The 144,179-nt window shown below is 40.0% G+C and overlaps 2 protein-coding genes and 1 pseudogene across 2 annotated transcripts; all 3 read right to left on the reverse strand.

The window, feature by feature from the left end:
• Positions 1-9,266: 9,266 nt before the first annotated feature.
• TCAIM (T cell activation inhibitor, mitochondrial) lies at positions 9,267-46,217 on the reverse strand. The gene is made up of 11 exons (XM_052639063.1): positions 46,190-46,217; positions 37,107-37,179; positions 31,699-31,834; positions 29,003-29,156; positions 25,064-25,316; positions 20,332-20,454; positions 18,912-19,009; positions 18,558-18,649; positions 14,822-15,054; positions 14,110-14,241; positions 9,267-9,507 (listed from the first exon to the last, which is right to left on the reverse strand). The coding sequence occupies exons 1-11, from the start codon at positions 46,215-46,217 to the stop codon at positions 9,267-9,269; spliced, it is 1,563 nt and encodes a 520-aa protein (XP_052495023.1).
• On the reverse strand, positions 11,428-12,770 carry LOC128046880 (60S ribosomal protein L4-like; annotated as a pseudogene).
• A 2,288-nt stretch (positions 46,218-48,505) lies between the features above and the next one.
• Positions 48,506-111,207, reverse strand: TOPAZ1 (testis and ovary specific TOPAZ 1). Its single transcript, XM_052639053.1, is given in 22 exon segments — positions 48,506-48,725; positions 51,691-51,874; positions 54,019-54,222; positions 55,896-56,060; positions 63,326-63,491; positions 66,580-66,680; positions 67,424-67,598; positions 68,733-68,799; positions 72,141-72,256; positions 74,630-74,722; positions 74,928-75,079; positions 81,323-81,386; positions 83,914-84,039; positions 84,765-84,850; positions 86,380-86,522; positions 88,404-88,468; positions 95,659-95,786; positions 96,490-96,551; positions 107,354-109,793; positions 110,857-110,971; positions 110,973-111,146; positions 111,148-111,207. Coding segments are annotated over 22 exon segments (5,106 nt in total).
• Between the last annotated feature and the right edge of the window lie 32,972 nt (positions 111,208-144,179).

Consider the following 144,179-nt stretch of genomic DNA (forward strand, 5'->3'; position numbering starts at 1 on the left):
CTGGGAATCCTGCCCAGTGTGGTGACTTCTCCATGTCCTTGTGGACCACGGTGGGAGGTAGAGAAACCCTCTGCCTGAGGGCAAATCAGAGCTTCATATAGGCTGTAGGTGTCAGAATCTTGAAAGCTCATTGACGTTCTAGGTAGTGTAACTTGATGTTTCTCAGGGGTGGCAGTCCCTGTCCATTCCAAGAAAAGTGAAGCAATTATCAATATTGACAGAAGGAAAGTGAGAGGAGTCCCCAGACTGGCCAAGAGGCCCGCACCAAGGCAGGCTTACCCTGAGCTCAGAAAGAATCAGCTGGGAAGGCTCTCTCTTGCAGTGTTCCTGGAAAAGTGTTCCCATGGTGAGTTTGTTGCTGCAGTAACAAATGCCCACAAATGTAGCTGCTTGGAACAAGAGCCATTTACTCTCTCACAGAGCTTGAGACTCGCAAGTGTTGCTTGTTCCTCTGCGTAGGGTCTCGCAAGACTGCCATCAAGGTTTTGTCTATCCTTGGCTCTTACCTGGAGACTCAGAGGAAAATCCACTTCTAGGCTCGTTCATTTTGTTGACAGAGTTGATTTCCTTGTCATGGTCTTCACTTGGTCCCTGCCATCATCAAGCCAGCAATCCTTCTCATACTTAGTCTGCCTTCTACTTCTGTTCTCTCTCTCTGACCTCAGTGAGAAAAAGTTCTCTATTTTTCAGAGCCCAAGTGATTAGGTTGGGGCACCCAGGTGATACAGGATAGTATGCCCTAGATTTAGGTCCATAATTTTAATTACATCTGCCAAGTTCCCTTGGCCATATAATAAAACATATTCACAGGTTCCGATGGTTAGGGTAAGGACGTCTTTAGGGGGCCTTTCCACTGACTACACATGGTCATGTGTTTTTAAAATTTGTAAGAGTGATATATATATATATATATATATTTTTTTTTTTTTTTGTCGTCTTTTGTAGAAGGTCCAGCATTCTCCATTCTCTTGTTAATCTAAGACAGTGTTTCTGAAGCTATCATTCTTTAATCATTGTTGCTTCCTTTATAAAATAAGTTTCAGGAATGGCAACGAGCATTTTCTTAAAGATTGTGGGGGAACTCAATTGCATAGAAAATATCAGAGACCATGGCACACAATCATTGACATGAAACTGTTAGTATTCATTCACACACAAGCACATGCATTCACACAAACATATACACACACAAGTATATCTGAACTAGATAAAGATGTAAAGTATACTTTAGAAAAAGAAGATTTATTTGTACTTATTTATTCTTGACTGCACTGGGTCTTCCTTGCTGTGGGCTTTCTCTAGTTGTGGTGACTGGGGGCTATTCTTCATTGCAGTGCCTGGGCTTCTCATTGCCGTGACTTCTCTCAGAGCAGAGCACAAGCTCAGTAGTCGTGGCTTGCAGGTTTAGTTGCCCCGCAGCACATGGGATCTTCCAGGACCAAGGATTGAACCCCTGAATTGGCAGGTGGATTCTTAACCAGTGGACCAGGAAAGCCCCCAAAGTATACTTTTAGTATACTTCGTTAAAATTTTAAAATTTGAAAAGATAATTAAGAAACAAAAGAACCTAGAAAAGTCCCTGTGGTCCAGTAGTTAGGGCTCTGTGCTTTCACTGCTAGGCAGGAGTTCAATCCTTGGTCTGGGGATTAAGATTCCATAAGACCCACGGGTACTACCAAAAAAAAAAAAAGGGTCCTAGAATTCATTGGAGCCGCCAGGTAGGTCTATTCTTGGTCCTGGAAAGATTTCTGAGCATACTGGATGACAGAGGGCTAGCACAGGTGGTTTATAGAAGCCCAGGGGCTGATGGTTCCCTTTGATGCTGTAGGTGGAGCCCTCCGTCCTCAGTATGGAAGACTGAGGACCCTCCTGTGTTGTCTCCATTTTCTCTTTTGTAGCTATGTCAAAGAGTCAGTTTGGACACGGGAAGAAAACTCTAGATACATTTTTCTGGATAAACGAGGTAACTGGAGAAATCACCTACCCCCAGCAGAAGACAGACGCACCCGCAGCGTCACCAGCTCCTTTCCAGAAGCCAGGGGAGGGACCCAGATCTCAGCGCGGGGCCCTGCAGGGTGCTCCTCCCAGCACCCAAGGCGCGGCCGGCACACTTGCGCAGAAGGCCGCCCCTCCACCCCCTCCTAAAGCTGCACTGAAAGACGTTGGCTCTCGAAACTCCTTCCCAGCTCCGCCGCCCTATCTCCTGGCCAAAGATGGAGCCCTGAGCCCCTCGCCGTTCTCTGCAGTTCCTGTCACCATCTCGCCGCCAGGAGGCGCTGGGCCACCGTTCAGCCCCCTTGGGCCAGCCCTTCTGCCGCAAGCCTCTGCCTTTCCTCCCAGCCCTTCAGGCCCCTGGGGCTTCACCTGCAAGCTGAAAAACATCCTTACTGGGAATAACCGATTTTCCTTTTGAGCCTGAGCACAAACGCCTGACCACGCCCTCTAAGCACCTTGCTGAACCATTGTCGCCTGGCACCAGTTCCTTCACGTCATGAAAGACCGGCCTGCCTACCCGAGAAGCACTAAGGACCCTTGGCAGAGTTCTTATAAGAAAATGCCCGGTGCTTTCAAACCCCATATAAATTTAACTTAGATTTTGACACTTTTTTTTTTTTTAAGAACTTCCTTTACCTCTCAAGACATCTTGGTATTTTTAACTCTGGGATTCAAGAATTTGGTTCTACTGTCAGCTGCAGAGTAATATGCCTAGTTCCCAGCCAGAGCCTGAAGGATCCCCACCTTGGCTGAGATAGGAATAAGCCAGGCTGAGTGGGACTCGAAGGCCTGGTGTCTTTGGGCGCAATCTAGGGCCACCGGGGCTTCGGGGCCGCATTGAGGACTAGCCTGGACTCTGATCAGAAAGGGGTTAGAACTGGATCTGGGCGGTGGGGGGCAGCCTGGGGCCAGGCAGACTTTGGGCGAAGAGCCTCCCCAGTTAGAATAGGGGCTGAGCGATGCTCTGGTGGGAAAGTGGGCAGCCTCTGGGCCCTCGCAGGAGTGAGTGACTCCTGCCTACTGACGTGATCATGCTGGGCAGGAGGTGCTAAGTGGAGGCTCTGAAACACCTTGTCCCAGCCTGAGGACCCCAGGAAAGCCCAGTTCTCTGGGCTGGAGAAGAAAGGCCTGGGATCCAGCCTCCATCCTCTGGCCAATGACCCTCTGACACTGCCAGGACCCCACCTCTCTTGCCCTCAGTTTCCCTCCCTACGTGATGTGGGAGTGAGCCAGCCTGTCTGCAGGTCTGCTCAACTGCACAGTCTGCAACTGTGTCCCCAGAAACCAGGACTGGGTGAGGCCCCCAGGACACAGAGGGCCTGGAGGTCAGGTCGCAGGTGGGGTCAGCTGGTCCCAAGGGCATGGCTGAGCGCGGCAGAGGGCAGGGGCCATGAGCTCCACAGGGTTGAGGGGAATGACCAGTGTACAGTCTCCAGGATCCCTGATGGATGGCCTTGACAAAGACCTCATTGTCATGGTTAGGGGTGCTGGCCTTTCAGGCAGAGTTGTTGCAGCCAGGCCCCTAGTCCTGACTTTGCAGGAGCTCCTTAGCCTCACTCTATCTAGCCCCCGAGAGTCTCAGCAAGTGTCCCAGGGATGCCCAGAGAGGTTCAAGCTCAGCCTGGGACAGGGACCAGGGCTCTGTTTATACCAGCAGAGTCCCCAGGGGAACAGTGACTATTACTAATCCTGTGGACAAACCGCCCAGAGCCCTTGGAGCATAGCATGGCTTGGTCTTTTGCCTCATGACCTGGCAGGGCCTCTTCTGCTGACCGTGTTCATGTGACAAAAGCTTGGCAGAAGTTTCCTGTCCGGGTTGGTCTGACTGTCCATAGGGTGTCTAATCTGGAAAGTTAGCCAGCAGTGAGTGTAACCATTATCCCCGCACCTCTTCAAGCAAGGGTCCTGCAGTTAACAAGACCACATAGTTCATGCAAGGTCTGCACCACAGGCTAGTGTGTGTGTGCGCATATGCGCACACACGTACGTTAGGGGGCATGAAATGGGGGAAGGAAAAACAGAGATCTGTGGGTGGAGCGGTTCCCTGGTGGCCCAGTGGTTAGAACTCCACACTTCCACAGCAGGGGGTACAGGTTCGATCCCTGGTCAGGGAACTAAGATTCAGCAACATGACCAAAAAAAAGAAAAAAAGATCTGTGGGTGGTTTTCAAGTCAGAGTGGAGTGACGATCACAGAGCTGTGAAGGCAGGGGCTTCTAGTTTCTATTTCCTTGTTACAGCGATCTGCATTTCTACTGACGGCTTAATTCCTTCAGTATTTTTATGACCTCCTTTTTTATCTCCGGGCCTCCCGAGATCGGAGAGGTCTCTTTCATCATTTGGTCTTTCAGGGAGATTCTCTCGTTCTTTTAATCAGTTTAGTTTTTAGTTTCTTCCTTTTCCTTACTTCTTGTCTCTGTGAATTTAGAAATAACAGTTACCTACTCTGGTCTTGAAGGGCTGTTTTTATGTGGGCCCATCCCTGCGTAGCCTGTGTGAGTCTAATATTTTTGGTGTGAGCACGTTTTCAGTATGTCTGCCTGTTGCATCTTTCCTCAGTGCGTGCGAGCCATCATCCCCCGGATAGGAGGTGTGGTTGTGGTTGGTGGTACAATGACCGGAGCCTGCCCTGGATGTGGAGTGGGGCCTCCTTTTTGCTTTGTGGTTGTCACGGCCCTGTCTGGGAGCAGGATCTGCTTCCTACTTGTTAGGACAGAAGCCTCCAGGTCTGGTTCTAAGCTGTGGTGTGAGGGAGGTGGGGCTGGAATGCTCCTGCTGGGAGTGAGTGAGAGAGCCAGTCGCTCAGTCGTGTCGACTCTTTGCGACCCCATCATGGACTATAGCCCGCCAGGCTCCTCTGGCCATGGAGTTTCCCAGGCAAGAATACTGCAGTGGGTTGCCATTCCCTTCTCCACGGATCTATCTTCCTGACCCAGGGATTGAACCCCGGTCTCCTACACTGCAGGCAGACTCTAACCGTCTGAGCCTCCTGAGAGACAAGCTGCTGAATATTCCTCTGCAGGATGTGTCCCCTGGGAAGTGTCTCCACAGTGTCGCCATCATCCGTTGTGCACGCTCACAAAGTACACTTGTTGGCACTGCCCCTCAGCCCGCCTCATTTGTGGAACCGCCCATTCTCACTCACGGGAACACTGACAGTTGGCCCAGGAGTTTCTCAGGCACTGTGGTTGCAAAACTGCAGGTGCAGTTGTGTTTGAGTCTGGCACCAGGCCTGCTGGAGTCAGACACCTGGACCCGCTGTGGGAGCTACGGAATAAACCCGGACCCTGCTCGCCTCTGGGTGTGCGCCCGCAAAGCCGGCTGCTGCTGGTGTGGGACCCGCCCCAGCCTGGGAGCACCAGGAATGCACTCAGATGTCCCACAGCCGCTGTGCCTACAAAGGCAAACAGCCCCTGGGAACTGGCTCAGATTTCAGCCCCGCCTCCATGTGTGGGCAGCCTGCTGGCTCGAGTGCTCCCAGAGTGGCTGGCAGCAGAGCTGTGTGCCCTGAGCACACGGAGCATGAGGCTGATATGGTGGGGACGCGCCCCTCTCTTCGCACGTGTGTTAACGAGTCCGTTCTATGGCAGACTCGAGCTCTGTCCTCTGCACCCCAAACTGTGGCCCAGACCACATTCTAGTGTCAGCAGGCAGGAAACCCCAGTCCTCTCCTCCAGTCTGTCTGCTGAAGCCGGAGTTTCTGCACCTCAGCCCCCATGTGCAACAGTAGATGTGTGACTTGGGTTGGGGAGTGCAGTGAGGTGGCCAGGACCGCCTGCTGATCGCTCTCTCTGTCCTGCCTGCCACACGCTGGCTGTTCTACCCTCCTCTAAGCCTCTGAAACTCCTTCGCAGTCCCAACTGATCTCCCTGCCAGTGAAGGGGCTTCCCAGAATGAGGGAACCTTTCCTCTTCCACAGCTTTCTCCTAGGGGTGCAAGTCTTGTCCTTTCTTCCCCCTTCGTCCATCCTACTTGCTCTTGGAGGGGCAGATAAAGTGAGTTCCCAGGGCCACTGTCTACATGGATGGTGTCATGTCTCTGTCACACCTTCTGACGCCTTCCTGCTGTTCGTCCTTCTCACCCGGAAACCCTGTCTTATGCCTGCTGACACCTGGTCTAGGCCAGTGCCTGAGGTGGTGACAGAAAGAACTGACCTCCTGAAGACTAAGGGTGAAATCCAATGGCTCCTTCCCGCGTGGCCACGCCCTGTGCTGAGCCGGTTTCCCCAGCATGAGCTGCTGTGGTGGACTTTGGGGCAGAGGTATACAGATGTTACTTCCAGAACACTTGTAGCCACTGGTGGGACCCAGTTCACGGCCTGGCCCAGCTACAGCAGGGACAGTGGGGGCTGCCTGAGCAGTCTGGACTGAGGGGCAAGGCCAAGGCCACTGCCAGGTCACTCAGGAGGAGCAGAGGGGCACCACCTCTCCTGGTTCTCACAATGGTTACCCAGAGCCGGGTAAAGTCAGCCCTGACCCCCCGCTGACCTGTGTGCACCATTGTGGCCAGGACTGACACGACTGACCCCAAGGCGCTCCACCCTCATAGGACCATCGCATTGCTGGACGTGTAGGGGTCCTGCCAACGCCTGGTGCTGACGTGGGGGTGGACGCTCCCAGAGCTGGGGGTGCTCCCGCCCGCGTGGACGCCTCAGCCCTTGGGGTGCCTGGGTTCTAATCCCACGTCCCCTGCCTGCTGCAGACAGAAGGGCCTGGCGCCAAATCTTCACCCTATAGTTTCCCTGTATGAAACATGTCAGCTTAGAGAAAAAAGTCCCTAAAGTGCTCTGTAACAGGGGAGGGTTTGGAGTGACCAGTAGAACCAGGTTGCAGTAGCTGGGATGTAGGCGGGGAAGAGGGTCCCCTGGTGTCAACTCAGGTCTGCTCTGGGCACTGGCAGCTCCACTTCCTCCTCCTCTTCCAACTGCTGAGGAGCAAGAGGCACCTGGGCTGGTGGCCAAGGACCATCCAAGGGAGGGCTCTTTTCCAGGGTCAGATTCACTCAGGGTGAGGAGGAGCTCCAAGAACATGCCCTGGGCCTCCTTTCACAGATGGGGAGACTGAGGCCAAGGGTTAGCAGTTTCCAAAGGTGAGCTGGCTCTTGAGGCAGCCATGGCTCCTCTTGCCCAACTGTCCACCCCTCAAGGCCCACAGCCCTCTTGTGACTCAGGGAGGCTGCCTGGAGGAGGAGGATTAGAGAGAAAGGAGGCGGGGCCTTGGGAGACCTGTCCTGTGGACAGTCATGCCCCTGGATGAACACTTCTCTGACGGGACAGCCTGGGCAGAGGGTGCACCCCTGGATGAGCTCAGGGCTCAGGTTCCTATGGAGAGCTGAGGATTCAAGGTTAGAGGAGTCTGATCCTGTCCTAGCTTTCAGTGGTGGGAGAGAAAGTTTTTCCAGAACTTTTTTGTTAGATTGGGAGAGGAAGTCAAATAGGCATAAACAGGCAACGATGTTTTTGTAAATTCCTTTATGTTGAAATAGTTGTAAACCATTAATGAATGAGAAAGTGATGATCTGGTTAACGTATTATTTATTATGTAACAGTTCTGAGACAAAGTGCAATTCAAAACATATTACTGAGGATTCTGTATTAGTTGATCTTAGAAATGGCATAATCCAAACTTATTTTTCCAATTTTTTTTTTTTTTGGCCATGCAATTTGTTAGATCTTAGCTCCCCAACCAGGGATCGAACCTGTACCCTCAGTGGTAAAAGCACTGAGTCCTAACAACTGTTCCACCACTCAAGTCCCTCCAGTAAATCTTCCTGTGTAACCTCTGAAGAATGTTTCACTCCCATTATTTGGTTCTGGAAAACTTTCATAGGCAGCAACATTTTTACATTAGAAAAAAAAAAAAATAAGTACAGTTGTTAGGCACAGGTTAAAAGGGGTGGTATGCATAAATTATACTAAATACAAATCAATACTTATTCAAACACACATTTGTACTTTAACCGTTCAAATAATCAATTTTAGATAAATTTAAAAAATGCTTCTAGAATTGATTTTAACATCTGCCTTTCTAATACTTTATGGAAAATTTCCTTTATTTCTGCAGCAGTAAGAGCCTCAAAAATGAGTGTTACAGACCTGGATTCACCTTGTCCTTTTGAGAAATAAGAGGAAGAGGTTTGGGATCTGGTAAAAAGAAAATATTGTCCTAAGGGAAATATCTGCAGAGGAGCCCTGTGTCTACAGAGCTTGGGGCTGGGTTATGGGTTCAGCGAAGTCCACACAACTGCGGACAGGAGGTGACTCGGGCGTTTCAATCTGTGCTCCAATCACTGGAAGACCAGGGTAGAGAGGGGTGACAGATCCTGAGTGGTCTGAATCATTTCAAACTGGACCCTAATTGGTAGAACTCTTTGAGAAACAAGGATTTTTCTGGGTAGTGTCTGTCCATGAAAACAAATCAATTACCTTATTCAATGATTCAAAAAAAAATTCACTGTCTCTTGGTTATAGGCTGCTGACAATTACAGTATCTTAACGGGTAGGAAAACTTTGTTTTTAAGAAACTTTTTATTTTGTATTGGGGTACAGCCGATTAACAATGTTGTGATAGTTTCAGAGGAACAGAGAAGGGACTCAGTCATACATACATGTACCTACTGAAAACTTTAAATCCCCTGTCACTGGATGCGCTTTAACAAACTGTTGCAGATGGCTTATGATAGCGTCAATATCGTACGTTCATTCAGTGACTTTTTCCCATCTACTCTGTCTTTAGGCAAAATTCGGTTCATGAATTTGTGCCACCCATGTCACCTGTTTTAAGATGGCACATAATTGGCTACAAAGTATAGGTATGTGTACTGATACCATGTGATATAACCATAAAGTTGCATGTTGAATTGCTGCATGTGGAAATGAGTTCCAAGACTTCAGAGCTATACTGAATGAGACCTGTTTATACTTACCAGTGTTCACTCATATATATAAAAAAAGAATATATATATATATATATATATATATATATCTTTCATGGAGGTAGAATCCTCCATTTTCATACCACTACAAATATGTTCTTTCTAACATCTTTTCTGCCAATCAAATGAACACTATCTGGGGAGGAATAAGAAACCATTGGCAGGTAAAACCTTTTAAAAACAAGTTTCCTAATAGAAATTAATTTAAAAAGTCTACTTCCAAAGCAGCAATTAGAAACTCTGTTCCTGTAACATGTAAATAATACTGTTATATCAAGTTGTGGATTTTAAATAAGTATAAGTTTCTTATCTCTTTAAAAAATAATATAGATTTCTGTGTTATTTAATGGCTTCTCCATTCTTCCAATTCCAAGGAATACAAAGGTCTCCATCCTGCATGACAGAGTAGAAATGTGAAACACAAAGGTGCATCCCTTGTAGGTAAGGCAGCGATTGTTCTAGAAGTCTCTTACAGCAATCCACCATCTGTATACTAGAAACGCTGGGCTCCTTGTAAAACCTTTCCAGAGAGAATTTCTTCGTGGAAGCCTGCATCAATTCATCTTCAATGACCTTCAACCTGTTATGTCAAAAACAAAACATAACGAGTTCTACAAGCTATAACCAAATAAAACAACATAAAATGAACATAAAAAGAACCCATTTTTCGTATATCGGGCTGTTAGTTTCTACTCTCAACACTGAAAATGGTTCTTCCATTTTTGTTTTTTTTTAAATATTTACTTATTTGACTGCACTGGGTCTCAGCTGCGGCATGTGGGATCCTGTTCCCCAACCAGGAATCGAACTTGGGCCCCCTGCATTGAGGGCACACAGTCTCAGCCAGTGGACCACCAGGGAATTCCCATTTCTTAAAAAAAGTCTTTGGAGCATACTTGATTTACAGCGTTGTATTTGCAGGAGCTATAGGGCAACTAAACTGAGTCACACACACACTTGTCTCTACTCTTTTTTAGATTATTTCCCCATATAGCTTATGACAAAGAGTGTCGAGTATTGTGCTCTACATTAGGTCCTTGTTGATTATATAAATTATATATATCTTAATATATATCTTAATCCTAACCACCTAAATTACCCTCTCCCTTCAGTTCAGTTCAGTCACTCAGTCGTGTCCGACTCTTTATGACCCCATGAATCGCAGCACGCCAGGCCTCCCTGTCCATCACCAACTCCCAGAGTTCACTCAAACTCATGTCCATCGAGTCGGTGATGCCATCCAGCCATCTCATCCTCTGTCGTCCCCTTCTCCTCCTGCCCCCAATCCCTCCCAGCATCAGTCTTTTCCAATGAGTCAACTCTTCACATGAGGTGTCCAAAGTACTGGAGTTTCAGCTTTAGCATCATTCCTTCCAAAGAAATCCCAGGACTGATCTCTTTTAGGATGGACTGGTTGGATCTCCTTGCAGTCCAAGGGACTCTCAAGAGACTTCTCCAACACCACAGTTCAAAAGCATCAATTCTTCAGCACTCAGCTTTCTTCACAGTCCAACTCTCACATCCATACATGACCACAAGAAAAACCATAGCCTTGACTAGATGGACCTTTGTTGGCAAAGTAATGTCTCTGCTTTTGAATATGCTATCTAGGTCGGTCGTAACTTTCCTTCCAAGGAGTAAGTGTCTTTTAATTTCATGGCTGCAATCACCATCTACAGTGATTTTGGAGCCCCCAAACATAAAGTCTGCCACTGTTTCCACTGTTTCCCCATCTATTTCCCATGAAGTGATGGGACCAGATGCCATGATCTTCGTTTTCTGAATGTTGAGCTTTAAGCCAACTTTTTCACTCCCCTTTCACTTTCATCAAGAGGCTTTTTAATTCCTCTTCACTTTCTGCCATAAGGGCGGTGTCATCTACATATCTGAGGTTATTGATATTTCTCCCAGCAATCTTGATTCCAGCTTGTGCTTCTTCCAGCCCAGCGTTTCTCATGATGTACTCTGCACATAAGTTAAATAAGCAAGGTGACAATATACAGCCTTGATGTACTCCTTTTCCTTTCCCCTTTTGCCATAACTTTATATTCTAGGTCTAAGTCTGTTTTGTAAATTACTTTATTTGTATCAGTTTTTAGATTCCACCTGTAAGTGATAGCCTATGATACTTGTCTTTGTCTCTGACTTACTTCACTTTCTCTGATCATCTCTAGGTCATCCATGTTGCTGCAGATGGCATTATTTCATTGTCTTTTACGCCTGAGCAATATTCCATTGCTACATGCACTACATCTTTACCCATTCCCCTATCGATGGGACATTTTGGTGCCCTCCATGTTTGGCTATTGTAAAGAGTGCTGCAATGAACGCTGGGGTGCATTCATTCCTTTTCAAAGGATGGTTTTCTCTGGATACATAGGTTTCTTCTGGGTGATTCCGGGAGTGGCACTGTTGGATCATATGCTAGCTCTAGTTTTACTTTTTATTTATTTATTTTATTTTTTATTTTCCTCATTGCCTCTTTGTTCAGGTCTTTATTCAAAATTAGCTGTCCAAAATGATTTGGCATTTATGGAATATACAAATTTAAGTTTATGCAGCAGCCTTCTTTTCCTCTGAGGTGGGTTTCTTTTCTGTGGGCTTCTTTTCAGCTGCTGGTTTCTTGGTCCCTGCAGCCTTTTTTCCCACCACAGGCTTCTTCAGCATCTTATCACCAACAGGCTTCTTTTCTTTGTTTCCCACCACAGGCTTCTTGCCCTGAACCCCCTTCTGATCTGATTTGGCTTCCAGTGCTGCTGCTGCCTTATCCATGTGGATTTTGTGATTCTTGGCCTGCCGAAGAATGGTGTTCCGGCGCATGGTCTTTGCCTATGGGTTAAGCTTCAACATGATTCTCAGGTTTTTCAGTGGATTCTTCTTCAGGACTCTGCGATGAATCTTCTTGCGTGGTGCTCGGAGTGCTCTTTGGATTTCTGGGCTTTTCAAGATTCTGCTAAGGCCTGTATTGAGCATCTTGTGCATCGGGAGGTTGTAGTTACTCTTGAGGGAGGCTGCTTTATGCCAAGTGCCATACAGCTCATCTAACTTTCGGAAAGCACTTTCAGTCCAAATGCAGAAACGTCCCACGTGACCACCAGGAGCAAGTTTCAAAATGTTCAGCTTGCTTACATCAAGCAGAGTAATTCCAGGGATGTTTCTGAAGGCCTTGATGATCCCATTGTCCTCATTATAGATGATGCAGGGTCCCCTGCGCTGGATGCGGCACCGGTTTCTCATTTTGCCTTTGCCGGCTCTCATTCGCTGAGAGGCGTAGACCTTTCTGATATCATTCCAGGCCTTAAGTTTCTTCAGAAGCAAAACAGCCTCCTTGGTCTTCTTGTAGCCTTCAACTTTATCCTCCACCACCGAAGGAAGTTCAGGAACTCCCTCTATATGATGACCTTTAGACACGACCAGCGCCGGTAAGGCTGAGGCAGCCAGTGCAGAGCAGACGGCGTATCGCTTCTGCGTCGTATTCACTCTGCGGTGCCAACGTCGCCAGGTCTTGGTTGGTGCAAACATGCGGCCCCCACGACACATATTTCCAAAAGCACCCTGACCGGAACGGTGAGTCCCGCCACCTCGAACCCTGGGAATTCGAGCCACAGCTCTGCCGGTACCCCAAAACTCAGCACTGGTTTGATGACCTGCTAATTCACTGACAGCATAGGGCTGTCTGTTGTTTTTGCGCAAGTTGGTGTGAACAAAGTTAACAATATCGGGTTGAATGGGAGCCTTGAACACAGCAGGCAAAGTGACATTTTTGCCAGATGACTCCCCCTTTTCGGAGTACACTGCTATCAGTGGACGAGCACACACCATGGCGGGGAGAGGAGAAGGCCACACTCCTCTCACCCTGGCGGCTCCCACAGGAAAAGCTAGTTTTACTTTTTAAAGAACCTCCATACTGTTCTCCACAGCGGCTGTTACTAATTTCCATTCCCACCAATGGTGGGTGGAGGAGGTTTCCTTTTACTCCACATTCTCTCCAGCATTTATGGTTTGTAGCTTTTTTTGATGACGGCCATTCTGACAGGTGCAAGGAGATACCCTGTAGTTTTGATTTGCTTTTCTCTAGTATTTCGCGATGTGCAGCATCTTTTCGTGTACTTTTTTCTTAAACAGTTTGAGATTGGCTTCTTGAAAGTCTGCCCTGTTTTGACATCTCTTTCAACTACCTACTGCAGGACATTTCTTGAAGGCAGGTGTCATTTACAGCCCTGCAGGCCTTGTGAATATTAAGTGTCCATCAGCACTGGTTGGAAGCTGTTGTTATGAGAAGTGGCCACACAGGCAGCAGCATTTTTTCATGCCCAATTCTGCTTCCTCAGGCAACCAGAGCCCTAGAAGTTGTGTTTCTAGGTTCTAAATTGGAGTGGAAAGTGCCTGAACCAACACGGAAGGGCTTGTGTCCCATTACTTTTTTTCCCTTACCTATCACTCTCCGAACAAATCTTAACCCCAGCAAATCGCTGATGCTGAGGCTGCTGTCGTGTGTAGGTGGAGCGACTCTAAGGAAGGAGCTTGGAAGTGGAAACCCTACCACCAGGCAACATGGAGACAGGGTGACTTTCCAAAGCTCTTCCAGCACAGAGCCGTCCAGCATTTGTGGGCAACAGTAGGCTTGGTGTGGGTGGAGGAGGGCCAGCCTGGATCTGAAGAGTGAGGTTCCATGCACTAAGGACGAGGCCCTGTGGATCCAGGGAAAGGCTCATTTGCATTCCCATCCTCCCACCTCCCTCAGCCAGGAACAGTCCACCCTCGGGACCCACGCCTGCTCAGGCCCATCGGACGTGACACCAGCGTAGCCCGTTAGGATAGAGGGGTCGAGGATAGGCAGTTGTATTTTTTCTTATCATGGAATTCGTATTTTCTACTGGAGCACAGTTTATTTACAATGTGTTTCTTTTATGTCACACCAGTTGACTCAGTTTTACATACACATACATCTTATTCTTTTTCGGGTTCTTTTCCCATATACGTTATTACTGAGTGTTGAGTAGACTTGCCAATGCTGAACAGTAGGTGTGTGTTAATGATCTATTTTATATGTATACTAATGTATACGTTAACTCCAGCCCCCTAATTTATCCCTCCACCCCACCTTTCTGAATACCTAAATATTTTTAAATATTAGACTAGATTAGAATGGTAAGACAGGAAGAGGGCTAAGAGTACTCACTCTTCTTTCCTCTTCATGTTCTCTCTTGCCTGTTGGGCTTTGGTGAGAATAAACCACTGGAGGTTTGCTGGATCACAAAGGACTGGGATGTTAAAATGCCCGAGTTCATGCAAGCTTGGGGCATATCTGTCACTGTAATAAAGTATACATAAAAGGAAAAATCAGCCATCTCTCCATCCCCTAAGTTCCATCCCTGAAGGAATGGTTTTATTAGTCTGATTAATGGAAAAGGAATTCATTAGGAAAATCTACCTTAAAGGTAGAGCAAAACTGCCATGAAGTTTTGCTGTCCCCAAAGAGAAACATTTTATCAGGATGACCATATCCTTCCTGTGGCCTTCCTCATCTGTAACATGGGGGCAGAAACCCACTCCATGGTGAGGTTCTGAGAGCTAAAGAGAGATAATGCATTTAAGTTCCAAGCACAGTGCCGGAAATGCACACTGCTGATTTCACATTAGTTTAATCCTATAGTTTTCCACAGGACTGACTTGCCCTGTAAGTGGCAATGTTATTTACAGAATGTTCAAGAAACTCAATCTTTCTAATCCTCTCACGTTGACTTCTCTCATGTGTAAAAAGTGTTGCCAATGGAGGTAGTAACATTCCTTTCTTTAACTGCTAAGAATCACATACGGAAATACAAAACAATTTCATGCAATACATATACAACTGGTGTGAGTAAATGAAAGTAACAGTTTCAGATACTAACCTGTTAAGGATCATTTGTAAACCACGCAGACTTCGAGGGTGAAAAGGTATTCGACTTTTCAAGAGTCTATTATAGAACACGTCAAGAAGAGAGTAATATTCTTCAAGTGTCAACACTGGCTGTAATTCTTCAATATAAACAACTTGGATGCCACCGAGAAGATAGCTTATTTGGTCCTCCAAATGTGTCAGCCTCCTCTGCAGGTCAAAATAACTCGGTAATCTTTCAAAAAGCTACAGTATTTAAAAAAGGAAAAGGAATATTTAGTTTTGTTACTTTAAGAGTCCAAATTTAGGACTCCAATCAATGGTATGAGAAATTCTAACAAGAAAATTTTTTTCCTATAGGGAAAGTTCAAGTAAGTGATAAGAAAAAGACTATGGAATGCTGTAAATATTAATATTCAAAACAAACCACTGTAAATCTTAGGGACTTTTAGATAGGAACTGAAGGGATTGCAAAAGAAAAGAAATACGTTCCAAATAAAAATAAGTCCTAAGTACTAGTATGTAAATATTCAGGTAGAAATCTTAGTTTACACAAATTAAATGGTATAATGAAGGTATAATGAAATAAAGTCTATGTATTTCAACTCCAAGTCTATTTCTTCAGAATTTACTTTAGTTCAACTAAATTCACTTATGAAGCATCTGTAAGTGAATTAAAGCACTAAAATGGGCCCTTGGAGTGTAGAGATTAAGAGTTTGTGCCCCTGTTTGTCAGGGGCTCATGGTCAGGGTGCAGAGAAACAAAACAGGAATTAGAATTCAGTGTAACAAATGCCACATCAGGGTGAAGGGACTGGAGAGTCAAGCAAAGGTTTCTAAGACATCTGATGTGACCAATAAAAGATAAAGAGGATTTAGAGAAGGTCGGATGCATTGCTAATTATTGGAGAAATGCAAATCTTAACTATTACAATGAGGTATCACCTTACACTGGTCAGATGGCCACTACCAGAAAGTCTACAAATAACAAGTGCTGGAGAGGGTGTGCAGAAAAGGGAACCCTCCTACACTGTTGGTGGGAATGTAACTTGGTGCAGCCTCTATGGAAAACACCATGGAAATTCCTTCAAAAACTATAAAAAAGACACATGTACCCCAATGTTCATAGCAGCACTATTTACGACAGCCAAGATACAGAAACAACCTAAATGTCTCCTGACAGGTGAACAGATAAAGAAGATGTGGTGTATATATACACACAATGGGTATTACTTGGCCACAGTCAAGAATGAAATAACGCCATTTGCAGCAACAAGGATGGAGCTAGAGATGATTATACTAAGCGAAGTAAGACAAAGACAAATACCACAAATACCATATGGTATCACTTATATATGGGATCAATAATATGATGGAAATAAACTTATTTATGAAGCAGAAACAGACCCTCAGACATAGAAGACAAACTTAAGAGTCTGTCTATGGAAAAGGAGGTGGGGGAAGATAAATTTGCAGTTTGGGGTTAGTATGATAAACTGCTATATAAAATATCAACAAGGTCCTACTGTTTAGCACAGGGAACTAAATTCAGTATCCTGTAATAAGCCATAATGAGAAAGAATAGGAAAAAGGATACATATATGTATATACGACTGGATCACTTTCCTGTATGCCAGAAATGAACACAATGTTGTAAATCAACTGTATCTCAATTAAAAAAAAAAGAGCAGAGGTCAGTCGCATGTGGGAAAGTTTTAGGAGAAGAAAAAAGCATGCGCAAACTTGGAAGCATCACGAGGATCCCCTCGGCTGCACTTCCATAGCTGCCAACACCTCTGCTCCCCCGACTCCTGACCCCTGGCAACCACTGATCTGTTCTTTAATTTTATTGTTTGAAGAATGTTATATAAATGGAATCATACAGCATGTAATCGTGTGAGATTGACTTTTTTCATATCGCACAATGGCCCTGAAATCCACCCAAGATCTTGACTGTATCAGCAGTTCATTCCTTATTGCTGAATGACATTCTGCTGCATGGATGCACTGCAGTTTGTGTTTGCTATCATAAACATTTATGTACAGTTTTTGTGTGAGCATACTTTTTCATTTCTCTAGTATAAATGCCTAAGAGGAAGAGGGCAGCTGCCAAACCACATGGTAAGCATGTGTTTATTAGTACTGTAAGAAACTGCCAGACTTGTTTCCAGAGTGCCCGGGCCATTCCACATTCTCAATAGGAATGGATGAGGGATCCTGTTTCTCTGTATCCTTGCCAGCATGTGGTGGTCACTGTTTTTCACTTTGGCCATTCTGACAGGTGTACGGTGGTATCTCACTGTAGTTTTAATTTGCATTTCTACATGGTGTTTTATGAGCTTATTTGTCATCTGTACGTCCTCTTCTGTGACGTGTGCGTTCATGTCTTCAGCCCATTTTCTAACTGAATTATTTTTTATTTATTTATTTTAATCTATTGAGTTTTGAGAGTTGTTTATATATTTAGATACAAAGGGTTAGGGTTAGGATTAGACTTTGTCAGATAGGTGGTTTGCAAATATCTTCTGTCAGATATTTGATATGAACAGATATTTCACAGAAGACACATGGATGGCAGATACGTACATGAAAAGATGCTCACTGCCATCCATCATTAGAGAAATGTAAAAACCCACAATGAAATAAGACCACACACCTCTTAGAATGGCTAAAAATAAAAAGATGACCATAGTAGGGACTTCCCTTGTGGTCCAGGGACTGGGACTCCATGCTTCTAATGTAGGGACTTCCCCGGTGGTCCAGGGACTGGGACTCCATGCTTCTAATGTAGGGGGCGTGGGTTTGATCCCTGGTCAGAGAACTAAGATCCTATGTGCCATGCAGTGAGATTAAAATAAATAAATAAATAAATTAAAAGATCACCAAAGCAAGTATTGGCAGTTTCTTGAAAAGTTAAAATACCCTAACACATCTGGCCATTCCACTTTTAGGTATTCACCCAATAGAAAAGGAAATATATGTTCATTTAAACTCTGTAGATAAATGTGTATAGCAGCTTTATTTTTAAGTAGGCAAAAGCTGACATAACCCAGTAGCCATCAATAAGTGAATGGAAAAACAAACTGATATACATCCACAGGACAGAATACTTTGGGGAAATAAAAAAAATTAATTCTTGATACATGCAGTAGCATGAATGAATCTCAAAATAATTATGCCGACTGAAAGAAATCAGATCCTCCCCAACATACGCTGTGATTCCACTCAGATACAAGTCTAGAAATATGAACTAATCTATAGTGACAGAAAGCAGAGCAGCGGCTGCTTTGGGAGGGCGTGGTGGGATGGAGGAGGGGCTTTATACAGGGACATGCCCATGATTTGGTGGGTGATGGACGTGCTCACTCTCCTGATTAAGGGGACGGTTTCACAGGTTCTTACATACGTCATATCTCAGCAGGTCATACCCACCAAACATGCACAGTCTATTAATTGTGTCAATTATCCACAGTAAATCTGTTGAAAAGAAAACCAAAAACCCAACAGAATGCAGGCCTTTAGGCTGTGCTTTAGAAAAGACTGTAAAATTTTCCAAATAAAAATGGACTTAAAAATCAGTTATCTAAGAATTTAAACTACTGATTATAAAGCATCTGCTCTGCACACAGCTGAAACTATAATTCAAAGTTTTTTTTCAGTTTGCTGACATATTAGCAGTTTTCTGAAACAAAAGTATGTTGAAGACAAATCTCTTTTTTTGTTTGTTTTGCTCTTAAGCTTTTTCTTACTTTTGTCCAGTGGTGATGGACATCCATTGTTCCTAGCATCACATGGCCCACTGCACTCATCCCGGACCGGTCTGTAAATATTATTGTACATCCTGATGATAAAACACAAACCCTTTGGTCACTGTCCAGAGAGGCTTTATTTTTTAACACTGTGCAAATAATTACTTACATTTCATGTATCAATTCAGGAGTAAACTTGGTAGAAGTTACTGTTTCATTCAAAGGAACAGACTTAACAATTCAGCTGAGATCAAGCCACATCTACACAGACTTTCAACAGTTTTCCTCTAGAATTTACAGATTTGTATAGCTGTTAAGGGATATGGATTTCGAAAGCGAATGGAAATTGTTTACCTTTTGCATTTTTAAGCGTTTCCAAGTTCTGCTGGGCTAAGCGGCCTAAACTGTGTAGCTGGCTACAGCGGTGGGCGATGCCCCAGCTCCTCTGCCACCTGGTCCAACAGAGCACACAGGCCCGTTATCACCCGTGTCCCCCCAGAGGGAGGCGCATACTCACCCCCACCTGCCTGACTTCTGTGAAAGCTCCAAGTGTAAACACTTTCCTTATAAATCTGAGTTATCTTCAACAATTATAATTTAAATAAAGAAGAACATTTAAGTACTGTGTGATTCTGCAAGCACAGGATAAAGGTGCTGTTACTATATCCAAATAGTCATTTGGTTCAATATAAGAAAACAGTCCTCATAATGAAGGTTGAAAGCAAAACAGGCTGCAGCAAAACGGTCATAGAAGTTTAAGCACCAGGCCAGATGACAATACCTCAGGGAGTCCCATGGATGAATCACACCACCCACTCCTTAGGGCTGTAGCTGTTAAACCTATTTTATAATAAACTTCAGCATATGATTTCTAAGTTTATGAAAACTTTTTTAAAAGTCATATTTAATAATAATACTGTAATGCATTTTGAAAATTGCTTAAAGAGTAGATCTTAAAAGTTCTCATCACAAGAAAAAAATTTTCCTAGCTATGTATGACGACAGCTGTCAACTAGAATTATTGTGATCATTTTATAATGAATATGAATAATGAATTATTATATAAAACACTTGGAACTAGTATAATGCTATATATCAACTATATCTCAATTTAAAAAATTTTAAAAAGTCATGCTATATAACACAGAAGCAAAGAATACAACATTTTTTTTTCTTTCCCTTTCTCTTTTTTTTTCAGTTGTTCAGTCAGATGTGTCCAACTCTTTGCGACCCTATAGACTGTAGCCCGCCAGGCCCCTCTGTCCATGGAATTCTCCAGGCAAAAATACTGAAGTGGGCTGCCATGTCCTTCTCCAGGGGATCTGCCCTCCCCAGGGACTGAACCTGCACTTCCTGCGCCTCCTACATTGCAGGTGGATTCCTTACGTGCTGAGCCATCAGGGAAGCCCTCCTTTTCTCTTTTTAAACTCAAATACCAAACTTATATGATGGAGAAATACTGATTTTTTAATACATTATATGCATATATGCATATGGAAAAGTATATTTTTCTTATAAGCCCATTATGTTATTATGCTAAAAAAATCATTATGCTAAAAATATCAGTATCTAAACCTTACTTCACCTTTTTAAATAAGAAATTCATAATGGTTTTCTTAGATAAACATTTGATTAGTTTCATAAAAAGATAATTGAAAATTTAGTGAACGGAATAATTAAAGATGCAAATATTTATTTAACTATTAGAAACCTTTACCAATAGGTAACACATGTTTATTTTAATCTATAAATCAGGTTTTCTCTTCTTCATTACCTGATATCTGACAGCTGCAACTGATGAGACAGTTCATCTTTTAAACGATCGAGTTCTTTTCTAAGTGGCAAACTATTCTTCAGCTTTTTAACAGCACTTTTCCCATTGTTATCTAACCAGGATCTAGAAAGAAAAAAAAAAAAGAGATGTACACTTTGCAATACTAACTCTAATGCAAACATTTCTACTATTGAAAGATGTGTTCATTACCTTAAAGTAGCCCTAATGTTAAAGCGAGTTTCCCATCAAACCTTTACCAAGTTATAAGCACACCTGCCAAGCCTACTTTTAGAGTAAACTGCTACTTCTAAAACAGGCTTCTTGGAGAACCGCCAGCACCTGTTAATCTTGTTTTAGTTATGACAACTTCCTTAGCCTAGCAAAAAAATTAAACTTTCATTACACCAAAGCTTGTTACTAGATTTCCAGAGATGGGATTATTTTTTAAAAATCTAAGATGCTTCAAGGACTTCTCTGGTGGTCCAGGGGTTAAGACTCCATGCTTCCAAAGCAGGGGGTGCAGGTTTGATCCCTTGATGGGGAACCAAGATCCTGCATGTCCCAGCCCCCTTGCCCCCCAAAAGGCTGAGTATTTAGGAATTCCCTGGTGATCCAGTGGTTAGGACTCTGTGCTTCTGCTGCAGGGGGCATGGGTTTGATCCTGGGTTTAAGGATTAAGATACTGCATGCCCTGCAGTGTGGCCAAAAAATAAAGAATAATAATAATTAAAAAAAAATTAAACCTCCATTATGTTTATTGCACTTTTCAGAAGGCTCTACTAGGCCTTCACTTATATCAGTCATCTCCATGTGAGGGCAAGGCTACCCCTTCTCCAACTAGAGCAAATGATGTGGTCGTGCAGCCAGACAGTGACAAAGTCAACTCAGAAGACATACTGAATGGTACTGGTGTCATTTAAAAGGCACTATTTCCTGATGAAGGAACTTGCGAAGATGACTCTATGGATTCTAACTGGGTAGATCCAGCTTCTTCCTTGGTCTTCATCTTGTCTATTAGCACCCTGAGTTCTCTCTGCTCACTGCAAATCCTGCCCCCCCCCGCCCCGCCCACCTTTCTGTCCAAAGGCTCCCACTGCTCAGACCTTACTAGTCAGTGCTCACCTCCTCCTCCCAAGTGGGTCTGCTGGCCCCTTAGTTTCTTTCCACCCAACTAAGTGGCTGGCTCTACTCTCACATCTCCCCTCCTTGATCTTTCTCCTTTAACTACATCATGGGCTCAGCAGAAAGATGTTCTCTTAAATCTGCATTTCTCAGTGAAGTCTTAAAGTCTGCCTAGGGATTAGAGGGGGACAGCTTTCAGAACAGAGCTGAAGGCAGCTGAGGTGGCCTTGTACAGAACAGCACGCTCCACCCGCTCCCCGCTCTCAGGCTGTCTCTCCCTCAGTGTTACAATGGCCACAGCACAGGCACGCTGGCTCTGGCTCAGAGTCTCTCTTTCCCGAGGGAAGTCTGCACAAACAAGGCCTCGGTCGTGCCTGGGAGTGCAGGAGTGGCCGTGGTAGAATAGCAAGCAGACTCCAGGACCAGAGGAACATTTTGGGTGGAGGTGGAGTGGGCCTTGGGTACAGCTGAGAAAGAGAAAGTTCCAGGGAGGCTGGGGGAAGATGGTCTAAAGTGCCCCACCCTCAGGACATCTGACACCCCATTGGACACCTGTCAGTGACAGTCAGGTGTTATGATAATGGTGCAGAAAGGTTCATTTGTCCATCTCAAAAATGCCTGCCAAGTAAACCTTTTTAGGGTTCTTTTTAATAGTCACTTTAAAGGTTGTAGATGTTGTGATCTACAATATTTAAAAACTAATCAAGTTGAGGGAATTCCCTGGTGGTCCAGTGGTTAGGACCCCACACAGGGCACGGGTTCGATCCCTAGTTGGGGAGCTAAGATCCTGAAAGACATGTGGTGTGGCCAAAAAAAGAAAGTCAAGTTGAAACTCCCAGAACCAGTCAAATATTTATCCTGAAGGCCTAACAGTATAAGGAAGACACATCTAGCAAGGAGGAGAGAGAGAAGCAACTGGAAGAGAATAAATGAGTTTCTATGAGGACAAAGCAAGAATGAATTACTTCTGCCTGGAAGGTTCTACAGAGCAGGTGTAAGTGACCTGGAACCTGAGAGATGGATCAGGTTTTCCCAGGCAGATTAGTGAGAGGGAAGGGCATGCCCACCAGGCTAGCACACAGGGAAGTGTGAGATGAACCAGATCACACAATGCCTGGGGGTGGGGTGGGGCGTGGGATGAGACTGGAGGGGGATGTGCGTGTGTGGCAGAGAGAGATCCTAAAATGTCTTGCACACTGCGATAAGGAACTGGGACCTTACACTCTTAAGTAAAGGACCTTGCACTCCTACGTTTTTTTGGCCACTGCAAAGATCTTAGTTCCTGGACAGAGGTGAACTCAGCCCCCTGCAGTGAAAGTGCAGAGTCCTCATCACTGGACCGCCAGGGAGTCCTACATTCCACATTTTTTTTGATTCACGAATTGTGCGCAGTTGTTAATAATTCTTCCTACTTCCCTTTTAACAATATTGGTAAAGACTTGTCATTTCTGCATGGTGTGTGAGAAATAAGAAAAATAAAAATATCTTACTTTATGTCATGATTATTAGCTATTACAATTTTTCCATTTTCCCTCATTTATTAAGTAATACATATTAATTTACTTTAAATTAGGTAAGAAAAAGGCTGATTTGTAGACAAATGAATTATCAAGCAAATACCATGTTTCCTTTTGGGACCAAATGTCTTAAAATGTGAACTGAAATAGAATCTTATGATTATATATTCATGACCTGATTTTTGGAGTTCTTACATTTAATGTATAAAATTTAAGTGGCCTAGTTTAACAATTTTTGTGTTTTGCTTCTAAACCCTGAGACAAAAATGAAGGTTCTATAGTTGGCAATTATCTATCTTTGTAGACATTAGATCTATCTATGTGATAGTTTCAGGTGAACCATGAAGGGACTCAGCCATACATGTACAGGTAGTCATTCTTCCCCATTAAATCAGTTTGAAGAGGACTGCAAGATCTGTTATAAACAAGGCTAAAACATGTTAAAACATGTAATGCTGTATCGTTAATTTCATTTGCCAAAACTAAGAAAAGCTATACAGCTAATAATGGGGTTTACTTCATTGTCTGACAAGATACATAGCAGTGGACACTGCATTTTGTCAATAAATTAGAATGTTAAATTTCCACCGACTTCAATTTCTAAAACAATGGTTTACTCAATTTATGTTATCTTCTTTGAGAGGAGACAAGTCAAAATGACATGATTTGAGCTAGTGCTGGTAATTATTGGGCTTTTCTGGTGGAGCAGACGGTAAAGAATCCATGAGAGCATCAGTTTTAAAAAATGTATACCTATGGAGAAAATCAAGGATTCATAGTAACACAACTCATCTACACTCAGGAATTTTCCTTAAGATAATGTATCTCCTACTAAAACAGCAGATACTTTTATTAAGTCAACACTAGTGAAATTAACAGAGGCACTGTTCCCCTCCCCAAAAAAATTCCCCCCCCCAAAACAGGCCCTTTACATTCATTGCTGAGTCACTTCTGCTGCTCTCTTCTGTATTAAGCTACTTTACATTTCCATATTAAACCTTGAGTTCTCCATACTGCGCCTACAGCACTCCACAGTCACACTTATTTAACAGTTCTTTAATTCAGTGTTAACAAAAATGCTAGACAGGTTTTATGAATCTGTGAAGCAGATTAGTATTAGAAAGAGAGATGATTAAAACATAGTCCCTACCCTTAAAAACTCATTATCTATTAATAGTATAATATAACCTAAGAGAGTCTTTTATTAAAGACTCAAGAATTTTACTGGATGAACTACATACAAGGAAGGAAATTATACTTGGCTTGGACAAGGAACCAGTGAGACAGCAGTTATCTTGGGGAACTGGCTTTTCCCAGTTCCAATCTTTTTTCATTAGTTTGCCAGCTGACTAACTCTGAGTTCAGGGTCCCTGGAACAGTCTTTTCACAATGGTTACATATTTAGCACCCCACTCCAGTACTCTTGCCTGGAAAACCCCAAGGACTGGGCTACAGTCCATGGAGTCACAAAGAGTCGGACACGACTGAGCGACTTCACTTCACTTCACTAAGCCTCTTGACTTAACAGTGCAACAAATCTTATTCTTGCTCTTTTGCCCTGACTTATCCAATCCCACTTTTTTCTATACTTAAAGGTATAGGTAACACATTCCCAAGCTTTGGTTCATCTGGACACACTGTGAGGAATACCCTCTTAACGGTGTAAAGCAGAAGCATCACGGGCTGGAACCCAGTGCATGTAAGGCTGAGACATAGCTCATACTCAAAACAAAACAATTTTCAGTGTCTGGTATCAAGAGGCAAAAAAAAAAAAAAAAAAAAAAAAAAAATCAAATACCATTAGAAGTATTCTGGCCACTTTGAGTAGCAAGTATGAAATATCTTTTTTGTAATGGTTACTGGGTTAACTATATTGATTGCATTACTTTTCCTGGAAAATTAAACTTTTATTTTTTCAATTTAAATTTTTTTCTTTTGGATTCACTACACAGCATGCAGGATCTTAGTTCCCCAAGCAGGGACTGAATCTGTGCCCCCTGCAGTGAAAGCTCAGAGCCTTAACCACTGGATCACCAGGATCTCAGACTATAATTTTAAACATAAACAACAGGTAAGTAAAAACTCCTACATACGTTAGGGTTGTTTCCGTTCTCCAGACTTGCTCGAGGTCTTCATCAGGGTCCTTGAATCCAGTAAAGGAGTAGTAAGACTTGTCCCATTTGATGGGCCTGTCAGATGTCCTTTTGGCCTCTTTGAGAGGCTGGGAATGCACATTAGTATTCAAGCTTTGGACATGTTCAATAGATAAACTGCAGGAGTTGAGAATATATAATACTGTGCTTAGCAGATCTCTGGTGTGCAAAGTAAATTTGACTGCTCGAAATCCTAGAGAATATAATTCCCCCAAACAGTTAATACAGATGATTATTTGCTTTACTTTAAAAACATTTTTTTCATACAACATTTATAGAATCAAAATCTTTTAAAACACTGCATTACCAATTAAAATTCATCCTATTGAAAAATCATCTGTAAATGGAAAATGATGTCCCTTCTTCAGAACTGTACCATACTATCTCAATCTTTATGAAGTTCTCTGTCAGCTCCCTTTTCTAGTCTGGCACCAGTGACCCCGGCCCAAGAAGAGGATTGAGAATATTTTTCAATGCTGTTCATAAATTGTATTTCTACAGTCTAAGGAATGAGAAAGTTCTATAAGCAAGTGTCCACCAAAGACAGTCTCCAGGGCTAAGGCCCAGGGGAAGGGCAGAGGCAGGGGAGGCTACCTGGGGACAGTGTTTGTGGAGGGGGCCAATCCAGTCTCAGTGGCCACAGAAACTCATCTCAAATTTTCTCTATGATTAAAAGTGACTGTGCTTATACTCCCCCTGTCCCCATCTTGTGACTCAGTATTTTCAGAAGCGACTCAAAATTTCCTAATTTTTTAAAAGTCAGCACTTCACAATCTGATTTTAATACACGTAGCCACTGTGCTCAGACTAGTAATCTAACTTGTTAAATCAGCAACAGGAAATCTACTGGGTTCCCTCGCTACTTATTGGTTATTAAACTTGGCAGTAGTTGAACGTGTATCACTTTTCAATCAACATTCGTATCGGGTACCATGATTATCTCCTTTGAAATGTGAAGAAGCACAGGCTCAAGGGGTTAAGAATAGTGAGTGAGGGTTTACATCTGAGCCGACACCAGGCCAAGCATTTTCCCTACTATAAATAACATGCTGACCCCTTTTTCTTTAAAATTTTTTAAAAATTGGTTTTAAAAATTACGTAAGTATTATATAAGTACATCCATATTGTAAAATGATACATATAAAATAAAAGTCTCCTGCTGACAGGCACACAATTTTACTAGATATAATCCTATTAACAGTCAAGTACACACTGCCTTACATGGTAGCTACTAGGCATATGTGGCTATTTAAAATTAAATTGATTAAAATGAAGTTAAATTTAAAATTCAGTTCCTGGTCACACTAGCTCCACTTCAAATGCTCAGGAGTCATATGGGGCCAGTGCCGGCTGTACCAGACATGCACACACACACACGAGTGACATCACTGCAGAAGGTTCTCTGAAACAGCACTGCTCTAGGCCTTTCCTATGTGCTTTGTGTGTTACACATGACATACACACTTAGGTCTTTGCACACACACACCCCTATGGTGTGAACTGCTCCATTTAAACATATAAACTCAGCTGTGTCCGATTCTCTGCAACCCCATAGATGGTAGCCTGGAGGTTCCTCTGTCCATGGAATTCTCTAGGCAAGAATACTGCAGTGGGTTGCCATTCCCTTCTCTAGGATATCTTCCTGAGCCAGGGATCGAACCCAAGTCTCCTGAATTGCAGCCAGATTCTTTACTGTCTAATCTACCAGGGAAGCCCCATATAAACTATACCATTCTGCATGTATTGCTTTGAACTTGCTTTTGTTATTTAACCCGGGGGACTCCTCCATATCTATATGTGTATGTCAACCGCTTTCGTTTTAGTAGTGCTATGCTAATCCACATAATGAATGTAGCATAATGTATTTTACACTTCTGAAACTGATGGGCATAACAATTGTTCTTAATTATTCACTGTTCCATTCAAGGCTGAAGTGTGCTTTTTTTCATGTCTTCGCCACTGATGACAGTCATCACAATCTAGATTGTTCTCAGAGATACCTATTCTGCCTGCCACACAGATTTACAGAGTCTAGAACGTGCAAACTAAGAAAGAGTTTTTAGTAGAATCATTGATGGTAATCTGAGAGAAGTGCTGGTAGAATTATTCTAGGTGGTGAAAGAGGAAAGGAAAATCCAAATTTCTGTAGCTGAGGTTCGGAAGAAATAGTTTATCCTCAGAAGAGATGAGTCAAGGAATAAATCTCAATTTCTCTCCCAATTTACCGACTCCATTAATCACTTAATTCAATGTAAGAGCTGCTACATAGTTTGGAATGCCTGTGCCAGACTGCACTCATCCTTTATTGGGAATATTATCTAATTAACTCAATTTGCACTGATTACTAAGGCTAAACATTTTTACATGCTTATTGGCTACTTGTTGTTCAGTCATTTAGTTGTGTCCAACTCTTTGCAACCCCATGGACTACTGTACCAGGCAAGAATACTGGAGTGGGTTGCCATTTCCTTCTCCAGGGGATCTTCCCGACCCAGGGATGGGACCCTCATCTCCTGCTTGGCAGGTGGCTTCTTTGCCACTGAGCCACTTGGGAAGACCCATTGGCTATTTATGGGTATTATTTCTTGAAGTGGCTAGACACTGTTTGCCAATCTTTATAACTAAGCTACTCTTCTTTCTGACACCTAAAACCTTATATTCTAACGTTATCTTTTTCTCACTTATGCTATGTTTTCTCTCATCTCTTAATTATTTTTCACAATCTATTTTTATTTAGTAAATGGTTCAAAGTTAACCATTAACTGAAAGTAGAGGATTTTTCTCTTTACTTAGCCAAAGCTGACTACAGCTATTTGTTTTAGCATTAATTCAGAGAAAACTCTTAGTAAATCTTTAAATTGTTTTAAAGTTCATTCTAAAAAAGTTATTTCCTCAAGAATGACAAAAAGGATGGATGTTTAGAGAATAATGAACCCACATTTACCCTTAGTTGTAAGTATTACTGGGGCTTCCCTGGTGGTTCAGAAGGTAAAGATTCTGCCTACAGCGCAGGAGACCTGGGTTCAGTCCCTGGGTGGGGAAGATCCTCTGGAGCAGGAAATGGCAAACCACACCAGTACTCTTTCCTGGAGAATTCCATGGACAGAGGAGCCTGGTGGGCTAGAGTCCGTGGGGTCGAAAAGAGTTGGGCACGCAAAGCAGTGACAAAGGACCAAACAGAAAGCTGTATATTAAGACTGATCAGATTTTAGAAATAGTATGAGGCTGGGGTTAGAGAGTTCAAAGACCCTTATTCTGTCTCCATGGTCCTGGGACGTTACTAAGTTACAATTGGGCAAATACTAGGTACCTTACAGGGTACTCTGAGGACTAGATAAGAAAAGGTAAGCTATACTTTAAAAAAGCTATAAATTGTCATATACACATTTAACACTTAAACAGCACTGAAATAGGAAGGGGACAAACAGAAATGTTTTAGTTTTCTAGTCAAAAAAGTTTAAACATTCCAAGTGGCTCATCCACACTGCCATATATAAAACGGCTAGTGGGAAGCTGCGTATAGCACAGGGACTCTCAGCTCTATGCTCAGTGATGACCTAGAGGGGTGGGATGGGGATGGGGTGGGGGCAGTTCAAAGGGGAGGGGATGTATGTCTACATAGAACTTATTCACTCTGTTGTACAGCAGAAACGAATACAACATTGTAAAGCAACTATCCTTAAGGGAAAAAAAAGAGGCTCATCAAACAGAAGTAGCCAGGAATAAAATCTAACTCCAGGAAAACACTTGATTAAATGATATTACGTTCTACAACAAGGCTTCACTCCAAAGGTCTTCTAGCAACTTTTAGACAGACTGAACTCATACCAAATGATGCCTGCAAGGGTGCAAGGGACATATGAGAAATAAGAAATGTACCAGAAGTGCTGAAGTGTTCCTGGCCATCAGAGGGATTCTGATCTGTTTCTCTTACATAAAACACAAGCTGGGTTGGTTTCAAAGACTTGAAGCCTGGTTTCTGAAGGTTTTCTAAGTAGGCACTTAATCTCTTAAGGGAATTTTCATTGACTTCCTGGAAAAAAAAATTGAGATATTTATGTACAAAATAGACAAGGAAACATCAGAAATTATATCCCAACCTTTTAAACACACTATTGAGTGTATTAAAGAATTTAGTATTAAAAAAGGTTGGGATTTCATAGCTCCTTGGTACAGGATAAAATTGGATCCATACCTCACAACATGTAACTCCACAGAGAAGAGATGTAAAAAAAAAAAAAAATGTAGCTACAAAAGTATTAGAAGAAAACATGGCTGAGTTCCTTTATAAATGAGATGTAGAAAAAGCCTAACTATGACTAAATATCTCAATTAATAAATGATTGATAAATCCAATTACATAATAAAAACAATATAGTACAAGGGACTGTATTCGATATCTTGTGATAAACCATAATGAAAAAGAATATAAAACACATATATATGTATAACCGAATCATTGTGCTACATAGCAGAAATCAACACACTGTAAATCAACTATACTTCAATTTTAAAACAAGCTTAAAAAAAGAACACATAAAAAACTACACACACACACACAATTCTACAGACAAAAACCAACTCTCAGCTATATTGTGTTGGGGCTGTGATGATTTACTAACTAGAAGGATTTACAGAACTCAGAAAAGCTATTATACTCATAGTTACACTTTATTACAGCAAAAGGATAAATTTAAAATCAGCAAAGGGGAAATGTGTGCAGGTAGAGTCCAGGAGGGACCAAGCTCAAGGTTCCAGTTGATCTCTCCCAGGGACGTTGTACAGACAGTGTTTAAACTCCTGGCAGGGACATGTGACAACATCAGAAGCGCTGCCAACCACAAAAGCTCACTAAAGCCTCGGGGGCCAGGGCCTTTACTGGAGCACCATGTGCCCATGTGACCGACCTTAGTTATTTGTCTCCAGCCTCCCCAGAGGGTCTCAGACATGAGAAATTATGCATTTCACCATAACTCACATTGTTAGGATAAAGTGTCTGGTGTGGCCCAAGGCTTTGGGCACACAGAAACATTCTTATCAGGCAAGGATATCCCGGGGCTCAGAGCTCATCTCCCAGGAGGCAGTGAAGAGCCAGGACTGAAGCCAGGCATTTCTTTGTAACAGAACAACCCAAGTCTGCCGAGTTCATGTTTTACGGCACATAAAAGTTTTAATTAAAAAAAAAAAAAAGGGTATATTGGTAGAGGACAGAAATCATCACCTAGTATTAAGCTTAATGTTTCCACACACATTGGATTTAAAAACTGTAAATTGTGAAACATTAAATTATATTCATGTATGACATTCCCAATAATTTGTATTACTTTATCTCCAAGGTAGTGGATATTTTGCTGTTGATTCAATTTACTAATTAGTTAAAAAGGATCTAATTTCTAACAACCAATATAACAACCATCATAATCAGAGTATTTTCCTAAAGCAAAGAAGTAAAACTGATTTATTTTCCATGGTAAGTAGAAAAAGGCAATACAGTAATGTTCTAATTTTCAAGAGTTTTAAATTCCTTTTCATGTTAAACCAGTCATCAGTGTAAGGAAGATAAAAGGAACCGATGAGATAATTTCAAAGCATTTGGTTCTGTAATATATTATCTAATGTTAAAAAATACTGGTGTTCCTAATTAAGTTTATCATGAGTTATTTTTCACATCAGTTTGTATTCCTTGAGCACACATGAACTGATGGTATAGGGAAGTGGACCAACAGCAGGCAACTATTCAGCCACTGAAAAACCTTCCCTATGCTGCTAAGTCACTTCAGTCATGTCCGACTCTGTGTGACCCCACAGACGGCAGCCCACCAGGCTCCCCCGTCCCTGGGATTTTCCAGGCAAGAACACTGGAGTGGGTTACCATTTCCTTCTCCAATGCATGAAGGTGAAAAGTGAAAGTGAAGTCGCTCAGTCATGTCCAACTCTTTGAAACCCCATGGACTGCAGCCTACCAGGCTCCTCCATCCATGGGATTTGCCAGGCAAGAGTACTGGAGTGGGGTGCCATCACCTTCTCCAAACCTTCCCTATATCAACCTTAAAAAAGGGACTGATTATAGTAACAGAGGCCAGCAGTGGTCTTTTTGACCCTCAATTTTACTTTCAAAACTGGTACGGAAAACATGATTACTCACACACAGAGTCTACACAGTACTTTTTTTTGAAGATTTTTTTTAAAGTGGACCATTTTTAAAGGCTTTATTCAGTCTGTTACAATATTGTTTCTACTTTTATGTTTTGGTTTCTTGGTTGTGAGGCATGTGGGATCTAAGATCACCCACCAGGGATCAAACCCACATCGTCTGCATTAGTAGGTGAAGTCTTAACCACTGGAGCACCAGGGAAGTTCCTAAATGATATCTTTATTGCCTGCCAGAAATATGAGACTTTCATAAAAGAACAATAGCGTTAGTTTCAGTTTCCAGTGCCTACAGTTCAAAGCATTGATTATACCACTATGACAAAAACAAACCCAATTTATAGAACTTTCTGTATTACACTGTAGCAAAGGTAAATAAACAAACGCAGACTCAACTTTAAACATAAAGAAAAATAAATATTTACCCTTTCCCTGGGGTGCTGTCCAAAGAAATCTGGATGTACAGCAAAATAAAACGGCCTCAAGGCATTGACTGCTTCAGCTCCTGATAAAGCTCTTGATAACAGAAAGCAGTATGGAAATATCTTTCCTGGACATAACCTTTTTAAAAGATATGGATTTATTACTCACTGGATCACTGACACAGACACAAATCCCCCATGAATAAAGTAACAGTATGGAAAACATCATAGAAACAATATAGAAACCAGAGTGTAAAGCTTTGTGGTTTTCTGAAATCTACAGAAGAGTAGATTTCAGTGAATGATACATGATTTCTATAAACAGTGGTTATAAATTTCTCTGATGTAATATCATAAGATAATATTTAATAATAATAATAAAACCTCCTCTCAAAAGCCTACCTTGACATGTAAACTGGCTTCACTGCAAATGATGACAATTTTCTGTATCATTTTTCTTTTTCAGATTAAAAAAAACCCCCCAATATCCAAAATAATAATATTTATTTTAAAGTGAAAATAGTTTGAGAATTGTAATGCTTCATAAGAGATATAAAATATCTTTTAGTTCATTTCATCATTACCAGCATGCTAAAATTTTCCAGTTAGATACCTTGACATCTCACTCTCCAATTTTGGCATAACTCACCTGGGAGTGTTTTTTTAAAAAAGTTTTAAATCCAAATGAGATTATTTGCAATTTCTGGGGAGCACTTTCATGACTTCTATTTTTGAATGTAATAATTTACCTTTTTCACTCTATACTGGGCTGTGAAGTGAAGTGAAATGAAAGTCGCTCAGTTGTGTCCGACTCTTTGCAACCCCAGGGACTGTAGCCTGCCAGGCTCCTCTGTCCATGGGATTTTCCAGGCAAGAATACTGGAGTGGGTTGCCATTCTCTTCTCCAGGGGATCTTCCCAACCCAGGGACTGAACTCAGGTCTCCCGCACTACAGACGGATTCTTTCCCATCTGAGTCACTAGGCAAGTCCCAATGGGCTGTGCAGAAGTCTCTAAATGCTGTGCCTGTTTTGGTCTCCTACCTTAGGTGCACTGAGTCTTTGGGGAAGTTCTCTACTTCTACAGTGACTGAGGGACTTCTCTGGTGGTCCAGGGGCCAGGACTTGGTGCAGACCCGAGTGCAAGGGGTCCGGGTTTGCTCCCTGATCAGGGAAGTAGGTTCCGCATGCACAGCTAAGATCCCGTGTGCAGCAAGGAAGGCCTGGCACAGCTAAGTAAATATATATTTTCAAAAGCAAAATGATATTATAGGATCATTTCTGGAGAGTAATAGGAGGCAGGGTAAGTAAATGTTAGTGACAGCTCTTTTCCTCTGAGTTTAAGTCCCCATTGCCATATGTGTGATGGACGCTTTAGCTATCCTGCCAGCCTCTCAAATTTTAAATGTCTTAAAAAAAGGAGCCGAGGTCACTACTTTTCTTTTAAACTCAGCTTGGATACAAAAGGCAAGGAAGCAGCTGGACAGCGCCATCCAGGACACATTCTTTACTTCTCTTACGGAGGTCCTCTTTTCTTCCTGTTGCCAGTGCAGAACCTCTCAGACCTACTGTTGCCTGAATTAGCTCACCAGCCCCACCTCATCTTTAGTCCTGAAGTCTTACTTCTTTTCACTTTACAGTGTCCTTTGGAACCACTCCTTGTTTCCAGCAATGGTCATCACAAAACTGGACTGTGCTGCCTCCGAATCAGTATTCTGTTTCTTTTCCCTAACCATGCTGTATACAGGTTGGAGTGAAGTGAAGTCGCTCAGCCGTGTCTGACTCTGCGACCCCATGGACTGTAGCCTACCAGGCTCCATCCATGAGATTGTCTAGGCAAGAATACTGGAATGGGTATACAGGTTAATTTTTCTAAAATCCCACTATCCTTGGATCCCTTACTGAAACACCTTTGATGGTGTTTCAACTCCTGCAGAGTAAAATCCACTCCTTAGTCTGGTATTTATAACTTCCGATCTATCTTTCCAACTTGATCTTCAAACACTCCTGACAGAAACCCTCAGCTTCAGCCCCACTGGCGATCTGCCTTGTCCTTCCCTTTCTTCTCATGATTTCTAAGCTCTCAGACATCCTCTCTGTTCCCCACTTCCGTCTCTGCAAATTGTACTTACTCATTCACTAATTACTGCAGTCCTAGTGATGTGCCAGGAGGCAATGTGCCCAGTCCTCCAGAACCTTCCCTCTTGTATCCTCATTATAAAGTCTTTCCCTCTTCTAAGCTTTAATAAAACAAACTGTGTGCCCCACATACATGGAACAGAATACCTTAAAATAGAAATGATGTGTATTCATCCTTCTCAACTACCATGGCATCCTTGAGGGCAGGAAAAACAGCTGACAGGTATTCACTGTTGTTCGTTATGCTAGTTTGGGTCTGCTGAGAAGCAGAAGTCAAGACAGAAGTAGATGTGCAAGAGAATGACTGGGGAAGAGAGGAAGTAGGGAGACTTTCCAGACCATGGTTCAGGCCAGACACCTACAGGAGAAAGGGAAAGGGAGGAGCCTTGGGGAGGATGTCTGGGGCTGCTGTCCGGTCCCGAGAAGGGTTCAGTCCTGCCAGTGGGAAGTCTTCTAGCCAGTCACCCGCTGGGGGCATCCTGTGTCCCGCTGGAGTGAGCCTGACTTGGTATTCCTCTTCCCCTCAGCCACTGATGGCCTCAGGGCAAACCCTGAGGTAGACCCAGAGGGGCAGGAGAGCTCAGAGGCTCCCACCACAGGGTCTGGCTAACGTATAGTAAATGACTGTGCAGCAGGTATTTAATGCAAGGAAATAAGAGCAAGAAAAACCAGAGAAACGCTGGGCTGGAAGAAGTACAAGCTGGAATTGAGATTGCCGGGAGAAATATCAATAACCTCAGATATGCAGATGACACAACCCTTATGGCAGAAAGTGAAAAAGAACTAAAGAGCCTCCTGATGAAAGTGAAAGAGGAGAGTGAAAAAGTTGGCTTAAAGCTCAACATTCAGAAAACTAACATCATGGCATCTGGTTCCATCACTTCATGGCAAATAGATGGCAAAACAGTGGAAACAGTGGCTGACTTTATTTTTCTGGGCTCCAAAATCACTGCAGATGGTGATTGCAGCCATGAAATTAAAAGATGCTTACTCCTTGGAGGGGAAGTTATGACCAACCTAGATAGCATATTAAAAACCAGAGACATTACTTTACCAACAAAGGTCCATTTAGTCAAGGATATGGTTTTTCCAGTAGTCATGTATGGATGTGAGAGTTGGACTATAAAGAAAGCGGAGCGCCAAAGAATTGATGCCTTTGAACTGTGGTGCTGGAGAAGACTCTTGAGAGTCCCTTGGACTGCATGGAGATCCAACTAGTCCACCCTAAAGGAGATCAGTCCTGGGTGTTCATTGGAAGGACTGATGTTGAAGCTGAAACTCCAATACTTTGGCCACCTGATGTGAAGAGCTGACTCATTGGAAAAGACCCTGATGCTGGGAAAGATTGAGGGCAGGAGGAGAAGGGGACAACAGAGGATGAGATGGCTGGATGGCATCACTGACTCAATGGAGATGAGTTTGGGTGGACTCTGGGAGTTGGTGATGGTCAGGGAGGCCTGGCGTGCTGCGGTTCATGGGGTTGCAAAGAGTGGGACACAACTGAGCAACTGAACTGAAAGCAATACTGTGTTGCTTTATTTTGTGTGTGTGTGTGTGTGTGTGTGTGTGTGTGCTGCTTTAGATTGAGCAAAACTGGCACATGAAACTTCTTTTGTAGAGGGCCAGAGAGGAAATATTTTAGGCTTTCAGGGCCATCTGGTTTGTGATGCAACTGTGCAACTCCACTGCTGTAGCGGGAAAGGAGCCACAGGCAAGAAATAAAGGAAGGAGGTGGCTGGGGGCGAATGGAGCTCGAGTGCACACAGACTGTACAGTCAACTGAGTTGTGAAATCAATTTAGTAATCCATGACCAACATGAAAAACACACACACAAAAACAACCCAGAAAATATATCTCAGAACAGAAAATACTCTGGGATATTAAGTGTGGCAAGGTTAACTACGGTTACGAAACTTTTATTTTTATGGGTTAAAGTTAAAATATAGTTTTCTAAAGACTGAGGTCAAAAAAGCCAGAAAACTGTGTCTCTATCCACAGCAACTAGTGCTCACTGCCATCAGTGGCATGGGGGTGCAGGAGTGGGTATCACTGAAGGAAACAGCCCAGGAAGTGTTGTAAATCTCATCCTTCCAAGCTCCTACAGCCTCTCTTTGTATCAGAGCAAGAGGACACAGCACTTTAGCCTGGGTTTCTACAGCTGAACACTACCATCAGCTACCACAACATACAGAATGTCTCAACATCTGCCCAACAACTTTTGGGGATGCTGTCCAGTATCTCACAGCTTCTTTTGTTTATCTTTTCTTCTTCTTTCAAACCATTTATGTCATAAATTCAGTGAGAGACAGTCTCCCTTTATTGGATAATCCTCATCATAAACTCAATTGGTGGAAACAGTCTGTTCCCCTAAAGACACTCCTTTTAACAGTGACTATTGGCTGAGACAGTCATGTATCAATGCATAATTATTTAAAAGTACTAATTAGTGCCAAATGTGTTTTAGTAATCTAAAACTTGACATGTCATTTTTTGGAGGGAGATTGTGCCCTGAAGCATGTGGGATCTTAGTTCCCTGACCAGGGATTGAACCCGTGTCTCCTGCATTCGAAATGTGGAGTCTTAACCACTGGACCACCAGAGAAGTCCCTGACATCATTTTTATGGAACAGATCCAATTTTATTTTGGTTATATACTTTGGAGTCAAATAAATTTACCTTTTTTGACTGGGCTACCAAGAAGCCAGAAATCTGATATTTGAATAATTGTCTAATCAGTTCTACTTTTTAAACAAATGATCTTTTTCCTCTAGAGGGCATCTGGTTTTCATTTTGATTAACTGTATATGTGCCTATTACTATGCCAATTAAATTTTACTGAGCTCCTTAAATTCTTTCCTGAAACAGGTAGCATTTAGACTATACATATATAAATAGCAAATATAATGATCAAATGATCTTATTACACAGTTTCAGTATAAAGTGGTTTTCTTTATGACAGCAACAGACTTGAGGGCAACATACTAAGATCTATGTCAAGGACAAACTATCTTCTTTTCCTCTTAAACTTTTCATACTGAACTATTTTGAAAGATGGTACCTATTCTTTTCACCTTTTACTCTGAATAGATACTTGGGAGAAAGACATGGATGTTTACATTAATTTTCTTTTTCTTACTCCTGCCCTCCACCATAATACAGACAAAATAGTTAGAATTTGATAAATTATAATAAATTGAAATTAAACACCTAACAGCTTCCACATACTCCCTCCACCTCCCAAATACTAATAACAGATTGAACCACAAAGCTTACCTCCTCACAGGTCTCAGGTGGCAAAACATTTCTGAATATATATGTAGGTCAAGTTCCAGGCATCCATTAATCACTTAAAAAGTTAAGCAGATACCAGTAATGAACAAATGGAATTTGAAATTAAAAGCACATTACCATTTACATTAGCAACCCCCAAAACGAAATACTTAAATTATAAATCTAACAAAATATGTAGATCTATGAGGAAAACTGTAAAACTCTGATAAAAAAAAAAATCAAAGAATGAAATGGAGAGATAGCCCATGTTCATGGACAGACAGCAAGACTCAATTTTGTCAAGATGTCAGTTTTTTCCAACTTGATTTAGAGATTCAATGCAATCCCAATCAAAATCTCAGCAAGTTATTATTTTGAAATAACATATAACAGTTTATATGTAGAATAAACAGAATAGCCAACTCAACACTGAAGAAGAATAAAGTTGGAAGACTGACACTAGTGGACTTCCAGACTTACTGTAAAGTTACAGTAAGTAACTGGTGAAAGGATACACAAATAGATTAAAGGGACAATAAGACAGCCCAGGAACAGATCTCAAGAATATAGCCAACTGATCTTTGACAAAGGCACTACTATGGAGCAATGGTAATCTTTTCAACAAATGGTGCTGGAACAACTGGACATCTACATGCAAAAATATTAATCCAGTCATACAATTTACACACTTCACAAAAATTAACTCAAACTGGATCAAAGACCTAAATATAAATCACAGAACTACAAAATTCATAGACAAGTACCTAGGAGGACACCTAGATGACCTTAAGTATATCAGTGACTTTTCAGACACAACTCCAAAGGTTCAGTCTGTGAAGGAAAGAACTGATACACTGAATTTCATTGAAATCAAAAATTTTTTCTCTGTGAAAGACAATGTAGAGGGAAAGAAAGAACAAACCACAGACTGGGAGAAAATATTTGCACAGGATATACATATCTGACAAAGAAAGGACTGCTATCCAACACACACCAAAAATATCTTTAAACAACAGGAAAATGGACAACCTGATTAAAACATGGGCCAAAGATTTGAACAGATACCTCATGGAAGAAGATACACAGATGGCAAGAAAGCATATGAAAATACGTTTCACATCACAGGGCCTCAGGGAAACGCACATTAAAACAACGATATACTACAACACACCTATCAGAATGGCCAAATCCAAAACACTGACAACAAATGCTGGTGAGGATGTGGAGCAACAGAAACTCTCATTCATTGCTGGCGGGAATGCAAAGTGGTACAGCCATTTTGGAAGGCAGTTTGGAAACTTCTTACAAAACTAAACAGACTCTTACCATATGATCTAGTATCCACACTCCTTAGTATTTATTCAAATGAACTGAAAACATGTCTACACACAAACCTGCACACGGATGTTTACTGCGTTTTTATTCGTAACTGCCAGATCCTGGAAGCAACCAAGATATCCTTCAGTAGGTGAGCAGATAAACTGTAAGTACATCCAGCTAATTGAATATTACTCAGTACTGAAACAAATGAGCTCTCAAGCTATGAGGAGATATGGAAGGAATTTAAATGCATATAACTAAGTGAAAGAAGCAACCTGGGAAGATTATATACTGTATGATTCCAACTATATGCCATTTTGGAAAAGGCAAAACTATGGTGATAGTAAAAAGATCAGTGGTTGGCAGGGAGGGAGGGATGAATAGGTGAAGCACACAGGAGTTTTTGGGCAGTGGAAGAACTTTCTGTAGTACTATTACAACAGTCGATATATATCATTATACATTTGCCCAAACCTATGAAATGTACAATGCTAAGAGTGAACCCTAATGTAAACTATGGACTCTGGGTGATAATCGTGTCAATATAGGTTCATCGATTGTAATAAATGTACAACTCAGGTGTGGGACGCTATGTGTGTGTAGGGAGGAAGTGGGAATCTGTACTTTGCTCACTTTTGTTGTGAACCTAATATTGCTCTAAAAAACAAGCTTTTTTTAAGTTTAAACAGATAAAGGGGAAACATGATTTTAATCACATGAACTTTTCCAATAATTCAGAGCTTCAGCAAGAATTTCAACTATACCATAGTTTCCATGTCAACTGATCGAGTGACTTTAAAAACTCTGAGCAATCTCTTATTAAAGTTTTGAAATGACTTATTATTCACATGATAATTACCAGGTAAAAAAAAAAAATCCTTTCTCCTTTCTTCCCCTGGCTTCTGAAGCTCGGAGCTTTCTACACTATTCCATTCTTAATAGCCATGTGGAGCAGCATATTCCCTCAAAACAAACGACCACATGGCTCAAGTCCTATTCTGTCAAAATTTTAAGCACTAAAAATGGTTTAAAAATTTTAAGTTGATGTTTGGTAGAAACCAACACAATTCTGTAAAGCAATTATCCTTCAATTAAAAAATTATAAATTAATTTAAAATAAAAAATGCTTTCATAATGCAGTTCATATATCTGAACCAAGGCAATGTAATGAAGCATAACTGCCACTAACAGAAGACGTATTTTAAAGAAAAGTCAACAATTACCTACTTAAAAAGTGCATTTGCAAACAACAGTGGATGCTTCCATTTATTTTCTGGTTGACTGGTGTGGCAAGACCCTCTTGGATACAGAATGTGTTTATAGGCATTCATTTAAATGTTTAAAAAGGTTTTACTTAACCATTCACCTTGCTATTTTGTTTGTAATAAATTCAGATACTAGAAATATTCCTACCATTTGGAAGATATCTGAGATTAAATGGAGACAAAATGAGGGAAGAAGAATCATTTTTATTCAAGTTTCAGTGCTGTCCATGATGGACTGAATTCTTACCACATTGTTAGAAAATTAACTCAACAGGACTTTGCTGGTGGTACAGTGGATAAGAATCTGCCTGCCAATGCAGGGGGCATAGGTTCAATCCCTAGTCTGGGAAGATGCCACAAGCCTTGGAGCAACTAAGCCCGTGTGCCACAACTACTGAGCCTGCGCTGCAACTACTGAAGTCCGCAGCTAGAGCTCATACTCCACAAGAGAAGCCACTGCAATGAGAAGCCTGCGCACAGCAAAGAAGAGCAGCCCTGCTCACCACAATAGAAAGAGCCATGCGCAGCAATGACGACCCAGTGCAACCAAAAGTAAATAAACCAAAGTCACTGAACAGTCGCGACTTGGTTAAGAGAGAACAGGTACAGGCTTAAAGTTTGCAAAGAAGAGACCAGAAGACTATACATATCCAACCCCAAACTGGCTCTCTCTAGCTGTAGGCTAGGAAGCCCTTTACTTTTTATATTTCCTAGTTTATTTACCATGAACATGCAAAGTATGTTCTTAAAATTAAAAACAAAAACAATGCTGCTGGCATACAAAATTAAACAACAAAAATGACATGCGTGTTGTTCACTGAGTATTTAAGACAGGCCCCTGGCCCTGGGAAACCTGTCCAGTGACAGCCCTGGACTGGGGTCCCAATGGAGTTCAAGAAGAAAAGAGTCCTTCACATTCACACATGATGATGTTTCATTTTTCATATTAAGAACATTTATGCCACTTAACTGCAAAGATGGTAAAATGAGCGAAAGCTGTGGATAAGAAATGAGGAATAATACTCTAGAGGCATATGGTCACCCAAGAACACGAATGGGAAACAGATGAAAATAATAAGCAGCCACACTCTAATCGCTATGCTTTTTCTTGAAAAGTCCTAAGTACTGAACAATGGAAAGCACATAGGCCTCCCATTGCAACAATGTGCCTGTTTTAACAGTCTGCGGCAGCAGTATCTTGTAAGTTCAAGAAATCACAATGCCTCCATCTGATGTGCAACATAGGGGATCCAAGTTATGCTCTGCAGCCCACTTTCCAGAGCAAGACAACAAAACAAACAAAACAAGGACTTCCCTGGGGTCCAGTGGTTATGAATATGACTTCCAGGGTAAGGCAGGGGGCACAGAGAGAAAATGCCAAGTATCACATGAAGAATTTTAGATTCTGATGAGCTGTTGAAATGATAATTTATTGATTTTACTTGTTTCTATTTTTATTTTTATTTAAATTTTTATTTTTACTTTATTTTACTTTACAATACTGTATTGGTTTTGCCATACATTGACATGAATCCGCCACTGGTGTACATCCCAATCCTGAACCCCCCTCCCACCTCCCACCCCACATCATCTCTCTGGATCATCCCCGTGCACCAGCCCCAAGCATCCTGTATCCTGTATCGAACATGATTTAAAAGCAAAACACAATCTGGTTTTAACTGTGTTTTGTGATTTACCACTAGAAAAATTTAAATTACATCTGGGGCTCATACTGTATTTTTATTGGACGGCACTGATTTAGGCCAACTCAAGGCAAATTAAAGTGACCATGACGCTGCTGGGGAAGGCAGTCTGCATGATGGTAAGGGAGGCTGGAGTCTCCGAGCACGCATGCTCAGTTGTGTCCCTCTCTTTGCAGGCCCATGGACTGCAGCCTGCCAGGTTCCGTCCATGGAATTTTCCAGGCAAGAATACTGGAGTGGGGTGCTGACCTAGGGATCAAACCTGTTTCTCTTGCATTTCTCGCATTGGCAGGTGGATTCTTAACCACTAGTGCCACCTGGGAAGCCCGCAGTCTCTGCAATCCATTTTCAAATCCTGACTTCATCACTGACTAGCTATGTGAGAACGGACAAGTTGTTTCACCTCCCTGAGTCTGCTCCTCATCTAATAAATGAGACAAATGATCTAAGAGCAGTCTGTTCTGCTACCCAAAAAAAAGTTTCTTTAATGTGAATTAACATAGCTTATGTGCATCTGGTCAGCAGGGGTGAGAAGTTATATCACATGCATTTTCCCCACCATTTTAATGATTTGAAATCATCAGTGGTGGGCTTTCACTATTACAAAGAAAGTTTTAGCTGTAAACAAAACCCTGAAAAAAAACCCCTGAAAATCCTTCAGCAGTTCCTTCCTTTCGTCTAAGAAGCAGACGGTGAGTCGCTTCAGGTACCTTTGCATTTTCCACTTCATCAAGCAACCTGGGGAGCTGCAATAGCACAAACGAGACAGCTAGAGATTCCCACATGTCTTGTTTATTGAGAGGTGTATATTTTTTTGATGAACCTTGATTAGTATATTATCTTAAAGAATGTCTAGGTTTCCAGGAATGTGTTTATGTCATACCAGAAACACTTGCATAACATGCACTGTCATGTCACACTGAAATAGGAAAACTTTTTATTAACTGAGAGAATATTGTGAGCTAACGCAATATTATAGTCTGCTAGGCAGGAGTAGTTAAGTCAGAAACTTTATCTTCATTGTAGAAAATGTCAAGTCACAGAGAAAGACAAATACCATATAATATCACTTATATGTAGAATCTAAAAAAAAGACAAATGAACTTATTTACAGAACTGAAACAGACCCACAGACATAGAAAATAAACTTACAGTTAACCAGGGAGAAGGGGGGGTAGAGATAAATTAGGAGTTTGGGATTAACATATACACACTACCATATATAAAACAGATAAACAACAAGGACCTACTGTATGGCACAGGGAACTATACTTTGTATTTTTTAACAACTTATAAACGAAAACAATCTGAAAAAGAATCACTTTTCTGTACATCTGAAACACAACACTGTAAAGCAACTATAGTTCAATTAAAAAAAGTCTATTAAACGACTAAATATTTTACTGAAATTTGTCTCCTTTTTATAAAGAGGAAAAATTACAATTCTAATACTAATAAATAAAAAATAATTGTAATAAATTACAATTCTAATACTACCAATAATAAGTTTAATACAAATGAAACAACGACAAATATATGTAGCATTGTTGAGCTTTATCTGATGCTCATTAGGCTGAAGTTATCTGTGCTGGATATTTAAGAAAAAATGTTGAAAGACACATTTAAAATGCTGGAAAGCACCTGCTTAGTATAAAAATATAAGTTTTCATGTTAGTAGCATTTCTCTCTTCAAAATGCAAAGGAACTGATAGGGGTAAAGTCAAGTGTATTGTGCTGTGGCAATTGCCTTTTCAATGAATGAACATGGCTTTTTAAAGACAGTGTTTCGCAACTGGGAGGTGGAGAGGCATTATGAGAGGGAATGTGACTTTTCCTTTTGCCAACAATCCTTCCCTTCCCCAAAGGTGGCCATTCATATTTCTACAGGAAAATGCCCATGTACATAAGAAAGATTTTTACTTAATAATTCTGATAGACACTCAACCAAACTACAATTCTAAGATGTCCATTTCCTATTTAAATCACTGGAAAAAGTTATTTCCCATTAGCTCTCCTTTAAGAGCAGGCTCTGACAACTAGGTGATAGGGAAGGAGTGATCAGATCAGGACCCATTTTTTGAAAAAACAGGAGGGATAAGAAGGGAAGAAGAGGCTTTCCTGGTGGCTCAGATGGTAAAACATCTGCCCGCCATGCAGGAGACCTGGTTCTATCCCTGGGTCAGGAAGATCCCCTGCAGAAGATAACGGCAACCCACTCCAGTATTCTTGCTTGGAAAATCCGACGGACAGAGTAGTTCATGGGGTCGCAAACAATCGGACACGACTGAGTGGCTAACACACACAAGGGAAGAAAGAGAAGAAAAGGAAAACAGGGAATATCCTTTAGGGCAGTGGTTCTCCAAATTCAGGTTCGAGAATCACTGCCTTAAGGCATTCCATCATTTTACAGGATTGAGGGGTCTGTTAGGAAACTTTTAAGCTTTAATTCTTTAAATATACCTGTTCAGTACAATTTGAGGGAAAGATTTTTATATGGTCAATTGTATGCTCAAAATCAAATGAAGATTCTAAATTTTGCTTGACCTTGTTCTGTTTCCTGTATGGTTAACCTACTTCTTGAGATTAAAAAAAAAAAAACTAAGCGGAAATAAGGTTATAGGCCAGCAGGTTGGTACAAGGGCTGCTTGCCTTTTTGTGTGGCATAGATCTTGGATCAGTTCTCATCTTTTCAAGACCAAACATCCAATTTTATCACTTCAGCCCGAAATAAACAGGCCCTGGGAAAATGAAACATAAGAGGCTGATAACTCTCACGATCAACTTTTAAATTTACTATGAGAAATATAATTGCTAAGAAGACTAGAAGATTCAGATCTACAGGACCAGCGACACAGAAAATCAAATCACTATCAGCTGACTGAAGGGCAGAGCTGGGCGCTCCCAATTGCAAGTGAGAAATAAGTCCAAAAGGCGGAGGCACCCAGGTCAGCGGCAGGATTCTGGTCTTCAAATTCATACCTGGGCCGATCTTGTCCGCATTTCACCTGGCCCACTAGTCCTCCATTTGGAAAAGGCCTCAGGCATGCTACAAAAAGACTAAAACATCCCTCTGTCTTATCACACTTGGGAGAAACTCAGGGCCTTAATTACCCAGCTCATCAACAGGTATTTACCCGAACACTTATGTACCAGGCTCTATCTAAACACTGCGAATAGAAAAATACCAAGATGACTCCACCACTCCAAAAAATTTACAGTCTAGGAGAGAGGGAGGAATTGGAAAAACAGACACAAGCAGATGATTATAAAACACTGCAGTAAATGAAATGACAGAGCAATGCACAAAGTGCCAAGGGCAACTCCCAGGGACTACACTTAGAATGGCGGGGCTCTGGAAGGCTTTTCCACCGAGCCTGCACCCTCTGCATGGTGGGAGGAAGACCAGGAAAGATGCCCTTCAATTACAAACCTTAGTAAATGGCTGCTGTAATACACGTAATAGTGACAACACGAGCTTCTATTTCTATTTCATAAAACGAAAATTTCTGATTTTAACCCAAATTCTGTGCTCTTTAAAGTGAGGCATTAAATCTGGGCAGTTTCAAATCAAATTGGGTAGAAATAGATATCTAAATAGGTGGAAAAGTCAAATGATGGGTAGTTTAAAAACTGTTTAGATTACTTTCGACAGAAACCATGTTTGCCACATAGAGGTCTTAGTACTGATCTTTAGTCAGGTAGCATAATTTTTATTTGAAAGTCATTTCCTTTAACAGGGTTAATATCCTTAGGTTTACTCTCATTTAAACTGTGGCTTTCCTTAGTAACTATCTTCTACTGTTTTAAAAAGTAGTATGTTCTATCAAGGAGAGATAAAAGCAGGCAATTTTTCATTGCTCTTCAGTTTAATACTTCTTAGGGAAGGGAAAAAGCAAAGAAAAAGCAAAAGCAGGAAGCCTTTTAGATAAATTAATAAATTATAGCAAAATATCTAGGTTTTTAAAGCTTTCCTTTCGTATATCTTATGCTCTGAGATTTGAATCATAACATTTTTCTATGATAAGTCAAAGACTTCGGGGAAATACGATAGCGGAAACAAAATCTAAATCGTCTCAAGTTTCTCATTTCAAACAAGTTAAAACAGATGCGACGCGAGTACGCTGGCCGCTAGCATTGCCTGAGTTCAAAAGTTACCACGTCGAGCTAAGGTGACTCTGACTGCTGCTCAGCCCGCACACCCCCTCCGCCGCACCCCCCTCTCCCCCACCCCGCTCCTGCCCTGAGCAGCCTGAAAGTACAAACGGAGTCCCTTCGGTCCTGCAGCTTACAGTTCTAGCAGGTCTCCTCCGCGAGGGCTTGCTCTGACCTGCTCCACCTCCCACTAGGTATCAGGTGGAAGGACGGTCGCTCCTCCAGGACTGTGCGCGACGCGCTGGGCCACATGGGGGCGCATGCGCGCCGGGGCGCCAGCCCGCCCAACGAGCTCGCGCCGCTCCCGCGGGCTCTCGCCCCACCTGGCGACTGGCTCTGACAGGCTCCTACCCCCGGGGCTTTGTGAGCCCCCACCCCTGAAATCTCAACTGCGCGCGTACTGCTCTGCCAGCCCGTCAGCACCCGGCGCCGAGGCTCGCCCGAGAGGAGCCCAGGCTCGGGAACAGGCCGCAGAACGCGCTCTCATTGGCTGAAGCGCGCCAGGCCTTCCTCCCTGGGGCGCCTGCGCGCAGCCCTGGACGCGGGTTAAAACCCTAGCGGTTCTCAGCCCCGCGGTGACGTCGGCGACCCAGTGATCGCTTGCCTTCCCGCAGCGTAGAAGCCCCCAGTCCCTCCGTTTTCTTACCTCCTGGCCTGGAGGGGGCTGTGCGCATTCACCGGAAAGCTTTAGGAGGCGCGAAGGAGCGCAAACGGATATGAAGGACTAGGTGGTAGGGAGTCGGAAGGTGACTGGGCGGTAGGTAGCCAGGCTTGGCCCGAGGGTCGCCGGAGAGGGCAAGCAGGGAAGGGCGACCGAGCGCGCGCATGCGCTGGCTCTGCTCTCCGCCCCGGCCCGGGTCCCCTCAACCTGCGAGGGGAGGAGGCTGGCTTGGCGGATCAGTCCGCAGAGTGCGTGGGTCTGTCGCCTTAGGACGATTCTCACTTGACAGCTCCAGATTTAAAGGTCTTACTGAGTGTCCTTTGACTTCCTTTACACAAATACCAATGAAAACAATTTATTATCTCCGATTTGCATTTTTGACTTTGGCCCCTTCCGTATCTAGATGTTTTGAAACCTTGAGCATTCTCCACCGTCAGTTTGGGGTTTTTACTGTTAGCTGTATTTCGCTTCTATGGCTTTGGTTATTCCCATAACTGCCACAGATGAAATAAAGCAAATACTATAACCGCTCTCCTCTTTCTCCTCTTTTGGTACTGTTGACCGATGTGGGGGAAATAACCCCAAAACCCAAGACCTCCCTTTGTTTTAGCCCTAAGGGTTCTTGACTACTCATTCGTTAGAAACAATCTGGTCAATCTGTGGTCTGTTCCATCCAATCCCATTTTCCCTAAAAGCTTAATTTACCATCTTCTGCATCTTCATCCTTTCAAATCCAACCTTGCCACGAGCATCAAAATGGCTTCATATTTCTTTCTTTTCTCTGAGTTTTAGTTACCAGCTACAGAAAAAACAAGTTTCTAACTGTCCACTTACTGTTCAGTTCAGTCGCTCAATCGTGTCCGACTCTGCGACCCCATGAATCGCAGCACGCCAGGCCTCCCTGTTCATCACCAACTCCCGCAGTTCACCCAGATTCACGTCCATCGAGTCCGTGATGCCATCCAGCCATCTCATCCTCTGTCGTTCCCTTTCTCCTCCTGCCCCCAATCCCTCCCAGCATCAGAGTCTTTTCCAATGAGTCAACTCTTCGCATGAGGTGGCCAAAGTACTGGAGTTTCAGCTTTAGCACCATTCCTTCCAAAGAAATCCCAGGGCTGATCTTCAGAATGGACTGGTTGGATCTCCTTACAGTCCAAGGGACTCTCAAGAGTCTTCTCCAACACCACAGTTCAACAGCATCAATTCTTCGGAGCTCAGCCTTCTTCACTTGTCCTCAAAGGTACTTCAAACTGATGGTAATGTCCAAACCGAATTTATTTCCTAGGTACTGAATTTCAGTGATGGCAATTAGTCACCCAGTTTGTCCATATTGGAAAACTGGGCCTCTTTATGGACATCTGCCTCACTTCCCATATACCATTCATGAGGGTATTCATTCTACATTTTATCATAGTAAGGCATTTTGCTAAGTGCTAGGTTTTAGCTTTTTTATTCTTGTGAGGTTATAGACTTATTTCAGTAATGCTGCCATTACATATTCTGGGAACTCCTTTAAGAAATACTTTCAGTCCTCTTAGTCACCACTTAATTCTTTTTAAATCAGTCCCCTTACTCAGACATTTCTCTAAATGATTTAAATTATGGTTTGAAGTATCAAATCAAGGATTGAGGATGACTACCTTGGAGAATGACTGCTGCAGATTCTCCAGATGGCTTCAGAAAAGGAGTTTAAACTTCCTAAGGTAGTTTGAAAGGTACAATTCTTGTTTGGATATTTAAGTTCTGGCATATTTGTTTAAAATACTGTTGTCTTTAGTCATACCTAATGTACATAATTACAAATCTTCAAGAAACATTATTTTAAGATGCACTGATGGAAAATTTAAGAGAATAAAATTTTTGGTATAACTCAGAAGGTATTCTGGAATTTTAGTGTTTGAGTCATTTTCCAGTATTATTTTTACTACTCTAGAGTACAAATGTAGAGCAGGCTTTAGACACTGGACTGAGTGTTCACCAAATTTACTTCAGACCCCTAACGGTTGTTCTGAAAGCTCCAGACACCTGCTTGCATACTTTTTCCTTTATGTCTCCCTCTTATTAAATGCTGCACCATTCCTGAGTTTACCTAAAGAGAAGTCAAGTAATTTCAAAAATCATTTGCAGTATGGCAAAACTTCTAAATTGCATACATCAATCAAAATTTTTAATGTCTGAAAACTACTGACATACTACACATCAATAAAGAGCAAAAGCTGAATATAGTGAAAACTATCTATTTTTATTGCCTTTTATTTTCAACAATGATTACTTGAACTTAAAAAAAAAAAGCCTTTGTAACTAATGGTTATTGAAAAGCCAAACCTTTCCGGCCCACTTCATATTCTCTTTCAGCCATTTCAGGGCAGAACAATGTTCCAAACTATAAACCTGTTCCTTATTAACATTGACGGTCATGTGCTTAATGAAAAGCTTTGGATCTGATATACGAGCAGCCATAATTAATCTTTCCACTGCAGCTTGATAATCATCCTTGCTCCGAGATTTGTTTTCTTCAGATCTACAAAGTGAACACCTCACAAAGTCAGAAACTCTAAAAGGAAGGTATATAGTTTCTTTAAAAGACAGTAATTTACGTGTATTAATTCTAAGCTATGACAGTCTTTCAGTGGCTTTCATACTTGTTTGACTAAGATGCACAGTAATAAAGACACTTTATATTGTGACCCAGTATGAACCTGCTACATAAAAACTGAAATAAAAGTTTCACAGAATAAGACTTACCCTTATGACCCTATATTCTATTCTGGTTTGTTTTTTAAAAGAAAATGGTTGCAACCCCCTAAATTGATTTCACTACCCAAACAGGCTACAACCCGCAATCTGGAAACAATCATCTAGAACACAACTTATTACCTCTCTCTTTGTCATTAATAACTATATAATTAATTATTATAATGCATAAAGTAATATTACATTTAATCAAGTTTGGAGATACTAACATTCCATGTTTTACCTTGATACAACTATTTTTAATTGTAACTATATACTTAATATGAAGCTCACATCTGGTAACAGAAATAGTTGCTGTATGCCTTTACTCAATTTCCAGTTATTTTCTTCAGTTCTGATTTAAGGTATTTCACTAACGTGCTATAATTTGCTTTTTTTTTTTTCTTTTAGAATTTACTTTTAAACTAATTTTCTACCAGTCTCCAAATTAAAAACAGACTCATACATTATAGCTATTTCTCCTGTGGGATAGGGAGTAAGAAGTATATAAAATAGAGATGTAGCTGTTACTAGCATCACCTTGTCCTCTGCGTTCACTGCGTCCTGCCCTGGGCACACAGAGGGTCCGGCAGCAAAGCCCAAGTGTAAGTGTACCTGCATTAGCACCAAGTGTGATCCACAGAGTGGGGGAGTGAGGACTTCCACTTGGAACAGGAATCAGTGATCACAGGGAGCAAAGATTGGTCAGGCTGCTTCTAGTACATTCTAGCTTAGGATTAGTGTCTGAAATCTGGGCATATGCCAACTACGTGCAGTTTTTGACAGTCTGAAGATGAATTAAATTCTCTCTCAGAGGTTAATGTAACAAAGCAGGGCTCAGTATGATAATAATAATAGAGAAAACAATATTGGTTTGGACAAAACAGAGGCTCTAGGCATGCCGCTAGTTATGGACTGGTGTCACAAGTACCACCTCCCCCCCAACCTACATTCAATAATGCATAGAGACTGCATATGTGTGGGGAAAGGAAAGTTATAAGAAAACCAAACCCTCATTAGGATAATGGGGAATGCAAATAACTCATGCTACTGTAGTGCACAGTCATAAATACAAGGGATGGGGAAGCCTGGTGGGCTGTCGTCTATGGGGTCGCACAGAGTCGGACACAACTGAAGCAACTTAGCAGCAGCAGCAGAAAAGAGCTCTAGCAAAAAAACTAATTTTAGTGAGTTTAAAATGTTTCAGGTCTCTTGCATTTCTTGAAATTTTGACAGCAGAGACTGATTATTCCCTTGTTCCAGATTTTAAGGATGTTTACTACAGTGAACAACTTTGAAAGACAAAGATAGCTTCTCCTCTGGGAGTCAAAGACAGGTTTGCTTACAGCCTTACAAGGTGGAGACGCCTTTCTACCTGAAGAGCAAAGGGGCAGGCATGCTGATAATCCATTAGAAAAGACCTGGGATCCTAAGTTCAGAATTCCTCTCCTGTAATGGAGCTCACTTCATGTACAGGTATCCATCAGGGTTCGAGTGTGGGGCTTGGGAGCAAGAGGAAGAGATGCAAATCTGCAGATAATCCTGCTGCTTGCTGTGCCACGGGTGATCAAGTCCTGTCTCCAACCTGCAAGTCTTGTGTCTTATGCCAGGACCTGTGAAACTGCGGCAGGCTCATTGATAGCTTGCAAATAGGTGAAATGTCAGAGCCTTCACAGATCTGGTCACGAAGGTCAAAAAGGGCACTGTAGCTTCCTCCTTGTTTTCTCCTGGACCACTCACTCTGAAAGAAGTTAGCTGTCATGCCATGAGGACACTTGAGGAACTTATGGAGGGGCCCGTGTGGTGAGGAGCTGAGGCTTCCTGCTGAGAGGCATGAGTGAGCTAGCTGGGAGATGGATCCTCCCGCCTCAGTGAAATCATCAGGTGGGAGACTGCAGGTCCTGACCACATCCTGACTCCAGGATGTGAGAGACTGAGCCAGAACCATCTGGCTAAGGTCCCCCAACATTCCTGACCCACAGGAACTAAGATAATTTCTGCCATTTTAAGCCACTAAGTTTTGGGATAACATGCACTGTTAAGAGATAGCTAACAGAATATTCAGTCTGAAGATCTGGTTTTTAACACCAGTAAACTGAAATAAAATTCTTGATAAAATACTCTCAAACAGGAGTCCTGTGAGACCCTTATCTTACAAGTTTCCTGGATAAAGCTGACAAGAAATTGGAATGGTGCACAACTACATCCTGGGTCTTTGAACAAAATGATCGGAAAGGATGCCACTCTGGTCCAACAGCCACACAGTAATATTCATGCACTTCTTACAACATTTTAAAATATTGAAACTAGGCTGATGGCTTTATTTTCAACAGGATCCTTGACTGAATCTAATAAATGATCATGTATTTCCCTTTTAGACCTGGTTCTTACATCTTTTGTGTTGACCACAAAAAATAACTTCCAGGTACCTATTTGAAAACCACCAGTAAAGGACAAAGGTCCATATCTAAAGAAGGCCCATCTCTTTGGCTATCTAACAAGATCTTTGCAACTGTTAGAGTGTTTATTGAAAGGTACTAACTTATTTAGTTTTAAATCTCAAATAGGTCAAATCCTTTCTCAATGTGTTACCAAAGTTTGCCAATACACACATGCACAAGTACATAAACATATATATATATGCAAATGCTTTATATATTATATACACAAATAGATAAAACATTTACATCCTAGGGCAGGTGTAGGGAGTCATGACCTACTGTCAGGATGCAGTTAGAATTATTTCAACCAACCTTTTTAAAACTATCTGCAGCATCTGTGTAGAAGTTCCAGGACTCTGAATACTACTAGCATTAGATACCAGGAAGATTTCAATAGCTAAAAGCATTTCAATTTCAGACAAATAGGATGGAATCAGTAGAAGTTTTCGGTACAAATTTCCTTCCAATGGTGGGTAGCAACCCAGTGAAAGAGCACCTGAAAATCAAGTAACAAATCAAACTTTACTAACACTCCAACAGGTGAAAACACAGGCTTCCAAAATATCTATAGGTGATAATTATTTTTGTTTCAGAATAAATCTTCACATTAGAGGCAGATTTATTGCATTAAATTATATGGTAGTGAGCTTATCCTAGTATATTTGAGATCATTCTTTGTAAAATGTTTTTGAAATATTAAGTATGACGTGAGAAATTTTCAAAACTGCCCACTTACTTTAAGCCATAGTCAATACAACATAATAAAATATTTCCACTAGATGTGATTATAAAGACTGAAAGTTTTTTCAAGTGTTTGTTAACCTGTGTGTGAAGATAAATCCAAAGAGAGTTCCATCAATATTTAAAATGTCAACAGTGTTGGGAAATGTGATGCTCTGAAGACCGACCAGTGACTATAAATTACTCATTTTATTTTATAACTCAGGTACATTAGGAAAAAAAAAATACTCTTTATAACCTCACTTGTATAAGTCCCTAAAGCTTCACTGCATATGAAAATCAGGCATAGGTGTATTTACATAAGAGGAAAAGTACTAATAAGAAAGGTACTGAATTATACTCAGGCATTAATTGCTTTAATACATTGCTTAAAAAATGTCTTTAAAAATAAATTATTACCAGGGTTGAAAGAATCTGGGGGACGAGGGAGTGAATCAATGCATATGGGGTTTCTTTTTCATTTGATAAAAATGTTCTAAAATTGATTGTGGTGATGGTTGCACAATTCTGTATATACACTAAAATTACTGAATTATACATATTTAAATGGGTAAACTGTGGTATTTGAATTTTATCTTAATAAAGCTATTAATTAAAAATTTTAAATGGCTAAGTTTAGCTGTTTTAATACAAAATTTCATCTTCAGCTAAAAAACATAAAGATCATAGAAATCTCAGTTAGATGATTCCAAGTTAATAATTTGTTTCTGCGGCATATATAAATGCCTTCTGATGGCATTTTCCCCAAATCAGTTATTTGGAAAAAAATAATCCCATTAACATCAATTCTAAAAACTAAAATCGAGAAGTTATAGCAAATAGTAACTTATATACTTTGTGGTGTGATTTCTACCAGTCTGCGGAGAGAGTATGAGGAGTTGAAACATAACCACAAAATTGAAATGAGGTGTTATGAACCAACAGTTCCACCCTGCCTCTAGATTTCTGATCATCCTTTAAAAAAAATTCAGTTTTCAAAACTTTTTATTGTAACTGGCAATAAGAAATACATTTTACATAATGACCTAGCACACATATAAGAATATCAAATAATACATAATCTTATTATCTGCAATGCATACTAATATTTTCTTTCACATCTCATTGGTGAAGTAAAAGTTACCACTTGCTAAACTGATCCCAGTTGGCAACATGAGAAACACTTCCACTTCTAAGAGGTTTCTGTTGGCGCCGATGGAGTGGCTGGGATGTTTGACACATACGGCACAATGGTGACAAGAGTAGGTACTCAAATGTTTGTTATACAGATGGTAGTGGTAGAACTGGAAATTTATGACAAATCACTGCATGAAGGCAGAAAAGAATTCCTTTGTAGATCACAGAATTGTATTCTAATTAAAATACCTGCGAGGAGGTTGGGACTAGAGGAAGTATTCCTTTTCTAGGCTTACTTGTTAGAAAAGAACAACTGTTAACAGATGAACAAAGTCCCATTACTGACAGCCATGTGGAAACCCGTTACCTATCACGTTGCACAGTAATGACAGCCTCTGTACTTCCTGTGTGCCTGTTTTAAGATATTCTAACCAGAAAGGTCAGGGATAAGTACACATTCCTGAAACTTCATTTTACCAAGGGTTTTACTCCTATATATTTATAAAATATGCCAAATTGGTTCAAATTCTGTCATTTATTTCCTTTTCATATCCTCCAGTGGACATGCCAATATGCAAAGAAATAAAAATATAGTAATTAGAAATAAGAGACATAACAGGTTTCAAAAGAGCACAAATCTGTGTAGACCACTGTTTTTAAACATGTATAAACCGATCTTTTTATATATTTAATGTCACACTGTGAATATTATACATAGATGTCAGGTTAGAAAATCAAATTCAAAACCAATATATCAAAATTAAAGTTTAAAATGTAACTTACTTTTGTAGTGGGCTCTGGCTTTGAGCCATAAACAACTCCTTCCTAAAGAAGTAATTAATCTTCTAAGAAAGGAAAAATCAATAGGGATGCTCTTTGAAATCATGAATTCAGCTACAGAGGATGACATACCAAGGCTGTTGCTTTCTATACAGGCATCTAGAAGTTTATTAAAAAGTAGGCTATACTGTGAGACCTCCACAGTTTCTGAAAAAAAAAAAAAAATTGATAAAATGAAACTGATCTACTTTCATCTCTCAAACTTCTCTTTTACTCCTTTCCCCTCTACTCTCCTTGGCCCATTCCTACCCAATGTAGGAGACAGTCACCAAAATGCAATCATCTTATACACTAAGTTAACAAAAAAAAGCATTCAACAAAAGCAAAACGGTGTGCCACTTTGTAATGGAGAATGTGAAAGGAATGTGACCATAGAGGCTGCAGTAACATCCATGTCCATGGTTTCCCATGTGACTGCATCTGTACGGTTCTGTCTGCATTCTGTCTATAGTGTGGACCTCAGACTCCTGTTACTAAAAATAAAACGACCACTCACAAATATTCACTCTCAAATTAAAAAACACCAAAACCGTCCTTTCTGGGGTATGTCTATTCCTTTCTGCCTTTCATTCAGAAGAAAGTGAAGTCACTTGGAGACTTCTAACTCTTTTATTCGCTATATTCAATTAGGTGGGTCTATGACCTAGACTCTAGGTCTTTAATGGGCTTCCCTTGTGGCTCAGCTGGTAAAGAATCCGCCTGCAATGCAGGAGACCTGGGTTCAACCCCTGGGTTGGAAGATCCCCTGGAGAAGGGTAAGGCTACCCACTCCAGTATTCTGGCCTAGAGAATTCCATGGACTGTATAGTGCATAGGGTCACAAAGAGTTGGACATGACTGAGTGACTTTCACTTTCACGGTCTTTATCACTTTTGCATTTTTCAGTGGTCCGGGCCTTATCAGGAAATTTATCTTCTTACCTTATACCAGAGGAACTATGTCACTCCCTGACCCCAAAACTCAGGGGATCCCCAGCTACACATAGAAAAGTAAATTCTTTTAGCCTGCCATTCAGGGTCTTCCAATATCTGGCACAACTATCTGATCAATCTCACTATTATTACTTTGTTTCAGTATTAAGATAACTGTATATCAACAGCTAGTTCTACAGCAACCATTGTACCAGAGATACTAAAATAAAGAAAACCTCATTGACTTTAAGAAGCTTACTATCTAGAGGGAGAAAAGGATAAGAATGCTAATGACAATACAGAATCTCAGTGGAATACATGGGAAAATGGAGACTGACAAAGCACTGAGGGGAGGCCTTCAAGTCAATGTTTTCATTAAACATGAACCCATGCCCTGAACCCACCGCTCAGCTCACTCCTGACCCAAAGCTTCTGCTGTTTCCCTTGACATGGACTCTCTCCTGCTACTGACCTATGACCTGCAAGCGTTCAGTACTACCTGCCACTGCCCACGTGGGCATCTCTTTCTTTGAACTTGTCATCTGCTGTATTTCCTCCATTTATTCCATGTTTTTCTATGTTACAATGGAGACTAAGTTCAATCTTTGTTACATGATTAATTGACTTGTTTGCTGATGACTTACTTGACAGAGGAAGGAAAAGGGGAATGATGAAATGCTGCTTTCAGGAACTGCTGACAGACAACCCAAAGATAAGCATTTCTGCCTTTTTAAAAAAAAACTATCAGGAAAGCATATTCAATTTGCAGAGAACACATTTTACAAAAACAAATATCATTAAAAATATATGCTAGAATATATAAAATTCAACCAAGACAGGTGGAGAACTGTTTCTTATTAAATACCAGATGGGCCAGAGATAATTAAGCTAGACTTTCACATAACATACCTTGAGAATTTTGAAAACCTGGTAGATTTTGCAAAACTTCAAATGTCTGTCTGTAAAGACTCTTCGCTAAGATTTCATGTGCGATTGTACAGAGCAGATTATGCCGATTGAGCACATCCAGTCGATCACAAGGCCATACTGGTGTATTAATGATCCACTCAGACTCTTACAAGAAGGAAAAGTACAAGCACTTTACACCATGAAAATTACTTAACAGTATAATCACAACTAATGTTTTTAAATATCTTTTGGAGAAAGTGGCAAAACTTAAATATGCACACTCAGAAAGATAACCACAGCTCAGATTTATTAGAAACAATGTATATAGTGATGATTAGCATCCTAAGAAGATGCAAACTAATGACCACTGTTATTTTAATTTTTTACTAATTCTTCATTTTTCTAAATGTACTAATCAGTTATTGATTCTGAAGTTAATGATTACTTTTATATGATGTTTAAGATTATAATGTGTATGTTACACTGTAAAATATTATTTGTGTGGACAAACTGAACAATTTTACAGTAAAGAATACATAATTTAATTAGTTTTGGTATTCTTGGGGAATAGCTTTTCCCCACAATATCTGCCTATTTAAAATTTTTAAAATAAAATATTTGCTATGTACAAGTTAACATCTATCATATATAAATAATAAAAGCATAATAATAAAAAGAACACTTAGGTAACCAACACATAGCTTAAAAAAAAAGAGAGAGTATTACCTATACTGAAGTTCCTTAATTTCTGCCAGTTTTCACATTGAGAAAAACAATGGCAGACTGTAGTACAGAACACCGAGGTGCTAACATGGTAGAAATGTCAGTATTTTACTGTTTACCTATTTCCCTCAATCATTATACACGTGATGGGACACATAATGAATTGCTGTCATATAACAGTCAAATCACATTTCTGCATTATTTTTCAACTGGACTAAGAGCAGGAGTTATGCTTTTGTGCCCTTTCCAGCATGGTAAATACAGAAAGTATTACAGAAAGATTTGGTAATTCAAGTATATAATGCCGAAATAAAGCCTCCAGTATGGAGAAGAAAACTTTAAAACAGGAGCTTGTTTTAAAATTACTAGAGCCCACTTGACTGGTAGACTTGATTTATACTACCTACGAGGCAACATTTTACAAATATTCAGTTCAGTTCAGTTCAGTTCAGTCACTTAGTCGTGTCCGACTCTCTGCGATCCCATGAATCACAGCATGCCAGGCCTCCCTGTCCATCACCAACTCCTAGAGTTTACCCAAACTCATATCCATCAAGTCGGTGATGCCATCCAGGCATCTCATCCTCTGTCATCCCCTTCTCCTCCTGCCCCCAATCCCTCCCAGCATCAGGGTCTTTTCCAAGAAGTCAACTCTTTTGGCATGAGGTGGCCAAAGTATTGGAGTTCCAGCTTCAGCATCAGTCCTTCCAATGAACACCCAGGACTGATCTCCTTTAGGATGGACTGGCTGGATCTCCTTGCAGTCCAAGTGACTCTCAAGAGTCTTCTCCAACACCACAGTTCAAAAGCATCAATTCTTCAGCACTCAGCTTTCTTCACAGCCCAACTCTCACATCCATACACGACCACTGGAAAAACCATAGCTTTGACTAGATGGACCTTTGTTGGCAAAGTTATGTCTCTGCTTTTGAATATGCTATCTAGGTTGGTCCTAACTTTCCTTCCAAGGAGTAAGCAAATATTAGTGCTCTACAATTACTAGCTCATTTACACAGATACCTTCATTAACCTACTTGTAAAGTGATTAAATCAATAATGAAGAGAAATGCTTAAGAGACTAAGAACACAAACTAGTAATTCACAAAAGAGCTAAGTACAAATGGAAACAAAAATAGTTAAATTCTGTAATAAGCAATTAAATGCAAAATAAAACAGTGAATATCACTTTTATCCTATCAAACTACCAGCAAGATAGGAAAAATAATAATATTCAAAGGTGCCACGGTTGTTTTGTAACTTCAAACGCTGGTAAGATGACTATAATTAGCAAATTTCTAAAGGTGTAGAGTGCTTCTGAATTCTACTCACATATTTAAACCTAGAATGGAATATTCAGAACAGCCAGATTAGGGTTTACCTAAACTAACATGCACCAGTTTGTCAGATAACTAAACACCATGAAATTGGGCAGTAACATCCGTATTGTCAATGCACACCCATGGCCCTAACAGGACAGGATGTATAGATGGCACCTATGCAATAGTTCTCTAAGGCTTTTCTCACAAAGGGAAGCTTTCTAACAAACTCAAAATAATGTGCTGCAAATCTGAATGGCACCAAGGGCAAATATGCCAACATTTACCAAAAAGCTTTAAACTGCCCTTACCTTTGCCCAACAATTCCATCAGAATTTATCCTAAGGGCATACTAAAGATTTAGCAGGGATGTTTAGAAGGGATTACTGTTTATCATAGCAGTTTAAAAACCAGCTAGTTCAAGAAAAGTGGATGCATGGACATATCACAGAAAAAATGTCCAAGAAAAGACTTCTGCCTAAACAAAATGCAAGGTATAAAAGAGTCTGTATAGCAACACTATGGTATTATTTATAACATTGGAAGGGTAGCTAAATAAGAATTTTTTTTATCATCAGTTTTGCTTCAGTTTATTTCAGTTCAGTCGCTCAGTCGTGTCCGACTCTTTGTGACCCCATGAATCGCAGCACTCCAGGCCTCCCTGTCCATCACCAACTCCCGCAGTTCACTCAGACTCACATCCACCGAGTCAGTGATGCCATCCAGCCATCTCATCTTTGGTCGACCCTTCTCCTCCTGCCCCCAATCCCTCTCAGCATCAGAGTTTTTCCAATGAGTCAACTCTTCACATGAGGTGGCCAAAGTACTGTAGTTTCAGCTTTAGCATCATTCCTTCCAAAGAAATCCCAGGGCTGATCTCCTTCAGAATGGACTGGTTGGATCTCCTTACAGTCCAAGGGACTCTCAAGAATCTTCTCCAACACCACAGTTCAAAAGCATCAATTCTTCGGCACTCAGCTTTCTTCACAGTCCAACTCTCACATCCATACATGACCACTGGAAAAACCACAGCCTTGACTAGACGGACCTTAGTCAGCAAAGTAATGTCTCTGCTTTTGAATATGCTATCTAGGTTGGTCCTAACTTTTTTTCCAAGGAGTAAGTGTCTTTTAATTTCATGGCTGCAGTCACCATCTGCAGTGATTTTGGAGCCCCCAAACATGAAGTCTGACACTGTTTCCCCACCTATTATCCATGATGTGATGGGACTGGATGCCATGATCTTTGTTTTCTGAATGTTGAGCTTTAAGCCAAATTATTCTCTCTCCACTTTCACTTTCATCAAGAGGCTTTTTTTGGGGAACTTCCTAATGTTCAAGCTGGTTTTAGAAAAGGCAGAGGAACCAGAGATCGAATGGCCAACATCTGCTGGATCATGGAAAAAGCAAGGGACTTTCAGAAAAACATCTATTTCTGCTTTATTGACTATGCCAAAGCCTTTGACTGTGTGGATCACAATAAACTGTGGAAAATTCTGAAAGAGATGGAATACCAGACTACCTGACCTGCCTCTTGAGAAATCTGTATGCAGGTCAGGAAGCAACAGTTAGAACGGGACATGGAACAACAGACTGGTTTCAAATAGGAAAAGGAGTACATCAAGGCTGTATATTGTCACCCTGCTTATTTAACTTATATGCAGAGTACATCATGAGAAATGCTGGACTGGAAGAAACACAAGCTGGAATCAAGATTGCCAGGAGAAATATCAATAACCTCAGATATGCAGTTTTGCTTATCCATCCCTTATTATTTCTCTATAATGACTAAGTATTACTTCAGTTCAGTTCAGTTGCTCAGTCGTGTCCGACTCTGAGACCCCATGAATCGCAGCATGCCACGCCTCCCTGTCCATCACCAACTCACATAAAGGCAATAAAAGAAAGAAAAAGTGAAAGTGAAGTTGCTCAGTCGTGTCCGACTCTTTGCGACCCCATGGACTGTAGCCTACCAGGCTCCTCAGTCCATGGAATTCTCCAGGCAAGAATATTAGAGTGGGTTGCCATTTCATTCTCCAGGGGATCTTCCCAAACCAGGGATTGAACCCGGGTCTCCCGCATGGCAGGCAGACGCTTTACTGTCTGAGCCACCAGGGAAGCCCAATAAAGGCAATAAAAGTTACTTTAAAATTTAAGAGCAGTTTCTCAACAAATAGCATAACTTTTTTTAAAACAAAAATTTGTATTCTATAATGTTAAAAGATACTTATTCTTCAGCCTCCAAACCTTGATTATAAAATTGTGGTTTTAAGGGTTTTTTCCTCCTTTTTTTAAATGCTGGTAAGGGTATAAGGCAAGGTAGGAATTTGTCGCTCATCTGCCAGGAAACAAGATGCTGAGCAAGAGTTTAAAATGTGAGAGTGAAAACATGAAAAGTCAAAACAATGGAGTAATTCTCACCAAAACGTCTGCTGCACAATAAATAAAAACGTGTAAAATATTCAACAGTTCTCAAACGAAGTGTATGTAAACCCCTCCTTTAAAAAGTTTAATAGGTAATAATTGCACGTTTTTAAAAGGAAAAAATACGGGAAAAATATGTAAGCTAATCTGCCTCTCATCCCTGTCCTCCAAACACTCAATTCTTCTTCCCAGAAGCAACCACCATCAAGTTTCTTATGTATCTTTCTGCAACTATCTTAAGGGTATAAAGCAAAGATGTATGTATCCATTAAAAAAATTTTTTTTACACAAATGGTAGCATACTGTGTACACCATTCAGGCCATTCCTTTTTTATTTGGTAATAAATCCTGGAGATCATTCCAGTGAGTATCTGTGGCTCTAACTCATTCTACTCCATCATATGGCTATTACACAGCTTCACTAACTGTTACATCCTTAATGGACACTTAAGTTATCTGGAATTCTTTGTTATCATTGTTGATGGTAAAAAAAATGAGATTTCATATAACTTACAGTGCATACCTTCAAATATAGAAATAATGTGTTTGTAGGACAAATTCCTAGAAATGGAGTTAATAGATTAAAGGAAATATGCATTACTAAATTTTGACAGATATTTTGTCAAAAAGCCCCTAAAGACAATCTGCGTGAAGGTTCATTCCTTTATACCCTCACAAAAAGCATATCACTAAACTTTAATCTTTGCTGGTCTGACAGGTGCTTAGGATTTTAGTATTTATTTCTCAGTTATTACAAGCGAGATCAAGACACTTGTATTTCCTTTCTTGACAATGACCTGTTCACTGCGGAACCCCCTGAAGAACAAAAAAGTTTTGGCGACAACTTAACATACTTCTGTGGATCCTTTTTCAGAAGAAATAAAATTTTACTTATGAAAAATGACTTTCAATTGAAAAGGTCATTGCAAAAGAAAATCTTGTGTTGATAACTGACAGAATTTAAAAAGATAATCTCAAAACTGAAACATCAAAATTGTAAAAATTCTAAATCTCCATAGCCCACTCCATACCCCTCCCACAAATACTCCAGTTAGAGAAAGACTGGTTTTGCCAGAAACTTTTAGGCAGATGATCACTTATACCCATTTTTACCAACTATTTTACCCTTCCCATTTTCTTACCACATTTTTTCTTTCTCATGGAGCTTGTGAACTCTGGCTTGCATTTTGCTACTTCCTCTTTTTATAAACATTCTGTTTTGTATTTGTATATTTGTATTTTGTGTTGTATCTTTCTGTTTTGTTAATCTTTCTCCCAGGAAACTTCACTGGCTACATTTGTTAAGTTGAAGAAAACCTTTTCCAACAAGCTTTTGATCACAAAGTCTAATCACAACCTCTATATTCCACAAAATCTCAGCATTCGATAAATGCAGGTGTTTTATATATAGATAAATATGTACATATGCTAGTTTTGTGCATAAGTGCAAAAGCTTTCAATTTTATTTACTTATGGATTTTATTCTGTCTTCTACCTAAACTCTGAGATTCTTGAGGTTTCTTCATTCTTGTTTTTAAAACAAGAGGGTTTATTTCTCTCTCGTGTATAAGAAGTCCAAAAGCTGGCACCAGCTCTGGTGTGCACAGCACTGAATGGTTCATCAAGGACTGCATCTGCTTCCTCTCATTAGATCCTTGTAAAAATGCTTGCTTGTAACACTCATCCCAGGTGCTCTTCCTTCTAAAGCACCAGCTTGTTTGTAGTAACTGTTTCCACTCTATGTTGCTGTTCCTGGTCACCAAACGGGCTTCTCTCCCCTCATACTGTACCTTTTCTTAACAATTCAGACCCTTATCGGCTTCATTTACATATACAGCAACTCCGAACACTGGGGAAAATACATCACAGACACAAGGTTAATATCCATAATACATGGAAGGTCCTGTGAACAAGAGCCAGGGATATCACTCTGGGACCCAGTGGGCTGCAATGAACTGGAAATTACCTCCAGTTGTCAGTCATCTTGTTATAGACTTGTGAATGGTGGCTTCCACGTTCCTGGGCCAAGAGTAGCCGTGCGTGGCAGTCATGGGTCCTTGTCATCACTCACTGGTCCTATGTTGCCACTGAATCGCACACCAGCCGCTCTCGCTTTCCTTCAGGTGGTTGCTCACTCAGTCGCTCAGTCGTGTCCGACTCTTTGCGACCCCATGGACTGTGTAGCCCACCAGGCTCCTCTGTCCATGGAATTTTCCAGGCAAGAATACTGGAGTGGGTTGTCATTTCCTTCTCCATCTTCATTCTTATTTATCCCATTTTATCAAATAAAATCTGCTTGATGGCCTAAGTAGCCAAAGCTATATTAGATGCTGTGCTACTACTTTGCTCTCTAAATTATATTTACCTCATGCCCAACTGACCTTAGTTGCTTCTGCTGGCTTAACTGCATTGGAATTTCTGTTAGATGAATTGACTTACTAGGGAAAACAAGCTTTATTGTCTTGGTTTGGAGCCAGCTTGTCGGCACATGCAAAGATAGGGTTTATACAGATTGCAATCAGGATTTCCCTGTTTCAGCAGCTGAAGCTTGGGCTCTGAAGCTGGGCTGTCTTGGATTAAATCTGGCCTCCACATCTTACTTGTTATGTCATTTTAGGCAAGCTGCTTATTGTTTCTAACAAGATTTTCTTATCAGTAACATGGGGATTGTAATAATTTCAAACTCATAGGGTTTCCATGAAGATTAACTGAGATAATCAGGTAAAGCATTTCTATGGTGCTGAGGTCAAAGTAACAACTAACTTTTCAACAAAGGTTCATACAGTTTCTCTTTAAAGCTAGGTTAACATTCTTTCATTTTACACAACCACCTTTCCTACCCACATGAACACTACAGGCTTAGGTCAAATTATCACCCACCATTTAATACCAACTTGAGGTAATTACAAATCCAAGAATTTATAATAAGCTTACAAAATATTTCCTGCTGGTATGTATCAAAACTTACCCCTTAATACCCAAATGGCACCATCTAGGCTTCCACTTTTTAGAAAAATTTCTGCTGCAATATTCACAATTTGACATCTTGGTGCTAACTTCTCAGGCCCTATAAGTCCTTTTAAACTTGTAAAATGTATTTTTAATTCATATAGTTTATCTAAGACCTTCCTTCCCTAGAGTAAAAAAAAAAAAAAAAAAGAACACTGATTGTCAATCATTTAGATTATAGAGATACAAAGTCACTGAAGATTATATAGAAGGTAATTATGCAATTTGAATCATTTGAGACTGATGGCTATCAAACTGCTTCAAGACGCTCTCCTTAAGCCCTTTCCAGCTCCGCCATGAAAACGGAAAGGGAAGGGGAGCAAGCAGGGCTTTGCCTCATTAACCACTGGCCTCTTCTCAGTGGATCTCCCTTCATCTGCTTTAGTCAGTGAGCTTCCTTTCTAAAGACCTCATTTGGCAAAAAGATTTCACGCCTTAAAGTGGAAAACTACCCATTATATGTTCTTGCTCTTTATGTTGATCACCCTGAGACCCAGGAGGGAGAGTCAATGAAAAGAATATAATTTAATATAAAATTGAGATAAAGAATGATAGTGGGAAAAAAAGGGGATAAAATTGTTGGCTGAAAATTGTTTTCTGAGTCAATAGGCTAATAGTTTCACATAGTCTACATAAAGACTGTCTCTAGGGTAGACATTAGAAATTGGCCATGTGTTATTATTTCTATTAGGGTCAGCAAAATTTTTCTATAAAAAGCCAGATAGTAAATGCTTTGGGCTTTGCAAGTCACATTTGGTCAGTTGCATATTCTTTTTGGTTGTTTTTAATTTTCTAAGTCTTTAAAAATGTAAGAAACATTCTTAGTTCATGAGTAGCGACTTCACTTTCACTTTTCACTTTCATGCATTGGAGAAGGAAATGGCAACCCACTCCAGTATTCTTGCCTAGAGAATCCCAGGGATGGGGGAGCCTGGTGGGCTGCCATGTATGGGGTCGTACAGAGTCAGACACGACTGAAGCGACTTAGCAGCAGCAGCAGCAGCAGCAGTATAAAAACAGGCTGTGGGCCAGATCTGGCTTTTAGTTTACAGACTCTTGTTTCAAATTATATTATATGCTATTTTGAGTCAGATCCATATTATGATGTCAAAGCACTTTCAATCTGACTGCATTAAATGAGTGCATTTTTCAAGGGATACCTTAAGTTTAATTCCAACTTTTATGTTCATAAAGGAAGCTTTATTAAAAATTTTCATTTACATTTCATTAAAAATTCAGCTAAGTAAGATAACAAATAAAATACTCATTCGAATAAGATAGTGAACATTTAAAATTAAAATATAGGCACAAATTCACCAACCGCTTATATCTTAAATAAAAACAACCAGATAAAATTAAAAGATACTCTGAAATTAAAGCAAAATCAGTCTGAGTTTTAAAAAGAACTTTCCTACTAGGTAGTCCTCAAATTCTCAAGCATTAAATACCCAAGATACTAATGCTATGATAGACTTTAAGCTAGATTGTGAGAAGGGGGACAAAGTACATTTTGTCCAGTCCAAGTCTATCAGATAATAAGTGCTCTTGAAGAGCTTGGAAACTGGAGATCTTCTGTACAATGATTATTTTTAAAAGTTTTTCTTTAAAAAAATTTTGAATTTTGTTGTATATGAGTGACCATGTACACATTTAATGTCCTTAAATATTATTTCAATTGTGAAACAACCTCTTTATAAAAAAGAAGGAAGCAGGGAGGGAGATAGGAGGGAGGTTCAAAAGGGAGGGGATATATGTATACCTATGGCTGATTCATATTGAGGTTTGATAGAACACAACAAAATTCTCTAAAGCAATTATCCTTCAATAAAAAAAAAACAAATTAAAAAAGAAGAGAAATGGAAAAACTAGAGAACTGGAGGGAGGAAACCACCTGCACTTGACTACATAGAAATAAACCCGTATAAGAATTTTTTTAAAAAAAAAGGAATAAAAGTTATGTTTTAATAATTGATTCAATACAACCTCACTCTCAACTATCCTACTCTCCATATCTCAGCACTTCTCTCCCTACTTTGGATTTTCCTGTCCTTTACTTCACTTTATTGAATCTATCACTCTACCTGCACCTCAGGGAAGTATACCTCAGGTAGTACAATGTGGTCTAGAGTTGCTATACCGCTTCTATGATGAGCTAAATCTCAAAGGTAGACATGAAGATACCAACAGTGTTCCAGGGAATCCTAGGAAGTAATTTTAAAGTAGTTCTACTTATTGTATCTTGGGCTCATCTTAAGAGAGGTCTTCAAAAACTGTAATACTACCAGTACTCAGGAGTTGGCAAACTATACTGAACTGACAGGTGCTTCAAGTAAAAATGATATTTAGCACAGCTTCTTAAGTATTCCCTATACTGAGACTCTTCTCAGTAGTCAGCCTCATGCCACCTCCTTTCCACATGTTCTAATATACCACCTAGGTGAAGTGAAGTGAAAGTCGCTCAGTCATGTCTGACTCTTTGCGACCCCATGAACTATACAGTCCATAGAATTCTCCAGGCCAGAATACTGGAGTGGGTAGCCTTTCCCTTCTCCAGGGGATCTTCCCAACCCAGGGATCGAACCCAGGTCTCCCGCATTGCAGGTGGATTCTTTACCAGCTGAGCCACAGGGAAGCCCAAGAATACTGGAGAGGGTAGCCTATCCCTTCTCCGGGGGATCTTCCTGACCCAGGAATGGAACTGGGGTCTCCAGCATTGCAGGCGGATTCTTTACCAACTGCTGCTGCTGCTGCTGCTGCTGCTGCTAAATCACTTCAGTCGTGTCCAACTCTGTGTGACCCCATAGATGGCAGCCCACCAGGCTCCTCCGTTCCTGGGATTCTCCAGGCAAGAACACTGGAGCAGGTTGCCATTTCCTTCTCCAATGCATGAAAGTGAAAAGTGAAAGTGAAGTCAGTCAGTTGCGTCCAACTCTTCGCGACTCCATGGACTGCAGCCTACCAGGCTCCTCCGTCCATGGGATTTTCCAGGAAAGAGTACTGGAGTGGGGTGCCATCGCCTTCTCTGCTTTACCAACTGAGCTATCAGGAAAACCCAAAATACCACCTAGTAATTCATTTACTGTCTGAGGCTCAATTTGCCCCCTGTAGTGATAATCAGCAAAATTTTAACTTTGAAGGTTAACATATATTCTATACAAATATGTAAAACGAACACTCTACAGACCAAGACCAAACAAAAATTTAGTGAAGTACCTTGGACCACTGCAACAGCTTGTGATAGAAGTACATAGCACTGATTCCGATTCTTCCCAGCAAAGTTTTATCTACTTCACTATTCTGCAGATCTTTGCTAACTGAAACACAAAGTAGATACACAGAAGAAAATGAAACAGTCACTTTGAATGGTGGAAAAGGCAAATTTAATATGGAATTAGTGATACTACCACAAAGACCAGGTGTCGGCAAACTACAGCCCATGGGCCGAATCTGGCCCACGGCCCATTTCTGTATAGCCTGTGAGCTTCTAAGAACAGTTTTTATTTTTAAAGGGTTATTTGAAAAGAAAACTATGTGACACAGATCATATGCTGTGTGTGCAACACCTAAAATATTTACTATCTGCTCCTTTACCGAGTTTGCCAATCCTGATAGAGAATATAGCAGTGAAGGGCTCACACACACAAACACACACACACACACACACACACACACACACAGAAAGGTTTCAAAAACACATGAATTTTATTGACTTGCAACAGTGAAGATAGTAACAATGATCCCAAAATTCAGATTCTCCACTATAATTTGCTAGCAATAGTTTTACCAATCTGAATGAAAAGAAAAATAAGAACATGAAACATTTGATATACTGACCTTTTATCACTTTTTTATCATTATAATCTAAATTAATAATAACTGGAAAAATTTATAAAGAAGAAATAGTATCTAAAACCTGCAATATTAATTTATCTTCAATATGGAGACTATTAGGAGCTTTATATGTTTTGAACACTGTCCCAGTTAATCTATCAATTGGTAAGAAAGAACACTGTATCACCCAAACATGCAGTACTCTGACCAAAACAGCAACATTTACCTGTTTCAGCAAATTCACAAAATGGAACACCTGGTCGCTCTTCTTTACAGTCTTTTGTTAGTATTTCAGCAATATAAGCACAAAACCTCTGGAAATCTGCAAATTTTTCACAGCTCATTTTTATGTTAAGGTATACATTTCCCAATTTGGTCCAGTCACCTTTTTCTTTACAGTGCTATGAGAATTATTAAAAACAAAAGAAAAAATGTAAGCTGTTATTTATGCAAACATATTACGGGGTAGGCTCATGTAGGCATTACAGAAATTAATAAGACGTGACCTCTGCAAATCTTATATAAGCTTCCTGGCAAGTGTTGTAACAGCAGTAACATGTTACTGTACAATTTGCTTTTCTGACCATGGCAAAGCCTATATAAGTTCCAGATGTCAACGTACACTTGTTTTAATTATTTAGTTCCTAATGTCCTTAATGACATCATCCCCAAACCTGGAATACACGGTGGAGATAGCTTTTCAGAGAAGAGATGACTAGCAGCATGATTTGAGCTGCCTCCACAGTAATACATTATTTTATTACTGTTACAGGTTGCATTTTACGATTATTTGGCCATTTGTGATTTGGGGCCCACACACAATTTCGGGCATTACATTTCTTCTACAAAAGGACCTACAAAGTAAATTTCAGTAAACTTACTATCGTTCTATTATTTTCTAAAGTAAAAGTTTTCTATACCAACAAAATATACTGTTTGAAGGACATAAATATGAATTTAGACTAGATCAACAATTATTAGAAAGAGTATAAAAATGATCTCAAAAAGTCAAGTCATCCTGAAAGTCCTCTATTTCTTGTTCAGACTTTAGATGCTTGGAGAGCACACAGTGACCATGGCTTTACCCTGTCAGGTCACATACTGTCCATTTAATATGATCTCCCATGGATCATGACAAGAAAGCCAACTCACTCATGCACTGAAGGAGTCCACCTAGTTATAAGAATTAAAAGCCAAGCTATAGATTACTATAGCTTACCATACGTTAATTTTAAACTGAACAACTATGTCTAGAATGATTTTTAGAATAGTTCAAACTCTAGAAATTATGTTTGCAGTTGAAAGCATTAACTTGTAAAAAATTAAACTTCTTTTCCTTCTCTTCTCTGTGAAACAGCTGCATTTGTAAACCTTTTTCTAAAATTGGGTTACTATTCAAAGTTTCTTTGTTGTTACTGGTTTTCAGAGTTCCCAGCTATGTATTTAAAAGATAAGCATCATGGCAACTCACTCCAGTATTCTTGCCGCCAACTGCCCCCCACCCCCAAAAAATAAATAAAAGATAAGCATCGTACCTCTATTTCATTCAAGGCTGCCTCCAAGTCACATTTCCAGTTCTTTTTAAATTGCCTCATGCGTAACCTTTAACAACAGAAAAGGGTTAATTACGTTCACTCCCCCAAAGTCAATATTGCTCCTAATTCACTTGTTAACTTATACCTAAAAGACTGGAGAAAGAGAGAGTAATATGCTATAAAAATTCTTTAGTGCTGAATAAAATGGTAATTGCACAGATACCTTACTTAAACTATTTCCTCCTGAACCACAGGCAATGAGAAGGAAAAACAATTTCATATGAAACCATACTTTCATCCCAACTTGAAGACAGAGAATGTCAAAGCTTCAAAATAATTGTGAATACAAAGAGGAAAAAAAGAATGCAAAACAAATCCTAGCACTTGCTCTCTGCTGCTCTTACTCCACCCTCATTGCTCCAGAAGGACATGAGGCAAGCAAACACTAACCACAACAAACCAAAGCAAGCAAAAAAAAGTATCTGTAGGGGAGAACCACAGAAGGAAACTAGCAGAAGGACCTAACAGTGACTAAAAATTACCATTACAAAGTCCACACAAAATTTGAAAGTGCTAAGTAAAAAAAGTGGGTAGATGAGAACATAAACCACACAGAAGGAATTCAGAAGTTTGTATGATTTGAACAAATGTGAAATGCATGGATAGCTTCAGGGACAGGAAAAAAAAATGGAAGAAGTATGCTTTGGCAACTGGGAAGAGGAGAAGAAAAGGTGCAGAGAGCAGGGTGCCAATAAACTAATAATACTGTAGAAGAGCTGACTAGGGGGTCAATTTTGGTGATTAGTCCCAATGTTTCATAAATTACTCCAGAGCATTAAAAAGGAAGGACAAGGTGCTAATTTTTATCCATTCTGCTGCTGGTCACTTAGGTTGTTTCCGCTGTCTTGGCTATTATAAACGGTGTTGCTATGAACACTGTGGTGCACGTATCTTTTCAAATTAGAGGTTTCCTCTTTTCTGGATTAATGCCCAGGGATGGGACTGCTGGATCATATGGCAACTCCGTTTTTGGCTCCTTAAGGAATCTCTATACGGTACTCCACAGTGGCTGCAACAATTTCCATTCTCTCCAGCAGCGCAGGGGGGCGCCCTGCCCTTCACACCCTCTCTAGCATTTACTGTTTGTAGACTTTCTGACGATGGCCATGGCGGCTGGTGTGAGGTGGTACTTCACTGCAGATTTGCATTTCTCTGATAATCAGCAATGTTGGACATCTTTTCATGTGGGCCATCTGTATGTCCTCTTTGGAGAAATGGCTAATTAGGTCTTCTGTCATTTATTGACAGTGTGGGGGGTTTTTTTTGGTGTTTTTTTGACATTGAGTTGTATGACCTGTTTATATATTTTGGAAATTAAGCCCTTGTTGGATGCCTCATTCTACAAATATTTTCCCCCAGTCTGTAAGTTGTCTTTCATTTTGTTCATGGTTTCCTTTGTTGTACAAAAGTTTTTAAGTTTGATTAGGTCTCATTTGTTTATTTTTGCTTTTATTTCTTTTGCCTTGAGAGACTGGTCTAAGAAAATATTGCTACATTTTACGTCAGAAAATGTTTTGCCTATGTTCTCTTCCAGGATTTTTACAGTGTCATGTCTTATACTTAGGTCTTTGAATCATTTTGAGTTTATTTTTGTACATTTTGTGAGGTAATGTTCTAACTTCACTGATTTACATGAAGCTGTCCAACTTTCCCAATACCACATGCTGAAGAGACTGTCTTTTCTCCATTGAATTTTCTTGACTCCTTTGCTGAAGATTCTTTTGTGATTCTATATATAAATTTTAGGATTATTTGTTCTAGTTCTGTGAAAAGTGTTATAGTTAATTTGATTGGGAATGCATTAAATCTAGATTACTTTGGGTAGTATGGCTATTTTAACAATATTAATTCCAATAATATTAATTTCAACAATATTAATTCCAATCCAAGATTAGTAGCATTGTTTTAAAATGCAAAATAGTGGGGACAACTTAAATACCCACACATTGACTGAATAACCTGAAGTACATTCAAACAATGGAGTACTTTGCCTTTATTAAAAAACGACAAATTTCTCTCCAAACTGATTTAAACTGATCTCCAGGATATACTGTTTGAGTGAAAAAAGCAAATTTGAAAAGAGCAAATTTGAAATTCATTATATGCTACACTGTGTGTAATAAAGAAGTTGGTATAAGAAAATATACAAATATCCGCTCATTATAAGAGGATAACTCCCAAAACTGAAAGATTGGTTACCTCTAGTATGTAGGTGGAAAAGGGGTGAAAAGGAGGAGGAAACAGAAATGGTAGAGTAGGAGTAAGGGGGAGCAACATTTCTCATTGCATGTGTTTATACTGATGGTTACAACCAACAGTAGTATTTCACATACTTTCCCAAATCAAACAGACTACGATGTGGGATAACTGAAAATATAATACAAACAGTAACAGATAAATCTAAATGCTCTATAAATGAATAATCACACTGTATGGGTATTGGAGAAAAAAGGGAACTAATAAAATGGCACTAGAGCAAATTCACAGGGGCTGCTCAGGTAATTTTAATTATTTTCACAACATCTGTCAGAAACTGTCAAACTACTATTAATTTGTTTGGATCTAACCTCTTAATAAATGCTACTGTTAAACTGTTAATGTATTTCTTTTGGCCTCTGGATACTAGTGTGGAAACTTCTGTATTAGAGGATCATGAGAAATTAAATAAATGTGGAAGTGCCTCTGAAGGAACTTTCTGGGCTTTCTCAAGGAGTTTTCTGGTTGGCATCATTTGCACTTTATCAAATCTGCCTTTGTTAAAAAGTTATGGTTCATTTAAACTCCTAAAGTTTGCATACTTTTCTCTATGTATGTGACAGTTTAACAAAATTTTTATCAAAGTCATGGCTTTCCTTTTTCTCTATACAGGTATGTTATGGTACTACTCTTGTAATTATTATAGGTTGTTTTTTTTTTTAAGGCCTTTTGAGGCTCATAAGCTAGACAGAGAAAGCAAACAAGTCAGAGAAAGAATGAAGGAGAGACCTTAAAATATTTTATCTAGTTAACATGACAAGAAGTGAGTGAAAGAGAAAGAAGGATTAGAGTAATTTGAATACATGTAAGAGAGTGCATTAAGCAGAATTAAGTAAGTTGTGAAACAGAGCAAGAGAGTCTTTACATTTGATCTGCCAGGTAGCAAGACGAAATCAGGTGATGAAAAAGATCTGGTGAGGCTGGCCAGGAGGGCTAGCTAGAGACAGATGATGACGATGTGACCAGGCCATAGCCAAGAGGGAGAAGGGCTTTTGGTGGGCATATGAAGAATGATAAGTACTTTGTCTTCATCCTTTTTAAGTCCCCACCAAAATACATATATTTTAGTCCTAATTATAATGATTTTCTTACCTGGATTTCATTTCCAGAACTGCAGTTATTTCTTGCTTGGAAGCCTGTACTTGGTATAAAAGCTTAACAATATAGTTAAAGTGTTCTAGGTCAAGTACCATCCCAGCTTCAACGAGCTGTGGAAGAGGGTAAAGAGTAGTCATTCTTTTAAAAATGTGAAACCAATATGCGTGGGAAAAACTAAGAGGCTGATGGAAGAAGTGAAACATGGAGACAGAATTAAAATTCATTAAAAATTCTGAAGCATATTTTTCTTCAAATATTTGAGAACCACCATAAGACACCTTACATCAAGAATTTAAAGCAAAAATGAAAATAATACTTTTGAATTTAAACTTGAACATTAGTCCTTTTCTTCAAGTTATGTCAACTACTGTATCAATTGAACCTCTTGCTTGGTACTAATTCTGTCTTTTAGTAAGTATAGCACTGTGGTTATACTGTATACCTGATGATAACATTCCTGAGATATATCAAGTTGAGGTTTTCTACAATGACTCTAGGTGATCAGTAATTTCTTTTTTTTAAAAAGATTTATCTGTCTTCAATTTTACTGAGCTATATCAATAACTGACATACAGCAACTGTATAAGTTTAAGGTATACAGCATAATGATCTGACTTACATATATCATGAAAGATTACAATAATTTTAGTGAACATCTATCATCTCATATATACACAAAATAAAAAAGAAAGAGAAAATTTTTCCCTTGTGTTGAAAACTCTTAGGATTTATTCTCTTACCAGCTTTCATATATAACATATAGCAGTGTTAATTACTGGTGGCTCAGTCAGTAAAGAATCTCCTTGCCATGCAGGAGAGCCCACTTTGATCCCTTGGGTTGGGAAGTTCCCCTGGAGAAGGGAATGGCAACCCTCGCCAAAATTTGTGCCTTGAGAATTCCATGGACAGAGGAACCAAGTGGGCTAGAGTCCATGGGGTCACAAAGGGTCAGACACGACTGAGTGACACACACACACAGTTCTTATTTCTCTTATAACTGGAAGTTTGTACCTTTTACCACCTTCATCCAATTTCCTTACCATCTACTTCTGGTAACCAGAAATCTTATTTCCTTTTTTGAAAGTTTGTTTTTTGAAGTATAATTAACCTATAACACCATGTTAGTTACTGGTGCACAACATGGTGATTTGACATTTCTATACATTATAAAATGATAACCATGATAAGTTTAGTTACCATCTGTCACCATACAAAGATATCACATTATTACTAACTATACCATGCCATACACTTCATCCCTGTTACTCAATTCTTATGCAACTGGAAGTTTGAGTAATTCCTGATTCAGAAAATTTCCAGGCAAGTAATTTTGTCAAGTTTTGTAATGTGAAACTAGAGGTATTCACTGAAATATTTGTTCATCTGCTAAAATAGTTCCAAAGCTGCTTCCTAAAGAGAATGGGCGGGAAGTGGGGTGTTTTCCTGCTATAGGCCTACTCTGAAATGAAACGCTGAGTAGTACCAAATACTAAGAAATATTCAACAACTATAAAAATTTTAATATACTTTAAAAAATGTAAAAATCTTTTTCTTTCTGATATATGCCAAATATAAAGTTAACTCCTTTCCACCATATTATTTGGCTCCCCTGGTGGCTCAGTGGTAAAAAATCCTCTTGCAACACAGATGTGGGTTTTATTCCTGTGTTTTCAGGACCCCCTGAAGCAGGAAATGGCCACCCTCTCCAGTATTCTTGCCTGGAGAATTCCATGGACAGAGGAGCCTGGTAGGCTATAGTCCATGGAGTCACAAAGAGCTGGACACGACTTAGTGACTAAACAACCACCACCATATTCTTATCCATCTACCTTGTTTGCTGCTGCTGCTGCTGCTGCTGCTAAATCACTTCAGTCATATCCGACTCTGTGCGACCCCACAGACGGCAGCCCACCAGGCTCCCCCATCCCTGGGATTCTCCAGGCAAGAACACTGGAGTGGGTTGCCATTTACTTCTCCAATGCATGAAAGTGAAAAGTGAAAGTAAAGTCGCTCAGTTGTGTCCGACTTCGCGACCCCATGGAATACAGCCCACCAGGCTCCTCCGTCCATGGGACTCTCCAGGCAAGAGTACTAGAGTGGGGTGCCATCGCCTTCTCTGCCTTGTTTGCTAACACTGTCCTATTTATACACTGATTTGTGTATTTATTTTTGTTATATATGACCTCAAATCTTTTTGAAAAAGAAAATTTTCTTCAACCATTCTTAAGAAGTAGAGATGAAGATGGTTCATGAATTTGTAAGAAGTCACCTGGCATGCTTAGAACTCTTCAATTAAGGGCAAGGCCTGTTAGTCACTGGAGTCTGTTTATAAATCCTACTTCAGGAGAAAAAGAACATTTCTGAAAATATAATTCTTTGGTATAAAAAATGTGAATAAAAGGCAATTTAAGAGTAAGCAGAAATCACTATTTTCTTGGTTATTCACTATTAGAGAATAAAATGTATAAAACAAAAAATCATACCTTGCAAAACATATCAATTAAAGCAGGTACAGCATTCCTTAATTTCATAGTTGCCACATACTCAAATATTTTTAGTAATATTTTCAGAGCGGGCTAGATAAAACAAAAAAATTACACTCATTTTCATGTCTTATTTTAGTATACTTTAAGTTTCTCAAATTTGTTTATGCTGAAAAACACAAGTGTTCTCTAGGAAATATTTAACAAACAGAAATACAACTGTTAAATTATACATATAAGAAATGTATCGGAGAAATTAACTTAAAATATTAGAAAAAATTATTTTCAGGTTACTTACCAGCATCTTAATCATTATGCAGAGGTTCATGATCTGAAATACTTCTTTCAATAAACAGTGTTTGAGTAAAGAATTTAGAAGGTCATTTAATACTTGTAAATCAAAGTGTATACCTGGAAGAAACTTTCTGTAGTACTCCATAAACATGTTTGCTGAAAATGATGAAATACATAGTAAAGTCATTTGCTACTTTTAAGATATTCATCTTTCCTAAGTCAGACAATTTTTCTATATTTAAAGATCAAGTAGCATTAACTCAATTTCTTAAAAGATACACTTCCAGTATCAGAAATATTTGATGAAAATACATTAAAGCAAAAGTTAAATGGCAACAACATGTCAACCAGAATGTTAGGTATTAGATTGGGATCTAACTGATGTGCTATCCACAAAAAATAGGACCAAATTGCCTCATACATCATGGTTTCAATATGAACTCTGAGGGAGCCACACTCTCAGGGGGACTTTAGGCAGCGGCCTGTTTAAGAGTGGAAGCAGACTATTTTGACATGTACCCCTTCTTTCTGTTTTAACCCCATCAACATGCTGACCCTGGGGATATCTTTATTCTAGTTTATGATATGAACATTCTCCTAAAAATTATACCACTGATTAATTTCCACTGAAAAAGCATTTAAAACTTATTTTTGATAAATTATGTATCTTGGCTGTGCTGGGGCTGGGTCTTCGTTGCTGCACAGGCTTTTCTCTAGTTACGGCAAGGGGAGGTTACTGTCTAGTTGTGGTGCGTGGGCTTCTCACTGCAGTGGCGTCTCTTATTGTGGAGCGTGGGTTCTAGGCACCGAGGCTTCAGCAGTTGTGGCACATGGGCTCAGAAGTTGCAGTGCCTGGGCTCTAGAGCACAGACTCAATAGTTTGGCTCGTGCGCTTAGCTACTCTGCAGCGTGTGGGATCTTCCCAGACCACGGATCCAACCTGTGTCTCCTGCATTGGCAAGTGGATTCTTTACCACTGGGCCATCAGGGAAGCTCTGAAAAGTCATTTCTTAATGGACTCTTGCATTGCCTCACATTTTAGCTACTGTGAACAACGCTGCTATAAATATGGGTGTGCAAGTATCTTTCAAGACCCTGCTGTCAATTCTTTCGTGTATATATCAGAAGAATTGCTGGATATATGGTAATTCTATTTTTAATTTTTTGGGCAACTGTCATACTGTTTTTCTGCAGTACTGTACAATTTTACATTCCTTCCACATCCTAACACTTTTTTCTTTTTTTGATAGCAGTCATTCTAATGGGTGTGAGATGGTATCTCAATGTAGTTTTGATATGCATTTCCCTTAGGTCTAGTGATGTTGAGCATCATTTTACATGCTTATTGGCCATCTGTGTATCTTCTTTGGAGAAATGTCTCTTCAAATACTTTGCCTATTTTTGAATTAGGTTTTGTTGTTGTTGAGTTTAAGGGTTCTCCATATATTCTGGATACTATTCCTTTATCAGATATATGATTTACAAATATTTTCTCCGATTCTGTGGGTTGCAGTTTCATCTTGCTGATACTGTCTCTTAATGCACAAAATTTTCAAATTTTCATGAAGTTCAATTTATCTATTTTTTCTTTGTTGCCTCTGTCTTTGGTGTCATATCCAAGAAATCATTGCCAAATCCAACGCTGTGATGTTTTTGTCCTCATGCTTTCTTCTCAGAGTTTTATTGTTGTAGGTCTTACATTAAGGTCTTCAATCCATTTTGAACTAACTTTTGTATACAGTGTTAGTTAAGGGTTCAATTTTACTGTTTTGAATTGTGGATATTTAGTTTTCCCAGTATTATTTGCAGAAAAAAGCTATCTAACTATTGCTGGTGAATGGTCTAGCATCCTTTTCAAAAACCATCTGATCATATATGTGAGGGTTTATGTCCAGGCTCTCTATTCTATTCCATTGATTTATATGTCTGCCTTTATGCTAGCACCACACTTTTGGTTACTATAGCTCTGGAGTAAGTTTTCAAGTTAGGAAGTATGAGTCCTCCAGTTTTTTCAAGATTATTTCAGGACTTCTTGAGATACCACATGAGTTTTAGGATGGGTTTTTCTATTTCTGCTGAGTTACTGGCATTTTGATAGAGATTGCATTGAATCTGCAGATCTCTTGGGAAGTAATGACATTCTAATAATACTGAGTCTCCCAATCTGACACGGGTTGTTGTTCAGCTGCTCAGTTGTGTCTGACTCTTTGCGAACCCATGGATGCAGCACACCAGGCTTCCCTGTCCTTCACTTCTTCCTGGAGTTTGCTCAAACTCACGTCCACTGCATTGGTGATGCCATCCAACATCTCATCCTGTGTCATCCCCTTCTGTTCCTGCCTTCTATTTTTCCCAGCATCAAGGTCTTTTCCAATGAGCTGGCTCTTCGCATCAGGTGGCCAAAGTACTGGACTTTCAGCTTCAACATCAGTCCTTTCACTGTATATTCCGGGTTGATTTCCTTTAGGACTGACTGCTTTGATCTCCTTGCAGTCCAAGGGACTTTCAAGAGTCTTCTCCAACACCACAGTTCAAAAGCATCAATTCTTTGACATTCAGCCTTCTTCATGGTCCAACTCTCACATCCAAACATGACTACTGGAAAAACCGTAGCTTTGACTATACAGACCTTTGCTGGCAAAGCAATGTTTCTGCTTTTCAATATGCCATCTAGGTTTTGTCATAGTTTTTCTTCCATGGAGCCAAGTGTCTTTTAATTTCATGGCTGCAGTCAACCATCTGCAGTGATTTTGGAACCCAAGAAAATACAGTCTGTCAGTGTTTCCACAGTTTCCCCATATATATGCCATAAAGTGATGGGATCAGATGCCATGATCTTAATAATGACATTTTAATATTATGGAGTCTTCCAATCTGTGAACATGGGATGTGTGTCTTTAATTTCTCTTTCAGCAATGTTGTATAGATTTCATTGTACAAGTCTTTCACTTTCTTGGTTAAATCAGTTTTTAAGTATTTTATTCTTTCAAGTTATTGTAAATGGAATTGTTTTTGTAATTCCCTTTTCAGGGTGCTCAATTTCAGTATATAGAAATGCAAATGATTTTTGCATGTTGACTTGGTCACTTATTAACCCTAACAGCTTTTCTCCTCTCAGAATCTTAAGTATTTTCTATATATAAAGTCATATCATCTGCACATAGGCCACTGACTTCTTCCTTTCTGAAATGGATGCCTTGTCTCATTCCTCTGGGGAGAACCTCCATCTGTGTTGAACTGAAGTGGTGAAAGCAGGCATCCTTGCCTTGTTCCTAATCTTAGGGGAAAAGCTTTCAGTTTTTTGCCACCGAGTATGGTAAAGTAATACTAAAAATTCTCCAAGCCAGGCTTCAGCAATACATGAACCGTGAACTTCCAGATGTTCAAGCTGGTTTCAGAAAAGGCAGAGGAACCAGAGATCAAATTGCCAACATCCACTGGATCATCGAAAAAGCAAGAGAGTTCCAGAAAAACATCTCTTTCTGCTTTATTGACTATACCAAAGCCTTTGACTGTGTGGATCACAATAAACTGTGGAAAATTCTGAAAGAGATGGGAATACCAGACCACCTGACCTGCCTCTTGAGAAACCTATATGCAAGTCAGGAAGCAACAGTTAGAACGGGACATGGAACAACAGACTGGTTCCAAATAGGAAAAGGAGTACGTCAAGGCTGTATATTGTCACCCTGCCTATTTAACTTATATGCAGAGCACATCATGTGAAACACTGCACTGGAAGAAGCACAAGCTGGAATCAAGATTGCCGGGAGAAATATCAATAACCTCAGATATGCAGATGACATCACCCTTATGGCAAAAAGTGAAGAGGAACTCAAAAGCCTCTTGATGAAAGTGAAAGAGGAGAGTGAAAAAGTTGGCTTAAAGCTCAACATTCAGAAAACGAAGATCATGGCATCTGGTCCCATCACTTCATGGGAAATAGATGCGGAAACAGTGGAAACAGCGTGAGACTTTATTTCTGGGGGCTCCAAAAGCACAGCGGATAGTGACTGCAGCCATGAAATTAAAAGATGCTTACTCCATGGAAGGAAAGTTATGACCAACCTAGATAGCATATTCAAAAGCAGAGACATTACTTTGTCAACAAAGGTTTGTCTAGTCAAGGTTATGGTTTTTCCAGTGGTCGTGTATGGATGTGAGAGTTGGACTGTGAAGAAAGCTGAGCGCTGAAGAATTGATGCTTTTGAACTGTGGTGTTGGAGAAGTCTCTTGAGAGTCCCTTGGACTGCAAGGAGACATTACCAGTCCATCCTAAAGGAGATCAGTCCTGGGTGTTCATTGGAAAGACTGATGTTGAAGCCGAAACTCCAATACTTTGGCCACCTCATGCGAAGAGTTGACTCATTGGAAAAGACTCTGATGCTGGGAGAGATTGGGGGCAGGAGGAGAAGGGAACAACAGAGGGTGAGATGGCTGGATGGCATCACCAACTCGATGGACATGAGTTTGAGTGAACTCCGGAAGTTGGTGATGGACACGGAGGCCTGGCGTGCTGCCGTTCATGGGGTCGCAAAGAGTCGGACACAACTGAGCTATTGAACTGAACTGAACTCAACTGACTGATGGTGTTTACTGTGAGGTTTTTCAGATGTGGCTTTTTAAATGTTGAGGTAGTTTCCTTTTATTCCTTGTCTCTTGTTTCTTTTTTTTAATCAATGAAAGGGTACTGAATTTTGTCAAATGCTTTTTCTGCATCAACTGAGATGATCATGTGTTTTTTTCCACTCATTTTGTTAATGTGGTTACTTGGATTGATTTTTGTATGTTGAACTATACTGTACTCTAAGAACAAATTCCACTTGGTTATGGTCTGATCCTTCCAATTCACGTTGCAAGTTTTTGTTGAGGAATTTTATATCAATGTGTTCCCTCCTCTTCAATTTCTGGGAAAAGTCTGAGAATTGATATTAGTTCTTTAATTGTTCGGTACAATTCAACAGTGAAGAGTTCCTTCTGGTATATGCCAAGCAGCAGTAGTTTTACACAATGGTTTTAATCAGACAACTTCTGGCAACAGGATTTTATGTGGAAATTCATATATCAAACAGATAAAAATGAACCTATGGTTAAATAGGGTAATGGGGAGTCCCACTTTCTCAGTACTTCCCCCTTGTGAACTTGTCAATTTGATAAATATTAAAGCTTGGTCCCTTCCTTTTGGGTCTCACAATTAGTAGGGGGAGATGGGAGCAGAGAATGGAATGAGGTTGTGGAGTCAGATGGGTGTAATGGAGGAGATAATCCTATTTTCTATGACTAGGTTTTGAAAGATGAATAGGTCTTTGCTATGGGGAAGTGGGATAAAAGAAAGGCATCCTGGGCAGAAGAGCAGTGCCTTTTCTATTACAGCAGAGCTTGGCCTGTTTACCATTTGAGCTACCAGGAAAGCTTCCGATAGCTCAGTTGGTAAAGAATCTGTCTGCAATGCAGGAGACCCTGGTTCGATTCCTGGGTAGGGAAGATCTGCTGGAGAAGGCATAGGCTACCTACTCCAGTATTCTTGGCCTTACCTTGTGGCTCAGCTGGTAAAGAATCCACCTGCAATGTGGAAGACCTGGGTTCGATCCCTGGGTTGGGAAAATCCCCTGGAGAAGGGAAAGGCTACCCACTCCAGTATTCTGGACTGGAGAAATTCCACGGACTGTACAATCCATGGGGTCATAAAGAGTCAGACACGACTGAGCAACTTTCATTTTGCCCTGTTTAGGGAACTGCACAGAATGATTGATATGCATCAGCTATAAGCTGCTGCTGCTGCTAAGTCACTTCAGTCATGTCTGACTCTATGCGACCCCACAGACAGCAGCCCACCAGGTTTCTCTGTCCCTGGGATTCTCCAGGCAAGAATACTGGAGTGGGTTGCCATTTCCTTCTCCAATGCATGCATGCATGCTAAGTCACTTCAGTCATGTCTGACTCTGTGCGACCCTATGGACAGCAGCCCACCAGGCTCTCTGTCCACAGGATTCTCTAGGCAAGAATACTAGAGTGGGTTGCCATTTCCTTCTCCTCAGCTACAAGGGACATGTGTAAAAGGATGAAGATGTAGGGAAGATCCAGTTTCTGACAGATCCCTTCAGAAAGATTTCAAGCTAATTAACAACATCCTTTTTTCTGTCTTATACCTGTAAATAAAATTTCTACATCATGAAAATATTAGTATGTAAGTGAATTACAATGTTACATGGATTAAAATTTATTAACCAAAATGCCACACTTAGTATTAATCCTTTCTAAGATCAACAGAACTAATCTAAAACACTCAGTTTTCATACTCAAAAGTATTAAATTTACTTTTAAACCATGCGGACAAAAGCACATTGTTTGAAACACTTGCATTAATGATTTTATAGTAATCATTCTACTATCTCATACCTGCACGTTGTAGCAAACACAGCTCATTGATACTTATATATTTCTTAAACACATCCATACAAACCTGTAGAAGTCATGAAAAATGTAAAATTACCTTTTCATATTTCACAAAAACTATACAAATTTCAGTCCTATCTTTTTGTTTATTCTATTTTTTTTAAGTCAATTTAAGGCAATGGAATAAAGAAGCTGATGTTAGGTTAACTAAGATGGAAAATGCATACTGAATTTATTGCAAAACCCTTATTCAGAGAAGCTGTTCAGAGAAAGAGTCAAGGAAACAAAGTCAAGATTAGCAATCAATTGGAGAAGGGAGGGATTCTTTTACTGGTATACGGAAAAACACATTGACCAATGATTAGAAAATAGATCCTATAAAGAGACTCACTCATACACAATTAGCAGATTTATGACACAGTGATCCTGTAACACAGTGGGGGAAAGGATGGTGTTGGGTCACCTGGAGATCCACATGGGAAAAAATATGTATCTAGACCTTCTCACATCCTAAACAAAAATTAATTCTAGATAGCTTAGATTTCTAAATGTGAAAGATAAGACAAATTTTTTAAAGGAAAAACATAAAAGACCATCTTCATGATCATGTTGTTGTTTATTTGTTAAGTTGTGTCTGACTCTTTTGTGACCCCATGAACTGTAGCCTTCCAGGCTTGTGTCCACTGGATTCCCAAGCAAGAATACTGGAGTGGGTTACCATTTCCTTTTCCAGGGGATCGTCCCAACCCAGGGGCAGAACCTGTGTCTCCTGCATTGCAGGCAGATTCTTCACTACTGAGCCACCAGGGAAGCCCCTTCACGATCTTAGAAAAATTTTTTTCAGTAGTGTGTAAAAAGTCTTGAGTTTGAGCAAGCTCCAGGAGTTGGTGATGGATGGGGAAGTCTGGTGTGCTGTGGTTCTTGGGGTCACAAAGAGTCAGACATGACTGAGTGACTGAACTAACTGATGTAAAAAGTCAACACCATAAAAGGAAAAAAAAAATAAAAAGGATAAGACTGGACTATATAAAGATTAATAATTTTATTTACCAAAAGACACTTCTAAAAGGGTAAAACGGCTTGTTGGTGGGAATGTAAATTGGTACAATCATTATGGAGAAAAATATGGAGGTTCCTTAAAAAACTAAACCCAGAACTACCAGATGCTCCAGCAACCTACTCCTGGGCATATATCTAGAGAAAACCATCACTCTAAAAGATACATGAATCCCAACATTCACTGCAGCTTTATTTACAACAGCTAAGACATGGAAACAACCTAAATGTCCACTGACAGAGGACTGGATAAAGAAGATGTGGTACACATATATACTGGAATATTACGCAGCCATAAAAGGATGGAATAATGTCATCTGCAGCAGGAGGCATGCACTAGAGATAACGATCATACTAAGTGACGTAATTCAGACACAGAATGACAAATCATGTCACTGGTATGTGCAATCTGAAAAAATGGTATAAGTGAATTTATTTACAAAACAGGAAGGGGAGGAGATTAGGATTGACATATATTCACTAACAAGGACCTCCTGTATAGCACAGGGACCTCTACTCAGTACTCTGTAATGACCTATATGTGAATAGAATCTAAAAAAAGAGTGGTTATAAATATATATTATTTACTTTCCTGTACACCTGAAACTAACACAATATTGCAAATCAACTATATTCCAATAAAAATTTAAAAACTAAAAAGTATGAAAAGGCAACTTGCAAAGTAGAAAAAATTACTTGCAATACACATATTCAACAAACAGTTTGTATCTAGAATTTAGAAATTTTTTAGAATTTATATTTTAAAATTTAAAAAAATTTTAAAAGTATTAAAAAATTTTTAAAAATTTAAAAATATAAAGAATTTTTGAGATGGATAAGAAAAAGACATCCTCTAGAATACAGATGAAATATTTAGATACTTACAGGAAGGGGATATTCAAATACCCAACAAACATTCTGAAAGATGCTCAACTTCATCAATCATGAGGGAAAGCATCACTGCCCACCCACTAGAATGGCTTAAAATGGCTGATAACACCAGGAGCTGGTGAAAATGTAAAGCACCTAGAACTCTCAGACCAAATTAAAAATGTAATTTGTTAAACCACTTTGGAAATTTATCTGGCAGTGTCTAACTAAAGTTGAACATATGCAAACCCTTTGACACAATAATTCCAGTTTCAAGTATAACCCATAAGAATGGCTATATATGTTCACCAAAAGACATGCACAACACTGATGGCATTACTACTGGATTTACCAAATTTAGAAGCCATCCATCAAAAGGAGTATTTATCAACAAAATAAATTTTTCTATACTCTACAATGGAATAGTCAACATTATATAGTAATGAGAAAGAAACATCTACAATTAAGTAAAAAATACAGTTGAATCTCAAACATGTTGAGCAAAAGAAGCTAGAAACAAAAGCATACAGAGTGTATGATTTCATGTATATAAAGCTCAAAATCAGGCAAAGCTCTTATATTAGGATTTGATGCAAATCTGAATTAAAACCATATGACTGAAATGGTTATTAAAACAATCTCTACTTCAAAGACTTAACACATTTTACCTTTTCATCCCCTTGCTCAGGCACATGAGCAAACTTGCACTGTGATCGCTCACAGCCACGTATCGTATTAAAATGAAATTTGCAGTATCTGTGGGGTATCATCAACCCTAGTGGCTTCTGGAACACCTAGAAAATTAGGCAAATTCCCTTTCTGTATTAATTGTAAAACACTGCAATCAAGTGAGAAAGCATTTGAAACAATCAGAAATAATATGTGTCCAAAAAAAGTATCAAGATAAATTGTTTGCTAGCTTGATTAAAAAATAACTCCAAACAATTTATATTAAAAAAATTATGATACAATCAATTAAAGTTATTTGTCTGAATTTCTGCAATTTCATTTAGTGTAAAACTTATAATCCACCAGTTACTATTGTTTCACTGCACATGGCTTTAAATGTTTCTACTTTCCCTCCTTGTCATGTGCCTGCCCTTTTTAGCTTTATAAAAAGTTACTTCTACTTTTATATATGCTTATTTCAGATGCATTTGTTAGAACTGAAAATTTACTTAGCTTCTCTAATTAACAGAAAAAAGGTAATGAGTGAAAGTTATTTACAATAAGCTTTTCCTATCAACTGCTTTTTATTAATAGCTTTCTCCTTCACCATAGAAAACTATTCATCCTATTATTTTCTGTTTTGGATATTCCATCCCTCCCCCGCTCCCCCAGCCTTAAACGTCTTATATTGTTTGTGAATATCCTCTAAATTGCTACTCATTTTCTGTCCCTTTTCACTAAAATCAATAAAATGTCCAGAACTGCTTAAATGATAATAAGGAAATAAAACCAGAAAGCCCCAAAATATATGCTTATAAGATCATCATTATTTTTTAAGTAACGTACTTACCCCTAAATTTTTTTCCCTCTTAAATATTTCACAAATTTCAGGATTCTGCAGCTTTAGGAGAGAATGTTTCCCTGGTAATCTGAAATCTAGAAATGATTAAGAATGACATTACATTCCAATATGTTATAACATGACTTTCATAAAGTGGAACAGACTACTACTATCTGTTTTAATATTTCGCTTTGGACTTCTTTTGTTCAATTTACAGGCTGTTGCCAGTGGTATAGTTCTGTGAAATGTACAATAATTTACACCTTAGGTGTTCCTTAAGGATGTCTAGATCTGAATTTAACATTTTAAATTCATTATAAGCTAAAGATACTTTCTTAAAAGCCTCACATAGCAGCATTGAGTACTATATTCAAATGATCGTTAAGTTAAACAAATATTACACATAATAAACTTTTCGTAGGGATGAAAACTACTGATAAACCTAGGTGCTATGGACTAAATTGTGTCTCTTCCAATTCATACGTTGAAGCCTTAACCCTCAATGTGCCTTTGTGGAAGTAATTAAAATTAAATGGGGTTATAAAAATGAGGCTGTGATCTGACAGAATCAGTGTCCTTACAGAGACATCAAGAGTGAGCTTTCCTTCTCTCTTTCCAAGCACATGCACCAAGGAAAGGCCATGTGAGGACTTAGTGAAAAGGCTGCCGTCTGTAAGCCAGGAAGAGAGCCAGAAACTGAACCCTACCAGAAACTTGATATTGGACTTCTAGCCTCCAGAACTGTGTGAAATGAGTATCTGTTGCTTAAGCCACCCAGTCTGTGGAATTTTGTTACGGCAGCCCAGGCTGACTACTATACCAGGCATCATTATTCCTTAATGTTAGTCTTTTAAAATGAAAATTATGACATTTAGAAATTATTTTTTCTAAACATAACATAGAAATGTTTTTTATCTTAAGTCATTTCAATTTTTACTTTGGCTGCATCCAGATATAATTTGGGACAAGTTGAAGTTTTTGCTGCATAGCTTTGCAGTGTGTTTTACTGTGACACCTGTAAAGCTTTTAAAAACATGTGATAATCATGGGCTTACTGCTACAGGACACAAAAGCAGGCAGCGTAAGGGCAGAGATGGGAGGTATCGAAGAGTTACGTGTGAGCTACATACACAAGAGGATTTTACTGTTTCTAAATTAATTCTTCAATCTAGCTTATTTTGTTCACATACATCACTATGAATTATTAAAAATGACACAAAGTATAAACTACATTTTAAATTTCTAAAACACTAAACTAAATTATGACTATTTTAGGTATAAACTGTAATCTACCTGTACTGCCACTATTGTGTAACTACAGATATCCCAGAAGTTGTTTAATCAAAAGTACTAACTAAAGGTACACAAACCTTCTAATCTTAACATATCCTATGCTTGTTTCCATTTTCTTTTTTTGGCCCCACCCTGCGGCTTGCAGGATCTTACTTCCCTGATCAGGGATAAAACCTGTGCCCCCTGCAGTGGAAGCACAGAGTCCTAACCACTGGAGCATTAGGGAGTTCCCTCAATTATTTTCCTTAACCATTTTGTTTTGGGTGGAAAAATCTCCTGTATCATTTCTATATCGTCAAAAGTCAATAGAATTTTATTAAGAAAATTGTACCATTCATCCAAGGATTCAGTAATGTGTCTTCCTGATGAGTACTAAGATTCAAAGGCGGCAATGGCACTGGTAAGCACAGAGGTTTGGAGACTAGTGCTGCTAAGTGACATTCACCAACCATAATCTCTGTATTTTTAGAATCGCTGTTGTGTGAGCAGAAAAACCAAAATCAGAACTTAAATTTATTCTAAAAACATTAAAGTAATGAGAATCAAATAGGTAGAAACACATCCTAATGATATATATGTTCTATACACTATGCTATATACTACTATTATATACTATGATTCTTCAGTATTTTCAATAGGTTGTTCCTGCCTTAACTAGAAAACCAATACTTTTTAAATGGCTAGGGAATGGGGAGAAGTAGGGTGGTGGGGTTGAAACTAGAGCAAAATATTTTTGATCACGCCAGCCAAAAGGTTAGAGGAGGAACTATATCAATGCCCAGATCCAGAAAAGACCATTCAATGATTCTAGGGACAGTGCAATGAAACAAATGAATTACAAGTTATTCTTCAGGATAAGTATATATAATAAATTTATACATGTCCTTGAGATCTACCTTTGAGAAGAAGGTATAAGAAATGTGTAGTTTGAGGCTTCTGATTTAAACAGCTTTGATTATATTCTAATTAGTGAGATCCTATATAACCAATTTAAAAAACCACTCTAATCTTGAGGTCACTTACCTAGAAAAATAAGTAACTAAAGCAGGCGGAAGGGTGCAAAGTACCTCAGAGCTAACAGATATAAATGCATCTACTTTCTCAGAGAAAGATTCATGTCCTTATTCAGATACTAAAACATTTTACTTTAAATACAATTCTAATAAGCCATAGGCGAGTCAAAATAGTAAGAAGAGGGGATAATGCTTATAATAGTTGAAACTTAGACACACTGATGGAGTTTAATCATTTCACACAAAATAAAAATTTCTGCTTCTCTCCCCAACTAGGGATAGCCCTGATATCTGCCATCATCATAACTCTCCTCCAAATAAAACAAAACAAACCAGGTAACATAAAACAAAGAAATATGAATTATGGAATTTTATAGATGGAAAAGATTTTCTAGTAAACTTCTTTTATTTTGATTAGATGATGAAATCCAGGGTAAGGTGGTGACTTGCCCAATATCACACTCCTGGTCCTTATGGCAGAGCCGAGGTGATGACAAAACTCTGCAGGTTGCAACTATTTAGCTTGTAAACATAATGTTTTTTATAGGAAAAAAAGTTAACCCTTGTCACATTTTCTTTTTAAGATCTTCAAGCGGTAATGAATCATACTGTGCCAACCTAATTCTTAACTAGGCTTTTCTTTAACATAAACGTTCTCAGACTTGAGCATGTATCAGGGTTAGCTGGTGATCTTGTTGAAACACAGATTGATGGGCCCTATTTCTGGAGTTTCTGATTCAGTAGGTCACGGATGGGAACAAGTAATTTGCATTTCTGGCAAGTTCCCACAAAATGCTGCTACTCTAAGGCTCACAACTGGAAAAACACTGTCTTAACATAAAAGAACCTGAACAGATTTGTCACCTGACCTGACTGCGCCTTGCCTCATAGCAAAGTGGGAGTGAGAGGTGAATCAAATGATCTCCCAGGTACCCGCCAAACCTAAATTTGGTTTCTGTAGTATGTCCCAGTGAGTGTACTGTAGCTCTCAGTACTAATCACTGCAGACATGGAAGATACCCGCAAGCTGCAACGCTCATCTGCTTTCAGCTATTCTTACCTTCATAACAATCACATCCACATCTTTTTCTTTCTTTTATTGTATCAGCATTCCTCATTCCTTTCTCAAAAAGTAATTTATGGCTGAAACAGTTAGTGACAGCTTTAAAGTAACTTATAATATCCTTGACTCTGTATATACCTGACACGCTAAATAATACCCACATACTGTTTATGACATAGCAGCCCAACTACATACAAGAGAGAATGAAAAACATGCTCAAGACACAAATTACATAGATGACTATTTTAACATTATGTAATTAAAAATTATGTTACAAACCTTCTGAAAACTTCAGAAATAGTTTCTTTTTCTTCTCGAATAGCTACCTTGTCTGAAAATCTACACTGTGGAGAGATTATGGTTAAAAAATGTAAGTGAATATCTCTACATTCCATATTAGGCTACGAGGCTTACCAGATCAGAATGTATTAGATATTAATTAAACAACTAGCTTATGGCCAAGCCAGGAAGTAATTCTACTCTACATTCTTTAAAACACTGAACACTGACTTCAAAATTTCCAGTGTTCAGAAAAACATAAATCAACACATTTTCCCTAGTTTTTGATATCACCTTTAATTATGCAAACTACCATTTCTAATTATTTTGAACAATTACAGCCATGTTTCCTTTTATTTAGAAAGAACAGCTTTGAGTGATTTTTATTTATAGGTGGTATTTATGAACATAAATGTATTTTTCATTAGGAATATTTATATCTATTTAAAATGTTGGTATACTTAAAGCTCTTTACAATTACTATCTTGGGAACTGTGATTCTCTAATTACGAGAAAGTTATACATGCTTAAATACTAGGCTTTTGAAAAACAGACACCAAAATAAACCCCTCAAATCACTCATCATTTGGGTAGCCAGAGTTAACCACTTAATATCTTACTTTATATCTTTCTAGTCTTTCTAAACTTATACAAGAATATTTTATAATAACAGTACACATTATATACACTATTATAACCTTTAGGAAGAACACTATAAAAATCAACTGAGAAACATGAAATATTAGGATATAACACGTTCCTGGATGAGAATGTTAAATGTAAAAAATGCTAATTCCATCCAAACTTATTTATACATTTTAAAAATTACAACATGAGTTTAAAAGAAAAGAAAATCATATATATTTCTTTCTTAGAAAAAAAGAATATAAGAACAGCCAAAAATATTTTAGATTTATAAAATATTTTGGTATCTTTTAAAGCAAGCCTTCCTTACTGTTTTTATTTTTCAAGTAATTGACAGTATGGAATTGGTACAGATCTGAGCAATTAATGAAATAAAAGAGGAGTCATTCTATACATTAAAAACTGAAAATATTTAAGAGGTCACTTGAAATTTGTGAGGAAATGATTCAATAAATAGTAACAGAACAACTAATAGGTAGTTAGTTGGATGGAAAATAAGCTTGGAAAATAAGCTTGGCACCAATTCACCATATTCCAAAATACATTCAATAAATATTTAAATATAAAAAATACTGAAAGTATTGAAAATAAAAGATGAGTAGTTATGTAATTTGGAAGGTAGAGAAAGCCTAAGATAACACCAAAGGCAGAAACCATGAATTATGGATCAATAGGTCTGAATAAAAACATTTAAAGTATTTTCATATGCTAAGATGACAAAATCAACTGTCAAAATAAGAATAGAAAGGTTACATTGTTTCTACATTCTTTCTTCCAAAATAAAATTTAGATTTATATTGATAAATTTAAATATAATAAATAACACCAAAAAATACTAGAAAAAGATACAGGTGAAAAATTTTAACTCCAAAACACAAAGTCTTTCTCTAAATACAACTCACAACTCAAATATTATAAAATAAAACTGATACACTGGACTAAATAAAAATAAAAAGCTCCTTCAAGGTAAAAAGTTCCTACACTAAGTTGAATGCAAATGAAAAATAGGAAAAATGAGGGCAACATATGACAGAGAACCAATATGTTTAATATATGAAAAGTTCTTACAAATAAAAAAAGATCAAAATCTGAAAAGAAAAATGGGCAAAGGACATAAAAAAGAAGTTCACAGAAGAAAATGTAAATGACTTTTACACATACTAAAAGATGCTTAACTAGACTCATAAGAGGAAAGCAAATGAAAAGTCATTTGTAAAAATACACAGATGGACAAAAATAAAAAAAATTTTAATACTGAGTTGGTGAGTGTATGGGGGAGAAAACTGTCATTCCCATACAATGTTGATGGAAGCATAAATCAAAGCAATCTTTATGTAGGGCAATCTGAAAATTCTACTTCTAAGAATCAATCCAAAAATGCTTGCACATATGCAAAATGCCTTATGCTCAAGGATGCATAATGCAACAATGTTAAAATAGCAAAAAAATGGGAACAAACCAAGTGCCCATCAATAGTGGAACTTGTTGAGCAGAGTATATCCATATAGTGGATAATTATATAATTGTAAAGAGAAAGCATCCTTACATATATGGAAAGGAAACACTCTGTTATATAGTAGGTTGAAAAAAGATGAAGAATGGTATGCTATCGTTTGTATAAAATTAAAAAGAATACACAACAGGTCCAGTTCGAGAAATGGCAAGTATCTCTTACTGGGCTAATCCTTCTTCAGGTAACAACTATAAACCCTAGACAAGATGTTAAAAAAAACTGGATGCAGCCTAGATGGGATTGGGGGAGAATGGATACATGTATATGTATGGCTGAGTCCCTTAGCTGTTCACCTGAAACTACCACAACGTTGTTAATGGGCTATACCCCAAAATAATATAAAAAGTTTAACGTTTGAAACAAAAAATAAAAAGAATATACAATAGGTCCAGCTTAAGAAATGGCAAGTAAGTATCTCTTACTGGGCTAATCCTTCTTTAAGTAACAACTATAAACCCTAGACAAAATACAAAAACAAACTAACTGCCGGAAGACACCAGAGAGATACGAAAAGCAGGCACAGTCCGGAGGGAAAGAGGGAATGACACCGGGTAACAGTCCTGTTTTTATGACACCGGGTAACAGTCCTGTTTTTATGACACTGGGTAACAGTCCTGTTTTTATGAATTTATTCTTAAAGGGAGAACTCAGTTGTAACCACTTGGAAGGCTAAAAATTTGCCCTCCTGAATGAAACAAAGAACCAGAAGACAGAATTGAGGCAAAGTCAGAAACTGGGATGTGAGGTTGGGGACCCTGGAAAGGAGAGAGCCTAAGAGAGGAAGTCCCTAAATGTGTTTTAAACTTGGTCCAAACCTCCAGCTGACCCTTGAGCTATACCTTTGTAAGGCAGACTCCAAACAACCCAGGTGACACTAAAAGAACTGAAGAAACATTTCAACTGCCTACTACCCCGGGAAATAACCTGGAGGATGAACCCACCAAAGTTACTGAAGAAACCTAAGCATGCCATTACCAGAGGGCCCAGCAAGTGCAAACCTGGGCGCTTCTTTCAAAATACCAAATTATAGAGACGGAAAACATATTAATGGTTGCTAAGCTTACAGATGTTAGGGGTAGGGAGGGAGGTGTGACGAAGAGGTAGTATTAGGAGGGTCTTTGTAATGATGTAATTATCATCTTGATTGCACTACAGGCTACAAAAAACCTGCACACTTGATAAAATACACAGAACTGCACACCCTCATTATACTAACACCAAATTTCTGCTTCTGATACTGGGCGTTAAGATGAAATCATGGGGGGAAACTACTTTTGCAACTTCTTCTGAATTTACAATTGTTTCCAAATAAAAATTAAGGACACCAGCGTTTTGACTATCTGGGGCTCAAAACTAGAATCATTAAGCAATTACCACCGTAGTAAACCTAAAAATTGTTGTATATGGATTCTGAGTATAACTGATACATAAAAAGGCCTACAGGTGGAAAAGACAGAAATATATACAGATATATAAGATCAATAAGGAAGCATTTCTAAAAATTCACAGAAAACCATACATAAAAGCAGAAAAAATGGCAGTCTAGACCTATGCCCTATAAATCAACTTATTTACCCTCTGAAATTCCAAAATGTAAGGTGATAGATAGTTAAAATTTGTTAATTCCCAAATCTGGGGGCCAGATATCTTAAAGACAAATATTATTGACAGGGTCATGTATTTTCTAAAGAGTTGATACTTTGAAGTTTACCATGGTATTAGAAGGAAAAAAGTATCATTTCTCTTCTCTTAAACAAATCCAAAAAATAGCATCACTCTAGGAAGCAGCTAAATGTTTTTGTGGATTATTTTTAAAAGAGCTAATATTGAAAACAGTCTACATCTTTAAAATATTTAGCGTTAAGAACTCAGTGAATTCTGGCAAACATCTCTTAAAATCTATCCTTGCAGAAGAGAATGCATTAAGTTTTCTCTCTGCTTTAAGTAGAACAGGATACAAACTGTTTATTTTTTAATGTTTTAGAGCAAAGGTTGGCAAGCAATAGCCTGCAGGCTGCCTGTTTTTGTAAATAAAGATTTATTTGAACGCAGCAATTGACATTTGTTTTCATACTGTCTATGGCTTCTTTCTCGTTATAGCGACAGAGTTAAGTAGCTGTGACAACAACCATAGGGATCACAGAGCCAGAGAAGTGTTACTATTTAGTCTTTTAAAGTAAAGGTTTTCTGACCCCTGCTACAGAGTCAAGGGACTCTACTGTGTGACCCTGGATAAGATACTAAGTCTCAGTGTTTTCATCTGTGAAGGGAAATAACAGTACACATTTCATGTACAGTAAGGAGATCCAACCAGTCCATTCTGAAGGAGATCAACCCTGGGATTTCTTTGGAAGGAATGATGCTGAAGCTGAAGCTCCAGTACTTTGGCCACCTCATGCGAAGAGTTGACTCATTGGAAAAGACTCTGATGCTGGGAGGGATTGGGGGCAGGAGAAGAAGGGGACGACCGAGGATGAGATGGCTGGATGGCGTCACTGACTCGATGGACGTGAGTCTGAGTGAACTCCGGGAGTTGGTGATGGACAGGGAGGCCTGGCGTGCTGCGATTTATGGGGTCGCAAAGAGTCGGACACTACCGAGCGACTGAACTGAACTGAAGGTATTAACTCAGTAAATCTGGGTTGTCCATATGTTATCTGTTAAAGGCTTGGCCCATGACCTGCCATGCAAGGTGGCCAAAACAAACAAAAACACATACAAGAAACAAAAACCTACAATCATTTGTATTATTATTCTCTATCAGCCACTGCTCTAGGTGTGAAAGTTCATTTATGAGCAAAATGGACAAAAATCTTTGCCTTTATGGAGTTTCATTCTAGCAGGAGGAGACAGAGATAAACATAAATAAGTAAATGTAAAGGATGTTATATTATGACAAGTACAAAAAAGGGGGATATGAAATGTTGACAGCAAGGAGAATATTGCAATTTTAGACTGCATGGCCAAGGGAGGTCTCTCTGAGAACATGAAATCTGAATAAAGATGTGAAGGAAATAAGAAAGTCAGCTATATAGTTTTTTTTTTTAGGAGATAAAATGCCAAAATCAAAGGCCCTGAAGTGGGAAAAAGCCTGGTTTGTTCCAAGAACAGCAGGAGGCTAAGGTGGTCAGAGTGCAAGAGCTAAGGAGAGTAGTCAGATCAGAGAGGAACCAAAGTTGGGGAGGAGGTGGGGGGGACAGATAAAGGGTCAAGTAGGTCATAGTAAGGACTGTGGCTTTGAGCCTGAATATTAAAAGCCACTGGAGAATTCGAAGGGGAAGAATAACATGGTCTAACCTATGCTGTGTTGACAATAAACTATAAGACAGTAATATTAGAAGCTGGAGAAATGTTAAGAGGCCCCTGCAGTAATTCAGGCAGGAGATGATACAGGCTGGGCCTGGGTGTGATGTGGTGTGGGTGGGAGTGAAGAAAAGAGGACAATTTCCAGACATCATCTGAAGCTGAGGCCAGCAGGATTTCCTTACAGTCTGCATATGGAGTGAGAGAAAAAGAAAGGAAGGGAAATCCAAGGTTTCAAGCCTAAGTGATTTATCAAGGATGGGGTTGCCATTAATAGTAAAGGGGGAAAATGACAGGAAAGGCTGGTATGTGGCAGGGGAGGGGACATGTAACAGGAGTTCAGTTTGGAACACGTTAAGTTTGGGAAGCCCAATTGGAGATCCCAGTGGAAAAGTCAAGCAGGCAACTAGATACAAAGCTCTGCAGCTCAGAGAAGAAGTTCAAGCTGGAGATGTGAATTTGAGAGTCTTAGCACACAGGTGGCATTCAGTGCAATGAGGGTGCATGAGATCATCTAAGGAGCAAATCTAGACGGAAAAAAGAACAGATTCCTGGTCTAGGTGCTGGGTTGCTCCAACACATAGAGGTCAGGGAGATCAGGAGAGACCAGCAAAACCAACTGGGAAGTTGCAGACAGAAATGACACCAGGCAGGTTATATTTATCCTGAAAGTCATGTGAAAAAAATGTTTCAACAAAACTGCTAAATACTAGTGACAGTTTCAGTAAGATTAAGACTGAACTATGTCCATTAGATTCACCAACGAGGAGTTGGCTGGGGAGTGTAAGAAGGGTAGTTTTGGTGGAGATGAAGGTGAGTATCTTTGGAACTGGAGGAAAAAGACTAGAGATGGTGGGTCTAAACAAGCTTTTGGAGAAACAGGATGACTGCTGAAAAGGAAAACAGAACCTTGAAAGTGCTTTTTTTGTGGTTTTGTTTGAAGATGGGAAAAAAGAATGCTAATGTCAAACAGAATGATCCAGTAATGAAAGAAGAATTGCTGCAGCGTATTTTAAGAGAGAGAAGAGGTGGATTTTAGCACACAGGTGGAAGGATAGCCTTGGCCTGTTCACCCACTATAACAGGAAAAACCGGAGTTTTGGGAACAGATGCAGGTAGGTGGTCTAACATATTGGTGGGAACTTAAGTTCCTTTCCAATTATTTCAATTTTGTTGGTGAAGCAGGAAATAAAGTCGCTAGCTGTGAGGACAAATCAGGAGGAATAAGGAGAAAGAAGAAACCATGAAATAGTTGTTGAGGTGTCAATTAAATTATTCAACAGGTTAAGACAATCATACACTTTATCTGGCAGATAACTGATACCCTGTTTTCCCCATATCATACACCAGTGGTGTGTTTCAACATTAAATTAGGTTTTTATTCAATTCCTAGGCCTTCTGCATCTGTGGTTGAATAACTGATGCTTGCATTCACAGCACTCAGGCACTGTGATATTCAAAAATTTCAAAGAATATCAAATGATCTTCAGTACTTTGTGTTTAATGAGGCAGGAAGATATGTAACAATTTTGAAAGAGTCATATAGGTTTGAGAAGAACCTTAAAAGCTAAATATGTAATTATACAGTACACCCCATTTTCTCAGACAAGTGAGTGTCTGTTAATACTGTGCTTATGCCAAGTACCAAACTATATAGTCCATGGCCAGAATGATGTAACTTTTATTCAACAAAAAGGCATTATCCTTGTTGCGTGAGTGTACGGCTAAGATGAACTTCTATATTTACCACCATCTGGACCAAGAAATAAGGAAATGCAAAAGATTCTCTAGTACCTTTTCGTCCAAGTCTGAACTTTTTGTCTGTTCACTTAGGCCTCCCAGTTTTTCATTTGAAGAAGTTTCATGAGTAACTTCTCCTAAGGAAATGTTTGCATCTTTGGAATCATGTTTTATCTCACTTGCTGAAAAGAAATAATATTCAACTGTAGAAACTTTAAATGGCAAAATAACCAAGTCATTTAGAGACTGTTCTAAAAGTGAGTTAGAATTCAGAGACTCTTTTAAAGTCCAATGTGACAAATATGAAGTAGCATTTTCAGCAAATTATACATTTATTCCTCCCTCTCTATCAAAATAACTCCATTACATGGTATAAAAAGATATGGCAGTAACACAAAATTAAGACATAAAGATAAATTTAAGAATCTTTCTTGATCATGTCCAGTTATTTTCAATGTATTTTTAAAACCTGAAAGTTTCTGAAATTAACTTTCCAATTAAATTATTTCCTGCAAAGATTTGGTTATTTAAACTTATGATTAACTGTTAATTATAAAAAATATTAAAAAGGACTCATTTAAAATATGATTAAGCTTAAATACATATTTCGGTTTCAAAATAAGACTACAAAAATTGCTGAGTTCAATTATCTTTTATAGATAAAGCCTAACAAAGTTATTTATTAAATAATCAAATGGAAAATTTCTCAAAATCTGATCTGCCAACCAGGCAGTTAAACTGAGAAAAACTGACAAAGTGTGTACAACAGGGTTGACAGACTTTGAAATGAAAAGCTTCCTTTTTAAATAAATTCATTCTGACTGTGCCTAAATAGAGATACAAAAACACTTCAATGTTATACATTATGAAAATGTCAAGTTTTACCTGCTGACAAGGAAGCACAGATCTCTGACTTCACTGATCCGGGATCCGGTACAGGCAGTTCTCTATCACAAAGCAAACAGAGCTTAAACATTATCACATATTCTTGCAGAACTATCCACTTCTCTAAACATTATATAACACTAGCTTTAGCAGCTGGTGAACATCAGCTCAAGTCCTCCAAGGTCAGAGTACTATTCGGGGACACACACCTAGATCAATTCTGAATTTGATTCTCTAATCACATTCGCCACAATGGTTAGGAAGTGCTGCCATTCAAACTTTGTTACTCAGAGAGAACTGAGAACATACACCAAGCATTTGAAACATTTTTTAAAGTATTACACCAATGCACGATAATGACTAACTCTACTCTCAAGCAAGCATATGTGTGTCTTACTGTCAATGTAAATGGATGAGTTTGAGAGCAGTTTGAGTCTTTTTTTTTGGTAGTCCCTGAAGACAACCTAAGATTTAATAGTAACAGCTATGGCTTAACTGTCGTTAAGCCAACCTGGGTTCGAATATTGTTCTGCCACTTACTATGTCAATTGTGGCAAAATTATTAAACTTCTTTGAGTCTAACCACATTTATAAAATGAGAATACTACCCACCCATGAGGTTACTGTGAGGATTAAATGACATAAAATGTTCTTAAAGCCAATGGCATAGGCTCAACAAATGAAAACTACATTTACAGGAGCCACTCAAAAAATCGCTTAATATTATTCCACTTTTAAAAACTTAAGACAAAAAATAAATAAAAGTACACCAAACACAATATAATAAACACCCATGACCTCACTATTTACTCCTTTAATAAATGAGTTTTATTAAACTTATCCTACAGTTCTATGACTGCGCACTGGTTCAGGGATACTTCCTAGCCAAGAAAGAAGAAAACACAACATTTTACATACACCATTCTTTGAAGGCTTTGGAAAACAGGAAGTAATTTTCCCCCCCAAAATAAATACTAGAAACAGAAGTTGTTAGAGGAGGTAACTGCTGGCCAACCTGTGAGCTGGACCCAGGCATCTGGGACTCCTCATTCCTTCATGTGTCCTTGGAATGTGTGTTCTGCTTGCCTTCCCCACACTGGAAGGTGCTCAAGGACACTGCCGTGGGATGGTAGGTGCTGTTGAGACCATCTGGATGCTATATGTGACTGAACTCAGTTTTCTATGTAATCTTAAAATATTCTGGGGGGTCTTCCCTGGTGGCTCAGTGGTAAAGAATCTCCTGCCAATGCAGGAGGCAGGGGTTTGATCCCCGATCCAGGAAGATTCCACATGTCGTGCAGCAATTAAGCCCATGCACCACAACTATCGAGCCTGCACTCTAAAGCTTGAGAACTGCAACTAATGAGACCACGAGCCACAACTACTGAAGCCGGTGTGCTCTAGAGCCTGTGCTCCACAAGAGAAGCCACCACTACAAGAAGCCCACGCACCACGGCCAATGAATAGCCCCTGCTCACTGCAACCACAGAAAAGCCCGCACAAGCAACAAAGACCCAGCACAGTCCAAAGAAGAAAAGGTTCTGGTGGACTGGAGTGAAGATCTGCTCATCATGCGGCTTCCCAAGACAAGCCTCGAAAGTAAGTTCCTTTGCTTATTAAACCTGTTACCTATTAATCTGGAGTGATTTGCCTCTTTCTCTGGTTTCCCTCTGCCTTGTGTGTGTGTGTGTGTGCGCGTGTGTGTGTTGTGGGGACAGTTTTAGATTACACCTAGAAAACTCATGAGGCTGCAAATTATAAGTATACAGTTTAAAGAAAGGAAAAATAAAATGACAGGACAGAAACATATACAAATCTCCCCCACCCCATCTTGACTCATGTCTATTTACTAGAGGATCTCCATTTCAGTATTTCAAAGGTCTCTTCAACTCAACATGTCTAAATTTGAGCTCATAACCAGCACTGTTCCACAGTCCTGACTGTTGTGATCAGGGAATTGTAAATGCCCTTCTTTGAAACAAGAGAAACCAGGTATCATCCCTAACTCCTACCTTGGACTTTGCTACCATTTGATGAATAGATCTGCACTTCCTAAAATCTCTCTTAAATCCACCCCCACTTCTGGCTGAAGTCACCATGTGCTTTGATCTAGTTATTACAACAGCTCCTTGCCAATTTATTTTCCACACCAAAGTTATTATGATTTTTAAACTGTAAATCTGATCAAATTTTCTACTTAAGAAGTACTTCAGTGAATCCTGGTATGTTCTTAGGATAAAGTTCAAACTCACCATGGATTCTAGTTTATCTAGGATGATTTGTGTATGCCTCTTAACCTGGTGTATTAATTATTAATACCTCCCCATGTCCCTCTCAAAATTTTTGCAACTCAAAAGGTCAATTCTACTGTCATCCTATTTACAAAGCCCCACTCAACTGAGCTTTCTGCATATTCTGTAGCTTCATTTCCTACCACCTGAACACTGTCATGGCATGTTATTTCTGTCTCTCAGTTGTAACATGCTCTTCCCTGAGGGCCTGACTATAGACGCTTGCTTCCCTCTCACTTTTCTACTCACTTTTCTTTGCCTATTGCCTGCTGCTGCTAAGTTGCTTCAGTCGTGTCCAACTCTGTGCGACCCCATAGATAGCAGCCCATGTTCATCTTAAATGTCACGAGGACCAGGAAGCCTTCAACATCTTGTATTTTTGCTGTCATATTTTATTGTATTTGTTTAATCATTTGCAACCCTTGACAGACTAAACGCTCTATGAAAACAAGGTCCATAGGCATCTAGTTGCTCTCCGTACACTCAGACCCTAACATCTTCCTGGCCAGACATAATGCTGCTGCTGCTAAGTCACTTCAGTCATGTCCGACTCTGTGCGACCCCATAGACCGCAGCCCACCAGGCTCCCCCGTCCCTGGGATTCTATAGGCAAGAACACTGGAGTGGGTTGCCATTTCCTTCTCCAATGCATGAAAGTGAAAAGTGAAAGGGAAGTCGCTCAGTTGTATCCGACTCTTCGCAACCCCATGGACCGCAGCCTACCAGGCTCCTCTGTCCATGGGGTTTTCCAGGCAAGAGTACTGGAAAAAGGGTGGGGTTCCATCAGCCAGACATGAGGGAGACTCAAATGAATATTCCTGTTTAGGAACTTCCCATATAGGACGAGGCACACATACACAATATCCTGAGATACGGGCCAAGAGAACTATTGCAACAAATCCCTAGAATAACATCTCAGATGTGATTTAAAGGACAACAATGAAAAGAAAGGAATTTGCAGATAAAGAAACTTATGTAAAAGGATTCAAATATCTGACATTGTGGAAACAGGGAGCTGCCTGCTCTGCTCATCTTTTATTAGCCTCTCCTTGCACTTTCCCCCTCAACAGCCCCATAGCTGCCAAAGAGAGAATGGATGCAGATCCACCAAAGAGCCATAAAAAGCCATGCCAAGCAATTTAGACTCTGACCTTAGGTGGCTGAAAGCCACTGGAGCATTGCCAGCAGTCACTGGAAGATCAATTTCTCTTTCCGAAAATTACTGAAGAGGAGGATATACTAAAAGAGCTCAGGAAGATTAACTAGGAGCTAATTGTAATAATATAGAAAAAATATGAATAAAATAATAGCAGTGAAAATTGAGAGAAAGGAAAAACCACAAGAGATATTTAAGGTAATAGCATGAAAAAGATGAACTGACTCAATAAATAAGAGAATTGAAGGATGTTTCAAATTATCCTGCAAGTTATATTCACAAAGAGATATGGATCCAGACAAATAAGAGATTACGCCTTAAAAAAAAATCCAAACCCAAAAAGGTAAATAGGTATAGCAAGTGTACTGCTTTAATATCAAAGTATTACAAGAGTACTTTTAATACTGCTGGTATAGTTCATAAGGGTGAGAAACTTTTCACTATGAATAACTAACTTACAAGGAAGGTAAGATTGCACATGCCAGTCTTGTTAGAAGTAATTTTGTTTCGAATTTGTGAGACACAAAGAGACATACAATTTTTAAATTTACCTAGAGTAGAAAAAATACAACTGTAACCCCCATAAATATATTACAACTTTGTGTCCGTGGAGCAAAGGGAGAAAAACGAGAGGCAGGAGGAGGAAAGCAGAGAAGCAGACTTGGTTGAGGCTACAGAATACAGGGAAGCGAAAGAGAAGATCTGAGTGAAAAGGAGACTTAGAGAAGCTTCTGAAGAGCAACACAGATTACATGAAGTTTATCCTCTAACAGCATTTTTCAAGGTAGTGATGAAATTTAATGGGTTCCAACCAGGAGTTTTAAGTAAAACAGAATAAAATAAAAATATGATACTACACCACTTGTAGTAAGGAAAATATTATTTTTATAAATCTAGTGTCTTACATATTCATAAGTATGTACCAGATTGTAATGTAAAATGTATCTTTAGTATGGGTAACTGACAAAAAGGTTTGGAGATGACAGCTCTAGAATAATTATTAACAGAAAAAACTTGAAAACTATTGCCCAAGAAAAATTCAGAATGTTATTACTTCCTTTTGAGGTGCTAACTATAGCTGAATGCAGTCGATGTTCACTTATTTATATATTCACATACTGATTGTGAAAAAGACTACCCTAAACTTGCTGGGGCAATTATTCTGTAGATAGTAGTGGCCAAAAGCAGAGAAATACTACAATATCCAATTCACTGGGCCAGAGGTTCCCAAGCCTGATGCCATGATGTGCAGTGCTCGGTTTCCTGACATTACAAATAATAACTCCATCAAGTACAATACTATTTATTCTAGCAAAAACAAACAATGGTTTATATGGTCCAAAAGACAAAAAAGTAAACATCAGAATGATGCTTCTTTATACCTGATACTGTAAAGAGGAAGATGAGATGAGAGAGGAAAGGGGCCAAAAGAAAACAATGTTTGCTGGCAGTCTATAGAGTAATGGATTTGAAGCCACAGAAAGAGCCAAAATGCCACTCTTTCAGCATGCTGTTTTCGGGGAGGGAAGACAGATTTTGGAGCAGGTGGGCCTGGGTCCAGATCTCAGCTCTGATACTGACTGAGCTGAGCGTTCTTTGGAAAGTTAGTGACTTTGACTCAGTTTTAAAGATAGGGCCAGTTTCAATCTCTGAATGGTTCCACTTGCTGAAATAATATATGTAGCTAGCATAGGACAGACACGAAATGTCAGTTCTTACAATTAAGTGTAAAATTGTGTACTAGAATTAGAGTGCCTCAGACACTCAGTGAAAAGGGAGAACGGACCAAGGTGAACTTCTTGAAAGACAGGCCAAGGAGTCTATATACAATACATGAGGGAGAGAAAGAGAATGACCTTTACTTTTTTTGGGGGGGGGGGGGAATTTGGCATGGTAAACCTGGTGACAGAAGGCCAATCTTTTGGGGGGAAAAAACTAATTTTCTAAGATTCTGGGGAAGTAAGTGGAGTGGGTTTCTTGAGATGATATAGTTTACCCAGGGTACATTCATGCTAGGCATGGGTCTAATGGGACTCAAACTTTTTTCCCTTTGTTAATCTAAATCAATCCAATCGCTAAGGAGCAGTACAAATTTTGGTTTTTCTCAACCTTCTTATCTGGGCTTCCCAGGTGGTAAAGAATCCACCTGCCAATGCAGGAGATGTAAGAGATGTGGGTTCAACTGAGCATCAAACATACAAGAGCATACACAACCCTCTTTCCTAAACTAATTAAAAGACGCTTACTCCTTGGAAGGAAAGTTATGACCAACCTAGATAGCATATTCAAAAGCAGAGACATTACTTTGCCGACAAAGGTCCATCTAGTCAAAGCTATGGTTTTTCCAGTGGTCATGTATGGATGTGAGAGTTGGACTATAAAGAAAGCTGAGTGCAGAAGAATTGATGCTTTTGAACTGTGATGTTGGAGAAGACTCTTGAGAGTCCCTTGGACTGCAAGGAGACCCAACCAGTCAGTTCTGAAGGGAATCAGTCCTGAATATTCATTGGAAGGACTGATGCTGAAGCTGAAACTCCAATATTTTGGCCACCTGAAGCGAAGAGCTGACTCATTTGAAAAGACCCTGATACTGGGAAAGATTGAGGGAAGGAAGAGAAGGGGATGACAGAAGATGAGATGGTTGAATGGCACCACTGACTCAATGGACATGAGTTTGGGTAGGCTCTGGGAGTTGGTGTTGGACAGGGAGGCCTGGCGTGCTGCAGCTCATGGGGTCGCAAAGAGTCGGACATGACTGAGTGACCGAACTGAACTGAGTGTTCTTGTACCTCAGTTTACATGTTTTCATTTCAAACACTTTAGTTCCCAATTCCCTAGTTATATAGTTGTTGTGTAGTCACTAATTCACATCTGACCCTTTGTGATTTGATGGACTGAAGCCCGCCAGGATCCTCTGTTCATGGGATTTCCCAGGCAAGAATACTGGAGTGACTTGCCATTTCCTTCTCCAGGGGATCTTCCTGACCCATGGATCAAACTTGTGTCTCCTGCATTGGCAGGCAGATTCTTCACTACTGAGCCACCAGGGAAGCCCCAGCTATAGGTTAATAGTAATTCCCTTGAATATTTGGCAGATTTTTAAAATCTCAATGATCCATTGTATAATATCACTCAACTGAAATTTTAGTATATAATTAAGTTGTGACTGAAGATAATGCTGTGTCCTAGTACAGATTAACAGCATTGACTATTACAGACATTTTCAGATCTCTAACTAAACTCACAGGCTAACTCAAAAGTTTTACCAATTTTACTCATTATCCATTTCTAAGTTTATCAGTTCAAGTCTTTAGGAATGAGTTCTAACATGCTAATGCTTTGAAATTTAATATGGACTTCTAACACTGTGGAGATCAACAATGAATAAGTATTCTAACCTAACTGAAATACCTTACAAATTCTCCTTAACAAGGTCTGAGACTACTTCCCCCAACCATTAAATTAACTCAGGTTCATCAACCTATTTTACCAAGAAGAGATAGTCTAGAGCTTCTGAAAATTTCCAGGCTTAGCCATCTTCAATTTCTATTTCTGTAAAACAGGAACTCTTCACTTTCTGCCATTAGAGTGGTATCATCTGCATATCAGAAGTTGTTGATGTTTCTCCTGTCACTCTAATGGCAGAAAGTGAAGAGGAATTTAAAAGCCTCTTGATGAGGGTGAAGGAGGAGACTGAAAGAGCTGCTTAAAACTAAAATATTAAAAAAACTAAGATCATGGCATCTGGCCCCATTCAGTTCAGTTCAGTCACTCAGTCGTGTCCGACTCTTTGCGACCCCATGGACTGCAGCATGCCAGGCATCCCTGTCCATCACCAACTCCCAGAGTTCACTCAAACTCATGTCCATTGAGTCAGTGCCCCATTACTTCAAGGCAAATAGAGGGGGAAAAGGTGGAAGTAGACAGAGTTCCTCTCATTGGGCTCTAAAATCACTGTGGATGGTGACTGAAGCCATGAAATCACAAGACGCTTGCTTCTTGGCAGGAAAACTATGACAAACTTAGACGGTGTGCTGAAAAGCAGAGACATTACTGTGCCGACAAAGGTCTGTACAGTCAAAGCTATGGTCCTCCCAGTGGTCATATATGATTGTGAGATCTGGACTGTAAAAAAGAGTGCGGAAGAACTGATGCCTTCAAACTATGGTGTTGGAGAAGCCTCCTGAGAGTCCTATGGACATCAGGGAGATCCAACCAGTCAATCTTAAGGGAAATCAACCCTGAATACTTGTTGGAAGGACTGATGCTGAAGCTGAAGCTCCAATACTTTGGCCACCTGATGCGAAGAGCTGACTCTATAGAAAAGACCCTGATGCTGGGAAAGACTGAAGGCAGGAGAAGAGCGGGGAGACAGAGGATAAGATAGTTGGATGGCATCACTGATGCAATGGACATGAACTTGGACAAACTTCAGGAGATGGTGAGGGACAGAGAGGCCTGGCGTGCTCCAGCCCATGCAGTCACAAAGAATCGGACAGGACTGGGAAACAGAACAGAAACAAAACAGAAACTCAGAATCTAACAGGTATCAAACTCTTAGCGTCACAGAGTGAGGAAAAAAGAATGTATTAGTTAGCAACTGGTTGGTAAAAGGGAGAGAGCTGACGTTAGAAATTATATTTTAAGCTTCATCTAGTTCTAGAACAATTCATTAACAATTTTCTGTACAACTATTAGACCCTCTGGTGATCAGGCCTCCATTTTTTCCTGTTAAAGTTTATTCTAGCACTGTGGATAACTGTAAAACTGGTATTTCCAATGTAGTAAAAGGAAAATACTAAAATAACTACTACGGAAATTTTCAAGTTTATTTAAAAATCCAAACTTCAGAAGCAGAAATGAAAGAAAAAGAAGAGCTAATATAAGTATCATTGGTCTTTCTGCCATGAAGGAAAATGAAGTTAAAATAACAGAATAACTATCTGAAGTAAATTTGATACTGCAAACCAAAATGGTTCAGCTTGGGCAGGAAAATCTGATACATAATTTGATACAATACATTATCCTAAAACAGAGAGCAAGAAGTGAAAAAAAAAAAAAGAAGGCAGTTTAGAGATGGACAATGGAGAATTAGTTTGGCCTCAGACTTTTCCACTGTAACACTCAAAGCCAGAAAGCTGGGATGAATAACTATATAGTTGTGAGAAGAAAAAATATAAACTAAGAATTTTTTACCCAATTTGTTCGGAGACAATAGGCATTCTTATGTGCCCAGGATCTTAGGAAACACAGCAATGAAGAACCATTGAAAAAAACTGCTCTGAAATCTAGTCAAACAAGAAATGAATCAAAATAGTCAAGATTAAAGGAGAGTAAAAAGAACTGATGGTAAAGACTGAATCAACTTAAATATAGAATGAAGAGTCTTTGGAAATTCAGATTACTGATGACAATGTAAACGGCACAAGCCTTAATAAGAAAAAACAAAAAATTTTAAGAAAAATGTAAGGGGCAAGATTGGGAGAAAAAGTGAGTATGTTCGTCTTTTATCATGAAAGCAAATGTTACTGTCTGAAGTTAGAACACAATTTTTAAAAGTCATGATTACAAAACTCAAGCTTTAAAATAATCTTTCTTATTAGCTTGGGACCGACTGTTAGGAACTAATTTCTTGTGGTAAAGAGGTTTTTGATTCAGCAATTCCTTTAGTTTCACTTCAGTCTCTCCTACCCAAGTTAAGTGTAAGTAAAATTAGATGTTTTTACTAAAAAGTGGCATGATCTAATTTTTCTGAAATTATATCCACATACATGCCTAGACAGAAGTCTGGAATGACGCACACAAATTTTAGTAATTAATTTGTTATTTTGGGTGGTGGGATTCCCTCCCTTTTACACTTCTATTGTAATGAACATGTGTCATTTTAATGCAATCAGCCATTATTCTAAGAAAGGAAAAAAACTATAAAAAACAAACTTTATGCCCACTTCATAACAACTCTCTCTTTCTCCCTTCAACTGCAGTTCACTGTCAACATCCTGTTAACAGATGTTTGCTTTTGAATGCCAGATTTGCTCCGATTTCTCTTTGCATTCCTCAAAGGAAGCATGGTAGAGGAAGAGTTAAAAGCATCTTTAATAACTACCCTTTACTGAGCTCTCACTATTCACCCAGTGTCAAACTAATACCTGTCCCATCCATTCACTGATTTAATTCTTACAATCCTGAGGCAAGTACCTCCCTCCCCTTCTAACAGATAAGGTAAAATAATTTGCCTAAAAGGTCACAGAGCTATTAGGGCAAGGAGAAGACTCAGAAATGTAGGTCAGGCTATAAAGGTTAAGTCCTTGACCATTAATTTTAAAGTAAGATAGTTCAAGTTCAGATTCTGTTACTAGTGGTGTCAACGTGGACAAGTGACAACTTGTCACCCTCATTTTTTCCACTTCAAAATGGGCAGATTACCATCCTCATTACATGGTTTTTAAAACAGTAATTATTATTATCTAAAGATAATAGAGCTATTGTTTCTTCTTTTGGGATATTAGAAAGTACTCTATTGGGTGATAGGTTACAAGTTCTTGTAACACTAAGAACATCAAGAAGAATGTAGTATCACTAAATTTATAAATACCAGAGAATTTTAAGTCATGTACCATTGAATCTTAGTGGAATGTGTTTTCTTATTTTGACTCTGTTCACAAAACGTTCCAATATTCAAGTATTGTAACATACAAAAACAAATTAGAGCTTCAAATTCGGGCCAATCAGATAGATCAAGTTCCTGAACATGAAGGTTATTACTTGGCTCTGTTTAAAGTTGATTCGGGCAAACTCACCCTCTCTGGGGACTAAGCTATCATTTAAAACCATCTCCCTAAAAATAAAACCATGAAAAAAAATTTAAAGCTTTTTCCCTCTGAAAATTAGTTTAACTTTTGATTTACTTTTAAGTTTTAATTCAAATAAACTTTTCCAAGGCTTCTCTGACAACTGAAAAATAAATTTTTTATCTAAAAAGGAAGCCACAGAAAATGGGTTAAAATATATATACAGCACTTTTCTTAATAAGTAACTTGATTGAAATTAAAGTATATCTGTGTATTTACAATGATTAAAAAACATGGAGATCAATTTAAGTGACTTTTGAAAGAAGCAATCTCAGTAATTTAAAAAGCCACTTTATAAACCACCATTTAAAACTCCAAACAGCTGATCTGCTCCATTATAATTTCAAATATAATAATAATTTTATTTCAAGTCTAAGTTTCAGGATAATGACACTTCCAGGCCTCAGCAATAATACACTATATTACATTTAATAAATAACTGGGCTGAAAAAATAATGGAGCGTCAATATGATCACTGAATAAATTAGTGACGCCTAATGACCAGAAAGCACTTTTGAAACCTGCAACAATAATCTGCACCAAAAGGCATATTTGAACATGCATACCTCAAGTCATCGCTTGGTTCTTTTTTTTCTGGAAGTTCCATGTGCTTGGAGTCTGCCGATTGATGCTCTTCAGCAACATTGGGCTCCTGGCTTATCATGGGAACCTCTGAAGGAAATGAGAGTTCCCCTTCACTGGAGACTCCAAAGAGGTCTGGGTCATCTTGAATTACATCAATTAAGAGGACATCATCTTCATATGCTTTCAGAATATCTGGAAACCCCACTTTAATTTCTGAAAAGTTCTTAGACATTTTTCTACCACTAACTTCAGAGGAAACTGCTTTGAATGGTTCTTGTTCATTGGAATAGAAGGTGGGATTCTTCTCTATACATCGAGGATCACAAGAAAATGTATTATTTTTAACTGTGAGAGAACCGGCTGCCTTATTAGAAATGATATGGCCTGATGCAGAGATGTGGCTAGATGGTTTATTATTATCACCTTGCTTTAAAAAGCTTGGAGCAATAATACAGGAATTCTTACTGCAGAATGAGTCAGAACTAGCTTGCACTGGAATTACACTATGCTGTATACTCAAAGATTGAGGTCCTGAAGTTACTGTGACAGCATTTTCTTTAGTCCTACTCTGCCTTACCTCTGCTCCAGATAAACTGTCAAGAAGTTCTAGGGGACTATATACTTCTCTCTCTGATGACTTGGCATTAATTTCTTTTCTTTTTTCTGTTTTGTTCTTAAGTAAAGGAATTTTAAAATTAGTCAGCCGTCCTGTGTTCAGTATCTTAACTAGGTCTGGAACAACCAGTGCTTGCTTAGTAATGCATGGTTTTCGATGAATAGTTTTGCCTGTAGAGTTACTTGCTTCCTGGCCATCCTGGGAAGCCACCATCAAATTCAGTTTTGTTAAATTCCCTCTATCTTTTTTTTTACTTCCTGTTAAGTTGTGAGTCACAATAGTCAATGGAGTATCTTCAGTAATATTAGAAACTACCTCTGATGCACTTCTGCTTAGTTCCTCTGACTTCATTTTTTCATCATCATTGACTATAGGTTCCTTTATAACCACTGAAGTAGGTTCCACTGTAGAGATTGAAGGTAAACAATTTAAATTAGAATCCAATTTTTCTATACTTGAAGATGCACTGTTTGTTTCTGTTACAGAACTTTGTAGCATTAGTTTGGAGTCAGTTAAGTGAGTTTGATTCGTTTGATGTCTAAGAAAATCATCTTGCCTAGAACTTCGTGGCAAGGAAGCTTTTTTCCAACACTGGGCAGATATTCTAGCACATGAATAACAAGGCCAAGTTCTTTTGCCAGTCATTGGTATTGTTCTGTGACAGCTGTATTTAGATTCTTCAGCTTCATTCTTCAAGCCTTCCCTAGAAGACCTCTTTTCAATAGGAAAGCAATCACTAAGTGACTTCACTAATGAGTTTTTCATTGACTTAAAATAATCTTCTGGTGGATCCATGCTGGTACATCCTAAAGGCTGTGAAACATTCTTTGTTTCTTCTTTTGAAAGTTGCTCAAGGGCTTTCTGAAACACAGCATTTGCATAATGTTCAGGACTTGTTTTTTTCCCTGTTTCTGGAAGACTTAATAAAGGATCCATCGGTGACAGTGTATTATTATTTACTTTTCTCAAAACTTTCAAAGAACTTTTTTTAGCTTCTAAAGTCTCTGTTTCGTTACCTTTAGCACCTGTTTGGTTTCCTTGTAACATCAGCTCAGATTTGTTACACATATTAGAAAACTTCATCTCAATAACCATTCCATTTCCTTTTTCAGACACCTTCATCCTTTTTCTGGATTTTCTCCCAATACTGCTCTCCTCTATTGAATGTTTATTTTTCTCACTTTGAAGGCAGGAAAACATGCCATTATTTTTACTTAGGTATGAATCATTTTCTTCAAGCAATAACTGACTTACTCGCATTAAGTTTTCTTCAGTTTGTAAAAGCTGAGGAATATTGCTTGGATCAGTCTTATCTATAAGACTCCTAGGGTTTTCTTTCTTTGACTTTGAGGAATTTTCTGGTACATGTATACATCCTCCATCAGGTTTATATGCAAGGTTATTTTCATCATTACAATCCTTGGAATGGGAAAGACAACTGCAATCATGTAATTTTAAAGTGGAATTATTTTCTACTCCAGGTGACAAGCTGTTACAAGAATATTTCAGAGTATTCTTGTACAGTTCATCTTGGAATTCAACCTTACTATTTTGTGTAGCCTTATTTTCAGTCATTTTGAGAGCTGGGCTTTCTAAGCTTTTAAATTTTTTAATTCGAATTCTTCTTTTAATACCTTCTACCAACCTTTCCTTACCCAAAGACTGCAAGAAAGCCATACTTTGAAATTCACTGCATTCCACTGTTGGGAAAGATTCCGAACTGGTTAATGATTCCTTTCTTACCAGGTCAATCCCTGGCTGTGGATCATCACTTGAGGCTTCAGTAACTTTTCTTTTTTCCTTGGCTGATCAAAACAACAAAAAATACCAGAGAAGATTTTATATTGAGGGGGAAAAAGCAATACAAATTAAAAAAAAAAAAGTGAAGTCATCCATTTTTATTTCCCTGAATAGCTCTAGGAAAACATAGGTTTGTTTTTAAAACCAAAGACCTAATTTCTATTAAAGAACTACATACAAACCTGTATAAATTCTAAGGCAGTTGAATAACCTCTAGCATCATCACTCCACACTAGCCAAAGTGGCTCACTAGTCGGAGTCCTTTTTATAGTGCTGTGCTGTGCTCTGCTTAGTTGCTCAGCTGTATCTGACTCTTTGCGACCCTATTGACTGTAGCCCGCCAGGCTCCTCTGTCCATGGGGATTATCTAGGCAAGAATACTTGAGTGGGTTGCCATGCCCTTCTCCAGGGGATCCTTCCAACCCAAGTCTCCTGTACTGCAGGCGGATTCTTTACTGTCTGAGCCACCAGGCTGCTGCTAAGTCGCTTCAGTCATGTCCGACTCTGTGCGACCCCCCATAGACAGCAGCCCACCAGGCTCCCCAATCCCTGGGATTTTCCAGGCAAGAACACTGGAGTGGGTTGCCATTTCCTTCTCCAATGCATGAAAGTGAAGTCGCTCAGTCGTGTCCGACTCTTAGCAACCCCATGGACTGCAGCCCACCAGGCTCTTCCGTCCATGGGATTTTCTAGGCAAGAGTACTGGAGTGGGGTGCCACTGCCTTCTCCAAAGCCACCAGGGAAACCCAACAATTCTAGAGTGGGTAGCCTATCCCTTCTACAGGAGAGCTTCCCCACCCAGGAATGGAACTGGGGTCTCGTGTATTGCAGGAGGATTCTTTACCAGGGGAGCTACCAGGGAAGCCCTCCTTTTATAGTACTTCTGACCAAGACACCCTAACGGAATAAATATCTTTTAAATGAATTCCTGTGTTTTTCCTCTTTCTGGTCAACTGTGCGCATCAGTAAACCCCGTGTAGATTCAAGTGAAAAGCTACTGATAAAACACGCGTGAAGGAGAATGGGTGCAAAGGCTAGAAAGGGAGTGACCCCTAAGTGCTCTCTTACTGCGTCCTCCCGCTTGCAATGGGAGCTCCGCCTCCTTCGCTGCTTCTAAAGTGGGCCAGTCAGATGGGCCTGAAAGGCCCCCATGTCCTCCCAGCCCCTCCACTCGCCGCCTCGCTAAGTAAGGCCTTCCCAGTCCCAGATGCCTCACCTGACTTGTCACTTTCCACCTCTTTCCCAGACGCCTGAGCCACCATCCTCCTCTTTTGCCTGCTTTCCTCGCGCCCCCTCGCCTCAGGGCCGCAGCCTCCCGCCTCGCCTGGCCCTGGCCGCCGGCTTCTCTTCCTCAGGCCTCCGAGCGTCGCCTTCACGCCCTGGGGCCGCCGTGGGGCCCGAGGGTGGAGGCCGCCACATCCGCCCGGGGCTGCCAGTCTCCCCGCCGAGGCAAGCCGCGCCTGCTCGCAGGAGCCCACCAGCCGCCGGAAGGCTGCTCCTTCCGCCAGGTACCTGAGGCTCCGCCCCGCGTTGCTCGCCGCCGAGACCCCGGGACCGGAAGCGGAAGTGGGGCCCGCGCGGCCTGGCCATGGCAAATGCGACGAGGCTCAACCGGCGGAGGGACCGCGAGGTTCTGTGCCTGTGGCCTCTGGAGTTCGCTGCGCGACCGTGGAGTCTCCACGTCGGTCGGGTCGAACCTTCCACTAGGCTGGACTCTCCTGGGACCATTCGGGGCCCCTCTCTCACCTGCCGCCTCTCTTGCCTGGTTGCTTTGAAAGACCGAGTGGCTTCTAACTCTACCCCTGACCTCTTGGGGTCCCGTTCCATCTGCCTTCCCGACGTTGTGTAGGCACCTCAGCCTCCGGTTATGCAAAACTGAACTTATTTTTCCTCACTGAGTTGCTCCTTTTGTACTGGTGGATGCGCCACTGTCTACCCAGCTGTCTGAGTAAGGAACCTGGAAGCTGTCAGAAATACCCTTCTTTCGACTTGATCCCTCACATCCGCATTCAGGACATCTGCTGGATTCGACTTTCTGTGTTTGTCAGCCACTCACCTTGGCTCCAGCTTGCAGACTGACTGACCTACTTCATCAGCCTACTGGATGTTACTCGTGCTTCCATTCTTGTGCTTTTTCAGTAAGCTTCCACCTGCCACCAGTCCATGCCCTTCCAATGAAAGGGTATCTTGGCATTTCCCACCTTGGCCTTTCTTGAACCTCCTTTGCTCAAAGACTGAAACTAACAGAAAGTGTGTTATTTGCTCTTTCAGGTATGGCCCCTGAATATTTGATTTTTGTTTCTCACTGCCACTGTGGGGGAGAAGGTGTGCTTCATTGGAAATCTATGCACAGGAGTTACCTTTCTGCATTACCTGATTCTAATTCTGTGGGAGCTATTTTACAACTGTAAGTTGTAAATGAGTGGTAGCAGTGCAAAATGATGATCTGCTGCTGCTGCTGCTACTAAGTCGCTTCAGTTGTGTCCGACTCTGTGCGACCCCATAGACGGCAGCAAACACAAATTCTCTCCTACTGAAGTTCAATCGACTTTTGCACTCCCTGTGAAAGAAGACGGTTTTGCCTCCATTTATTTCAATATTTCTGGTCTATAAATGTGTCTATTCTTTGGTCTTGTCCTTTGAGCAGATGGTTATAAAATCTGCCTGATATGAGAAACAAAATCTTTAACACGTTCATTTTTATATCTATATGACAGTCATAATTTTGAAACTGAGCAGGACTCAGAGAGTTTGGTTCTTTTGAGCATGAACTGCCAATACTCCTTATTTGGTACCCTGCAGATAATTACTGTGCCTTCCTTCACAACTGGTGATAGTAAATTGTCTTTCTTGTGCTGTGGGCAAAAGGACTCAAGTTCAGTTGGGTAAGAATTTTATCTTTTTGGGAGGTGGAGGGTGGCTGTTTGTTAACACCACACATACCCTTGCCTGCATTTACCTTACGTTGGGCTACTGCTGAAGTTCCCTAGATTCCATGTGATCCAGCATGCTGATAGAAATAGAGTAGGGCAGTTACACAAATAATTTTAGAAATCCCACTAGGGGATTATGTCTAGAGAATTAACTTTGGGAGACCATTGTACATTAATGATTGCTCAAGAAAGGAATCAGAACATCATGAAACAAAACAGGCCTGCTTAACAATGTACCCATGCAATAAAACCACAAGATATCCTCCAGGACATTAGGTAAAAAAATGAGACCTGGCTGCCTCATGCTGGCTGAGGTCAGCAAGATAATGATACTTAAGACAAGGACCTCTGCATACCAAGTACAGGACATAGGGCAAAGATGACATTCCAAAGTAGAGACCCTCAAACTGAAATCTGAGATGATTTAACATAGTGTATGTTACCACGTCTCTGCTGATTTGAATAGCACTATGGCTGGAAGAAGCACAAGCTGGAATCAAGATTGCCGGGAGAAATATCAATAACCTCAGATATGCAGATGACACCACCCTTACGGCAGAAAGTGAAGAGGAACTGAAAAGGCTCTTGATGAAAGTGAAAGTGGAGAGTGAAAAAGTTGGCTTAAAGCTCAACATTCAGAAAACGAAGATCATGGCATCTGGTCCCATCACTTCATGGGAAATAGATAGGGAAACAGTGGAAACAGTGTCAGACTTTCTTTTGGGGGGCTCCAAAATCACTGCAGATGGTGACTGCAGCCATGAAATTAAAAGACGCTTACTCCTTGGAAGAAAAGTTATGACCAACCTAGATAGCACATTGAAAAGCAGAGACATTACTTTGCCAACAAAGGTCCGTCTAGGCTATGGTTTTTCCTGTGGTCATGTATGGATGTGAGAGTTGGACTGTGAAGAAAGCTGAGCACCGAAGAATTGATGCTTTAGAACTGCAGTTTTGGAGAAGACTCTTGAGAGTCCCTTGGACTGCAAGGAGATCCAACCAGTCCATTCTAAAGGAGATCAGCCCTGGGATTTCTTTGGAAGGAATGATGCTAAAGCTGAAACTCCAGTACTTTGGCCACCTCATGCAAAGAGTTGACTCATTGGAAGACTCTGATGCTGGGAGGGATTAGGGGCAGGAGGAGAAGGGGACGACAGAGGATGAGATGGCTGGATGGCATCCCTGACTCGATGGACGTGAGTCTGTGTGAACTCCAGGAGTTGGTGATGGACAGGGAGGCCTGGTGTGCTGCGATTCATGGGGTCACAGAGAATTGGATACGACTGAGTGACTGAACTGAACTGAACTGATGACATTCCTAGTTTAACCATATAGGGTCAATAACCTGCCATGAAGGAGGAGCTAATGATATAAGCCTACTCTACTCAAAAAGTGAGGAGGAAGGCGGTCTTCTCCTCCTCCCCACTTTTCCATTAACTACAAAAATGAAGCCCTTTTAGTTCTCAGGGAAGAGCTATCTTGACTGCCCTCTTATATCCTTCACAAGCATCCTATACTAATAAACCCACTTTTTACTTACCACTTTGTCCCTCAATGAATTTCTTCTGTGCTGAGACACAAAGAACCTGAGCTTCATTAATTCCTGAGAAAAGTTGTTCAATACCTGTGCTGGTTCAATATATGCTGGTCCTGGAAATTCTTTTGCTTGTCTGCTTGATGAAGTACAAATGTCCCTTCAAGATTCAGTAAGGATCACCCCTCAAGGATGCTTCCCAGATACCTTTCTCCTTATACTTGGAGGAGTGAGATGTTCCTGCCTGTCAACACATCATTTTCAGCTGTTTACTGGTACAATAAGTCCCCTACGTACAAACCTTCAAGTTGTGAACTTTCAAAGATAAGACTACATGTTTGCCTGTCCATTTACGTAGTAAGTTAGTTCACATGTCTGGTGTACATTGTCACGTGCGTGCATCCTCTACAGGTGGTTGTGCTTTTGTGTACTTTACTGTATAGCACTATTTTTTGTTTTTTTATGTATTATTTGTGTGAAAAGTATAAAACTGTAGAGTGCTATGTACTAATCAGCTACATACAGTACTATGTAGCTGATTGTGTTAGTTGGGTATCTAGGCTAACTTTGTTAGACTTACAAACAAACTGGGGTTATGAATATGCTCTCAGAATGGAACTTATTCATATGTAGGGGAGTTCCTGTATGTCCCCCTCTGGGCAGGTACTTTCTTTTTTTAAAATTAATTTTGTAGTATAGTTAATTTACAATGTTGTGTTTCTGCTGTATAACAAAGTGGATCAGCTATACATTGGCATGTATCCACTCTTGTTTAGATTCTTTTCCAGGTATCTTCTTTTTATCTTTGCATGTTTGTTTGTTTAATCTTTGTATGTTAAAAGAGGAGATTGATGATTTTGAACACAATGTATATTACACATTAAAAAATAGTAGGTTTGGTTTAGAGTACTGTGGCATTTTGGATGAGTGAAATATCCTTAAGAGCCTGTAGAAAATAGAAGTTAGGTAAAGGAGGTGTAAAGGACCTAGAAATTTTTTTTTTCCTGCTTGGAAATATCCCCAGTAAAAGGAAAACCAGTTGAAGAATAGCAGAATTTAGAAAAAGTAATTTTAAGGATTTCAGGCTACATGCTTATTCCAAGTTCACTTTGTGCACCAGTTTCCTTATCTGTGAAATGAAATAAGAGCACATCCTGAAGGAAACCAGAATCTGTCATCCCAAAATATGTCTCTTTGACATAAACATTTTTTTGAGCTGAAGGCAATTAAACAGCAGGAAATGTAGGGAAAACTCTCTACCCTCCCCCATTTCTGCCTAGAGGCAAGATATAAATTCTCCTTTACTGGAGATGACTCTCAACTCTCTGCAGCCGGGAAATGGCACTAGAGGAATCTGCAAATAAAATTTCCTCAATTAGTGTCTTCCCATATATTTACCTTCCTGCAATTTGCCACTCTTAGAAACCTAAAGATACTTTCCCTTGTCCTGTAATTTCTGTGTGGGTTTATTGTTCCTTGTTGAAGGTGCTAGAGAAGGTGAATTCTAAAGAGTTCTCATGAGAATGAAATTTGCTAATATTTGTAAAACTCTTAGAACAATGCCTAGCAAATTGTAAACACTAGGATCTGTTAAATAAAAACCTCTATATTGAAAGATAAATCCTATTTAATTCTAATATTTACTACCTTCAAAATAAACATTGCTACCAAGATCTTATTAAAATAAAGATAAAAATTCAAGAATCCAGCTTCCTTGGTCTGAATAAAAACAGATGGTCTTAAACTCGGCTATAGGCCCAGGAATTTAAAGACGTATGCTCATAACTGTTGAAATGCATGAAAGAGAAATGGGAAGAGCTTAGTAGCATAGGAAATTGCAAAATCAAGCTCACTGAACATTCTGCATTAAAAAAAAAAAATTATAATCTTTATTACAGGTTTTAAATTCCTCATACCAAACTGCTTTTATGGAAAACTTGAGGAGATTAGATATGTTTATACAAGTTTTCTTCTGTTCTCTTCTGTGAAATGATTATCATAATCCTACTATTGTGCTTTGCAGTATTTGGAAAGGGCAGGCACAGTTGTTTACCAGAGAACTCAATTTTTCTGGTGGCAGATCTCACATACTTGGTAGTTCAGAAGATTGAGCAGAATGTTTACCCAATATTTACCCTTACCTATTGAACCACATCTCGGTCCACAGACTCAGCCCTTTGTGGGTACCTGGGGGGCTCTTCTCTTCTAGTTCTTTTGTGGAATCTGGAGTCGCAAAACATACCTTGGAGGTCCCTTAAGACAGTGGAGTACAGTTTATTATGCCAGCGGATCCAAGGGGAATCAGTTCCCAACAAGAACCCTGATGTTTCTGAGAGGCCCAGTTTTATACCCCACACTATGTGACTGGTTACATGTTAACAACATCTTTGTTGTATGTGATTGAGTTTTACAACAAGTAGATGCAAGGAGAATAAACAATTAAGGTTAAAGGTGGGGAACAATGATTATACATCAAGGGGGGATGTCTCCATGGTTAATCTAACAGGGGCAGCCTGACCTCAACTACAATCTCTGTTTGTCATCTATAGGGAGGGAAGTCTCCAGGAGACCTGGTTTTCACTAGCAGTGGTTTCCTCACTCTTGGGCAGGGTTCAGGCCCAGTTTGCATCCTGTCTTTAAGATGGATGACAGGCTTCAAGATGGAGTCTCTCCTGCTTTCCTCACACTGGCCCCAACAGTTCCCCTCCCCACTTTTTATCTTCTATACTTTCCCCCTTGTCTCTGAATCCTGATGGACACTACTGCTTAGCCCTTGGAGTCAACTTTGGGGTCACTGCTTCACCCATGTCCTTTGTGCATGGCAAGTCCTAGGTTTATGCTGGAAAGATGACAGCAAAGTTACATTCTCTGTATTCTCCAAGTAAAGTTGTAGATGACTAATGCACAGGACTGGCTACACAATTTGTGGGGCTCAGTACAAAATTAAAATGTACTTTTTGGAGACCTTTTGATGAAGATTAAGGATTTTGAGACACAGCAGAGCATTAAACCAAGTGTGGGGCCCTGTGTAACCACACAGATTGTGTGCCCATGAAACTGGCCCTATAGAAACATGGTCTAACCCTTTAAATATTTAAAAAAAAAAAAAAAAGTCAATGAACCTATTATATCTCTAGGGAGAAAAAAAAAATCAAAGATTTCAAAATTGGCCTGTGGTCCCAAATATTTTGCTTCCAATATTAGAGTCCAGACTTGGAAACTCAATTAACTTTTTTAAAAAATTTAAATTAATTTATTTTAATTGGAGGCTAATTACTTTACAATATTGTAGTGGTTTTTACCATCCATTGACATGAATCAGCCATGGGTGTACATGTGTCCCCCATCCTGAATCCCCCTCCCACCTCCCTCCCCATCCCATCCCTCAGGGTCATCCCAGTGCACCAGCCCTGAGCGCCCTGTCTCATGCATTGAACCTGTACCAGCAATCTATTTCACATATGGTAATATACATGTTTTAATGGTATTCTCCCAAATCATCCCACCCTCACCTTCTCCCACAGAGTCTAAAAGTCTGCTCTTTACATCTGTGTCTCTTTTGCTGTCTCACATATAGGGTCATCGTTACCATCTTTCTAAATTCCATATATATGCGTTAATATACTTATTGGTGTTTTTCTTTCTGACTTACTTCGCTCTAGTTTCATCCACCTCATTAGAACTGATTCAAATGCATTCTTTTTAATAGCTGAGTAATGTTCCATTGTGTATATGTACCATAGCTTTCTTATCCATTCTTCTGCCGATGGACATCTAGGTTGCTTCCATGTCCTAGCTATTGTAAACAGTGCTGCGATGAACACCGGGGTCCATGTGTCTCTTTCAATTCAAAACTCGATTAACTTTTTATCTACTAGGGGGCCCTAGATCCAGAGCATCCAAGAATGAGGCACCATTCTTTTATCTGGCTTCAGGAACTCTCTGCTCTTTAACCTAAGAGCCTTTGATTGTGTCATGGAATCAGATGAAGCCTATTACTCCATGTAATAAGTTCAAAATGAAGCACAATGGGAATTTGTCAGCAGAACAGGACCTCAGAAATCATCCAGTCTAACGTCTTCATTTTACTACTGTGAGGCACAAGAAGCTAAGTAATTTAAAAGTGCTGTGAATCAGTCATTTCCTGTTTCCTCCATTTGCTGCTGAGTTGCCCACACTTCCAAGTAGCCATTCGTCAGGAGACAATCACCTCTGGTCTGAGAGAGAGAGTGAAGCAAGCACACATTTATTCTCCTGCTTTTGCATGTGGCTGCACACCTGTCTGAGGATGTCTGTGGTGCATATACCCATGTTCTGGCATCTCTGTAAAGGACCTTGTATTTATGCCTCTCTAATTTTCCAGTTGAATTAGCACCAGCATTGTTGTCTATTATATCCTTGGTGGAGGAGGGAGTTCCCTTTTCACTTTCCATTGTGGGAAAACCTCAGAGAGGAGGGGGCTATGCCTGTGCTATGGTGTCAAGATTAAGTTTACCAATGGATAGAGTGGGTAGTTGTCTAAATGGTTTGATTTGAAGTGTTAGAGGGAAAATTTCCTTCTATTTACCCACTCAAGAGAATGTGTTATGTTTGTATATGCACTGATGACTTTGTATCTCCAGCCCAGTGTCCTGCTTTGTAGCCCCTTGTTCATGCCTTGGATCCAAATGGCTGGGATAAACAGTTCCTTGAAGACTTGGACTCATTTAGCAGAGAGCAGTCACCAAGAGTTTTGCTTTCCGGCTTCGAGGATTCCTCCAGTGCCCCAAGCAGACATCTGGCCTCATCCAGGGAGTGGGCAGCTAGATAGTGCAGTGTTGTTAGCATGCCTGGAGAAACCCTCAACCAGCAGGGGTAGGGAGCTAGTGGATAAATCCTCCTGCCTCCTGTCTTTCAGACAGACAATCCTGGAGGCCTTTGGTATATTTTCTTAGGCGTCTCTGAATATTTGAGCCCTCATTGCTCATGGCAGCAATCTTCTTAATATCACGCTTTTTTTTTTTCAGATTAATTTTTGTTGGCGTATAGTTGACTTACAATGCTGTGTTAGTGTCTGATGTATATATAGCAAAGTGAATCAATTATACATATACATGTATCCACTCTGTTTCAGATTCTTTCCCCATATAGGTCATTACAGCGTATTGAGTAGTGTTTCTTGTGCTCTACAGTAGATTCTTATTCATTATCTATTTTATGTATAGTAGTGGATAGCACGGAGAAGGCAATGGCACCCCACTCCAGTACTCTTGCCTGGAAAATCCCATGGATGGAGGAGCCTGGTAGGCTGCAGTCCATGGGGTCGATGAGGGTTGGACACGACTGAGCGACTTCACATTCACTTTTCACTTTTCACTTTCATGCATTGGAGAAGGCAATGGCAACCCACTCCAGTGTTCTTGCCTGGAGGATCCCAGGGATGGGGGAGCCTGGTGGGCTGCCGTCTATGGAGTCACACAGAGTCGGACACGACTGAAGTGGCTTAGCAGCAGTAGCAGCAGAAGTGGATAGCATACCTTTTTATTGGTCTCACTGTCCCCATCCTTACCACTGGCCCCTCTAAGTTACTTACACATTGGTGCTTGCCTTGGGCTCTGTCCCAGCTGAGATAGTATCTATTTGACATTTTAAATTCCCATGCCCCAAATATGACTGTTGATTTCCCCATTTATCCCATAGCTTCATCAGCTCAACTCAGTAAACAATAACTCTATAATTCTAGTTACTTAGATTCATTCTGGAATCCTCTCTCTCACTAGCCCACATCTCTGCCCCCATCCAATCATCAGTAAACTTGGCCTGCTTTCCTTATAAACATCCCAAATGTCCTCATTTCTTGTCATCTCCACCACTTACGTCCATTAGTCAGGCTACCATCTTTCTTATCAAACTACTCCTTCCTCTATTTCTAATTTTGTCCCACTATTCTTTACCTGATAGTCAAGTTGATTCAGTAAAATCCAAGTTGTCCCTGTCTCTGAACCCTCCAGTGGGTACCCACCCTATTTAAAATAAAATCCCAAGGCCTTCTGAAGTTTCACAGGCTCTACATAATGATGTCTCTGGCTTCCCTTTTCCCTAATTAGATCACATTCTTCTTCCTTGTGGGGCTTTAACCCAGTAGTGTTCTCATTATCACTTGAATATGCTAAGTGTGTTCTCTTCTTGGGGCTTTTGCATTTGTTCCTCCCCTGTCTAGAATGTCTCTTCTCATCAGCATCTATTAGTATATGCTCCATGCCCTGACTTCCCTCAAGTCTGTGCTGAAAAGTTCCTGTAGAAAGAGACACTCCCTGACCAAGCCAAAGAAAAAACAACTCTGGACCTAGCAAGGGGAGACTTCTGTTCAAAAGGATTATTGCAAGGGGGTGAGGGTGGGAAGACAACTGCAGGGGAGAAAACACTTTGACCATAAGATCTACAAGTGCCTCCAGAGTTAGGCAAAAAGTTTTTTTTTTAAGTTTATTTTTAAAGATTGAAGTATAGCAAGGCAAAGGCTCATAGTTTTGCCAAGAGAACACACTGATTATAGCAAACACCCTCTTCCAAAAACACAAGAGAAGACTCTACACATGGACATCACCAGATGGTCAACACCAAAATCAGATTGATTATATTCTTTGCAGCCAAAGGTGGAGAAGCTCCATACAGTCAGCAAAAACAAGACCAGGAACTGACTGTGGCTCAGACTATGAACTCCTTATTGCCAAATTCAGACTTGAATTGAAGAAAGTAGGGAAAACCAATAGACCATTCAGGTATGACCTAAATCAAATCCCTTAGATTATACAGTGGAAGTGGGAAATAGATTTAAGGGACTAGATCTGATAGAGTACCTGATGAACTATGGATGGAGGTTTGTGACATTGTACAGGAGACAGGGATCAAACCATCCCCAAGAAAAAGAAATGTAGAAAAGCAAAATGGCTGTCTGAGGAGGCCTTACAAATGGCTGTGAAAAGAAGAGAAGCCAAAAGCAAAGGAGAAAAGGAAAGATAAACTCTTTTGAATGCAGAGTTCCAAAGAATAGCAAGGAGAGATAAGAAAGCCTTCCTCAGTGATCAGTGCAAAGAAATAGAGGAAAACAACAGAATGGGAAAGACTAGAGATCTCCTCAAGAAAATTAGAGATACCAAGGGAACATTTCATGCAAAGATGGGCTCGATAAAGGACAGAAATGGTCTGGACCTAACAGAAGCAGAAGATATTAAGAGGAGGTGGCAAGAATACACATAAGAACTGTATAAAAAAGAACTGTACACAACCCAAATAATCATGATGGTGTGATCACTCATCTAGAGCCAGACATCCTGGAATGTGAAGTCAAGTGGGCTTTAGGAAGCATCACTGTGAACAAAGCTAGTGGAGGTGATGGAATTCCAGTTGAGCTATTTCAAATCCTAAAAGATGATGCTATGAAAGTGCTGCACTCAATATGCCAGCAAATTTGGAAAACTCAGCAGTGGCCACAGGACTAGAAAAGGTCAGTTTTCATTCCATTCCCGAAGAAAGGCAATGCCAAAGAATGCTTAAACTATCACAATTGCACTCATCTCACACGCTAGTAAAGTAATGCTCAAAATTCTCCAAGCCAGGCTTCAAGAGTACGTGAACCGTGGACTTCCAGATGTTCAAGCTGGTTTTAGAAAAGGCAGAGGAACCAGAGATCAAATTGCCAACATCTGCTGGATCATGGAAAAAGCAAAAGAGCTCCAGAAAAACATCTCTTTCTGCTTTATTGACTATGCCAAAGCCTTTGACTGTGTGGATCACAATAAACTGTGGACAATTCTGAAAGAGATGGGAATACCATCTCTGTATGCAGGTCAGGAAGCAAGAGTTAGAACTGGATGTGGAACAACAGACTGGTTCCAAATAGGAAAAGGAGTACATCAAGGCTGTATACTGTCACCCTGCTTATTTAACTTCTATGCAGAGTACATCATGAGAAACACTGGGCTGGATGAAGCACAAGCTGGAATCTTGATTGCCGGGAGAAATATCAATAACCTCAGATATGCAGATGACACCACCCTTATGGCGGAAAGTGAAGAAGAATTAAAGAGCCTCTTGATGAAAGTGAAAGAGGAGAGTGAAAAAGTTGGCTTAAAGCTCAACATTCAGAAAACGAAGATCATGGCATCTGGTCCCATCACTTCATGGGAAATAGATGAGCAAACAGTGGAAACAGTGGCAGACTTTATTTTTGGGGGCTCCAAAATCTCTGCAGATGGTGACTGCAGCTATGAAATTAAAAGACGCTTGTTCCTTGGAAGGAAAATTATGACCAACCTAGATAGCATATTCAAAAGCAGAGACATTACTTTGTCAACAAAGGTCCGACTAGTCAAGGCTGTGGTTTTTCTAATAGTCATGTACGGATGTGAGAGTTGGACTGTGAAGAAAGCTGAGCGCTGAAGAATTGATGCTTTTGAACGGTGGTATTGGAGAAGACTCTTGAGAGTCCCTTGGACTGTAAGGAGATCCAACCAGTCCATTCTAAAGGAGATCAGCCCTGGGATTTCTTTGGAAGGAATGATGCTAAAGCTGAAACTCCAGTACTTTGGCCACCTCATGCGAAGAGTTGACTCATTGGAAAAGACTCTGATGCTGGGTTGGATTGGGGGCAGGAGAAGGGGACAACAGAGGATGAGATGGCTCGATGGCATCACCGACTCAATGGATGTGGGTTTGAGTGAATTCCAGGAGTTGATGATGGACTGGGAGGCCTGGCGTGCTGTGATTCATGGGGTCGCAGAGTCGGACACGACTGAGCGACTGAACTGAACTGAACTGATAGTTAATAGTATTGTTATTCTGTCAACTACAAATTGGCACTTAAAAAGGGCAATGCCAACTACTGAACAACAAAGGCATTTGCCATCTGCCTCTATGGAGACTGAACCCTGTGCTGCTATAACTGTTGACCTTCAACAACTCCTGAGGGAGTTCAGGGTGGAATGAGCACTCTATGCTCCAGGGAATCTTTACATAGTTGGATGTTTTATAGGAACAGATTTTATGATCTCAATCCTTGTATCTCCTCATATCTAGAGAAGCCGTAAATCCCTTCATGGTGACATCAGATCCTCATGACTAACAAAAAACCTTTTGTAAAATGAGTGCTTAATGGTATTGAACTCCCCCTTCACCAAAACCTTATATATTGACCTTCCCCCACTGCCACTTTGGAGCAGTCTGTCAGAGCTATCTGAGATGCTGCCTTCTGAGCTGCAGTCCTCATTTTGCCCCAAATAAAACTTAACTTGCAGCTCTCAAGTTGTGCATCTTTTTTAGTCAACATCTCCTTTTCACAGATGAGAAAATAATACTAAAAGCCAATGAATGCCAAAACACAGTTAACATCAAAGGGAGAGGAAACCACAGTATTTACAATGTATATGCACAGTACCATTATTTATACATACAGTTCAAAGATGAATTATCTGAATCACCAAAAATGTTTAATATGGGCAGATGCTATGCAGTATGTTTCAATATTTCAATCTAAATGACCTCTCATTCAATATTTAAAGGAATAAAATTCAGTTTTTCTAAAAAATGCTCTTGTCTCAAAATTGTACTTCTGGCCACATGTAACTCTTGAACAGTTGAAAGATAAGGTGTACAACTGGGAAAATGAACTTTTAATTTTATTTATTTTAATTATAGTTTACTATTTTTTTATTGAAGTACAGTTGGTTTACAATGTTGTGTCAGTTTTAGGTGAACAGCAAAGTGATTCAGTTATATATTTATCTATATATTCTTTTTCAGGTTCTTTTCCAATATAGATTATTACAAAATATTGAATATAGTTCCACGTGCTATGTATTATGACATTGTTGATTATCTAATTTATATTTATTAGTGTGTATATGTTTATCCCAAACTCCTAATTTACCCCGCCTCTCTTTCCCCTTTGGTAACCATAAGTTTGTTTTCTATGTCTATAGAACTTTTGGTTTTCTATGTCTATTTTGAACTTTTGGTTTCATATTATCTTCATTAATATAATTTAAATTTTAAAACCGGAAACTGTCTTTGTAGGACACTGTCTCACTTTAACCTTTGTGTAGAATAAAGGAGGAGTATAGTTCACAAACTGGCAAAGTACATCTTTTCAGCTATACACATAAACACATCACTGATCTAGTTGGTGTTAATGGGTTGATTCAGAGAATTTATTTATAGAGAAGAGTATATAAAGCTAGAAGGAATATTGAGTGGTGGAATGACAGTGTGGCGTTGATAGTAGATCAAAAGATGTGTGACCCTGAGGCCAGCCTGTTTTCTGGAGGTGGGAGTGCGGTATGCTGGCTCAGGGTGATTTGAAGGTAGGCCAAAGTTCAGGAACCTGGAGGGAGGAGAGAAGCTTAACCAAAGTCTGATAAACAAGCATTTTTTTCCAGTTGATCAGTGGGGACAAACTTTGGCTAATCATTTACAAGGCAAAGAAAGGGAATTTTGAGGGTAGATAGTCTTATCTGAGTTATGGGAGAAAAGGTAGCTCTTTGCAGTAGCAGTTGTCTAGAACACAAAGGACAGCGGGGGTGGAGGGGTGGGATGGGGGGTGGGGGGGGTGGAGAGGGGGCCATTCCTTAACCTTCCCTGTTTTGCAGGATCACAGGACCCAGGTAGCTTTAACATGGACACCACTGGAAGATGTGACAATCCTCCACTGCACTTTCCTGGTCTTGTTAGGGGAAGCAAACCACCCACCCTGGCCAGGCACCATAGTAACCATATGCATGAATTGTTTCATGACAGGAGGTCCTGGTAAGGAACATGGAACTAATAAGCCGCCACCAACCAGAAGAGTTCGGGAAAGGTCAAAAGGAGACACCACATGTCTGACCACTTCCCAGAATCCTTCTCGCTGGCATTCATCTCGGCTGAACAAGGCATGCACCACCAGGAAGGACTCTGAGTCAGAATGATTGGCTAAAGACAATCTGGAAACCAATCCCATCACCATAAAACCCTGAGACTATGAGTCACATGGCAGAGCAGTTCTCCTGGGTTCCCTTATCCTACTGCTCTCCACCTGGGCACCTTTTCCCAATAAAATCTCTTGCTTTGTCAGCACATGTATATCCTCAGACCATTCATTTCCAAGTGTTAGACAACAGCTCACTTTCAGGCCCTGGAAGGGGTCCCCCTTCCTGCAACAGTCTCGTTTTCCTCCTCATGCTTCTGCCATGTGCCATATGGTGCACTTGTTCCTTGTGAGTCTGCCCCAGCCCCCAGCTGGAGCAGAGTCTTTCTCTATGCTTTGATGTATCCCTCCTTCTGAGAACAGTCCCTGACCCAGAGTACACGTTTGTTGGATGCATGGAGCCTGAAATCTTCTTTTTGAGCAGTTGGTAGAATCTTAGGACTGTCAGAGTCAAGACATAAACTTTCCAATCAGGAAGGCTGATTGGAAAGGGCTGAGCATGAAGGAAGGAGGCAGCCGACCAGAGGACCCTCTCCTTAGTCAGAGTGAAACACTAGAAAAGCAATTGGCAAGTTTAAGAGACCCTGAGAAAGAATAATTCCCCTTTGAGAACCAAGACAGTATCTTATTCATCTCTCTTCTCCCAGCACCCAGCATTATGCCTGGCCATGGGTCAATCCTTCAAAGTAACAGTCAGTTAACATTCATGGTAGATCCATGGATATCCAAGGGAGAGAGCTGCCACTCTGCTCAACCCTTTTCCTTTGTGAGAAGCAGATGTTTTCTGGCAAAAGCCTAGCAAGGGTGGCTTCCAGGAAACCACTTGGAGAGTTTAATTTGGACTCCATCCAGTTTGGAACCCCAGAACTGGGACCTGGCCCAAGCTTCACAAACCTAAGGTGAACTACAAATGGAGCCCGATGCCCTGCTACCCCAGAAAATGCAGAGTGGGCAAGAGCTGACTCTGCCTTGTTAGTGGAGCCAGCAGGCTGGCCAGCTGGGGATGGGGCTGCACTCCTGGACTCGGCAGAAGACTGGACAGCGTCCACCATGCACCCAAGGTAGACCATAGAGGGGAGAGCTGATATGAAGCAGTCTCCATCATGTCTGGTAGGGCAAACTCGTGGGATGGGGTGTCATTAGGAAGAGGAGGCTGGGTGCCCAGAGGCTAACAGTTTCAAGGACCACCTGGAAAATGGATGTGCCTGCTCAGGTTAAGAGAGATGAGAGGAGTCTCTGCGAGCCCATGAGAGAAAACTATGACTAGCGCTTCTCCCTGAGACAACCAGTAAGGTAGGACAACAAAGTAAGGGACAGGAAAAGCAGTGAGCTGGAAAGAGGGGCAAGAAGAAAAGAGACCCCTATTCCCACTGGAGACTTCCATGTGGGAGCAGGAGTCAGCTGAGAGGGGAGACACTGCCAAGCCAACCGACAATCACAGTTGTGAACCAAGACCACTGCATGGGGCTAGACACTTGAATTTCTGTCACTGAGACTATCTATGGCTAAAGGCAATGGAGGACTCTCTGTGAGTGATCAGAAGATTCTCATCCTGCCCATGTCTTCATCCAGGCTCAGGAGAATGTTATTTACTACTCACTGTAGAAAGTGAAGGGATAGAGGAAGACAAAAGTAAAGTTTACTTGTGATTCCACAACTAAATGCTTGTTCAATGTACAGGTCATATGTTTGTTGAAAAAAAAAGTGAAAGTCACTCAATCACGTCCAACTCTTTTTGACCCCATGGACAATACAGTTCATGGAATTCTCCAGGCCAGAATCTGGAGTGAGTAGCCATTCCCTTTTCCAGGGCATCTTCCCAACCCAGGGATTGAACCCAGGTCTCCCTCATTGCAGATGGATTCTTTAGCAGCTGAGCCACCAGGGAAGCACAATTTGGCGACTTTCCTGGTGATGCAGTGGCTAGGACGCCATGCCCCTAGTGCAGGGGCTGAGATTTGATCCCTAGTTGGGAAACTAGATCCTGTGTGCTGCAACTCAGAACAGACTGAAGAGAATAAAGAATCATGATTTGAAGTTCATGGGGTTCTCAAGGCAAAAATACTGAAGTGGTATGCCATTCCCTTCTCCAGTGGACCACGTTTTGTCAGAAATTTCCACCATGATCCGTCTGTCTTGGATGGCCCGACATGGCATGGCTCTTAGCTTCACTGAGTTAGACAAGGATGTGATCCATGTGATCAATTTAGTTAGTTTTCTGTGATGTGGTTTTCATTCTGTCTGCCCTGGATAAGGACAGGCTTGTGGAAGCTTCTGATGGGAGAGACTGACTGTGCCAGAATCTGGGTCTTGTCCTGATGGGCGGGGCATGCTCAGTAAATCTTTAATCCAATTTTCTATTGATGGGCAGGGCTGTATTCCCTGAGGCCAAACTTATTGTAGGGATAATGCTGGTAATGGTGAGCTCCTTCAAAAGGACTTATGCTTGCACTGTTGTATTTAGTGCCCCTGACCCCGCAGCAGGCCACTGTCGATCCACACCTCTGCTGGAGACTCCTGGACACTCACAGGCAAGTCTGGCTCAGTTTCTTGTGAGGACACTGCTCCTTTCTCCTAGCTCCTGGTGCGCACAAGATTTTGTGCCCTCCGAGAGTCTGTTTCCCCAGTCCTGTTTAAGTTCTGCAATCAAATCCCACTGGCTTCCAAAGTCAAGTTCCCTGGGAGTTCTACGTCCCTTCACTGGATCCCCAGGTTGGGAAATCTGCTGTGGGTCCTAGAGCTTTCTTAACAGTGTGAGAATTTCCTAACAGTGCAAGAAAGTTCCAGAAAAACATCTACTTCTGCTTTATTGACTACACCAAAGCCTTTGATTGTGTGGATCACAACAAACTGTGGAAAATTCTTCAAGAGATGGGAATTACCAGACCACCTTACCTGCTTCCTGAGAAATCTGTATATAGGTCAAGAAGCAACAGTTAGAACTGGACATGAAACAATGGACTGATTTCAAATTGGGAAAGGACAGTACATCAAGGCTATACATTGCCACTCTGCTTATTTAACTTATATGTAGAGTACATCATGCAAAATGCTGGGCTGGATTAAGCACAAGCTGGAATCAAGATTGCCGGGGGAAATATCAATAGCTTCATTTATGCAGATGACACCACCCTTATGGCAGAAAGTAAAGAAGAACTAAAGAGCCTCTTGATGATAGTGAAAGAGGAGAGTGGAAAAGTAGGCTTAAAACTCAACTTTCAAAAAATGAAGATCATGGTATCTGCTCCCATCACTTCATGGCAAATAGAAGGGGAAACAATGGAAACAGTGACAGACTATTTTCTTGGGCTCCAGAATCACTGCAGATGGTGACTGCCGCCATGAAATTAAAAGCACTTTCTCTTTGGAAGGAAAGCTATGACTAATCTAGACAGCATATTATAAAGCAGAGACATTACTTTGCCAACAAAAGTCCATCTAATCAAAGCTATGGTTTTTCCAGTAGTCATGTATGGATGTGAGAGTTGGACTATAAAGAAAGTTGAATGCTGAAGAATTGATGCTTTTGAACTGTGGTGTTGGAGAAGACTCTTGAGAGTCCCTTGGACTGCAAGGAGATCAAACCAGTTAATCCTAAAGGAAATTAGTCCTGAATATTCTTTGGAAGTACTGATGCTGAAGCTGGAAGTCCAATACTTTGGCCACCTGATGTGAAGAGCCAGCTCATTGGAAAATACCCTGATGCTGGGAAAGATTGAAGGCAGGAGGAGAATGGGATGACAGAGGATAAGATGGTTGGATGGCATCACTGATCTGATGCACATGAGTTTGAGCAAACTCTGGGAGCTGGGGGTGGACAGAGGAGCCTGGCGAGCTACAGTCCTTGGGGTCACAGAGAGTCAGACACAACTGAGGGACTGAACTGAACTGAACTATGTGGGACATGGCATTTAAGATCCCCCTACCAGCCCTCAAAGAAGGGCTGGTTGCCACTGCAGGGTCTTTGATCAGGCAGTGAGGCTCGGAGGTGTGTCCTCTCCCTGGGTTGGAGCAGGGCAGAGCTTCATGCCTGCATTGCCCAGTAAATTTATCGTTGAACCACAAAGCCTCCCTTGAATGTATTTCTCTAGTGCTTCCTGAGGCTGAAACAGCAACATTTTATCTTTATGGTCACGCCATGAAGTGGGTCAGTAGGTGGTGACAGGCCTAGTTTCACAACAGGGAAATAATTTGGAGAGAATCAGGCTTGCTCTGTGACCAGGTTGTGGATTCTTGCTCTCTGCTAGGCCTTCTGCGTCTCTCAAGGATGCCTTTCAGAGACTAACGTTGCTGTACCTTCAAAGTTAGGCTTTGAGACAATTTTATATTCACTTGAACTTTTTTAAAAATTGGGAAATGCAGCACACATACAGAAAAATATTTAGAAATGCAACATATGAAACTGTCTTGGTGGTCCAGTGGTTATAAGACTGTCTTTCAAAGCAGGGGACGTAGATTTGATTCCTGGTTGAGAAACTAAAGTCCTACGTGCCATGGGATATGGCCAAAAATTAAAGAAAACTTTAATTATATAAACTTGCAATTAATTATATTTCTCAAAAAGACTCATCACTAGTTTTTACACACACGGAAATCAGCAGACACTACAAATCAGGGTTTTCCTTCCAAAGAGCTGACTCTTAAAACATTTAGCAGCCCTCACTGGATGTGTATCCTCAAACTTATCAAGTAATTCCAAACTATTTTCAAAGCAGTTGTACCAGTTTACATTCCCATCGGCAATTTCAGAGTCCCTGTACATCTCTGCCAGCACTTAAAATATATTCTGGTGGGCATGCAGCAGTATCTAATTGTTGTAATTTGTATTCCACTTTAGCAATTTTGCTTATTGGCTATTTAGATTTTCTCTTTCTGTGAAGTGCTTCTTCAAGTCTTCTACTAATTTTTCTGTTATGTTGACTGTCTTTTTCCTACTAGAAGTCTTTTTCTCTGACAAATGATATGAACACCATTGGTCACGTGTATCTCTTTCTCCCACTACTTTTTTTTTTTTTGTGAAACAGGAGCAGAAACCCACATAAAATATAACTTCATAAATTATAAAACGAATAACCTTGCAACCATTACCCAGGTCAAGAAATAGACCTTTGCCATCTATTTTGGCAGCACCTTAGTGCCCTGTGCAATCAGTTCTTCCTTGCTTTTCTTTACAGTTTTTTTTTTTTTTTTTTTTTTGGCCACATGGAGCAGCATGCAGGATCTTAGTTCCCCAACCAGAGATTGTACCCGTGTCTCCTGCTTTGGGAGCACAGTGTCCCAAACATTGGACACCCCCCTCCCCCCACCCAACCAAGGAAAGCTCTTCTTTATGTTTTTAACCGCCAAATGTGCATCCTTATGTGCAATAATTTGGCTTTGCATCTAAAAAAATAAATGGTTTTGAAATCTTTTATCTACAGTTTTCCCCCATCTCCCTTTTTTCGTTTGCATAATAGTTTGAAGAAATTGAAATATTTGTCTTCTAAACTTTCCCATAGACTGGATTTTGGTGATTGCATCCTTGTAATGTAACTGAACTGAACTGAATGTAACTTGTCACTTTCTTCTGTCCTCTGAATTTTGAGACTTGATCCTATTCAGATTTCTTTTTTTCCAAGATAATTTCATAGGTGGCAGTATGTTTTTGCATTGGGAAGCACATAATGTCTGGTCATTTCTCCTTCTATGGTATTATTAGCCTTCAATGCTACTTACATTAATTTACTGGAGAGTGTAAAATGGTAACATTCTAAATATATTATTCTTTCATGTATTATCTGGGTAGCTACCTCCATAGAGAGAAAATTCTTCACATCAATTTGTTGGTTACCTAGTGATTCTGTCTATATAGAGAAAGCAGGCAAATATTTGGTTCAACTGATTACTTTTTAAAAAGAGTTTGTTCTCTATCATGCTCCAGAGGTGACTTTTTTCCTTTTAGTAAAATTTCATAATGGATTTACTGATAACTTACATATTTGAACATTTTTGTTACCATTATATTTTTTTATTACCATGTAAATTCTCTCGTGTCTGGCTTTTGCCTCATCCTTAGAAACACAGTTCTGTTAAACTTTGATAGCTGTGATAGCTTCCTTAACATTCTGACATGGCAGGATGTTGCAGGCTCGTCTAGTGCATTTTCTATACTGCCCCTGGAGTCATCCATTTCTTTAAGAAGCCCTGGTTTCTTTGAACAGAAAATGGCGTGTTTCAAGGCCATAGTCTAGGTGTTAGGGGTGTTCATTGCTATCAGGCTGGTCATGATTTCTAGATCTCCTCAGCAGAATTAAGAAGCTAAATGAAAATACCCTGAGTTCATGCTAATACTTTTATTTCAAATGACTGTGGGATTAAAAAAAAAACTTTTAATTTTATATTATTTTATATTTGTTATTGATTAATAATGTTGTGATAGTTTCAGATGGACAGCACAGTGGTTCGATTATATATATATATACCTGTACCTATTCTTTTTCAAATTCTTTTCTCATTTACTTTGTTATAGGATATTGAGCAGCATTCCCTGTGCTACACAGAAGGTCCTTCTTAGTTATCCATTTTAAATATAGTAGTGTATACATGTTGATCCCAAACTCCGTAACTATCCCTTCCTCCCACCCTTACCCCCTGGTAACCCTAAGTTCCGTCTCAAAGTCTATGAGTCTGTTTCTGTTTTATAAATAAATATCATTCCTTTTTAGATTATGCATATAAGTGATATCATATGATATTTCTCTTTCTCTGACTTCACTCGGTATTACAGTCTCTGGGTCCATGCATGTCGCTGCAAAGGCATTATTTTATTCTTTGTAACGGTTGGGTAATATTCCGTTCTAGTTGTGCGCCACTCTTCTTCATCCCTTCCTCTGCTGGTTGATGTTTAGAAGGTTGCTTCCTTGTCACGGCTGTTGTAAACAGTGCTGCAGTGTATCCTTTCAGACCATGTGTTTCTCATACATACGCCCAGTAGTGGGATTTCAGGATCATATGATAGCTCTGTTTTCAGCTTTTAAAGGGATCTCCATGCTGTTCTCTATAGTGGCTATACCAATTTATATTCCCACCACAGTGGAGAAAGGGTTCCCTTCTCTTTACACCCTTTCCAGCATTCATTGTTTGTGGATTTTTGATGATAGCCACTTTGACTGGTGTGAGGTGATATCTCTTTGTAGTTTTGATTTGCATTTGTCTAATAATTAGTGATGTTGAACATCTTTTCATGTGCCTCTTGGCCATCTGTATGTCTTCTTTGGAGAAATGTGTAACTGTGGGATTTTTTCTTAACTTCCTTCATATTATCTCTGTCATCCCCTTTCTTCTACATAGAGAATCCTGGTTCTCAAGGGTACAGAAGATGATAGATTAAAGTATTTCATAAGTACACATTTGCTCTCCTACATCACACATGCTATAACTCTCAGAGCTACAAAACCAATGCTGCTACCACCACCAAAGTGAATGCTGAAGACAGCTAAATTTTCCTTGTGCTTTCTCCATTCTCTCTACTTTTAATGGTTTGCTCCATCTATACTCCCAGAGCAAATAGGTATTACATTTTATATTCTCTCCCTTATAACCTTAATTCCCCATAAGCAGGAGTTTACCCAGAAATATTTAGGCTAAAACTGACACTTCAGCATCTCCTATGTACAAGAACTTTGTGTATTTAAAAGAGCAGATTTTTTTAAAAAAAGGAGGTGCACTCGACCAAAGTCATATGTTTACAGAGGTATTTTCATCTTTGTGAACATGTACATTCTTCCCTCCCTTGACCTGACATCTTGGGTTATGCAATCCTAATCATCTCACCAGATGGTGTGTTAGCATAAAGGATGTAAAAGTAAGGTCACAGTCATAGCTACTTCCAGGTTCTTAAACAAAGAAATAACAGAAAATTTCTAGAGTTTGGAGGATTACAAAAGGAAGGGCAATTCTTAGAGGAAGTACTCGAACTTTTATTATCAAAGTTTGTATCTGTGTCTCCTTTGGGGGAAAAAAAACCCTCACATGCCTTTTGTTAAGCATTCCAACAATATAGAAATATATTTTTAGAAAATTATTCAAACTCACTTCACCCAGAGGGACTCCTAAAGTTGGAATTCCATATTGTCAATTAAAACTTCAGTTCGGATTCTGTTACTTTTTCTCATAACTTCCACCAGAACTTCCAACATTCTCAAAGTCACTTCAGATAAAGAGAAGAAACAAACAAGCTATACTTGGAATCATGAAAATGCAACTCAGATGTCTTGATAAAGATAGTAGTACAGTTCCATAAGTGGAAGCTGTCAGGATATTACTGGTATATTGTAAGTTGGACAATGTGGTCATCAAATGCAAGCTCTACCTGTAGAAAAGCAAAGTAGCAATTTAATACCTGCAACAATGTACTTGGTGATGCAGGTGTAAGTGACAGGAAAACAGGCAATCAGTTTCAGGAAATGAAATCGATTAATCACGCAAAACTTCCCTATTTATCTAAGTTGTTTTTGGCTCTGTGGTGCTGACATGTGCACTTCACTCCTATCATTATCCCATCAGACAAAGTAAACAGCAGCTCGGTGATTCTCATTTGTACACACTTTCCAGAGCCTTCGATACCTGTTGTGACTTTCTCCAAAACCATTTACCCAAAAGGTTGGCACTTCCGGTTGGAAGTTAACAGCAGACTTCTGACTTCAGGAAGGTACAAGCCCAACTTTCATTTAGTGTATTCACAATGCAGGACACACAGTTTATCTCAAAGAGCTAAGTCTTTGTTGAAATTGAAATCCTTTGCTCTTCATGAAATCAGTGGCTTCAGCCAATGTAACCACCTTTGTATATACTAAAATTTAGGAAGACACTATTTGCTTGCAGTTCTACTTAAGTCACTACTTAAGTTAAGTGATTACTTAACTACTGCCCATTCCTATGCACAATATTTTTATCAGTGAGAAATATCTTTAACCAACAGCCTCACCTGAGGACTTGCTAGAAATACAGGTTCCTGGGAGCTACCCTGGACTGCCTGAGTCAGAAACTCAAGCCTGGGACCCTGCAATGCGTGTTTTAACAAACCCTACAGGGGATTCTCATGCACATTCATGCATGAGAACTGCCATCTAAGATTTGGGTGAGAAGTCACTTCCTACATGCCTTGTGAGACTAAATGAGGTACGATTCTATAGGATGCCTGGGTTAAATATGTTCCAGAAGGGTTTTTTCCCCCGAGTAGAATTCAGACTTTAAAAATTCTGCCTGTCACTGTGGTAAGCCACGGTCACATTTTATGGGTTTTTCCCTGAGCTTAGTTTGGTCCCCCAGTTACTGCTGCCTACTTGCCCTTTGATTTACCTTGAATTCAATTTGGGGGGAATCTTGGCCCCCTCAATTATTGCCAGAGAGGCCAGTGGAGCAGGAAAAAAGGGGCACTAGGCCTTAATGCTCTTCAAGCCCCATTCAGTGAGCTGCATTAGGTACTACTGTTCATGAGCTCGCCAGGGGTTCCTTCTTCCTGACCAGTGTTTCTTTTGGGTCCCTTTAAGTGGGAAGCAGAGCCAACAAGAAAAGTAATTGCAACGGGCTGTCATAAAATGCATCCTCCTGTCTCCAGCAATTCCTATGTGGTTATCCCCTGAAGTTACTTTTCTAGTCCCGTGGATCTTCCTAATGAGAGAATGGTAGGAATTTGAGAGAGGCAGAGACAGAGGCAGTTGGGAAGTAGTGACATGAACACACGAGGCTTTAAGCATGTGTTCCTATAAGTCAACATCAGCTTCTATGTCCCAGCCTTTCTGCCTATCCCTGCTCTTTGTCCTTTGCTTGGAGTTCTGCCTCCTTCTAATCACCTAGTTCTTTATTAGAACCTTCAAAGGAGTGAGGAGTTGGGGTACAAACTGGAATAACTTTGAGATGCCAAATTGTTTGTATCTCCCCTTCATCTTAGAAAGCCTGAGAGGTGTGTCTTTTCTGGACGGCTTTTGCTGCGTAGCAGACTTAACAGCTGGCTTGAGGGAGGAGTCTTAGTTTACAGTCTCCACCTGGCAGACTGACTCCTCCGCTCCTTACCACTCCACCCTGCCACCCCAGGTCCCAAACAGCTCCATTCTTAAGTTAACCTCCAATTCAGCATAGCTCAGACAGTTGGATATTTCAGACAGCAACTTTGTTTCCTTCTTTGCGGAAATCCCAAACCAAGATAGACATCTCTTCAGAATCTCCTTTTTCTCTTTCAGAAAAAAGAGGGATAAAAAGAGCTCTGGCCTCTGATTCTTTTTGAGCAGGAATTTATGAAGGACAACTTTCTGGAAAGAAATCTAGTTTTCAGTATCAGATGCTGTGATTTTTTATAAATGTGGCAAGTCTTGCTTTCAAAAGTTTGATGAGGCTCTAGAATTCCCATAACTCCTTCCCGACCTCATTCTGTATCACTTCTGAGTGTGTGGCCGCTTGCAGCCTGTTCATGATCTGGTGCTGGGGGAATTCTGAGCTCATCTTTCTTCTGTTTTCTCCTTCCTTTAGTGTTGAGACCCATAAAATTGAATTGTGTTCACTAGTTTAATACTGAAATTCTCATAAAGGTAGAAGGACTGATTTCCACTTGTTACAAACTATTTCGTGTTAATACCTAAAAACGAATCTTACCAAATAGTTTAGGACAGAAAGGAGATCTAAATCTGTATTTTTTAAAAGTGTTAAAATTATGCTTTTAATTGTGAGCTATAGCATTCATCAATGAATATTTTAACCCATAATTGTAAAGTGCACACCTGTGTGACCACCATTTGGGGCCAACAAAGGGAACATTTCCCAATTATGGGAAGCTACCTCCACTCCAATTCTTTCGTGCCTCTTGTGGTAACCATTTCTTGTTTCTGTTATAGTTTTAATCCCTACGTACCTGCTCTTTTAAAAAAAAAGTATAGTTGATTTACGACTTCAGAGATTAAGACATGGTCTTTTTCAAAAAGGATTTTTTAAAAAATTTTAATTTATAAAAATATTTATTTTATTGACATTTAGTTGATTTACAATGTTGTGCCAATCTCTGATGCACAGCCAAGTGACTCAGTTATATACATATATATATATTATTTTTTAAAAAGCATTTTTTCCCACTGTGGTTTATCACAGGATACTGGGTATAGTTCCCTGTGCTATACAGCAGGACCTGGTTTATCCATTCTAAATGTGATTGTTTGCATCTACCAGCCTCAAACTCCCAGTCTGTCCCTTTCCCTCCCTGCCACCTTGGCAACCCCAAGTCTATTCCATGTGTGTACCTAAGCATCGGTTCTTAAGTGATGCTGGTTTTTGGCCCCATCTGAACAGGCCGTCCTCTGCCTGACGGTCTCACCGCTGGCCACTTTGCTGCCATATTCACGCTAGTCTCAGTGTTCATAGGCTTCCAGGTGACCTTCCTTCTGTGATTTCACTTTTCTCTTTCTTACTCTTTTTTTTTTTTAATGCTGACTGAATATTCTCCCTCCTCCTTCTGCCTATATTACTTCAGCTCGATGTTACAGGTTCTGCTCAAATGCCAACCTTTCTTGAGGACATCTCCCACTGGGAATTTTCTGACCTTCCAAATCTCTCGTGTAGGTAGTTCCTTCACTCTGTCTTGTATTTTGTTGTTTGCTTGGATGTTGGTCTCTCTCTCCCTCTCCTTAGACTACAGTTTCCTTGTAGGTGTCTTTTCATTTGTTTTAGTAACTACTGCGTCGTCTAGCACTGTCATCGGCTTTAGAAGCATCCCGTCAATACTGGTTGAATAAATGAAGTTAGTCATAAAGAAATTTGAAAAGTCTCTTTATTTTAACGGAGATGGAAATTACAATAGAAAATTCTATTCATAGTATTACTGTCGATATTTTTTAACCTTGTGATTAGCAAAAAAGGCATATTCTATTTCTAACTTGAACTTTGTTGAGTATTATTGAGGTTCAACATATTTCATGTATTTATTACTATTGTTTCTCCTGTGAATTTGTGTTTCTGTCCTTTGCCAGTTTGGTGGTTTTGTTATTTTTTTTTCTATGGATTTGTGGAGTCTCTGAATTATAGACATGATTACTTTCCTGGTTATGTATATTACCAGTATTTTTCTCACATGGGTAGCTTGTCTTAATTCTGTCTGCAGTATCTTTTGGTAAACAAAGCATTTGGATTTTTTGTTTCAATCTGTCAATGTTTTCCTTTCCACAGTTAGTTTTAATAAGAAGAGAAATATGGAGGTAGAGGCCCCCTTTCTGAGGGATATTTATTTTATGGCTAATAAAGAGATTTTTAAGTAGGATGCTGATGAATCTTCCCAAATATTCAATTTTAGGGGTCCAAATTCTCATATGCATGCTATAGATACATAATAGTATGTCAGGATTAATATTTTTTCTATTTCCTTAATTTTCTTCATCATTAGCTGACATTAGTATTCATCAGTTGGTTTTGTGATTCACTGAATGTTTTAAATGGTTAAATATTTCTAGGTGAATCAGTAAGAAATTCTTCAGAAGTAACCCCTCGAGGGTACCTATTGTGTCGAATTCCCTCTGATCCTTTGACTTCTAATCTAACCAAAGCTAATCAGTATTTACAGGAGAATGTTGCCTATTTTTAGAATCTAAAGTCCAGGATTCATGACTATATTCTGGTAGGACGGGTGTCCAACACTGACTTGGGCTTTAGTGTGGACTAGTGTTATTCTTTTCTTTCTTTTCTTTTTTTTTTAAAAACAGTCAGAAATCATTATTCCCAGGACTCACTGGGAAAGATTCTGGTGGTGAGAAAGATTGAGGGCAGGAGGAGAAGGGGATGACAGAGGTTGAGATCGTTGGATGGAATCACCAACTCAAGGGACATGAGTTTGAGCAAAGTCCGGGAAATAGAGAAGGACAGGGAAGCCTGGCATGCTGCAGTTCATGGGGTTGCAGAGTGGGACATGACTTAGCGACTGAGCAAACAAAGTCAGCATAACATCATGAAGATTAAAAAAAAAATAGTATTGCTTTCAAGTATATGCTTTCAGCTTTCTCCCTGGTGGTAGACCAGGTCAGAACGAGTGCGGCGGTACTTGCTCTTACAGTTCTAGATCTTATGGCCTTGCATCAAGGCGATGTTCATCTTAACCACTGTGAGACTGCGGCCCTGAAAAGTGCAAATGGGAAAAACGACAGTCATCGAGCAATTCTAAAGTGTGATGAATTGTTTTGTCACAACTGTAGCACTCCCTCCGTGTTGCTAACAAACTTACTGCCCTATTGTGACGGGTACAAATTGTATTTGCTCTGCTTTGAAGGCATGCATCATTTGTGTGTTTCTGAAATCTGACCTTGAATGGTTCCTACTAGTTTTCCTTCGTGTTTAACTCGATTAAATGTTTAAACTGATATAAATTCTGGGCTTTAAACTCAGGATGGATATCCTGGGATTCTTCTCCAGCAGTGAGGTCTATCTTACCTTGGCCTGAGAGTGGACCTAGTTTGTACCTGATTATCATTGGCGATCTTTTTGTTTTTTTAACTTTAGCAGCAGCCTGGAGGAGTGAGGACCATCAGTAATATTTTTATATTTTGAACCTAATAATAATAATACCAAACATTTACACAGTGCTTACTATTTACTAGTCTCTGTTCATTTAATCTTCACAACAACTCTATAGAGTTGGTACTACCGTTATCTCCATTTAGCAGATGGTGAGACTGAGGCTCAGAGAGATTATAGAGAAATGACAGAACCAGGTTTAAAATGCAGATGATCAGCTCCAGAATCAACTTCTTAACCACTGAATCATGTTGCTTAATTTATTTATGTAGAAAAATTAGAGCCAGGATAAGAAGAAACCCATAAATTGGTGGTCAATACATTGGAGCAAATCCCACCAAAACTTGTTCAAAGGGAACTTGGGAATGTACAGTGAAACAGCAAACACTATAATAAGAGGAAAGTAGGAACTACATATTTTCCTAAAGTTCTTTATATGTATTGATTCATTTGGTACTCACAACAACTTTATGGGAAGGTTACTACCATTTTGCTACTTTACAAATGGATAATCGAGGCCCAGGGAAGTAAAATAATTAAACTGATGACACATAACTTCAAGGGAGAAAGCTGAAAGCATATACTGTTTTACTATAGACTCCCTAGTTATTTCTATCCAATCATTAGTTCTCTATAAACCATCAAGGTTTTTTCACATGTGTCAATTCATTTTATTCTCAAAATAATACCAAGCTGTTCACTTTTCTTTAGTGGTTAAAGCGTGTTTTCTGTTATGTCATTAGGACATAATGAAGGATTCTTAAACACTCAAAGTAAAACTCCAGATCATTGTTGTTGAAATGGAATCATGGCACTCAGTTGTTCGCAAGAATCGTAATCCAGGGTTGCAGGGCTAGGAGGAGACAGATGGAGCTCTCAGATGGTCACTACAGACTCAGGAAGTAGATAAAAGAGTTTCAAATCCAACCAGCTGGAAGGCTGAGGTTTCACACCCATTCTGTTCCTAGCTCTGGCCTTCTTTTGTGTGCCATGCATTTCAAGGGAATTGTTTGGAGGATTTAGGTGAGTTGGGCCACGTGAAATACGGAATAATGAGTGAAAATGAAGAAGAATTACGGTTTGATTGTTGACACAAAGAAGGGTCAAAGGCACAGGTCAGCAGTTCTCTCCCACTCTAGAAAGCACACAGTCTGAGATGGAGTTCCCCTTGGGCATGATTGCTGCATACTGCTAAGTATTAATATTAATACTTTGTTAAGTGTACAACCTGCCCGACCATTCCCAGTGGCCCTGCTTGTATGAAATGCACTTGGAACAATATCTTACTGTGAAGGTCTAATTGTCAACAAATTAACCCCAAAAGATTTTTGAAATATAGAACAACTTTGCTCCCTTAGACTTTTTAGTTTTACTGTAATGGGTTAAAAAAAAATAACAGCTTTATTTTAATGTTAATGATGTTAATTTGCACACCACACAATTAACCCATTAAAAACACAGAGCTGTTTTTTAGCATATTCAGACTGATGCACCATCACCACAATTGATTTTAGAACATTTCATTATGCCCCAAAGAAGCCCCAATGTCATTAGGAGTTATTCCTCATTTCTTCCAACCATCGCAGCCCTTGGCAACCACCAATCCACTTTCTGTCTCTACGGATATGCCTATTTGGGACGTTTCATAAAAATGGAATTGTACAATATGTGATCTTTTGTGTCTGGCTTCTTTCATTTAGCATGTCTTCAAGATTCATCCATGTCATACAGTACATTAGTACCTTATTCCTTCTTATTGCTGAATAATAGTCTATTGTATGGCTACACCACATTTTGTTTGTTGATAGACATTTGGTTGGGTCCATTCTTGGCTATGATGCATAATGCTGCTTTGAACATTTGTGCACAAGTTTCTGTGTACACATATGTTTTCATGTCACCAGGGTATATAGCTAGGAGTGAGGTTGATGGGCTATATGGCAACCTTATATTTAACCTTTTGAGGAACTGCCAGACTGTTTTACAAGGCAGCTAAACCATTTTGAATTTCCACCAGCAGTGTGTGAGGGCTCCAGTTTTTCCACACCCTTGCCATCATTTCTCTGCCTTTTTGATTCTAATCATACTAGAGGGTGTGACGTAATATCTCATTGTGATTTTGATTTCCTTTCCCTAATGACTAATCACGCTGAACATTTATTCATGTGACTGTTGTCCATTTGCATATTTTTAAAGGATATTTTTAATATTGACCACTTTAAAAGTCTTTATTGAATTTGTTACAATATTGTTTTTGTTTTGTATTTTGTGTTTTTTTGGCTGTGAGGCATATGGGATCTTAGCTCTCCAACCAGGGATCAAACCCATACCCGCTGCATTGGAAGGCAACCACCTGGAGAAGTCCCTGCATATCTTCTTTGGATAAATGTGTATCAGATACTTTCCCCTTTTCTGTTCAGATATTGTGTTGACCAAAATGTTCAGGTTTTCCATAACATCGTACAGAAAAAACTGAACGAATGTGTTAGCCAGCCTAGTACTTTAATGGCTTCAGTGTAAATGGGAGCCTCTTACATGTGGTATCTCTTTGCTGTGCATGCCCTTGTGTGGCAGCTCTGATTTAGAGGGACTTAGAATGGCATCTGGTCCCATCACTTCCTGGCAAATAGATGGGAACAATGGAAACAGTGGCTGACTTTATTTTTGGAAGAATATCTTACTGTGTAGGTCTAATTGTCAACAAATTCACCCAAAAAGATTTTTGAAATACAGAACAACTTTGTTCCCTTAGACTTTTTAGTTTTATTGTAATGGGTTAAAAAAAAAAATAACAGCTTTATTTTAATGTTAATGATGTTAATTTGCACACCACACAATTAACCCATTAAAAACACAGAGTTGTTTTTTAGCATATTCAGACTGATGCACCATCAGTCTCCAAAATCACTGCAGATGGTATTGCAGCCATGAAATTAAAAGACACTTGCTCCTTGGAAGGAAATTTGTGACCAACCTAGACAGCGTATTAAAAGGAGAGATATTACTTTGCCAACAAAGGTCTGTCTATCTATGGTTTTTCCAGTAGTCATGTATGGTTGTGAGAATTGGACTATAAAGAAAGCTGAGTGCTGAAGAATTGATGCTTTTGAACTGTGGTGTTGGAGAAGACTTTTGAGAGTCCCTTGGACTGCAAGGAGTTGCAACCAGTCCATCCTAAAGGAGATCAGTCCTGAGGGTTCATTAGAAGGACTGATGTTGAAGCTGAAACTCCAATACTTTGGCCACCTGATGTGAAGAGCTGACTCATTTGAAAAGACCCTGATGCTGGGAAAGATTGAAGGCAGGTGGAGAAGGAGATGACAGAGGATAAGATGGTTGGATGGCATCACTGACTCCATGGACATGAGTTTGGGTAACCTCCGGGAGTTGATGATGGACAGGGAGGCCTGGCATGCTGTAGTCCATGGGATCACAGATTTGGACAGGACTGAGCGGCTGAACTGAACTGAACTGAAGCATTAAATCAGATCTGTAAATACTTGGGGTGTGCTTTCTAATGTTCAAGGCACTGCACTTGCCTCTAGGCATCAGGGCAAGATTTATGAGATGTGTGGAGGTACAGCCATTAATTTCACCAACTAGTTACTGAGCACCTACTGCATGGAAGGCTCTCCTGGGGCAACTAAAAGAAGTAGCACGCAAGCTTTGTCCTCAATGAGCTTAGAATCTCACACTAGATTCTAAAGTCACAAGCTACCCAAAGATAACCTTGTGTAGTAAGCTCCAGGTGTGACCCATGAAGGATGTGGCCTGAGAACCGCCTACTTAACCCCTGCTTGCAAGTGCTGTCGAGCAGTAGTTTCTCCCCAGGTATGTAAGACTCTAGGTAATGGCCTTGTATTTCATGAAAAGTATGGCCACCGGAAGTTTTCTTAAGAACCCACCTAGCATATTTTTTGTAGTCAAAGAAGTAAAACAATGCATTGTTGCTTAAATGAAGCCTCCCTAGTGAGGTGAGAGGCAAGGGAGTGGAATTATGGGTGCCCCTCCCTCTAAGGTTTCCTCAAGCAGCAAATCCAGCCATAGGTTATAAAAGCTTCTCTCTGGGCAGCTGCAGCCTCTGCCTTCATGGGTGGTGGGGGAATCCAGCCTGCGGCCTAGAGTCCATTTTGAAAATTGTTGTTGATGCGAGCTTTATGGCCTCCAGAAGGTAAGTCTGGGATGAACAAATGGGTCTGTAGGAAAAGCTGTGTCTCCAAGAGTGAAGAGTAGCTTAGGTCATTTCTGTGACTCCCTGTCTCCGGAGAGAAGAATTGCACTGTGCTTTTAATCTGCTCCCTGGAGTACGGCCTCCAACCATAGCCCCATCCATCCAAACTTGCTCTGAAGCAGCATGTTTTTTTTTTTCCATGCAGTTGGAAAGGGGAACAGAAGGGTCCTAAGCCAGTTATTTTGTTTTTTGGGGGTGTCTGAAGAGCCCCACCTGAGGGACTGGTAATTTACAATTGCTTCAGGAGAGTAAGTTTTGATTTCAAACTGTTTTTTTGTATTTTAGATTCAGGGCTTTTCTAAAATTACTAAGAGGTTGAATTGTAGCTTTCTTTTGAAGTCCTAAGTAGAGGGAAAGCCTGCATCCAACATTAGGGTCTTCCCTAGAAGGGTGTAGGAAGTGAAGTTATTTAAGCTGTGCAGCCTCTGCCCAGAATAATGGGACCCGAAGGGAGGTTGTGCTATTATGGGCTTTCGAGGCTTTGGTTAGAAACAGAAGTTGAAATTGAATTTCAGTGGTCAGAAAAAAGAAGTCAAGTGCAGGACCATGTGGGCCTCATGGAGACCTACTTGGTCTACCCAAGGGACAGTCCAGTCTGCTGCTGGTGACAGCTGAATCACCATGGAAACACCACCCAGTTGCTTTAATTTTGGTTGTGGCTATGAAGAGGCCAGATGGATGCTATTTTGGTTGATAGTAAATCCCTAAGTTTGTTTTCAACTCAGTTCAGGTGTTGGGCCTTGATTCTATTTCATGGCTGTAATGTATCTGGAGATAAGCCAGGGTTGAATCTTGTCAAGGCTGAGTGTTATTAGGTAGAAGATAGTGCTTCCTTGGGTGTCTGCACTGGTTCATTAGTCCTTGTTTTAAGTCACCTATTAACCTAGAATACCTCTCTCCTTGGCCACCCAGCCTGGGTCAGCAACGCAGCCTGCCCCAACACCCAAACCAGAACGACACCGTGCCTTGTGAAAGCCCTGCCTCACAGCTCTGTCTGTTCATCAAGACCTCGTGTGTTGTTTCTCATTCCCTCCCATGGTAGGCCATTGCTGAAGAAAATGTTCAATGAGACTTGGAACCCAAAGATATTCTCGTCTTTCTTCCCCAGCTTTGGGTTGGCTTAGGAGACTATATCCAAATTAGAAAAAAGTGGAAGGGTGCGGGGGTGGGGTGGGGGTGGGGATTGAAGCAGCCAAGGAGCTTGGCTTTTCTCATGTCTGTTTGGGATTT

Source organism: Budorcas taxicolor, chromosome 1, assembly GCF_023091745.1.
Source record: "Budorcas taxicolor isolate Tak-1 chromosome 1, Takin1.1, whole genome shotgun sequence".
In the NCBI taxonomy this organism is placed as follows: Eukaryota; Metazoa; Chordata; class Mammalia; order Artiodactyla; family Bovidae; genus Budorcas; species Budorcas taxicolor.

Coding starts and splice junctions, on each gene's coding strand:
- TCAIM (XM_052639063.1), bottom strand. CDS start 46,217: ATGCGCACAGCCCCCTCCAGGCCAGGAG. Junction 37,180..46,189: donor AGCCCCCTCCAGGCCAGGAG/GTAAGAAAACGG, acceptor TAACTTTTTAAG/TGATTAATGGATGCCTGGAA. Junction 20,455..25,063: donor AGAACGGAAACAACCCTAAC/GTATGTAGGAGT, acceptor TTTTCTTTCTAG/ATCCTGGTTAGATAACAATG.